The sequence below is a fragment of the Aythya fuligula genome, chromosome 2 (assembly GCF_009819795.1).
Source record: "Aythya fuligula isolate bAytFul2 chromosome 2, bAytFul2.pri, whole genome shotgun sequence".
NCBI lineage: Eukaryota > Metazoa > Chordata > Aves > Anseriformes > Anatidae > Aythya > Aythya fuligula.
In genome coordinates, this window is record NC_045560.1 from 144,919,754 (window position 1) to 145,061,733 (window position 141,980).

Below are 141,980 nucleotides of genomic sequence, written 5' to 3' on the forward strand. Positions count from 1 at the left end.
TTCCTAAGTATCAAGAAAAGACACAAGGCTGCTGCATCATTCAGGCATTTCTGGACATGCTGAAGCCATGGCTGACCTGGGGGTAATCTCTACAGTTTCTGGACAATTTCTTGTTCCAGAAACAACCTGTTCAGCCACATGATGAAAAACAAGGCTCACCCCCACCTGCGCTAAAGAGCACTGGGGGGCCCCAGAGCCCCTGTCAGAGACAGGAGCCCCCACACCAGCCTCCTCGGCCTGCCCCAGGAGAGCACCAGCCCCACAAGTCGGGTGAGACCCAGCCCCTTGGGGGACCCCCTGGGGTCCTGCTGTGGGAGATGAGGCTTATTATGGGATGCCAAGAAAGAGGATCCTAGGATTGCACACAGTACTTATTATGGGATGCTTAGGGAAGGAATCAAAGGCTGGGAAAGGATTTGTGGAGAGCAGGCGTTCAGTCTTGCTGGGAGACACGGAGCAGCAGCAACCTCCCCTCTACAGGGCTACCGGTTTTGGCAACTTCTAGCATAAGCTTTGTGGATATTTCCAGGCAAAGTTTGAAATTAAGCATCCATTAGTCTTAAATGAATTGTCAAATGTCAAACTGAAATAAAACATGAGCTGCAGTGAGCATTAGCATAGGAAACAGGGGAAAGTAAATAACAATACCAGATCCTCTCTGTAAAGCCACACGACCTCCGCTTCCAGCTCAGCCTTGAGCTCTCCTAGCAGCGACAAAGATAGCCATGGTATGGAAAACGATGGAGGGAAAGCCAAAAAGCAGGGGAGGGGACATCCTGGGAGGTCTGACGGCTGTCAGGGCAGAGGACAATTAGATCGATGTAAGGCATATTTGTAAAATATGTCCCGGCCGAGCAGACCAGCCTTACGAGGACCTGGCGCCCTCCCAAGCCGCTGACACCCGCTGACCCAGAACAGAGGCGATCAGGGAGCTCGGCACGGGTCGGGTCGGATGGCAGCGCTCCTCCCGACGGCCCTCGTCACCAGCACCAAGCCTGTCCAAGAAGCAGCATTTATAAAAACGCCGCTCACAAAATTAGAAGAAAAGGGGGAGGAGGAGGAGGAGGATTGACAACGTCAGTGTAACAACAGACAGCACTGCCAGCCCCGCTCAGGAGCATTCTGCGTTTGTCAGGTTGGTTGGCTTGTTTGTCTTCGTAATAATACCCTGTGGGTTTCTCCTTCTTCACCTTTTGGATCTCAAGCCTTGAAGTTTTTCTTTCAGGCTTTTCTTCAACAAACACTAAGTGATGCTTAGAAAATTACTCTCTTTGATACAAACTGAAACCTGAGATTTTTCTGTGCTCACAGGAAATGACACTTAAAGAAAATAATCAGCAGGCACCAAGAGCCACAAAAGAAAATCATTGCACCACCACTTTCCACACTGTTAAGGTCAATATAGGAGAGAGAGTTCACATTTCACATAGGGCAGGTACATATGTTCCTCCTCATCATCTTCTCCTTTGGCCAAAGAATACCCTAATTGCTCATCTGTGAGGGCATATCTAGTTTTCCTTAGCTATGGGACAGGTAAGGTGTGAAGAGAGCAAAGAGGCTGAATGTCTGCAGCAGCTCGGCTGCAAGTGGTGTACTTGGCAGGGCAGAAGGTATTGCTGCTCCTCAACTAGATTTGCTGTTGCTATAACCAGGAATGGGCTGTGAAGTGCCTAAGGCAAAATAGCAGGATCCCTCTATTTTAAGGAATGTGTGTGTACACTGAGTATATAAACCAGATCTGACATCCAACGCGGCAGACAAAATTAAAAGAAAATGAAAAGAATGCTATTTATGACTGAAAAAAATCACTTTAAGATTAGGAACAAGCAAAAGAGAGACAGAGAACTCTATAATCCTGTTGCCTTGTCTCTTCCAGTGTTTTGCAACAGCAACAAAAACAGCCACGACAACAGTGCTTAAAATGCAGCACATGCCCCAAATGTTTTTACAGTGGCTGTTCACAGGCAGGGTTAAGCTTTACTGCAGAGTAGCCAGATTTATCACTTCAGCCTGTTACCCACAAAACAAGCTGTATTTACCCAGAAGATCAAGCGCTGTAGCCTATCAGTCACTTCTGAAAAAAAAATGGCCTGAGCAAACAGGTTGAAAGCCCAGCTGCTAAACATCACCTGCTCACTAATTACCCTTTTCACACACAGTAATTGATTTACCTTGTCATTACCATATCATTACCCACCTTTCCTAGGCTCCTTGCACCCCTTGTTTCTCTGTGGACAGCCCCAGATGGAGGTGGAGGACCAAGAAACCACAGCTGCTTGAGACCACCAGGGCTCAGCTTGAAGCCACCCCATGGGGTGGGTGACTCCTCACTGAGCTGTGTATTAGCACAGTGCGGGCTGGTGACCACCAAGAAACACCCACTGAGCCTCGATAATTTGACACAACAGAAATAGGTGTCCCCAAGAAGGACCCCAGCTGATTAGCACATGAGGCAGCAGCACACAACTCTCTTCCTCAGGACAAGGTCCCACAGGGGTGGTAGCCAGCCTCCTGTGGGATTTTAATCTCACCAAGGACCTCGTGTTTGTTGTGAAAAAGCGAGCTCAGTAAACCAAAACCACCCCAAGCTGGTCTTAAAGCTCCTCTGCAACTTTATTTCTATGTTCAGATAGGTTGAGAAGTGAGCATCCATCTTCCAATTTCCCATCTTCAGCCATTTTGAAGCTGACCCTTATTAATTTTTTAAAAGTAAAAAAAAAAAAAAAAAAATCCTCCATTTAAAATACAAAGATCATTACAGATACTGGGAAGTCTCTAACATTTGACCTGAAATGCACACATTACATTAAACTCTTGGATGTAATGCTTGAATTAATATAGATCATTGCAAAGAAATAATTGCTAAATTTAAGCCTATAAGAAGAAACTATTGAGTGAAGCTGGATAATTGCAAAACAAGGCATGTAAGACTAGATAGGAACACAGATTCTACTTCAGTCACTTATCAGTATCAAAGTACTCGAGACAGGCGATTGTTTCAGTGAATATAAGTAACAGCACATAAATCCTTCATCTGTAATGCCTCCAGTGCAGCCCATGTGAGCTAATAAAAGTCATCCAGCCAGCACTGCTCCGTGGGGCCCATGGGCAACAGGCAATCCATAAGACACCAGAAGGTGGTCCGTGAACTGATTGCAGAAAAATAATTAAGAAACTAAACCAAAACACACACACACCAACCCACGCAGTTGGCAGGCACTTGTGTCAGCGCCTGCCCACAGGCACAGCTCGCTCCCTGGCTGCTTATGCTCAGATCAAAAAGGCTTGTTGGTCCTTTGATTTTGAAAGATTGAGAAACACTCATTTAGCTTCTGTGAGAGAGGGCAGAGCTGTCACTTCAGCTCCCAAAGCCTGCATCTTCTTGACTACACGCCACTTCCTCCCCACTGTCCATCCCTCACGCAGAAGCTACCAGCAGGGATCTCCCTGGCTGGCAGCAGAAAAAAGGTTCAGGCTAAAAAATCTGCATCTTGAGTCAAACTTCCTAAAAAAAACTCTTCCCCACCCTTCTCCCAAATCCTTTAGTGGGCAGCATCAGTAGGGTTCAGGACCAGACCCCACTGAGCTGAGCAGCCCGACGGGCAGTGTTACTGCTCCAGCAGTGCTGCTGCAGCATTCATGTCCCTCAGCATCATCCCAATCCCTGTCCCCTGCCTGGGAGCAGGGTGAGAAATGCCCTGGCTTCCCTGGGGCAACAGAGTTAATAGCTGGGAGACTGAAGCCAGGGGCACAAGTCTTGTCCAGTAGTTAACTACGAGGTGAAAGGATCCCATTATGTACAAATTTGGCACGCTGACATCACCAAATGAAAACAAATATGCAGAAATTATAACATGTATTTTTATAAATATTACAAACCCCAAGGGTTTTCCAGGGAACAATTACCGTGACCTACTGCAAGTTACTGGGCACGCATGTTTAGCTGATTGATAGATTTTATTAGTAAAGTAGATTTTTCTGTTTCAAGATCTGTTCCAGTCTGCAATTAGGGATGTGAGAATGTTGTTTCTTCCTGATAAAGAAGCCATCTTGCATATAAGAACAATGCAGGTCAGGGTAGTCGTTTTTAAAATAACCCTTTATTTGAAGAGATGTGCTTTTTTCCCCGATGCTTGTGTCCAGAACTAGGACCAGCAAGCTCCCTGTTTCTCCTTGTTTGGGGATAACATCAAAAATTGCCTGAAAGTTTTTCCTAAGAGCCAAGAAAGTCAGCCAGTAATCATGTGGGGGCTGTGTGGCCAAAGGTACATAAACTGACTGCACATGGGACCCACAGTAGATCAGGTTGCATTGGGCGGAATGAAATAAAAAAATCCCAGAAGTCTAGTTTCTTTGGAAACATACCAAAACTGTCTCGCTATACCAACCTGGCACATCATATGTAAGAAAGTGACTATTTCCTAGTACAGTATATGGGGTGTTTTATAGAAGTCAAAAAATCAGAATGGCCTTAGTTTGACATCGTAAACACAATATACTGTAATGTCATTGAGAGACTACTTGTTAACCTACTTGTCCCGAGATTAAATGTTGAAATTGAGCATACAGACCTACCTACAGTTTCCCTCTGAGCATAGACACACCAGAACAATCTCATTGCCATACAGCTTGGAAATAATTACAATAGCTACGTAATAGTAGAAACCACTTCTGTTTAATTCACCAATATTATTTACATCTGCCCAGAGACTTTGCAGCGCTGGAAAGCAGCTCTGTGAGAATGGCACCTTCCTATCCAGCAGATCTTCCCCCTGGTCTGCCTCTCCTGCTTGCTCTGAAAGTCCTCCCCTCCCTGCAGAGCTGCACCCCCAGCTCGGTGGGTGCTCCCCCAAGGGCTCTGGGTCAGGACCCCACCACAACTGGTGTAGGGCAACCAGGGCTGCAACGGGGCTGCTCGGCAGCTTGGGTAGCATCAGGTGTGCAAAGCCAAGATCAGTATTTTTATTTTTTCTTTCTCAAGACCAAGACTGCAATGACAAGTCTGTAGGTGAAAGAGTTACAGAGGATTAACAGATGTCTCTTCCACTCAGCTGATTTTGTTTTAGCTTTTGGTGAGAATGAACTGAAACGATCTGCTGCACGTGAGGTGCAGTTGTGGGCTTGGTGATGGGGCAGGAGTGGGAGAGCTGTCACTGAAGCCCACAAGGCAAAGTCAAACGGCAACTGTTACTACATTCTTAATCTATTAATATGTTTATTAACACAAATCTAATCTAATGCAAGATTAGATTATCTTTTCTGACAAGCTGCATCACGTATCAGAGCTGGAGCATCATTCTTGCTAAACTAGATATATCGCCTACAATGTAATTTATAGATAACCAACAGCCTGGGGGCAGGGATTACAACACTCTCAGGAATAGGAAACAGTGATAATTAAAAGGTGTTGTGGACAAAAAAAAATAAAAATAATATGATTTTATGCTAATCAAGGTTGTTGCATTTTTTTTAAGTAAACTGGTATTTGTTAAGTTTATTTTCTCATAGATTATCTTGTAAACTTCCCTCACCCTCCCTCCTCCCCCCCCAAAAAAAAAAAAATTATAGTTTCACCACCTCGTGCAAAATGCCTAGCCTTTCACAGCTATGAAATGTCAGACAAAGGAATGGCAGGCTACACCTGATAACAGCAGCTCCAGCACTAAGAAAGCCAGGCAACCAGCTGACTTTTTAAGCAGCACAGGACCTGGACCCAGAAATTTCTGCCCACAGCTCCTTTTATGCCTTGCTTTCTAAATAAGTTTCTGTGGCTGCATCCAAGCGATGGCAAATCCATCATGCCCGCAGGAGAGCTGCTCCCGCAGTCAGTGGCTAATAGATGAAGTGGCCTTACTTGCAGAAGCGATTCAGGCAGCGAGGAGTCTCAACTCTACTTACAACATTCGCTCCTAAAGTCTGAAGGTGTTTCCAAAAATGTGTCAGACATGAAGATTTAATTTTTCTATTTTTTTTTTGCCTTGTATGGCTATTAACATGTAGCAATTAGCTCGGCCGCATTCTCGTTGCTGCTGACTATCCACAGTGAGTGTGATCGGGTCCAGCAGCTTGCTCTCGCTGCTGCATTCCTCAGCTGGACCAGATGTCAGCCCCTTCGTTTCAGAAGGGCTGAAAGCTGATTCCAAGAGAAAGTCCCCAGCCTTTTTTAACCTCTCCACGCCTGTCTTGCTACTTTTTTGTTGCTTTCTTTTTCCTTCTCTTGTCATGAAAGGACAGCGCTGATGAGCCTAACCCAGCACAAGGGTATCCAAGTTATCTGCTTGCCATTAGGTATCCAGTGAGCAGCACTGAATTATTTATTCCAGCTTTCTAGGCAGGTGTGTGGCAAATTTCCATAGAGCTTTAATGGGAATCAGATTGCCAGCTTCAAACCCAAATTCTTCATCTGCACCACAGCATGACTGTGAAGTGTTGCTGAGCAAGGGCGGGGTGAGCAGCTATGTAGAAACAGACCGCGCGGTCACAGCTGGAAGAAGTATGTGGGTCTCACTTAATAAAACTCGATAGAAAATATTTGTAGCTATTCAAAAACATTGAGAAAGCCGGCAACGTGATACACTCCATGTAAGCAACATGAAGCTCTCCCCAGGACGGGTGCACGCTGCACTTTGAAGGCTGATTATCAGTGGAGACTTGGATTTCAGGGCAGGTATCAGCACACATGCACAACACCTGCTGGTGGCACACAGCTGAGGGTGGCAACGCTCAGCAAGGACACTCCTTGTGTGCAGGGTCACACATTTCCAAGTACAAATTCAGAGTAATACACATGGATGAAGATATGGACTTGTCTATACATAACAGTGGAGCTCAGGGTACAAACATCTCATCCAAAAGTAGGTGCTGACATTGGTCCCCCAACCACCACACATTCTCTGAGCTGCCCAGATGATTGTGTCCAGTACAGGCAGCAGGAGCCAGTTCAGATGAATGTCACCATGGGCCAGTGATCCACCAGAGCCCTTTGCAGGTGGTGGAAGCTTGTGTGACCCCATCAAAAGGCTTGCTGTGGACAGCAACCAGCAAGCTGGGTGCCACGGAAGCCACAACCTCGGTGGCACCAGCTTTGCAGGATCTGGTCTAGGAGTGGGTGGTGGCTCCTGGCAGCACTTCCCCACCGGATGAATTCCTAATGTTGGGCCAGGTGGGATCAACGTTCAGCAAAGTTTCACAAGGAGCTATGGGATACACTCTCCATGGAGCACAGTACACACCTAAAATCCTGGAAAAAAAATAATTGCACAGAGAAACAATAATTGCACAGAGAAACAATAGAATGCCTATATTTATTCCTTGCCAATGTGAAACATGACTCAAAGCCAGATATTTAAAAAAAAAAAAAAAAAAAAAAAGAAAGCCTGATTTCTACCACCACAACAACTTTGTGCTGATTTGGTCAAAAAGAAAAAGCCCTTGCAAACAACATAAAAACTGCACAGCTCTGGAGCAACAAAGCAGATGAGCACAGAAGAACAGAAAGTAGGTACAAACCACAGTGTCTGAATTTGTTTCTTTTAATAGATAAATATCTGTGATTATCACAAAAGGGGTAGAGCCAGCAGTTTCACTGAAGGGTCCTCAACTGAAGGGCCCTCACTCTCTCCCTAGGCCTGCACAAATTGAATGACTGCAAGGACGGCTTCTCTGCTCGCCGTGCCAGCAGGGCACCAGGGGATGGTTAAGAAATGATGGTCTCAATTAGGGATGGGGAAAGGGAACGCTGTGCCTGGATGCTGCCTGTGTTTGAGATGCTGAAGCTTGAGCAAGTGCCAGCGGTAGGCATACCTTTATCAGAGCAGAGCAGACAAATACCTTCAGTACACCCCAAATCTCAAAGCTGTCTCCAATAACCAAGCCTCAAAACAATTAAAAACACATCTAAGGTCACTGTGATGTGTTCAGCTGCCCAGGGTACCATGCACCCTCAGGTGAAACAGGTACTTGTGGGCACCCTGAATCTTAATTATCCACTTAAATGATCAAGGGAACAAAATGGAAGTGGAAGGAACAGGGGGAAGAAGTTCCAGTTTGGTTATAATTTCATCGTACAATGTGGAGCTCGATAGCTGCTGCTGCCTCGTCTGGATCCATCTCCAAATGAGGTGTTTCAAACTGTGCTAAATACCTTTGTGAATTAACTCCATGAGTTACATATTGAAAATCGAATGTGAAAGTGAAGTGGAAGCTGTGCAATGCTGTTAAAGTTTACCGAGAGACTTGGACATGCAAACAGAAGAGGCAATCACTGGATAGCACAGGATAGTGCAGGGAGATACAATGAAAATGGGGCTTTGGTAAAGGGGTTGGGCTCTGTTTTGCAGACCTAACTTGTAGGGACACACTCTGATTCTCCAGAATAAGGTGTCTGTGAACTAAATACCTACAACCTGGGGAAAAAAAAAAAAAAATCTATTCTACCAATTTCATCTCCATTTAGTATTACCTCTGCTCAGATCTCTACTCTCTCTTCCCAGCTCACTAACACTGGCCAACCACTTGCAGCAGCTTGCTCATCATTGCCTCCAGTCTGCTCACATTTGTGATTTTCTACCTAATTTCAGCTTCCTCCATGCAACACTCTTCCCAACACAATAAGAAGAAAGTCCACACTTGCATCTTCCTCACATCTTGCATCTTTCACATCTTCCTCATATACGGGCATTTCTTGAAGCCAGCAATAATTTGCCAGGGTGGGAATTAAACTCTGCACCTCTCATCCTCCCATTTCCTCTCACCTACCAGAGGGTTTCTTAAATGCCCCACCCTTTGCTTCTCCATTTAGCTAGCATCTTCCCACCTGTGTGTTTGAAGCAGCCTGCCTGCAGGATGGCCTCTTCACCCCCACCTCTGCTGCCCCAGACACACCGCCCTGGCCGAAGCACAGGCACTCACTTCCCCGTCCTCCCTGCAGCCTCAGCACTCACTGCTGAGAGCACGACAGTCATGAAAATCCCACTGCCTAAAGCAGATTTTTTATTTTTCCTTTAACACTTCCATGTCAGAAAAGACCAATACTCCAATACACTCAAATGACCATTAACCTTGATACATCCCCCCTCCTCCCCCCCACTTACAATGTTCAGACTTCATTTAATTTCTTTTGCAACCAAGGTTTTTGGGTCAAATTGTAACAGGCACAAAGCTTACTAACACCTGTACAAAGTTCTGGCTTGGAGATGGGAAATCTTTCCATGAACAGTACAAACAAAATCATTGCTGCTGCAAAAATAAAGTTCAAAACAAAAGTTTTTAGAATAAAACTCTTTTTTTTTTTTTTTTTTTTTTTTTGTCATCCTTTTATTTGTGATATCCTAAAAACACCCAGCTGTTCTTGTATATAGCACCAATGGGATTCAGGGCAGAGAAGGCCACAAGAAGATGACCAAGGGCTCCATCTTCACAAGACTTAAGCCTAGTTTTGACACTCAGGAAACATCTCCCCTCTTCAGTTCTGCCAGCCTGAGCCCTCTTCTGGCTTTCCCACTGTCACTTTTCCCCTTCTGTTACTTCAGAGCCTTTTCCCATCCTACTACATGCCATGGCAGCTCACTCCTTGATGCACCCCTGCACCTTCTCCAGCTCCAGCCCAGCTGCTGCCGAACCCAGCGCCACTGCCCATGGGAAAGCACCAAGTACAGCCACGTCCCCAAAAGCTGTGATAAATATTGTTGAGAAACAGCATAGCCTAGCAGCAACCTCCAGCACTCATAATCTCTCCGCATCGTGCTCCCAGTAACTCTCTGGAGATGGCTCCTGGTTGTTTTGACGTGCTGCACAATAGAGGTGGGGAAAAGTATGAGCGGTCATCTCAGGGCACAGCACAGAAGAGGCAGTTATAGTCTTGAGACGCGGAGGCTTTATTCAAAGGGACAAATAAAGTCATGAATTAAGGTATCCTGGTGGCAAAGGGGCTATTACACGTGAAATAAACAACTTTAATGAGGTTGTAACCCTAGATTTATGGTCTCATCTCCATACACAGGATTTCAGGTGCAGAACTCCATTAGCACTAATGGGATGTGCACAATTAAAGCCCCCCACAACAAGATGAGAATGCTGCTATTAAAACCAGCGATGAGCAAGCTCCAGAGAGGTTCTCCCATTTAGCTCAGCAGAGCGCTCCAGAACGGAGAGGCTCATTTGTAGCAGGCCTGACTGTTTTGCAGGGTGGGCATTTCTGAGCTGTGAATCCTCTGTGTGACAGACACAAGCATGTGGATACCCTGTCTGATTTGGGTCAGATGTTACCCCTGTCCACCCACATTTGCTGGGACGTCAGCTCTCCTCTGCTGGGACTGTGCTCTGGCTTTCCACAGTTAGCAAAACCCTTGAATCCAGTCTCTAGGCTTAGATGGGGACAAAAAAGTGTCTAGTGCATACAAAATACAAAACAATGCACCTCAATATTTTAAATCCATAAATGTCTCCCCTCTGCTTAAGGGTACCACATATATTACTATGCCAGAGTGGCATTATGCTGGCTGAGACCCTGGGATGCAACTTGCTTACCCTCTATTTCACCAGGCAACGATCACCAGTTGAAAAGGGCAGCAGCTTACATTATCATGTTTTTTAGCAAGCAGCGCAGACAATATCCCTGAAATGGCTTTCTTGCCAGGGAATGGTAAAAGCTGTTTAAATCTGAATAACACTACGGCATATATGAGAGTGATGGAATAAGGTGCAGAGGCCGCAAGCAGAACTACAATGATAAAACATTAAATACTAATATGACTTTAGATGTGATATTATGCTCTCCCAAGAGTTGTAATTTTTCAGATATATGAAGCATTCAGAAAAATGGAATTGAACCCTTCATCACACAGTTTTTTTTTCCTACAATATTAAAAATGTAATTTTACCACAAGCCATGGGGACTCCTGTATTCTTAATACACTTAAAGATTTTTACAAGCTAATGTTAATACTGACTGAAGTGCCATATACATCCTCATTCTCACTTAGAATTAGTCTGAAAGTTGTTCACTTTAATTTTGCACTGTAGTGTTCGTATTCTTGTATTGTTCACACTCACCAATTTCAGCAGTGCGAAATTCTGACATCATTCCTGAAAAGTCGGCGTTCACACAGAATCCAGCAGAGTTTTACCATCAGCTTTAGTGGCAATAGGCTTAAGCCCAGAAGTCTTAAATCTGATAGACATTAAAGATGGAGAAAATTTACTGGTTAATCTAATTTAGCCAGCACAAGAACATTCTCTACAAGGCCAAGGTTATTAATGGCAGCACAAGTAGCCGCATTTATGCGGAGGCTACTTAACATTTTCCATTGTAATACTCTGCTTCAGGATAACTTTGAACAATTCAGGCTAAGCATTCCTGATGTTAGCTGTCTGACTAATGGGATCTTTTTTGGGAAGCTTTTGCTCAAGGGATTCAGCTATTTCCAAGACTGAGGTTACAAGAAAAACTGAAGTTACAGAAGAAGGAAAAAAAAAAAAAAAAAAAAAAAAAAAACAAACAACAGTTTCACATGAAAAGCTCTGGTGCTTCCATGAAGTACAACAAGAGTTTCGGTAATCACTCTGCTGAAAATTCAAGCGATGACTGAGGTGTAAGGCTGAAAAAGCACAGGGCACGGCTGAAAATAAAGTGATGTGCTAATTGGAGAATGAAGAGACAAAAGAAATTAAAAGCAGGTGCTAGGAAGAAATTAGGCAGCATGACCTTGCATGGCTGGTACAGTTGCAAAGCTAGGGGTGTCCACGCCTACACGTGTTGGCCTCAGCACCACTTTGCTGCTCAGCAAGTAACAAAGAAACCTTTAACACCTCCTCGCTGTCCAGTCCATACGGCATTGTGCTGATGCTTTAGGCTCTTCAGCTCTAAGAGTGGATAACTGCACACCCAGGACAGCCTCGAAACAGCCAGCATGGCAGGCTACATGGCTTTGTACAACAAATTCTGCTTTGCTAAACTTTGGAAATGTGAGTCCTCAAGAGAGAGGAAAAATTTGAATTGTCAGTACAATCTGCATCCAGTTACTCAGCATACAACCTTTTAATGGCATAATCATGTATTATTTTCTCCATAGGATGTGATAATCAGGCAATTACACTTAAATTCACCAAATGATATCAAGGACCTGCTGAGCATGGACTGGATCGAGCACATTAAGCACTTCAAGTGAATATGACAGACATGGCATCAATCTTAAGGAGCTTACACTCTCAAAATACAAAAGAGCAAGAATCAGTTCTCACTGCACTGCAGGCCTGAAGAAGCACAGGGCCTGGAGGGCCTGCTCGGGTCATTAACCCAGAACTGTTGGATCCCGGCTCAGACACAGGGTTCCCCGCTAGGCTCATGCCTCCATTGTCAGGCAGGTGCAAGTTATGAAGCAGCCCGGATGTTTTGCATCAGGAAGAGCTGCTATTTACATAAATTATTCACCTGTTTCTACCAACACCGTAACTTATGATGCTCCAGTAACTAGCAAAAACTTCACAGCCAGTGTCCGGGAGGCAGGCGGAGATGGTGATGAGGAAGGCTTGTGGCTGGTAGGCCACGAGACAGGGACAAGCTTCTCTCCAGGAGTGGTGGTTTCCTCCATCGGGACTGCTCAGTCCATGGCACAAGTCCTCTTTTGCCCCCTGTGATGAGGGAAGCCCTCCTACTTTGGGTCAGAGAAAAGCAGATTCGGTTGTCCAAGCACAGACAGCAGCAGCTGCACATGGAGTGGATGAAAAATTTCAGATAAATGCCCGACTACTACCACTTCAGTAATTTATTTTTAAAATAACATAAATATACAAAAGAGGTTTCTTCTAACAGTGTTGTGATTAAGAAACATTCACACCAAGAAATGCTATGGGATGTACGTACATAATTTGTAGATGGCCACAATCCAGCCATTTCCTGAGTGTGTTACTGGTTTAGTGCCTGATCCAGAAGCCCCTTTTCTCCTTGATGATCCCCTGACTTCCCTTGCACAGACACATGAAGTTAAAATGTCTAAGGATCCTTCCCACAAAGAAAATTTTCCTTTCAGAGTGAGGATTCATTAAAGGCTTACGGAAACCAATTAGCGACTGAGAGAGCCTTTCCCTTGCAAGTAGCTGCTTGCACTGCAGTCTGTTATCCAGCCCCTGATGGATGCTGGTGGTGTGAGTGACCCCAGGTCCCCTGGCAGGCTTCCTCTGCTTTGCCCACCTCACACGTCCACCACGATATGAGTAGCTGCTGCTATCAGCGCAAGTAAAGGCTTACGCTGAGCTTTTCCGGAGAAATCATTCACATACAGTTATGCTGTCTCAACTCCACTCTGACAACTTGTGAACTCATTGGCCAAATTCAGCGGAATCTGGACTCACACACGCTCAAGAGAGGGAGAAGCAGCAGCTCCTGGAGTGAGCTGCAGATAGTGTGGCGGTCGTGTGTGGGAGTCATTGTGAACAGCTTTTTGTGGTCGAACTAGGAAGACCAAAAAGCCACAAGAAACCAAGTCCATGAATGCTTGTTCTCATATATATAACTGCAGAAAGTGCTCTTCTATGAACAGCAAGCTTTTTTTTTTTTTTGATTGAAAGCCTAATAGCACTAGAAACCTAGATAGTCTTAGAACATGACATCAGGAGTCATGTTTAAAATTATTAAATCAAATAAGACCTTGTAGTCCGTATCAACAAGTTGTTAACATTTGTGGACCTCGTAATTGCTAATCCTTTTGGAAACGAGATTTTTCACAGCTAGTAACACTGGATGTGCCTGACTACAGTGTTAAATGTCATAGCGATTAATATGACTGTGCTTTTTGCCTAAGGTAAACTAAAATAATCCATATGGAAGTGACACAGTTAGTCAAAAGCAGAAAGTGCTCAAGTGTTACAATCTGGCGTAGTACAGGCTAGCCTTGATCATCATATTGTTTACTTCTTGTCCTAAAATATATAAATTGGTCATTATTATTTAGACTATTTTCGGGCATGTTTTTCAGCACAGCTTGAAACAGGCAAGAATATTGCCACTGCTACATTCCAGTTACATATTTTCCTGCCTTATCTGCAATCTGCAAGCTAAAAACAAAATTGACTAACATTAAAAGCCAAGTGAAAGATTTGAGAAAAACATCAAAAAAATTGTGACAGACATCCTTCAGTGACTTGCTTTCAAATGTCAGGATACGAAAGCACGCAAACACCAGCTGGGGTATGAGACCCCCAAAATCGTTCCATCAGGTTTCAGCTTTCTGACCTGTTGGGTATGACTCTCACTCCATCAGTTTTATTGAAATAGACATTAAAATAGAAATCATACATTGCATTGCTCAAATCGAGACAAAAAGAAATTGGAAGCTTGATGTATCTCTTCTGTATTTAAGGAACACCGCCCTCAATAATGGTAACAGATTAATAGATTGATCATTTAAAACGGAATGGAGATCCTCATTGCACGCGCTCTTTTCATCTTATAAAGCTTTTGAGGTCTTTAGCTATTTCTGCTGGATAAATGCATTGCTACCCTTCCTTGTTTATTTTACTGACACTCTAATGCCTTTTAATATCATTGTAAAATGGATCTGGCTATTTTTCCCACATATAAATGTTCTCTTTAATTGAAATAAGACATTAAGTTTTCTCTCACTAAGTGCCTTTTGCCAAAGCTGTTTTTAAAGACATCTTCTACAGCTCTGCACAATTTGCTACTGCTCAGCATATGATGAGTTGTGTCAACAGCAATCTGTTCTGTCAATTAAAAGATTAAAAAAAAAAAAAAAAATCAGGCCCAACTTTGTATAAACTGCCTTTCAGTTGTAAAGCTGGTATGAGAATCACTCACTGGGGACAAGTCCCAGCTGGCAATGCCACCATCTTCTGAGCAGTGCCAATACGTTTAGCCCGCTAACACCTGAAGACTACAGTCATGAGAAAGCTGAACTCAGGAGCATATCTGAAACCTGAGCATGAAAACTTCCAAATTTCCACTGTGATTTTGATATGCTGCTCAAAAAACAAACAAACAAACAAACAAAAAAAGTATCTCCCCAGTTGCAGACAAAGCTTTCCAGAAGAACTCGTGCAAAAAGCAGCCATCAGTGGATTTAGAGCAGCATGCTCTTTTTACTTAAAAATCAACAAGCTGTGAGCAAAATCTAAAGAAAATTAAAAGCAAGTATAAAAGCTAAGGGAAGAAAATGCACAGGCATGGAAAATCACAAGGGATGGTATATCTTTCACCCCAGGGCTGGCAAACTGGCTGAGAAGCAGTTCTGCAGAGAGCAATTCAATTTCTCTCACTGCACACATTGCACATATTTACGCTGGTGATATTATTTGCATCAGTGGCTCCTAATGACTTCTTAACAGAGCACCAAGAGTTTTCTCAGTCCTTTGACTATCAAGTGAGAACCATTATAAAGCCTCTTGCTACTTAAAGATGTTTCGGCTTGTCATTGGTGATTTGTCATAGCAAAGTCATCAGAAGGCAAAAAAATCAGGCAAGAATCACTGAGATTAATGAATGACTCCAGGCTCAGGAATTCACACAGCAAAAGAAGCAAAAACAGAAAGATATCAGATGTTGTTTATACGTGTATTGGTCGCCGCTGCCAACCCCATCCAACATCTTTGCTCATACAAAATGGGACATCTGCAGCATCCAGTCCTCCTCCACTGCGCACTCCGTGCAGATGCAAACATCCCACAAACGCTACCTGTCCTTACCTGGTAGTACCTTATAGTAACTCTGTTCAGCTCTGCACAGAAGTCCTGATTTCAACAGGATGCAGAAATGGAGAAATTCAGGTTCTAAAACATTTAGCCATTTGGAAGAATATTGTGTGGAGGTAAGAAGAAAATGGACATGATAATGTGCATAGAATAATTGGGGAAGCCATGGTTTCCTCCGTGGGAGCAGCCTGCTGCAGAATAGTTACAACTCAGATGGAAGTTGCTCCAAAAGGAGTGTGGAATAACTTGGGAGTGTGGAATACTGCTTCGTAACTTGATGTAGGGATAACAGCATGCCAACTACGTTTGGATTACAGAAAAGTTCTTCCCCATTTGGTTTAATTTTCCTTAAATATTAATGTTAGGGATTAGTCACTGATAACAACTGTGGAATTAACTAAGGAATCGCATGTATTTTCTTAGTTTACCAAAGGATGGTCCGAAGTGCAACATCCTTTCCTACTGCCTGTCCTGAAGATAATTTCAGAGCTGTCAACATAATCAGACATTTCAGAACATAAGAAAGACTCAGTGATTATCCTGCTCCACTCTGTGCTTATGTCAGAGCAGGAGCACACAGTCCATTATGAGAGTCCTCAGAGAGGGTGTTACCTCTAACTACAGGAACTTTCTATTTATGCAATACCAAACTGCACCCACCCTACCTTACACCAGCAAAACCTTGGGGCCTAGGAGCACACCCCGTTAGCAGGCAGTCCCAGCGATGTGACCAAGCTAGAGCTGCCACTTTGGGCGAAGGCACTCCCCACAGGCTCAGTTATGCACAATTAGTGCATTTTAACAGCAGCAGTGGGACAGAGGCAGTGAATGTCACAGTAAATTGGGAGAAGAACCCAAATATCAGCCAACCAGAATAAAGATGGCACATTTTGTTCTCCACGTGCATATGCAGTACCTGAAGATGGGTGACGGAGATAGGACCTCCATGCAGAGGCCTTGCTGGCCAAAAAAATGACAGGTTCACTGATGGAAAAAAAGTCAGTGCTGACAGTAAACAACTCTGTTACTGTCTCTGTGGAACTACCATGTGCAACACAGAGCAGTTCTCCTATGCAGCTCCTCTCTATGTGACTCTATGTTCATAGGTTTCGATGCACATGTGAGCTACTTTATGCAACAGCAAAAAGATTTTGTACTGCAGCTCACTACAGATATTAGAATTCACTGTCTTTTCATTATTAATGTGGAGAAGTATAGGCAAAGAGAGCAGAGCAGGTACTCTGAAAAGAAAGCAGGTGGGTTTGTGTTTTTGTTTTTTTTAAAGCCTAAACTCTGTATGACTGCTCAAGAAAAAGAAGTTTTAACTTCTTTAAAGGTGAATTATAAAGATTTTAATGTCACTGCATATTTATTAGTATAAAGAAAAGCCTTCCACAGCCAAGGATGTGGAAAAATTGTGCTGTGATAATTAGAAATGGGAAGGACATGTCTTACAGAGAATGAGCTGCCAAGCTCACATTAGGTAGAGAGTGTGTAAGAGCCAAGTTCCAGGAATCCAGAGATTGTGGGGAAACCTGACACAGCCCCCTTTAATTCTTAACACCCACAACATTTGTAGACTGACAGCTTCAATTGACTCCACCTCCCTGGCTCAGGTAGACTTTCCCTATTATTTTTTTCACCATGACAAATGACCCAAGTATGATTTGGAAGTCAAATCACCTCCAGAAATCTACTTTTGCTTTACCTGCCTTTGTATCTCATTTCCCTACCTGACTCAAATCCCTACCTTGAGAAGCCACAGATCTCTACTTAGGTCTTCCATATTTCTTTGTAAGCTATAACTGACATCAAGCACACTCAGTTAAGCTGTATTAAACTCACTCATCTTGTTAACCCCCAACACAGCAAATTACTGCACTCACATTTACATCCACAATTAAAGACCTGACTCAAACACATACTTTGTTTTTAACCTATTCCAAGTATTTATTTTGCTAACACCTTTTTGTGTGGACCTAGTATGTATGTTAGTGCTGCTTCCTTCTATAGACAGTCACTACAAAGCCAGTCCTTTTTTATTCCCAGTTATCTAGAAGATAGTTTACTTCTATCTCAAATGTCCCATCTTATTCTAATTGTTCCTACTTCTCTTCCCTAGTATTTTTTTTGGTCCTTCATAAAACTAGAAAATTAACACTGTTTGAATATTATTTGTATAGGAAACAAAACAATCACTTGGCACTGCAGCAGGACACTTAATAAATCTTTGTTTTCAGATAAGTTTACTGTGTGAAAGTCAACACAAGGGTGACCAAAGTTTCCAAGTCAAAAAAAAAAAATGAGACTGGAAATTTGCCAGATATGTGAGGGCTGAAAAAAATTTGCATACATATTTACATAAATACCACAATCACTATAGTTAAGACTGACAAAAACAAGGTCCTACTCTAACCCCCAGTTTTCACACATTTCTGACTTTCCAAAACATTCACCTTGGAGGCTGAAATTTTCCATACTGGGTTTGTATTTAGAGGACGTTATTCATTAACAAAAAAAAAAAAAAATCCTTCAGCCATTTTAGGCTCTCAGAACTCATCACATTGTGACATGTAAGAACTTTTTTTTTTTTTTTTTAAAACGACAGTAACATGAGCAATTTGCCACATATTAAACCCTTTAATCAATGTTCTTAAAAAGTAAAGTAGCTTGAGTTCAGGAATAAATACACGTGCAAAGGATCAAGTTAATGCAGAGCGGTGTAAATGGACACAATACCTACACTAGCTACTCCAGGTTAGCTAGTTCTACAAATTTGATCACGAAGACATCACTAGCATATCACTGGACTACAGTCCAGTTGGTGGTGACAGTGGAAGTGGGAACACAGCCTAGTGTGATATGGTGGGGATCAATCTCCAGGGAATACTAATTTCATATGCTGCAACCGTGAAGCCTATGAAATACTTGCAACATGGAAGATCCAATGTGCCAGACTGTCCAAACAGATTAAAATAAAAACAAGCAACCGTTCCAAGTGACTGGCTTATTATGGCTGTAAGTTCTCACTCAAAACTGGGAAAATGTAAATTTCTTCTGTGAAGTCAGCTATACTGAACATTTGTAATAACTTATTTTTATGTAAGATTCCAAGTTAAACCTGTATTATTTGCTATGACTAAACACAAATAACCGCCAAGCACTTAGCAAACCTGAGTGACCACAGAACATTCCAGCCCAATATGGCCAACAAATAAGGAAATACTAAAATATCATTAAAATTTGCCTTTTATTTTTCTTACAGGAGAGTTCTGCACAAACCAACATGACTGTTTTACAAGACTTTTTTTCCCAATATACCAAATTTTCAAAAGGATTATTAACAGTATAAAACTGTAAATAACTTTTTCTGTTGAGGCTCATAGCAAAGTGTCTTCAGTTGTTGTAATCTTGGAGAGCCTGAGCCATGAAAAGCTTGCCCAAGTTCTGTGCATTGAACTCCTTAATATTCTGACAGTAGGTATTAATTTGACCTGTCAAGATGAAAGAAGAAAAAAACTTTTTCAGTTGTGAAATTCAGGAAAGACATCCTAGAACATGATTTTTAAAATGCCCCCCCCACCCCCACCCCCCCCAAAAAAAAAAAAAAATCAGTAAACCATATAGGATTTACAAAGCTAAACAACCAAAAAAAGATCAACTACTCTACACTTAAGAATTCACATTTTCAAAATTCCCAAATAAGTTTGGGAAAAGTAATAAACTAAATTAGCAAACTAGGTAAACTTGTACCCTTCTCCCCCCCAATTTTCCTACAATTTTGTTATTTACAATTTCTGAAAAGACATATGACAGTAAAATGTACAAACATTTTTTGTGGCTGTATTAGAAGCTTAATCACATTAACCAACTGTTCAACTTAGTTGCTCTATAAGTACTATAAAGCTGATTTTCAGTTTTGTTCCTATGCATCTGCTGCCCTATTAAAATACTATAACAAATATTTTCCACTAGCAGATTGAAAGCTGTAGTACTCCTGTTTGGCATTTTGCTAGCCTTTTTTTTTTCCACCTAATATTTCCCTTTATTAGCTATTTCAAAAATCATCAGGGTATGGAGACTTGTCAGTGCTGTACAAATCAAATGCACCCATCAAAACATTTTTATACAAGAACTGCTACAAGTTATTTCCCTTGTTAGCTAGGAATAGCAAAACATGAAGCCAGTTTAATCAAAATTAAGACTCTTTAGAAGGCCAATAAACTCTCAATCTAATGCTCTTTTTAAAAAGTTTTTTTAATGCCTCAGAGACAAAAGAGCTAAGTTTCATTCTTTATCCACAAACTTTACTTCATCTGAATTGAAGTGAATCCTTCAATTCTTCCCCTGACTACAGTAAAAGAATAAATGAAGCTTTGGCTGAAAACTTTTTTTTTCCTTGAAGTATAATAGTTTTTAATTCCTTCTCTTCTAGGAGATGATTCATCTGAAGCATATCAACACTACCATAACACACGTGTAAGACACGTGTGCACACAAACCTGTTTTGTATATTCTAAGCTATGCCAAAGCCAAGTGTGTAAATACGTTACTGCTGCTAGGATTCATTCACTGTTAAAAACTATCAAGACAATAGTTTTCTGAAAGACTCTGGATAGAATCATAAATCAAGAACATTACTTCTTTTAAAAGCAGCACTTATTAGCAGTGTGAAAAAAATATCAATACTAATCTAATTATTATTTTTTTAATGTCAAATTACTTACTCTTTCAATACTCTGAACTACCAGGACTTCTATTTAATTTTCTCTCAGTGCAAACCAATGGTGATAACTATCTGATCTAAAATGCCTCCTGTAGTTTAAAGAAAGAAAATTGAATTCTCATGACATTTTCCAAACTTAAATTACTTAGCAGGACATCTAAGTTTTCTGCTCTCTGTTGCCATTGTGAAATCCCAGCTACTTTTGCTTTTGTAGATGGTAAGGGGCAAACAACAAGTTTTGGAACAAACCGTGGCTACACAATGCAACACACCAGAAAACTGAAGGAATATGGGGGTAAGACAACCAAAAATACTGCTGCTTTGTTCCCGTTTACATCTTCCTTCACCTCGAGGTCTGTAGAGATGGGGGATTGTTTCCCTAGAACTCTGTCCATAAAGATTAAAGAAATGAGCTCAATTCTATGGGAAATTAAAAATACAAATTCTCAGCTTTTGCAACAGCCAGTTCAACACCTAGGGATGTCCGCGGTAACTTAGGGCTGCAGAAAACGAGGCAGAGAACTGCTCTGACTCAATAGTTCCAGCCCAAACAGCTTATTCCTGCCTCCCATCTGTACAGCCCCATAGCTTCTGGAGTTGAGGGAGGAGCTGGGCTGAATGCAGAGAGCAGCTTGACTGCAGCATTCACTACACCCATTTGCACAGAAAGCCACGCTCCGTAGGACATTTCTCTAGCTCTGCTTTCAAATCCCACTTCACCTTCTCAGAACAGAGCCAGGAAAAGGCTCCTGCTGTTGCTCCTGCCCTTTCCCAGCAACCTGTGAAGCACATATGGCCAAGCAGGACCTAGCTACAATGTCTGAGTAAGAAATAAAAGGAGTAAGGCTCCATACATCAAGTTTAGAGCTTTACACAGCCATTCTGCTTAAACACAGTGGTCCACTTTTATAAAAACACTTATGTTCTTATCGGTACCTGTAACATGCCTCAGCTACTTCCCTAGATGGTTTAAAATTGTTCTGTGTGGAAGCTCACTTTCTAACAGAGGCAAGGACTTCCTACTAGCAATAAAGTTATTATTCTTAGCTACCTTTCTTTTTGTGAATATTTCGGGCACCAGGACTATCGATCAGTTTATTGAAACCACTGCCTTTGACCAAATGAAATAGCATTTGGAATGCAATCAATGCCAAATTACCACACCATAATGTCAAAGGTAATGAACAATTAAGATGACTTCTAGGGTAACAACTGCATTTTCCCCCAAGATAACATTCATATACAAAAAGATGATTCAAAGAGCCTGCTGGGACATTACCTGCAATAAGGAGCGATTCCATTCTTGCAGGGGGCTGTGGTGGTTTAAAAAGTTTATTGATGTCCTCTTCAGGAAGAGGGGCTTCCCCTCGACTTTGACGCTGCATGTTTTCTTGCTGACGTCTCTGCTGGTACTGAAAATAAAGCAACAGAAACAGAATGCAACAGGACTTCCAAAGCACTGATAAGTATTTATTTTCAGATGCTTTTTGCCCAACTAGCAAGTGTGTTTTCAAAACTGCATTTATCCATACAGGGTAAAGAGTCAAGTGAACTGCAAATACCCCCTTATTTCAGAAACAAAATGACAAAGTGAAAAAGCAGCCCAAGCTCTAAAAGGTAACCCCAAATGCAATTCAGTTTATTTCAACTCATTTGTAACATGTTTTTGATTTGTTTTGTATTTTTTAAATGCCTCCCTTTAAATACCACCCTCAAGTCAGCACCTTTAAGAAGTGAGGTGCTAGAAAATTATGCAGTGCTGAAGTGGTATGGATTGCTTTTTTTTAAATGCTTTTTGTAGATGTAAATACTGTATCTAACGGAAAGATTTCAGCATAGTAGATAAAACCTCCCCAAGCAAAAAAAAAAAAAAAAAAAAAAAAAAAAAAAAAAAAAAAACACTAGGTTAGAATATGAAGATATAAGAAGCCATTACCTCAAATAGTTATATAAAGATAGAAATTCCCAGTTTTATGCAAGTTAAAGGTCAAAACAATATTGATGTGAAAGGGGAAGAGAACTTGATTAAACAAGGTATTTAAAGCCAAAAAATATCAACTCTAAACTAAGAACAAATTCATGGCTGTAACAAAGTAAAATGGCTCATTTTTCCATTTGAGTTATTTAGATGTTCTGCCATTTCCATGTCATTTCTTTGTAGGTTACCACAGGATATACTAAAGGAGCAGTTTTTAGAAATTAACCTGCTATTAAAAAATACTGAGATTTGTTTTCAGCACTTCCCTTTTCCATGTAGATTATTCAAACAGATTTTATGGCAGCTGATCATTTTTTAAGCTATTAGATAAACATTTATTCTTGCAGAAGAACATACATTCAAAAACACGTATGTGAGATTTTGTACTGAATGTCAGAGCCAGGAATTAAAGTTGTAAGCTTTGTCCACCAGAGTCCTCATACTCAACACAGAAAAAAAAAATCCTTAAAATAAACAAACCAAATTGTACAGGGTGTTTTCTCTCACTTAAATGTATCTGTGCACAAGAGTTTTGAGAACAGTTCATACTTGGTGGCATACTGAAATGAAGTAATTTTTTTTCCAGTAGTAGTGACAAATACATGTTTTTGGACATTGTTAAAAATAAAATCTTAAATGCCCATATTTGTATGTGAATTTCATGCAGCCTCTTCTTTCTTTGCATTACCCCATTCACTTCTCAGCAGTCTGCCTATTATTCTCTATTGAAATGGCTTGTTCTTAATCACAATTGCTCCGTTTTAAAAATGAAGTTAAGACCACTAACTATGCTGCAATGAGCCACTACTAAAGCAGTTATAGTTAGTAAAGCAACAAACTGGGACACCATGGAACCTACTTGGGTCTGCTTTTCCAAATAAATAGAACCTCTTGTTATTCACAAAGCCTTTGAAGTGTATGCCATCTTTCTACTCAAATTAGGCAGCAAAGGAAAATAAATCTTCTGAAGATAACATACAGGAAGCTTCTATGTCCTCAGGAATCACGATGCCAGGACAGACCACTGATCAAGCACTGCCTCCTTAAAATACTCCCTATTCAAGTTATATCTAAGTGAAAAAAGCCAATTTTGATTTTAAAGTAGTCAGTGATGAAGCATTTCACATGAACCATAGGTACTCTAATACTTTCTACAGCAATACCTGCAATATTTTATCTGCAAACTGGCCTGTCCCAGTTTCAGTTGGCCAATATTGAATCTTGTCATATCTCTGTCTGTTAGACTAAAGAGTTCAAATTTATTTTTCACATAGGTACTTCTTGAGTAAGCAGGTCACTTCGTAACTTCACTTATCACATGAAGCAAATTGCATTCATTAAGATCTGCTTTCAAGGCTTTTAAATCATTCCCATAGAGCTTTTTGCCAATTTACCAGCCTTCTTCTATAATTAGACACAGTATTGCTTTATCAAATGCAGCAACAGCAATTAAAGTCTCAAAATCACAGTATGGTTGAAAGCTGGAAGAGACCTCAGGAGGTTATCTGGTCCAACCCTGCTGTTCAAGCAGGGCCACCTAGAACAGATCTCCACACTCAGTATTCCCTAATCAGATTCTTTTGGGTTTTAAACAGCTCTTTTGGCATTAGGAATTAAAAGCCAACATCACCTGATCAGTATCACCGTCTACTGATACAAACACAACTGAAATGTCATTGCTGATAAGAGGACAGTCCGCTGTCTTTTCCGTCTGGGCTGTTTCTTTACTCCCAAATGCATGACTGTACGTGATGGTATTAAAACACAGAGTTTGCTTTAGAACACTTCACTTGAGATGAAAGAACAGGAAGTACACTTACTAATCCACTAATCCTCATGTCCACAGCACATTTATCAACGATTTTGTTTATCATACATCACTAACAAACAAGTAAAATAGCAAAGACAAACCAATCCACACCACGTGTCAACAGAACTGAATCCATTTCATGATTCCCCACTGGCTCTAACATTTTATAACTGCATTTAATGGACATGTTTCTTTAAGAATTTTATCTTGCGTAGATCCAGACCCAAACCCATCTGTCTTGGATAATACCCATCGAAACGATCTTTCATGGAAAAAGTCCTTTCATTCAGGTTTTCCGTATTACCAACCTGGTGCTTTTGCTGCTGCTGCTTGCTTACATTCCTCAGGTAGGTGTTGTATTTAACAATGTCCTGGCTCATCTCATCCACTCTGTCCATCAGCAGCTGCAAACTCTTCCCAAGGTGATTACTAAAATACAAAAATCATTCCTGAAAAACTGAATTTATTAAAAAACACAAAGTATTGAAATTGAACATTCAAGTCACTTGACAAGCTTTTCTGCACTAATGGCAAAGTTTGCAATTTTTATTTATTTATTTTTGTTCCTTGTTATATTTATTCATATATATACACATGCGCATATATGATATCTTACCTGGTGTCTCCTCCTCTAGTGTCTTTGCCACATTGCAATTATAACATTTAAATGTTTTGGTCTTTGCAAGGAACCTCATAGTTATGAAAAGCCTTGCTTGAATTCACTGATATTACAGATCCAGGTTAAATGTTTAAAAGAAAACATCTGACACTTTTGTGGTGACATGCAACAATGAACGACGTTCCAGGAGATCTTTTATTTCAAGTTATTGTTAGGTTTTGTTTTTCTTTTCCCAATATTTCTGACCCGCAGCAGGGATAGTTAAATATTCTTCTGAGCTCTATCTCATTCACTAAATTATCAAACTACGCCTGTAAGTTCAGCAGACACCACTTGATTTTCGCTGTTGAGAGGGAGCGTTGCATCCAGCCCAGCCAACTCCACATTCCATACCATAGGCAACATGGAAGCAGCTAGGCTGGGCGCGTCCAGTTCCAGTTATGCGATCTACAGCCTTGGCCAGACAAATGCAGTCTGTTAAACAACTTTTATTGTAACCATTTTTAGCAATCGATTTGGTATTTTGCAGGAACTTAAAGGTATAGCTTCCAAGTCTAAGTTTTGGAACTTCTAAGGTTGGTGCCCATGGAGACAGTATTCACCCTAAATTGTGTTTACAGGGTAGTGCGGTAAAAAGAAGGATACTCACTGCACTGTATTGATCCCTCTGACCAGAACCTAGCTCGTTAGCTCCAGTCTAAGCCTTACCCAGTCCTCCTTGGCTGAAGACCAAGGGCTCAAACAGCTAAACTCCATTCTTCTCCTCCTCAACTGCAATCCGCTAGTATTCATGGAGTTTCTTTCAAATAAAAGCTGTTTGGTGCACTTTTGTCAGAATCCTATCATTCAGTTGTTGCTTTTCCTCATTATCTGAAATTCCTACAGCCTTTTACAATGCATTCCCACCAGCCTATGGACTGGGGAAATTAACTGGAAGAGCCAGTAGGAAATAGGGACATTATGTAAAAGGGAACCACACATGTGATACTACGCACATCCCTTTTCAAGTGCAAATTACTCACCAAGTCCACAAAACTGACAGCTGTAGACACTCGTAATGTACTGAAGCATGAGAGGATACCTGCTGAGAATATAGCTGAGGACACTTCATCTACAAGTACTGGAACAGCTATTTCACTTACCGAGCAGCCTGCTCACCCAACAAAAGGCTTTATCAGTAGTTTCCAAGTACAATTTATTTACAAGCCAGAGTTTTAAACCTCCAGTTGACTACAAGGGCAGATGGCGACAAGGACTTCAGCTACACGCAGCAGAAAGGCGCCACTATAATAATTATTTTTAAACTTAGAGTACTTTTTCCTTTCAGTTCAACATTTCAAGTATTATGATATTTAGAACCGTGGAATATTGCCATGGCCATGGGTGTGCATATTTTCAGGTTTTTATAGAGTTTATGTTATAGCGAGTTAGCGTAAGAACTGGATATTATCAGAAATGCCTATGTAGGTACACACAAATGGCCTTGTAGGGTATGTGGACATCAGGAATACGTAATTATTTTACAGATAGTGTCCGTATGAAATATAGCTGGTTACAAAGAATGATTTTATGTGAATCTCTCTGGGACCAGCTTAGCACAGCAGAATACTGAAACAGGGAGTTATTGTTAGACATTGCAGTAATATAGTGTTTGCTCTCATTGCCAGGGAAACAAAAAGCTAAAAACAGATAACTTAAACAGATGTGAACTGAGACATGAAGTGATAAGTATGCTCCAAATACAGGACAAGCTTTTTCCTCAGTTCTCATATGCTTGATACGATACCCTTTTTCATTCCATCTCTTAAAGAATATATAAAAGCAAATAGAAAGTAATTTGTAAAAATCTCTAGGTGCAATGTTTAGGTAAGTTTTATTTAGCAGAAGTTTATTCTGGTGAGATTTAGAAGGTTAAGTTGTGTTGCTCCAGCCCATAAAACTCACCATACACACAGAGCCCAAAAGCTCTTTTAGGCATCTCCTTACCTTCTGCACTCCTATAGAAAAATCTTAAAAAAAAAAAAAAAAAAAAAAAAAAAAAAAAAAAAAAACCCACTGCTCAGTACCTAAACATCTCCTACACTTTAATGCAATAAAAAAAAAAGTGCACATAACTGTTGCTCACGTAACCATAAAGACTTAACTTTCCTACAAGGCTCTGTGATAGTGAAAGGTAGACAACAGTTCTGCACGTGCATGTGACAAGTTGTTCCTGGTCACACAGAAACTGCATTTTCAATAGATGCAATTCAGTTAGCTGATTTCGTGAGTCAATGCCATCAAGATTAAATTTAGATTAGCAAGAAGTGACCAATAACACACCTGCAAAGCAAAACCAGCTGGTGCTGAGAAACCAATGTCCATGCTAGATGTGTTTCAGGTGGGATCACCTATCAAACTTGGTCACCTATCAAACTTCCAGAAATTACCATTTGATACTTATCTGTGTGGTTTGGATGGCATCATCAAAAATGAGGAAAAGGGGCACACACATACAAATTGTCAAAGGGAAGTCTTGTTCTTGTAGGGAAAACAGGCTAGAAAACACGGCCTGCAAAGTAATGGTTGGTGCTGTGCACTTCTGTAACAGCCTAATACTCAATAGGGTATTACCCTTCAACAAAAAGGGCCTTGACACACAGATTACTTCCAATTTCTTATTGAAGGATTATCAAAGATCAAATAATTCTGGGGGTGAGAAGCAAAAACCTGTGACTGTACTACCCTAATCCCTACGTAAGTCACAGTTCTTGTTATTCTGGTTGATGAGCACTGCATTTGGCAGTGTCATGGTCCAGCTTCCATGAGGAAGAAAACATCACCTACGTATTAACTGCACTCGTGTATCACTCACTGCATGAGTGCATCCTGTTAGGATACAGATCTGGCTAAAAGACCTGACTGTAAGCTCCCCTCTGCGTGCAGGAATGCTCGTACCACCAGAGCCTCCCTTTATGGATGCATTTTAAAGAGAGCAAAGGTGCGGTTTGCTCTTGCCAGCACAGCCAGTTTAAGAGGTTCCAGCATCAGCATCTTCCTGCCTCTCCCTCTCCCTTTGCCCAAGGATTACAGCACTCTCAGCTGTATGGATTCAGCTGTTTGCGTGGGCACACTTTAAACTGTTTCAGTGAAATAGTCTACTGTAAATGCAAAAACACCCTCTGTTGGGGTTTCAAAAAAAAAAAAAAAAAAAAAAAGAGAGAGAGAGAGAGAGAGAGAGACTGAGGGAAAGGCTGGAAGGGAAGAAGAGTGGGAGCCTGACTTTTTCCACCAGACTATTCCACAAAGCTATTTGTGCAGCCATACTCCAAAACAGATGAGGGAATAAAAATCTTTGAGGGTGGGAGGGTTGTAGAGATGAAATGGGGGTAGTGGGGAGGAATGATGCAAACAGCTGGGGGCTGGAACCTCAACTGGCTCCGCTTCTGTAGGATTCATAGCGTGGAGCTACACATGAAGCCCACATTTCCCTCAGCATCTTTAATCGAGAAAGGACTTCAGATGTACTTGCTGAAGGCCTGAAACATCCAAAACGCAGCCCTCAAGTCAAACACCAAAGCTTAAAAAATAGGCAGCAATTCCCATTGTTTTCAGCTTCCCATGTCCTGCTCATCATTTCAGCTTTCTCTACACACAGGGCCTGTGGGTCTCATAGTTTGCCTTTCTGGAGAAGCCCACCTACCTGCACTGGCCCAGGAGGGAGCAGAGGCACACAGCCCCAGGAATCAATAACCATGCTGATCCATGGACCTAATTTTAGACTATGGAAACACTGAATCTGGAGATATCCAAAAAAAGATGACCCTGCAAAACCACCCACAGTCACCCTAAAATAAAGTAGGTGAGCAGGTCCGTTTGTTCTGCTGGCACCCTGGCTAAAGATGATGAGAACAGGGAGCACCAAGAACACGCTGTATCTGCTACTCTCATTTTCCACTTTCCATCAGTCATGCTGAGGCTCCTCTCAGTCGCTGCTTTTCGGGAAAGGTGCCACCCTGCACAGCGTTTCTCCTCCTGGGAAGAGCTGCTTTGTGTGGATTAGAGAGGTACTGCTGGGCAAAGCACATCTTTTTGATTAAATATTTCTAAGGAACATTCCCACCCCACTGCTTAGCAGAAGAACTTGTTTACATCTCAGTGTTTCAGCCTGAATGCAACCTGCGCTCTTTTTAAGAGGATTTTGTTTGAATGAGATATGTAAGTCAGGAGTCTCAAGCTCCATTCCCTTTTCTACTCTGACTTTGATGTGTGCCTTTGGGCAACACATTTACCCTCTCTGTGGCAGCTTCCCCCATCTGCAAATTAGAGATTTTCATAATTATCTTAATAATCCGTTAAGCACACTGCAATTTCTGAATAAGCAGTACAATGTATAAAGGTTAATATCGCTTCTGAAAGCCAAAGTAACCCTCCTTATGTCACTTTTGCAAAAATACTACATCTGATGTTTGAGAAATCTATCTGCCAAGGAGATGTTACTGCAGTAAATGTTCAGCACATGTTTGCTTCTACTGACGCACACTATTAGAAAAATTGCTTGAGACAAATTGAGATATTATAGAACAACCCTATTATGAAGCTAGACCACAAAAAAGCTTTTTTTAATTTAAACTAGATCATCAATAGAATAGGGAAGAGATGGATGAGAATGGGAAAGTTGGTTGTAATTATTTCTCTGAAGATCTGGAACATTATCTGACAGGATTTTAATTCTTGAGTCTCTATCAAAAGACTGGCAGTACTCCAAGGTCTTCAAGACATTTTGGTCCTTAAGGGTAGCAGGAGGATAACAGTTTGAGCAAAAGGCCTTTACTTGCTATTACTTGCTGGCTGTATGCTATTCTGCCTCTAACTTCTCTCCCTAGAATATTCCAGTCAATTCACATTTCAGAAGAGAAACACAGATTTATGCTCAAAAAGTAAACTACTGAACTACTACTATACAATTATCACAAATGTACTTCAAAAGGAAAAAGATATTAAGGTGCAGTCAAAGTACCTCAAATAGGTACAGCTTCAAACTCAGACAAGGTGGGTGGCTGAACATGTGAGAATCGTGATGAAACAAACACTCCAGAGGAGAATAACCATGGGTAAATAATTTCATTGCCAAAACCATTGCTTCAGAAGATTATAAAAGGTTAAGGGATGCTCCCAAAGGACCAAAAATCCCACCCCAAACCCTAAAATAAAGTAGCCTTAAAGTTATTGCCAACTAAGTCTACAGTGGCAGTGAAGTTCAGTGGAGAAGACCCATACCGACATTAAAAAAAAAAAAGTTGGTATCTGAGATGTTTCAGCCACAACTATCCAAAGACAAAAACAAGGAAATACAAAATGAAAATAAGAACTCCAGAAGTGCAGCGGTTTGAACTCCCCTACTTCAGGCAATATATTCTTTGAATTCAATTACCAAGATTTCTCTATCAAGTAAAAACGAGTTAAATATTTAGGCAAGCAGTATAAGTCACCCTAACAAGAGTAAATGAGCATTTAAATGTTTCTCATTTGCCAGTTGAGTCATACCAACGTAAGATATCACTGAAGGTAACCTGCGTGGTAACTAAAAGCAGCTACAAGGAATTAAAAAAAAAAATGCACATACAATAGCCTCCAAACAAACCCACTGGTGTAATTTCTAAAGCTTTAGCCTGCTTCAAATCAAACTAAGCACCTTAAGCTCCTTCAACAGACCAGGTGAGCAAGAAGGGAATGCTGCCAGGAGAGTCCGTTCAAGAGATGTAATTCTGAAAACTGATGAATTGGTTGAACTCCCCGTTATTAGGAAGTTCTAGACTTCGGCAAGCTGAAGAAATTACTGTCAGGATATGGGATAGTAACTGTGTAAGTTCAGAGAAGCACAAAAGGCACTTTCAACCAGATTTATCAATAATCCATTTCCACGGGTGTCCTTGTCAAGAACAGCAAGAACTGGTCCTAAGAAAACACCTATTGAAAAGAAACTTCGATTCAGTAAGAAAAGGCTCCCCTTTTTTCCTTGTTGAGAAAGATTCCTAAGCACAAATGATGGAGAGTTCCCTCTTTCTCTTCGGCTCACGTTTTTCTCTCTCATCTCTGATGTGTAGACCAACACAAAAGCCTGCCTTGTACCTGCTACAATTCCAACACTGTCATTCCAGAAAGAAAAGTAATCTGTATGGTTACTACCTTCTGACTTGAGTCTGGGTAGCAGTACAGCACAGTTCTACAAAAGGTGACAAGCTGCTGAAAAACTACCTGTGGTTTGTGATCTGTTCAAACTCGTTTCCATTTCCAGGATTGTGTTATGTGACTAGTAGCAGCCTGTGTTAGGACCCAGGTCACTGGGAATCCCAACCCTTTTCCTTTCCTGTTCCCAACAGGAACAAACCCCCAGAAGCAATCAAGTCCAAAACTATCTTGTCACCTGGACACCTGGTGCATACTCAGCGTGGTCCTCCTTTTGCCTGTAAAGTGGTAGATAGAGCCCACTCATCTCCCACATCTAGCACTCACCCTCTCCTCAGATGGCAAAAGTTTTGTGATCTTTGACAAAGCAAAGAGCCTGATAAAGTCTGGAAGTTGGGCAGTTTGGATACCTCAGCAAAAATACTTTACCAATCAATTAATTCCAAGGTGCAAAGATGCAGCAACTGTACTGAACAAAATTATTAATTAAATATCCTTTGTGACAGTAGTAAATTCCCAGGCAGGGTTAGATCTGTTCTCTTGCCCAAGTTCTCTCAGTATCAGACACCTCAAGATGCGCATGTAAGCTCTGGAAAAGGAAACAGAGCAGAAGACTGCAGTACATGGGCTGCTAGCGATACCGAACCATTAACAACAGCCTTACGTGGTGAGGTTGCTCGTGTTCAGCTAATCTGGTTGGCAGAGTAAGGAGAGGAGATCAGAACCTTCGCAGATAATACCTTGAGGTAAAAAGTATTACACTCCGAAAACATACTGGTGAATAAATCCAGTTTCTATGCAACAAGATACTGCATCATTTTGTGCATCGGGTTATTTTTATCAGCCCAATAATAACCAAATTAACTATACTGCATCGTGTACGATTTAAGCACCACCAAATTTCTGATCATACTGCTGGAGGCCACGCCTACCTTGTTATCACAAATAGACTTTTGGAACAAAGTGTTACAAGAACAGAATTATTCTTAGATACAGTTATGAGAAGACCACTCTAAAAACTCTTAATTTCTGACACCATGAATGCTGGTCGTCATAAAAATCAAACTGAGCATGTTTGCCAGTTTTTCAGACAGATGTTTTTTTTTTTTTTTTTAAAGTGCAGCCTGCAAACTGAAGTAGGACAAATGTGATTTATTTTTTATTAAAATCATATACAGGATTACCTAAGAAATACTTAATAAATTAAAGAATATTTAACAGATTAATTTGCCTTAATTTTCTGAATGCTGGTATTTTCTTGAAGTGAAGAAATATACACTACTGGAAGAAATACACTGTTCAAGTAGTACAGGTAAATACAGATTGCAGACTGATTTTAGTCCTTGAATTTAATGCTATTGTTTTACCATGCAGCTTTTCCTTCAGCAAAAACATACGAAGGGTAAAGTCTTAACCCCATTAAAGTCAAGGCAAAGCTTCCACGGACTATAACGAGACTGGGATTTCACCCAAGGTGTTAAACTGTGGTTTGGGAAAGCGAATAAAAATACATCCATTATTGTAACAAGTACTTACCTGCTAGCCAGACTGAGCAATTCATGTCTATCGGCTACTGCGGATTTCTTTTCCAGTTCCCACAACATCACATTGATCAGGTATGAATTCTTAATTACAATGGGCACTTCTTCAAACATGTTTTCATAAGCAATATTTGCTTTTTTCAAGCTGTGAAACAAGTTAAAAATATTTATTAAAATAACCAGTAACTGCCTTGTTTGTTTTGTTAAACTGTTGCTCCAGCTACATTAAATAGGCAATTTTGTTAAAACTCACGATTTTCAGAGTTCCATAATCAAGCAAGAGTCGAGTCTTTTGGTAAGAGATGATTTGCATGGCAAAACCTCACGTTTACAAAGACTAGGAAAAGCTGCTCTAGCAAAAATTCTCAGAAGTCAAGCAGCTGCTTTGCTCACTAATACATTACTTACATGAAAAAGCCTCCAGCAAGACTGCACTGACAGGATTAACTCTGCCCCTTCCAAAATGCTTTTTTGATTTCCCTACCATCAGGGTTTCTTAAATAGAAGTGAACAGTTAGTTACCACATGACACTGAAATAGCTTTAAAGTTGTAACTGCTACGATGTACATGTAAAACATTTTCCCCAATACCTAAATAATTAAGAATTTCACTGATCAAAATCAGATTGACAGAATAGTGTTTTGGAACAATTAAATTCTATGATGGATATTAAAACATAACTTTGTAGAGTATTTTTTAAAATATATATATATAAAATACTTTGATTCTTTTACTATGAAGTAGATACTGACAACCTTCCATAAAATCCAGAAATAAAGGCATGATATATAAGTTTCTAAGCAAATATATCCTTAACTTCCGTGTGTGCAGAGGGAATTTTGAAACAAAAACATTTGCCTTTTTTTTTTTTTTTACCAGATTTGTTTGTTCATTATGCAAATTTTATCTTTAGACATAGAAGAATGAAATGATTTAGTTTCTCCTCAATGAATAAAGTTTAACAAGTGCTTGTGCTTTTGCTGTTGAACACCAAGCTGTTTGGGGAAAAAGAAGGCAAATCAGTGCTACTCTACTACAAGCAACTACTCTTTTGAAACAGAGTAATTATCCTACTTTTACTCCAGAAGATTGTGTCCACATGGGGGAGTTAATTTGGAATAAATATAGAAGACCAGCTATTCCGGAATACCTGTTCAATTTTCCTTCTGGAAAAAAAGAGCTCAAAGACAGACCAGCTATTTCCCCTTCTTCCCCCTTCCCCAATATTTTTTGACTCTGTTCCCATACACAGCTACCTTCACCATGTTCCTTACAGCTGGCCCGCTGGCCATCTCCAAAATCAGTCCAAGTTCCCCCACTTCTGCCTTTAAATGCCCAAAGACAGACTTTCGTTCCTTCTTGGCACACTGTATCACTACACATAATCTATCCAGTTTCCCCAGCACACGCTATTACATGAGATTTTTAAAATACGGTATTTCATCACCCCACGTACCTTCCTGCCTACCAAATAATCCAGGTAAAGCTATGAGAAAACATTCTTTTCAATTACTTACGCTTCTGGAGAGAAGTCTTTTTCCTTGCAAACTTCCATCAGCTTGGGAGTCAGCCTATATGCCTTCAGTGACAAAGACCCTTGGGCAGTCTTAATAGGATCTGTAAACAAAAATGGGGGAAGATTGTTATAAACCCCAGACTGCTTTTTATTTCAGTATATGAATGACAAACAGGAGGCAAAAAATCTAATTCTTATTTTAAAATTCAGACAACACACAATGGAAACTATAGCAAAAGTATTGTACTGAAATGTAAAATACAGCTGAACTATATACAATGAGTCTAATTAATAAACATAACTTGACGAACACAGAGGGATATAGACCCATTCTACTTATAACATTATTTCCCCATTAATGGTATAATTCACGTTTTCTTTTTCCTTCATGTGAACTATCCACATAACTCATGTAAGAGCTACTCTCATTTAAATATTTTTCCCTCTAGTTATTATGCAGTAAATCAAAATATTCGTTAAGCAGCATTTTACATAAAAAAAAATTATTTTAGAGTTGCAATAATCCAATTCAGATCAAGTTGCCCCGGTGCTTCACGCACAACAATGTAACCGGTCCATAGAACAATTAATTTTGCCTTGACACACTATACAGAACTTAAGGGGAAATTTTCTAAACAAACTGTTACATTCCTAGGACAAAGAAGCTTAACACTTGCTGCATGATAACGGCTGAAGCATGCCAACATTAGAATAAAAGCTGTGTTAACATTCATGTTGTCTGAAACTTAACACAGTAAAACTTTTAGCAATCGGTGATAAAATGAAAACCAAAATAGACTGAAACAAGTGGAAAATTCATCAAGGTCTGATGATGCAATGTTTCCAGCCAATATAAGTATACTTTAACAACTTGTTCTTTACTGTAATCCAATTGTTAACATACTGAAACAATTTTGGGGCAGCTCATAAGATTGATCGTATTCATTAGTATTTTTTCTGACAGATACTCAGGACGTTACATTTACTTCTCAGCTGGAAACTATATGCAAGTCTGCCAGATATGGCAAACTGTGAGTGTTTGGGGAGGGGGAAGGCTATAAAGCTGTTAAATTGCCTACGGTTCTGATACAGCACAGAACATCTGGTCTGGAGAGCTTGAGGAAACACCATTAAATAGGCAGAAAAGAAAAAAATCTTTGTGCTAAGAAACAGTCCAGGTTTTGTATGCTTCTGTCAGAGGTATAAAAAAACTTGGCAATTCGTGTCATGATTGGTCAGTCACGTACAGAGCCAGACACGCTAGCAATCGGGGTTTGTTAGACATCTGGTCGAGTTCCACCAGCCCCTCCGACGAGGGAGGGGAGATGAAGGAATAAAAATGAAGCAGCTACTCCAGCATTCCAAAACGTACACATCAGGGCTCTGATAGCAAGAAAAATAAACAGAAAGAAGGAAACCCTGTCTAGACTTAGCTGCTGCTGAGGCTGCCGTAGACACAGGGTTGGTATTTACTTGAAAAGGCCTGCCAGGCTACTCTTACAGGCAAAAGACAGAATACAAAAATAGTAGTAATAATATTAAGAGGGGAAAAGAATAATAAAGGAAACCTCATACTAACCGTAAATGAGAACTACAGACTCCTCAATTGCGTGCTGGTAACTGAACTGGGAGTCCAGGAGGGCACGGGTGACAAAAGAGCCATAGTATGTGGACTGGTACCAGCCAACGTGAAGATGATCAATGTTTACATGGCGAAGGCTTCGCATCATTTCCATCTGGTATTGAACTAGATTAAATACAAAGTACGTTTGAAAAGTAAACTTACACAACCCGTACTATTTCTAGAGAGAGTTTAATATTAAATGACTGAAACGTTTTTTTTTTTTTTTTTCATTGTTGCAACTGCATAGAGGTTTGTTTATTCACTACTGGACTATCTGCAGGAGAGTCCAGAGCTTCCTCAGAGAGTAAGACTAGCCTAAGTAAGCAGACTTGTTCTTTTTTCAGCTGTACTTAATTGTTAACATGATCAACAAACTGTTACGTGTCATTTACACTGTCTATTACCTTGCTAATTCATAAAAGAAATTCAGATACTGGGTTTCATTAAGCAGTAGCAATTTACCATTTTGTAAGAAAAAAAAAAAATCATGAGTTAAGTTATAATGCTGTCAGGGATTAGATGATTTTTAGAATGAAAAGGAAAATTATTTAATGTATATAAGAAATAGGAGAGAAATCATTTGAGCCTTCACCATAATTGAAAACTGCATTTTCAGTATTGTAGTTTGGGGCACCAGCTATAGTTGTCAGAGAGTTTTGATTCCATTTATTCTCAACTTTTTGACACTGTTTCTTTTTATACACACAGAGTATATAAAACACACATCTTAAACAACAGAGAAATTTCGTTGATTGTTACACCAATAGCTGTAATATTTTATTTTACCAATGAATAAAATTTTGTTTTTATCACATGCCTCATGAAAACAGATTGCCTTGATGGAAGAGCATTCTATGAAGCAATGCTTAACATGATCCTAACAAGCAGATCCACACACCTTATCACTTATCAGACCTTTTAGACACTGTGCCCGCTGATAAGGGAGCAGATTTCTGTGTGCCCATGCTCACAGCCAACTCCTAGGAAATCAGATACAACACTACAGAATCCTGAAGTTTTGTCTGCAGCTGCAAATTCACAAATATAAAACCAACTCGACCCTGTGCATTTATTTTTGTTGTTTTTTTCCCATGGCTTCTCCTTGCACAGATGAAAATATGATATTCATTATAAAAGAGAGCAACAACTTAATTAGAGGACAGAACGTGCTAAGTGTTCAGACCCCACTTCGTATCATATCCAGGAGAAAAAAAACAATTATATTCTTTAAAGATATAAAGAGATTTTTCAAGAATGGCCAAACATTTTCCAACCTATCACAGAAAACACAAACTAAATTCTGCAGCCTGCTAGCTCTTTTACATCGCCATATCTTGTTAATTGTATTTTTAAAGAAATCTACATACATCTACATGATCACTTCCAGACTTTTTCCATCAGCATATGTTGGTGCTTGCATTCTGTTTCATAATCTCAACATACATGACTTACAATTTGTGTTTCACCCAGGACACCAATGATAATCTAGCATCCCAAACTAACATGCAAAACCATCCATGCTACAGTCTGAAACCCCACGTGCTGCATGCAGGGAAAAGGCCTGCACCTCTTGGTGTCAGTAAACCAAGGCAGATGTAAGGATGCCACTACACACCTCTGGACAGACAGGTAAATGGCTTGAATTGATCAAAACAGCTATTCTGAAGTCAGTATGAAAACCTTCCCCCTTGCCAGACTGAAATAAAATAAATTTTAATCCTCCTTTCATCACACAACTTACAGAAATACTAGCCACTTCCAAAAATCCTCCTTACTCAGCAGCCTGTGCTGCATTAAGTAGTATCTCAAGACATTTCCCACTTTTCTCACAAAAGCAAAGCCAAGATTCAGCTTGTCAGAGAAGCTCCTTCCTTAAATTTAAAAGTTTTGTTGTTTTCTCTTGTGTGCACATCAGGGGTGGGGGTGTTAAGTCTACCTTTTAAAATTAGAACTTATTAAACACAAACTTTGCCCAGAACTATAAGATTACTGCAGGGACCACAATTTTGAACAGAAAAAGCATATGATACATTTATTAAAAGTGGAAAATTCAGATGGAATAGGCTTCTTTGGTTAAAAAAAAAACAATGTTTCTTAAAGTTTCATCTGTGTAGAAAGCGAGTAAGACTTGCTTTTGAAATTACTTGCTAGGACATGAAATTATGGTTAAATGCTTTCCAGCTAGATGAAATCATGAAAAGGAAAAAAAAAATAGATATGGATTTTCAAAAGCAGTTGGGGGAGAGAAAAAGTTTGAGAATTAAATTTAGTGTGGATTAAATTTAATGTGGATTTTTAGATAGCTGAGTTATACTGCTCCTGGCAGTGGAGACTCTCCTATAATTGAGGACACTAAGTACAGGTAGCCACATGGTGATGGAAAAAAGGTATTTTACATACAGATTCCTGTGAAATCATACGGTCAACCCATTCAGATAATTTCTCCCTTAAGAGATCTTGAGGAGATGCTGAAGACCAGGAACACCCTAAGAAAACATGCAAAACTTTAAAAACCTGAATAAGGCATAATCACACTCTTAAAGGAGAGGTAACCTGTAATTAACTTCCAGGAAAGCTTCTTTACTAAATGCAGTATAACCAGCAGCGTGTGACTGAACATAAGTTTGAGAGATATCACATAGAAGAAAAAGGACTTGCTGAAAAGCATCCAGATTCAAGTCAGCAATTCCTCCTCCGAAGACTGTTAGCAGTTAGATGATAATGAAGGCAATAGCGGAAAAAAATCTCAAAGAACCAATAAAGCATCAATAGCTAACATCTCTGCCTTGGGAAAACAACTGCAGAAATTAAAACATGATGCAGTCCCCACCAGAGAGAAATGGAAAAACTCTTTTAACCAAACATATATATTTTGTAACACGTATTAGCTGCTAGATAGCTCCAACAAGCTGCCAACTTGCACAAATGGGTAACAGCTCCCAAGTTGCTTTTGTTGTTATCATTACCGCCTTTTCTTTAAATTTTTTTGCCCAATCTACAGAACATCATCTTTCTACCTACAACTTAAGCACAGATTAGGCAAGAGCTTTTTTCCTATCCAGTCCCCACTCTGCTAGGACTGGAGAAAGTCATGCATTTCACCAGGGAGTCCTCTGGTTCAACTCACAGGATTTGGAAATGTGGGTGCCCTCCTCCTTCCTGAGCTATGCTGCAGAGGAGCCACCAAAAAGCGCCACCAAGACTGAGAACGCCCAGAACTTACATGAGCAAGGAAAAGGACAGGGGAAGGGTCAATCAGACTAGAAGACTGTTTTCATTTAAACAGTGAAACCTGTGTTTGAAGGAAATTATCTGTTCAGAAGCTTCGTTATGATGAGGCAAGCTATCAGTCACGTTTGCACTTCTCATTGCTTCCCACATTGAGAACAGGAATACCATAACGCAGGACCCTGCCTCCATCTCCTGAGCACCTGCAAGGGTGGATTTTTTCAACAGAGCTCTTTTTATTATTATTTTATTTATAGCAAAAAAAAAAAAAAAAAGTATTCTTCCTCTAAAATTGTATTTTTTGTATGTTTGCAAACAAATTTAACAGGTAGGCAGAAGGGAAGAAAAAAAATCAAGGCACCTAGTAAGCATAATTCTAATTTATCTACAGCTGGAAAAGAGAGCACAAAACCGTACAGAATGGGTGCTTTGCTTGAATCAGACTGCTACTTGTGTGAATTTGTACTAACAAAATCCCTTAACTGAATACAGAAACAGAAGAGACTATTGAAGTAGTTTGGTGGGTATTTTTTCCCTGATTTATACTAAGTTTTAACAAACCTGTTGTACAGGATTAAAGAAAATATTAAAATAGCATCAACATTTTCTCCTTTTCCAAAATATACTGGCAACATTAGGAACTACCTAGGATTTAACATAGAAGAGGTATATCCCCTACATTAACAATAAGAAAATAACATACACAAATTTATTATATAAACAGAGACACAGCCAAGAACTGAGCACTGATGTGGTGACCCATTTAACACTGGGGACAACTCAGCCATATTCCTTAAATATCTTAAAACATCTTTGGTCAATAATTTTACTATTCGAGCCTAAATTCCGAAGAGGAAAAATCAACTGAGATATTATTACTATCAGTGAGATGCATTCCCAGCTGCCCATCTTCTGACTGCTGGCAAATACCAGATGTGCAATCCTGATCAATACATTTGATGGCACTTTAGATGCACAGGACCTCAACCTCCAAAACGTATTTCAAGTTGTTACATCTTAGGAAGTCTGGTTTGAAGAGTGGCAACCAGAAGAGAACTTCGTACCAGTGCCATGTGCTGTGGACTGGTTTGACGCCGCTGCTTGTCCTGCTCTCTGCAGCGCCCACTAAACACCCCTGGTTTTACCAAAGAAACTAAAAACCTCGACTGTTAGCATAGCCTCTGGGCTGGATTTCACACTTCGGCGTCTGTCTTGACTCATATTCAGCAAATTGGTGCTTCAACTACAAATTCAAGCAGCAGAAGTTCCATGGGTCTTCACGGGGGCACGTCAAGTGATTTCAGGAACGATTTTGAGACCTTTCCTACACCTTTCACCCCCAAGGGCCTTCTCAAAGACTGCCTGGACTACCTGAGAATGAATATTATTTCCTCGCAGAACCTCGAGAAGTCAAAAGACAGATACACTGAAGTCTCTCCAAAGACAGAGGAACTGCCTTCTGCACCAACACGTCTCTGGATTCAACCAATGACATGGGCATGGCCAATTTTAGTTATTCTGGTCAAGCTACATTGAAAACCAGCCAAAACATCCCTTTTGTAGCACCGCTTCTAACATGGCTAGTATTTTTCAGGCAATAATTTGTCTCTTTTGAAGTGCTACCATGTGGTAGCGAGCATTCTAAACAAGTGCTATACACTCCACGGTACTTTTTAGCAGCACAAAAAATTCTGGTTTTTCTATGCATATTAAGCTCTGCCAAACCACATGTATGCTTCAGACAGTATCTTCAATGACTAAAACAAGTTAGCAGATGCTAGTTCAAGGAACTAGCGTATGCATTTGAAAAGAAGGAAAATTGATTTATTTAATTTAATTAAGCGCAGAGAATTATGGAGACAACAGATTAATTCATTTCCCTCCACACATACACTCTCAATTAATTGTCCAAAAAACGAAGAATCACACGGACTGCCTCCATCGATAACAACTCGGATTGTGAAAATACGAATGTGTCACAACAGCCAACTTATTCTGGTGAAAAAATAAAGAAATAGGAGGGGTTGGCAAAGAGAAATAAGAAACCAAGAAAACAGTTAATTCCAGCGATGGCAGTATTTTACCTGAAAAAGCCTGCAGATACCACTGAAACGTATTTCTTAAGCTTAGGACTACAACACACATGTATGCATGTACATGTATTTGCAGATTTTTATCTATATCCAACCCCCACCTTCTCTCAAGACAAATGCACAAGCTTAGTAACTCAACAATTCACCTATTCAGGGAGAAAAAAAATTAAAAGTAAATATTGCCTTCCTCAATAATATTCATTTCCTCCTCTGAAATATCAAGTCGGTTACAAAACAGTACTCTATTTTATGCATTTTTGCTATAGCAGGCTGAAAGCACCTGATCTCCTCTAGACTTGGAAGCTAAGCAGACCAGGGCCTGTGAATAGCTGGATGGGAAAAAAATCACCTGAAAGTAGGCAAAAGTCCAAGAGTCATAGTCAATCACAAGACCACAAAAACAAAAGTGAGTCAAAAGACTTAATTCAACTCCACTTCATTTGCTACTTTCAGGGATTAAAGAAAGGAGGGCAGAATAAATTTGTCCAAAGTGAATTAAATTTTTTCTTAAGGAATTGTTACATTTTAATAAGTTAGGAATTCTGGTGAAAAAAATGCATGCCCGTGGAAAAGCATGAATGTTTTGGTTTCTTTTAATAGAGACTATGGGATAAATGGAAACAAATCTGGAGCAATCACCTCCATTTATGACATTGATGCTGCTGCTGTATGAAGAGCAATCCCAGCTGTCTTCTGAGTACATGATCATTTGCTAGTTTCTCAACACTTTTTAAGCCTGAAGACCTTCATTTTACAAGAAAGAAGGGGAGAGGAACAAAAGAGGGAAAACTCAATTAACTATTAATTGTGCAGGCTCAGCAAGCTCATTCATTTTTAAAGCCGATCACAATTCAACCTTAGTTTGACCACAGCACAGAGTGATGTCAAGTGTGAGCTGTGCAGAAAAAGCGTATGATAGATAGCTAGAGGAGGTACCTTAATCTGTAGGTGAACAGGAACAAGAACAGGAACATGATGATGGGAGGCTTGGCAGTACCTGCACATGCAAGGGTGGCTGTCCTGGAGTTTGGGACCACACCAGGAGAGGTGGTGATCCCCAACCACTAACTTGGTGCTCGACAGAGGCTGCTCCGAGACGCGGCCCAGTGCAAGGCCGCGCTTCCTACCAGAGGAAGCAAAGCAGGAAGGGACAGCTGCCAGTTGTGGGAATAAAGAAGGATACGGACGAGTTTTCAGAGGAAAGGAGTAAAACAAGGGAATGGGGAACATGGGGATGTGCGTGACAGGACAACGTAAAGCAGCAAGTGGAAGCACACCACTTCCTGCACATGTGCTGGCACTCGCCCAGTGCTCACTGACAGCAAGCTTGGGGCTCCACTCTAAGCACATAACCACCGAATAAGGAGGCAATCAAACCAATCAAGCTATTGTGAAATTTTATTAAAACATAAGTGAATGCTCAGATAAGCCTTTGGAAAAGCTAAATAAATCTTACTGGCCACAAAACTCCCTACGCAACTCAAGGTAAAAGACACTTGTGCTGTTTCTAAACAAACACCCAAACCTCAAGAAGAGCCTGGAAGAGTTGGGCAAGACCATCAAGATGACTTCCAAAACTGTCTTTTGAAGTATGCAACAGCATTACAAAGGATAAAAGCATAATACTAACACTTCCAGAAATACTAAGACACTTCGGTCCTCTAAAAAACATCTTTTTTAATGCAGAAATCCATTCTAAACTAACATTTTGAAGTTAAAGTTGAAGTCAAGCAATACAAATTTTACTAGTTTGTTAACAATGATCTTTAAGAAGGAATTGTCATAAGACAAATGGAACACATTGTGAACGTCTTTTCACTATATATCTGGAATAGTTTTCTTGACATTTATATAGAGAGCTACATCTTCACATACCATACAAACACTCATCACTTAATCCTAAACCTCCTCCTATAAGGCAGGTAAACATATCTGGTATCTAAAATTTCCATTTGGCTTACTACACTACTATTTTTGGCTGTTGGCTGGAGATGCATCTAGTACAATATTGAAATCTCCATCAATAAAAAAAGTTTCAATCAGCACTACATTGTCATGATAGCAGTAAATTATACTACTAAAAACTGCCATCTGGCCAACCTAATTGTTGCTTTCCTTGTAAAAGAGCAAGAAGATGCAATCTGATTTCCTAATAAAAATCAAATTCCTAGGGAAAGCATCAAATGTTTTCTATTAGGAAAGCATTCACATAAATTTCAGCACCTTGAAGCCTTTACTTATACAATTTCAGTCTAGTGAGTATGATTCTAGGTGCTAAAATGCAAAGATTAAAGGCATGAAAGGGAGCCAGTATGGTCAAAACCCAAGCTCAACTGTTGGTACAGTAACTGATTTGATTGAACACCTCCTTTATAAAATAAATTTTAAAAACAGCATAGTTAAGAGTCCAAATTCCCAAAGAAACTTCTTTAGTTTCTCTACTGGCCATTGATTTTTGCTTGTTTACTCACACAAGGCTATGTGAACAGTCAAAGGAGCTCACTCTTTACAAAATATTGTCAACATACCTACCTTGGTGCTACAAGTTAGAAAGCAATTACACAATAAAACAAGAAAGTGTTGTGAGAATCTAACTCCTTTTCCAAGTACCAAAAAGATTAGCAGATATAATCCAATGGATTTTTATGAAATTGTCTATCACAAAACTGTTCTAAGATCTTACTAAATTATCTGGGGAAAAAATGAAATGTTTGAAGATTAATGAATTACATGACTTTCACTTTTTTTTTTTTTTTTAATTTAACACAGATTTTCATGTCCAACAGTCCAAAGCAAAATCAAGACAGACAGTGTAATGGAAACTACTCAGCAATCCACTGCATTTTAAAAATCTGTGGTGTCATGCAGTATACATCACAAGAAGGACTGTCTCATTTCGTTAATACCTTCTCAGTAAGTGAAGAAAATTGACGGTGACTTCACATGAGAGGTTTTCAGGCTTCTAAATCCCCCCACTCCCCCTTGAAAAACAGAAAGATCCTGTTTTTGTAAAACTTGGTAGTTTGTGAAACTTGTACCATTACATGTTCGCATTGCAAAAAGTTGGGGGATATGGGAAATCGGGGCATCTTCAACAGCCAGATCACCCTTCTCATCTTACCCGATACGGTGAAGCAAGGGGTTTTCTTCTGGCTGGGTATTAAGCATCCACACATCTAGTTTTGAAGAATCTCTTGCACTGTTCTCACGTTTCAAGCTCACAAAATGTGGTCCAGGCACTGGGCAGACACCCCACTCACACAACAATTTTCATGGGTTGTTCTTACCGTAAAACAGGATTTATTAAAAAGAAAAACATTGCTACAGACTATTTCTTCAGTTGGAAATTACACAAGCTATTTGTTTTCTGTGACCTCCATCAGCCCATAATGCAGGGATAACACTGTTGAAACATTTGGCAGGGAGAATCAGTCAAGAAAAGTTCTAATTTTTGGCAAAGCTTAGGAAGAATGTGGTTGATACCCCCCTTAAGCACGCCTTTTGAATCAAAATTACACAAGTATCTAGCTTTCAAATGTGTTAAGTGCATTGGGGAGGAAAAAAAAGAGACAAGCATGTCTTCAGCCTCAGGCTTACAGCATCTTCCACTGGGGGCCTATTCACACAGAGCAGGATCCCACCACGTGCCAGAAGACCAGAAATAGTTACCAGGTACTGCTGCCATCATGAAAAAAGGAGGGGCCCAGGGACTCCACATAAATTCCCCCCCAAATTCACACTACCTTTATAAAGCCTCCTGGTTTTATATGGTCCACGTGCTGTTACTTGCTGATAATAGTGTTTCTTTTAAATCAATAGTTCCTAACTCACAGAGTTCCTACCTCAGTGAACAGTCACAAGGACATTCCAACATACCTCTTACAATACCTGACACCCTTGTAATGCTTCCCATACAGCATGTAGCCATTCATCTGTCCACCTTGCAGAGAACGACCACGACACCCCATTCTGATGTCTTAGAGAATGGTGAATAAGAGCCACGAAAGCACCAGACAAGGGTTCCTTAGTTTGGATCTCAGCTATACACTATGAACACTCATCATCTCTACCAGCCAAGCCCTCAAGCCACACACAACTGCCATCCGCACAAGGTACGAGTCAGCCTGATTCCAAAAAAGATGCCAAACCACCTCTCCACTATGAGACGTCAGGTCAGCCCCTCACTTTGTCAAGCACTGACTTTCAGATAAAAAAATCAACTCTTCCTGCTTGCCATCCCTGCTACAATAAGAACCTTTATTCACCTTTACTTTGTACACAGAAAGGTCTGAGTGGGGCTGGTTCAGTTCTCAGACTACAGACCCAATAACTACACAGGAGACGGACACATTCACCTACATTACTTATTATCACTGGACAAAACTTTGATTTAAAGGGGAAAGAAATGCTGATTTTTACTATCAAAATGCTAACAAAAATATCTTAATATGTAGGTTTCTGAAAGGGTAACTAACCAACCCTCCAACTACTATTTCTATAGATGAAATGAAAGGCTTGTGTTGCACATGTGGAGGTTGCGGATCCGTACTTAGCTGATGCCTAATGAGAGCCAGAACTGAGAATAAGAAATTTCCTTTTATATATATATATATAATACAGTAAAATGTTCATAGGGAATATACATTACACTGGTATTTTATTGTAGCATGTTGGTTACCAAGAGCTCTTCGCAGTTCTCTCTTCAGATAGATTTTAGTTTGTGAAGCAGTACTAAGGGAATTGTTTGTAGGTGGGCTGAACACTCAAAGACCGCAATTAACACGTAGGGAGACTAAAAAAACACAATTTTGCAGGACACGTAGGTAGTGGACAGTGCTCCCAAAATTGTGAAGGTATTTGCCTGGAAGTCTTGGACAACAAGACATTTTCACATCTCATGCAAACCTGTGCTTTTTCATTTTTTAATCAAGTCCTGCCTGCCAGAAGCCATGGCACAATCGTTTTGGAAGCTGCTGGCTGCACCAAGGAACAGCAGTTGAAATCAAGCTCTGAAAGAGGCAATCCCTTCCTGCCTGTGGAAACTAGCCTCCTCCAATTCCCAAAGCCAAATAATATTACGCAAATGTTGACATGATGGGCAAATGCATCAGCAGTGAACTGGAGATGTAAAATGCTGTTTAGTGACGACAGATGCTAGCAGGAAGCAGGAGCCTACAATAATGTGAAAATAGGATATTCTTACCAGAGGACTGTCATACAGAATGATGGCATCCACATTTACTTTTTAAGACACTTCCAACATCATTGCTTAGCACTGATGGGATAAAGAGAAACATGTCACAGAATCTTGGAGCTGATCAATTCAAGAAATGTTTTCTGTTTCATTAGGTGAAGCCTTGACCTTACGCCAATTCCAACACAGAGGCGTTCATGGAGAACATCACTGCTACATCACCGTACTGTTTCCTTATATCACTGCTGCAACAACATCTATTGATTACGCGGTGTGTGCAACATTTAATTAGTGCATCATCATTAAGGTACTTAAAATGTTAAGTGTAAGCTTTCAGGCATAACAGTACAGATTTCTCCTTACAACACGGATGCCAAGGAAAGCCAGCAGGTAAAGTTTTGAAAGGCTTGTCGGCACTGGAGAACTACACCATTCCAATGCAAGAACCGTGGAAACCAATTTTTTCCAGCCCCTGCTGCCTTTCTGTGAGAATGCTCTCTCCCATTTTAGCATGCCACACTTGGGAGGGGGAGGGAAAAGGAAGAGCCAGTCCTCGTTTTAACATGCAAAAATCGCTGAAGTACTTAAATAAGCATTGTTGAGTCTTCAGAGGCTTTCCACACAGATGTGGAGAAAGTAAAACCTGGTATAACTAAATGACATTTCAACTGGCCACGACAGATCCAGCCCAACTGTGTCGATGCATTAACATTCTCCAAATCCCTGAACTATTTCTGTACCAGACTTCCAATCTCATCTCGGACAACCCAAGTTGTTAACTGTTACAGGTCAAATTTTCTTCCCAAGGAAATCAGATTGCTTATCACTTACTGCTTCCTTGTTTTCACTTGTGTGTGCACGTACACATGCATGCACATGAGAGAGAGGGGATGAAGGAAGGAAGGAGAGAGCAAATATACCAAAATACTAAATTTTGACAAGCATTAAAACAAGAATCAAGATGAATACTATAGCAAATGTTAACCCACAAGGTCATATTTTTGTAAGTGTGGAAAAATGGTGTTGGAAAGCAAGTAATTCAGCAAATACCTTCTGCCTTGAAACAAACTGTAAGAATATATCTATTACTACTGCATTTAAGTTCAACAATGAGTAATGAAAAGGGCACTGCCCAGTAACGAACAAGACAGAGACCTCATTGCAAGTGATCATTTGCAGCATTACATTTACCTCTACTCAAAAGCAAACACGAACAAAACCAAAAAAAAAATATGATTTCATAGCATTGCCCATATCACAAACTGACAGCTAGGACATTTAAACCAAGGCAACCCAATACTACAAGAAAACTCCACGTCACTGCATGGCATCACTGTATTGAGAAGCTTTAACACAGCAAGGTACATACTGAGCAGCACTAACATTGGCATTCCTTGGTCCTAAAGCCCAGCCTACCACCAGTAATGCCCTATTATTAGTGCAAATTCTTCAGTGTGTCCTCAAACAATGAATTCATGATGTTACAGACAACGCAGACAAGCTTCAAGAAGCCTTTTCCATAGCACAGCAAGAGGAACAATAAAAACAGGAGTGGCTGGATATTTGAGGTGAGAGACAGTCATGTCTTCTCACAAGCAGCCTTTGGCATCTGACAACTTGAGATCACACACTATAATCAAATGCAAAGATTACCAAATAATTTAAACAAAACTCAGACCTTCAAACACTGAAGAATATTAAATTTAGAAAATAAAGCTCTTGGCTTTTAGACTGAGCTGTAAGACAAAGCTAGGGTGAATTTCTCCCCTTTCTAGGGTCTGTAACATCATACAGCACAATTCTGCAAGCCAAAGCTAATATTTCAGCAACATAACACTTGCAACTTTTATATCTAAGTGTGGCTTGTTCTTTTAAAGTAGCCAAGAACTAAACTCACACCCTGTTTAAACAGGCAGAAGACGTACTCTGTGCCAAGGAGGAAGTTATAAACTTCAAGTAGGTTTTGTACACGGGAAACAAGTTGGGAAGTACAAGGATGGATCCACAACAATCAGTTCTCTAATGAGTAAGAGAAAGCATGGTGAAGCTTTGGAGCTGGAGGCAAGAGGCAGCTGTTCCATTACTTGTTCAGCTGATGGACCCTCTGACAGGCACTAGACAAATCAATACCTTCCACTTGTGCTTCTCCTCTGAAGACTTTAAGCTCTTGAGACAGCATTCACCATTTATTCTGACAGCAGCCAAAGAGTGCAACACCCCAGTTAGAGGAAAAAATGAATCACTGCATCACCTGGTGGTTCCTCTACTTTCACAGGCTGCCAAAATGCCTTCATAACTATAATAGCTGGGTTTTTAAGAAGTTCATCAAGATTAATACAGTCCAAACAGACTTAAAGTAAAAGGCAGAGGGGCTGTAACCAGCAGCACCAGACATGCACGTGGGGAGGAATAATCCCAGGCACCAACATGTTTTGAGGTTGACCAGCTAGGCAGCAGCTCTGCAGAAAAGTCCCTGCGGGACCTGGGCCAGCAGCATGCCCCTGCAGCAATGAGGGCCAACAGCCTCCTAGGCTGCATCAGGCATCACAAGAAGGGCAAGAGAGGTGATCCTTGCCCTCTGCTCAGCCTGGTGAGGACACCCCTGGAGTGCTGTGCCCCTCAGTACGAGGAGTATATGGACAAACTAGAGAGAATTCAACAAAAGGGCATGAAGATGATTAATGGACTGGAGGAAAGGCTGAGAGAGCTAGGATTGTTCAGCCTGGAGAAGTCCCAGCGGAATCTTATCAGTCTAAGTACTTAAGCAGGAAGGGGGCGAGGAGATAAAGAAGGAAAAAAGAATCCTCTCAGAGGTGCCCACCAATAGGATCAACGGTCAAGGGCACAGCAAATTCAACTTAAAAGCCACTTTTCCTATTGTTAGGATGAGTGAATTGCGGAACAGGCTGCTCCAAGAAGATGTGGAGTCTCCATTCTCAGAGGTAACCAAAACCTGAGCAGACAAAACCCCAAGTAGTCTGCCCTAGCTGACCCTGCTTTTGAGCAGGGCAATAGGACCAAAGACCTCTGGACATCCCTTCCAACCCCAGCAGTTGAGTGCATCTGTGACTGGAAAGATGGCTTAGTAAGTTAGAACCTTGTTAAGAGGGAGAAGGAAACATGAAAAACACCAAACACTAATCCAAGTCACAAAATATCATTGTTTGCTGTTTTTAAAAGGGACCAAGTTCACAAAAGTTCTGCTACGCACTAGAGAAAAATTATGGTGATCCAAGTTGTGTTTGAGTAAAATACAGGCTTTTAGAAACAAACAACCATAGTGTGAAATTTCATCAAAGGAGACTTTTTCTGTTTCAAAAGCAGTTATTTTCATTCTGCATTCATCTTTTTGTTAGTTATTGAAAACGTTAAAAGCAATTATGCAGAGCACTATATAATTCTCAAAGGATTCAGCCTAAATACTTTTTCAAATGCAAACAAGACACTCGTTACAATAGGTACAAAATCTTTGGTTAACAGCCACATACTATATTTATTTTATTCACTCTCAATGAATGTCAAAAATGCAACAGAAATGGTTTCAAAAAATTAACATGGCTAAGACAGTCCCAAAATATTTTTTTCACAAACCGTGTTTAGATTTGCAACTGCAGTTCAATATGGTAGGCAAACACGAAAATACAGAACTGTCAAAGGACAGAAAGGAAACAAAGCCAAGGACTGAAAAACACTGAACTGCAATGTCAAGTGAACTTGAAAAGAGAGGCCTAGAGGATTCATTTTGTTCAACAGACAGGGAAAAAGCGCAGAAAGAAATATGCTATAACAAATTAAAAAGCATCTCAATACAGTGACCATGAGCACCAATGGCTAAAATTACATTTAAATCAAGAAACTTGAGGAAGACTGTTGCAGCCATCAATAGCAAAGTCAGTAAATTCCCTTGAAAAATATTATAGTCAGTCTAAAATCTAGATAAACTGCTGAATACCCTTTCTCTGCAAAATATTACAAAGAAAGCTATTTTCTGAAGTAATTAACTGAAAAAATGAACGTTTACACATGTCACAGATATATACACATATCAGAATGCAGCTCAGAATAAAGAAGTTTTATGAGGTGAACAGTGCTAACTGAAGGGTCTGGAAAGGTGATAACTCAGTAAAAATAAGCTCAACTTCTGTTTAATTGAAAATAATTATTTTAAAATTCCCAATTTAGTTTATTTTTATGTATCACAATCATAATAACCGGTGCTAGCAGGAAATATGCAAACTTCATCAGAAGTTCTCTCTGCCTCAGAGGAAGGCGATGTTTATATCGCTCTCAGTCTCCAAACACCTACTCAAAAACTGCAATTTGTGTTTCTAACACCTCCTCCGTATTTTATCATAAGAATATACCCAAGGGGACTGCCAAAAAAAGTCCTTCTTTCTGTAGGAAGACAGCGAGCCATGGCTCTGCTTGGTAGAGAGCACTGGTGCACGCACAGACACTGAGCCCTTCGCCATAAAACACCGACTACATCACGCCGGTCGCTGGCATGAGGAAGAGGGATTATTTTTTTTCCTGCCTGGTAAATCATGTTTTCCAGTTACTGTTTGGTTTAAGAGTCTAAGACACTCACTCTTTTGACAAATAATCCTTCTTGCGCTTTCACACGTAGGGTAGAGGGGTTGGGGAAACCATGTCCCACCCCTTTGGCAGGTGGATGAGAAGGCCCCATGTGAATATGCCACCAGGACCCTCCAGGTTAGGAACACTCAGCCAACTGACAGAAAAACATCAGGTATTCAGGTGTGGGAGAGCTGAATCCACAGCAACTTCACAAATTCAGGCTTCATGAGTCTCTCAGCAACAGTAAATGGTTTCGTTTCCTCGATGGACAAGCCGTCAGTGAGATTTTCAAACCGAACATTTACCTGTTCCACCGCCATCCTTTAAAGCAGGAGCCAAGCCAAGTCTGTTCACTTTCACACTCCTCAGTCCCACACGTTCACACAGCAATTAAAAGCTGTCCTCCCAGCTCATGTCCCTAGGGGTTACTTTGGAAGCGTGAGGAGGAACAGAGGAACCACCCCAGATTTAAAGATACGCCATTGAGCTTTTCCAGCAGACTTCCAAATTCTGTGTTGGGAGGAACTGCTGTTCGCACCACACTGCCTCTCATTGCCAACTGTTGCTTAAAAGACAGCTATAAATACATTAATTAGTCTCCCAATGTTACTTTTCTAGGTGAGCAATTGCAGTGGTTATAGACAGGTTTTGTAATTAAGTCCCATAGGAGAGAGACATTTGCACGGTCACAAATGAGGAACTGATGAACAAGGGATTGCAGGCATGGAGCAGCCTTCGTTAAGATCTGCTCCACGTTACAAAGAAGTTCACAAACTCTTGATCCAAAATGTTATAAAAAAATGACTGTCTTGTACTTCTCATTTCAAGGACAAGAGCAAAAAAAGATCTGCTGTTTTCCAGTGCTGCATTTCTAGAGAAGAATTACACTTGATATGTTTGAATTTAGCAAACTGACAACATTTTATTATTTTTCTCCAGAACTTGTCTAATATTCACAGAGTCAGGTTAGAATATTTACTTGGTTCCTCCTTACTTTTTAGTTGGAGTTGACTAATAATTCACTGTGCTTTTTCGTTAAGCTTTTAAGTGGGATATTTCTTTTACGGGGATCTAAAACAGCGATGAAAGCAAAGACAGAAGGCAGAGAAAGTGCCTGATGAGCAAAGCTCCTAAATGTGCCTGACTTACAGGCTTGCTGTCCCCTACAATTTGCACCGGTAAGACTTTCCAAAATTTGCTTTTGTTCTACTCTTACTACTCCTGCCTTGCGGCTCAAGTGTTTCATTAAGAGACACCAAACAGACAGCAGCTCCAGGACAACCTCGTAACTCAGGGCAAGAATGGCACGTGGTTTAAGGACGTGAGCAGGCGCAGGAACACAGAAGCTGAATTTCTGACCTCCTGTTCTGCACTGAGGCAGTGGCCATCGTGCAAAGATACAGAAATGTCCCAAAGACAAGTTTCCTTCCATGACCACCAACTGAATCGCCCTTCTCTATAGTGCCTCTTCTTGAAATTCAAAGTTATTACTGAAAACACTGAGCTTTCTTCAACCTGAAGATTTCTAACTAAACAAATTTTAACAAATTTAAAATATTAGAACAAGCTATTAATATAGAAATACAGAAGTAGACAATGAGCATTCACAAAACACACTCAGTTTAAGACTACATTTTCTTTACAAGCAAGCTTGGTGTAAAGAAAATTGGATCAATACACGAACTTATAAAGTATCTTACTGAAATGCAGCTTAAAAGAAAAATATATTAAATATGAGACATCATAATGCTTCTTTAGGTTATAAAAGGGTTCCTTTATCTCCAATGCCCATAACATGTTTAAAATACATTCTGAATTTTGATTTCTCACAGTGTTTGATATAAAAAACAAACCAGAAGGTTGCCCTAAAGATAAATGAAACATCTGGTGAAACATGTAATAAGCTTCAGGCTCACATCTGCTACTGAAGTTAGTATTCCCGCACCATAGCTACAAGCTCTATGCAAAGCTCTATAAGAATAACTGAGAACAGGGAGGATTATAAGGAACACATTCCTCAATCTAAATTGATATTTCCTCTTCCATCTGAATCAACATTGTGCTTCCATATGTATGCATTAATGTCCAGAGCTAACCCCTCAGCGGAAAATAATTCCTACAAGTAAAGTTCTCACTTAAAACCTACCCCAACACTTGATATCACAGGCAGTTTTAGACAGTTTTTACTCCTAGGCAGCTATCTAAGCATATTTATATTTATTTATTTATATATGTAATATTATCTAGGTGCAAATGTCATTTTCCCTACTTTTCACTAGTCTTAGACCACAAGCAAGTATTCAACAGATAGTTCTTCCATACGCCACTGCATTTGACAAAGTTACTTTCAAAAAGCAGGAGTACACAATAAAAGGCACTACTGTAATTATACAAAACCAAAGCCCCAAGGATTTTCAAACAGTAACTGATAAAACTGAATGTAAGATATTTCCTACGAAATAAACTATGTGTAACTCGCATTCTTGTTTCTATAAGAAGGTTGCTCAATATTTATCTTTTTTTACCCATTCCCTCCTAAACTTTCAATTTCTTCCATAAACAACCACAGCAAAATGTTTACATTTAATGCCAACATAAATTGCTTTGTATTTGTGACATTTTAAAAAGACCCTTTTGTGCCACGGAGAGTTTAGAAAAAGGCAGATATCTGCACAGCAGGGAAAAAACCCACTTACATTTTGCAACAGCTGTGAAAGATCAGTCCTCCGGAGTAACCGAAATCAACGGCAAACTGAGAAGTGTTTAGGAAATAAAATGTTTCCATCACCTCATACTATCATTCACTTCCATTAGTACTGATGAAAGAGAGACTGGATTTTACACAGTGTTATAAATGGTAGGAACATTACTGACAGTGGAAACAGAGCTTGGTCACTAAACAATTCTAACATCAAGCCTGGGACAAAAATCAGAAGAATAAATACTCTAGTGGGCATTTTGTTAGTCCAACTTAGACGATGAAGAAACGATATCCAGACCCAAACTTATTTTTCCTGGATAAAAGTTTCACAGTAGAAATGAACATGATTAAAATGTTTAATGCCATCACAGGAACACCAAAACTTTTCCACTGAACAGACCACACGTTAACACAAATTGCTGCAGTGACCTCTCTCCGTACAAGGCCCTCCTCTCCTACTTACCTTTGCATAACAGCCTGCATTATACTAATCGAGAAATTTTACATGTACTTAATGCAAGACAGGAGACAAAAACAAGGAACAGATGAATGTAACGTGATCAACTAGGGAAAACAGAGATTAAGAACTGGCCATGGAAGATATGTGGATAAGCCAGTAGTGTCATGACATAAATCATGCACGATACCAAGAATCTATCATGTAGAAATAGAGCTGTGATACCAAGCATACCAAATTATTAGGTGTTGATATTAGGCTCGTGTCCTGCTCCTTGACACCCTGCAGAAACGTGCTGAAAGGTTCCAGAAGAAGAACGGATAAAGAAAGGGACCACCTCTGACAAAGCAAGCCGGGGGGCAGGAGGAGGGCAGCTTGAGTTTATTTGGCTTTAAAAAAAAAGAAAAGCAAGATTCAACTTCTGTTCCAAATAACTGTTGCAAATAGTCTACCTTGCAATGCATCTTTGAAACACTTTAAAGACAAGAGTGATGCAAAAGCCTTTTGTAACTAAGATCAGCTGTTAAAAAAACAGTACAAATGAGAAAAATGTTATTCTGACAAAGGCACCCGTATGAAATTGGTACGCTAGGGTCTATAAATCATTATCTGCTTACAGCGCCTTGTCCATGTAGAGCAGTTTGGAGGAATCTCATGGTAAGTATCATATAAGATCCATACTTGGCAAACCTGTCAGCGAGTTCAAATTTAGTTCTCTCCTTAATGACAAACATAACAACTGCTCAGGTCTTCTGCATGGTCTGACAGATGTGTTTCTGCCTGTGATATGATATTTTGCTCAAGCTTAGTTCTGAACAACAGTGGTTAATGCATTATCTAGATATTTAGCTAAAAGAAAAACAAGTCACCCCAGTAGCATTTAGATCTCTCAATCCCTTTACGATAAACTCCCCACCGTGTTAACAGACAACAAATAAATAAGCCAGGAACAAAACTGATATTGTTGCATGTTACGCTCAATCCTATTTACCACCAATTACTGCTAAAATGGGTGGTCCCTACTCATTCCGCCTCTTCCTCCAGCTACATGAGCTGCATCAACTTGTTGGATTCCTTCTCCAGCGGATCAACAAACTCATCTGAGTCAGTCTGCGGTCACGCAATCGCCCGATCCTACGCAAGGGAGGAGGCAGGAGCAGGCAGCCAAGTGCGCAGAGGAACGGCAGGGTTCCCACCCTCGGCTGGGAGATGAGATTGCACGTCCTGTGGAAGTTCACCTGCAGACAACAAATCACTCCTTCCAGAATAACAAGTACTGGAACCAGAAACAGCCCGTTTTTATTTTATTATTTTTTTTGTATACATCAGACAAAACCCCTTGTCCTACTAAAATAACAAAGAAGGGGTAAATTACATGCTATGGTTAATTTAACGTTCTCCAAACCATCCAACTTAATCAATACACTACTGCTTCCAGGCCGCAATATAAACGCCTCTGTTACCTAAGATTTACTTTGCCAGGGAGCGAGCTCTGAATGACAGACGCTTGAATTACAAAATCTAACAGCCCAGGGACTGCTGCAAGAACACATCGAAATTAAACATTACCTACAAAAGCCTCCCTGTAACAACGCTCATTTGCTTCAGAAATGGCAGCGCAATAAAGTGATCTGCTCGACTGGTAATATGAAGCTTAACAAGAACTATAACCAATTTGGGGAAGTCGCAAGAAAAAAAAATAGCGTAATTATTTAAAGTAATCTGAAACTTACAGAATTAATCAGATAATATATACGCACGGCCTTAATTTGTTTTGCACACAAGAAATTGAAAAAAGGATTGTAAAACTCAAAACAAAAGCCCTGTGACGTTAACTTAAAACTATAATTCACTACAGTTTAAAATGTAAAGGAGGACAATTCTGTATTCAGTGCCCTACATACAGATGCAGGATTTATGCAGCGAATTATTAAAAAGGAGCGTCAGAATTCTGAAGGAATAAATCTTTTCTGAAAAAATAAAAAACTCTTCTGTGCAAAGAGTAAGCAATTGCTTTGTCAACTAGAGCAGGTATTCTGGGGGTAGTGTGTATTAATACAGAAAGCGCTCTAATGATAAAGGACAGCTCCAATACTGTTTGAAATAGAAACCCATGCACTGGAAGACTTTGTTAGTTCTCCAGGTCTACAGCTTGGAAGTAGCATTTCTGATTTGGGTGTTTTTAGATAAATTAATAGGAAATAGTTCCTCTGAAAATTTAAGCAGACAAGGAGATTTTCAGGGCTCCAAAACATTGACGTACCTTGCTTTAAGCCATTCTGCCTCTTCTCCTGATGCCCCAGTGCATCCAACCACTCACCCCCATACAGTTTTGTGGTGCTGTCAGCAGGTCAAGTAGGATCAAATTGGGCAGAGAAAATAATGGTGCACATTGTATTTCACCCTATGACCAATCAAGAACTGCATGAAGTAAGTCAGGACAGGAATCAAAGAAAACATCCTCCCCTCCTGCAGAAGCCTATATAGACATGATGAATCACGAAGATGACTGCTTAAACTGCAGCTGAATTGCATTTCTCATTTTTCTTATTACAGATTTCTATCCTTGGGAGACTGGTAAAATAGCAAAACAATTAAAAGGATCGAAGCATATATATATAATTCTGCAGCAAATGCAGGATCAAGTACCCAAATTGAGTTTGATGGCTTCAGATATGATCGTAACAGCATGAGACTTCCCAGAGCACCAGTCAGCGCTCTGTGCCTTCCTAGAGAAGTGACATCTTCAAGCATCTTCCTACTGAACAAACACTACTTCACCAGCTCAGGCCTTATACCAACAGGCTGAATTACTTTTTTCTCCTTTTCTCAAAGCCTCTCAATCGTCCCTCAAAATAGCATAGCTGGTAAGAAAAAAAAAAATAGCAAGTATATTTTCTTTTTCTTCCCAGTTGGCCTTCCTCCTCAATCTGACCTGCCCTACTGCTTTTCTTTGCAATCCAAGCAAGCTCTACTTTGCACGAAAACCCCTCGCCTTGGAATACATCTGCCTTGATTGATCCATAAAGCATGTTTCGGTGTGTAATGAAAAGCCTAATCAGATACAGTCCCCTACGTTTCACCAGAACAGTAAGTGCAGTTGCAGTTTAAAATGTGCTTAAAGGAGGATCTCGCTGGGTCTTTTGCAAAATGATCAAACTGTGTCAGCTAAAACATAGGAAGAACTTGCTTAAAAGCTAGTACATTATTTTAACAGAAGTGTTACACTGAAAGTTTGTTATACTTTGAGAAATAATTCCTGTCTCTAGCGAAATACAGGGATATCTCACCTCACCTTCTCGTTGCTTGCACATTTTTGTGAAGGTGCAACGTCGTGCTGCCTTACAAGTTTGAAATGAAAAACAATCATTCCTCCAGCAATGCTGCGAACATTGAACTGGTTAGTTATGCACTGCATTAAATATTTATTTTTACTATTTGTTGCTCAATTGCATTCAGCGTTATGCCTTTATTAGGGTCAGATCAGATGCTCACATTCTCAGTGTGGGACCACGTTAGAGCTGAGACCTTCCCTGCCACCCAGTGAACTACTCAGCTTCTCCCTCTCTTATGTGAGGAGCAAGCCTAGGAAGATCTGTCTCCACAGATGAAATGTGGCCTCTAAGATATTGCTAAAGAACCTTCACAAGCTACTACCCCATCCTTTCTACTGTTTTGCAAACTTCTCCCTTTGGCTGCAATTCCTCAACACTTCCATGGCAGCAATAGTAGTTACCACATACCCAAAAACTAAAGGTACTAGAAACACCTACACATCATTTTAATGTAAATTTAAAAAGCTCACAAAGCAGCCTATGTTATGTAGGAATCCTTCAGTTCACAGCATAAATGTTTAGTGTGATGAGATGAGGGTCAAATCAATTTGTCAGTGTCCTGTCCCTCAGTTATCTGAGGCTGGTAAAGTTTGCAAAACTGTAAAGGTCTTGTTCTTATTCTACAGAGAAGCACACCCAAAGCCCACTCCTCTCCTCCCCCTTCTTGCTCCCCAAAAAAACTACTTAAATCTGCCCACTGCAAGGACCAGTGCTATTACCAGACTTAACTCATCTTTTGTGAAATTTTATATAAAATAACTGAAAATCTTTTTTTCCCTCCCATTAGTTGTAATTACACAAATTACATTAAAAAATAAACCAACTTAGGAGTCATTAATTAATTGCACCTAGAAAAACAACACGTTAAAAAACGTAAGATTTCACTTTGTCCCCCCTTCAGTGTCACACAGTAAGAACCACCAGCTTTATTTATTTTGGATTGACTTACAAACCATTATCCTTTAGCTGCTTGTAAGATTGCCTACTGTCTTCTAACAGCTATTAAGTCTCATTTTTTTCCAATAACAAATTATACAATCTATTAGCTGGTCAGCTGTTTTTCTTTCTTTTTCGACTTCCCTGAAGGCCATCCAGGTATAGTAATTTCCAGCAATTTAGTTTCTTCTTACTTGTAAACTTTCACATCAAACCAGATATTCCTACCAAAAACAGCAGGCAGACCAAAATTCAAATGCTGTCCCTCTCCTGTGCTTGGGTGTTCTCCAGTGGGTTTTACAATAGTTAAACATCTCAGACACAATTTTTAAAAATCAAGTGTGAGTTGGGGGAAGGGCAGCAGTATTTACATGCCCAGTCTTCAGATAAATTATCTGTTTAAACTAAAAATCTGGCCCGAAGCATCAGACTACTAGTAAGTACGGTGTGCCAAAAACACATACCACCATCTGATGGCACCTCAGACAGATTCATCTAGTCATTAAATTCGTATGTATCCTGAAGTGACAATATTTTGTGTAAACAGCTCTCTTGCTCAAGAAAATAATCTGGTTTTCTTGAGTAGAAGCAAACATCTTTCCTTCACTACCACAAGTCACCTTCACTGCCATCTATATGGAGTACAAAACCCTTTGTATTTCCTGATAAACACACGTAAGGTGCAAGGACACTGTCTCCTATGATGGATCACATAATGATAAAGTGTTTTTAATAATTAAAAAAAAAATCATACAAAGCATGTTCCTCTGAAAGAACAGAGGGGGGGAAAACATACTTCTTCATAGGAAAAACTACTTAATGCTCAAGAAATGAGGCATTTCAAAGCTATTACCTTCCCTTTTATAAAAGTAATACACGAAAGGAAAGACATGGTTTAACGTGAAGGGAGATTAGTCTATGAAAACCTGAAAAAATCTTTAACAGAAGATGCACGCCAAAAATAGAAATAAGTTATTAAAAAAAGAAGTCACCAAATGTTCCGGAGCAGATGCCCACATTTTGATTTTGTAGTGTTTATGTAACTGAAGAATTAAAAATCAGATTAGGTGACACAAGGCAAAGGATTACTACCCTCTTCTCTCCCGAAGAGCAGATTATTACAGGTTTATGGTGAAACGCGTTCATTGCTCTCAGATGGTCGGCAATTGTGTTACTGGGAGCCGCAGACAGGCCTCTACGAAACATCACGGCTGCGCTGCTGGCATGACTAAAGGAACACGTGTATTAGGTTTCTATATGAAAGTTCTCTCTTTACTTAGGTTAGCAGCAGGAGTTATTTTAAAGAATTACACATTTACCTCAGCGTCAAAAACTGGAGGGCCCACAGGGTCCCTCGCGGAGGTAAAATAATCACTTCCCATGCAGTTCATCAAATTTCTCAAATGCTGTTTTTATGCGCCGAATTAAATCCCTCAGTTTTTTACAATCTAGGAAATCAACTTACCTATTTTTAGCCTTTATCTTTCCGAAGAAGGAGACTATGCTCAGAAAGACCATGCTCCAAAAGGCTACTACTTCGCCTGATAAATTCCACTTCCCGTAATCATTTCCCTCCCAGTAACCCCGAATTACAGCTCGCACCACGGTAAACACATTATTTCTCCACATATAAATTCTCCTGTTCTCATTGCTGTGATCTCTCTCTGCCAATTAAATCCCTCTGTTTCTTTCCATTGTCCCTGCTGCTTAAGCTTTGCCTGTTTACTTTCCTGGGCAACTCTCCCTGAGTAAACATAAGAGTAGTAAACCATCACCTGCCTTTCCTCAAGTGCTGCTCCTTGGTATGTTCTGCCAGTCCTCTTTTGTCTTTCTATTTCCTGTTGGCTACCTGGGATAATCCATTTAAGATTTTCTTTAAGAGCCTTCTGAAGACATTCTTTTCCTTCTATAAACTGTAGGTAAACACTGCCTACTAGCCCATTTGCTATTTAAAATTAATATCCTAGCTGGCCTGTTCCAACAGCTTGGACCACATCCATTCCTCAGCAGGACGGGCTTCATAATACCCACTGACTGCTATGGTACCAATTAATTCCTACATAAAGTCTTAGTGATATAACTCCCATTACATGGCATCAAAATGAATTGTTATCGATAAAAATATGAACATCTATTTCTAGCAGAGGTGCTTCTTAAAGAATGAAAATGTATTGATGTATTTTTAAAGTCTAAATTAATAGCGTATAATCTTCAAATCGATACCGAGCCACTGTGAGCCTACTAGTATTTTACTCTTCTTAGGGGTAAAATCTAATTAACTTGCACTAGAAGTAGCCTGTTCGGGGTTTGAAAAAAGCCACCCCCCACACGCACATGCTCCTCCAGGGCTGAATCATTAACTACCGAAAACTTCATTTCCAGCCCACTGCGAAGAGAAACAGCAAACGTGCATTTCAACTAGGTCAGATGGATTGTTCTCTGCAAAAACTGTAAAACTACCTACAAAAAGCTGAGTTTTAATGGGCATTATTATTTTCTAAACCCTTTGTAAAAGGGGCAAAGCGGATAAAGCTGTTCTTCAAATGAGCCCTCCAAGCTTTTAAGTGAGCTCTTCATATTTATTTTTTCCCTGTATCTTTTAAAAATAATTGTGTAAAGCATTTGGGAGGCCCTACGACTTAGCATGACACCAATTTAAAAGTAGGAAACAACATATTCTTTTGCCAGATTCCGAATAAACTTGATGTCCAGGCCAGGAACAAAGAACCACCATGCTCTCAGATAACAATTTAATAAAATTTGTGGCATCTGAAGTAGCAATCTTTAACTCAGCATGATACTCACAGGCATCAAATTTAATAAAATGACCCCAATAAAAGTTAATCAGAAGTGTTTAAATGTATTGGCAATAAAACAAATTTTATGGCCAGTAGAGTCAGTTATCTTCTGTGTGACAAATTAACTGAGCACTGAAAATGGGTGATACATCAGTACCACTGCAGCAGTGAAAAATGCACAAATGGGGGAGAGAAACCCCAAGCAGAAGGAGCATGAAAATGAATAAAAGTCCCACAATGCCATATATTTTGTACTACACAGAGGAAAACAAACAAACAAAGGTGTTATTCTTCAGATGAAGACCATAACTTCACACCAACAGGTGCCCCAATAATGCCTGCTCTTTAATTACATCCTGAATGCAGAAATACCACTATTAAGCACTAGGAGAAAACAGCTATGATCAAAAGGTCTGCAGGTATAATTACAAGACAAGGGATTAATTCTGCTCAGTTATCACTCATGCAAATTTGAACACGTACCCGTACAAACCTCTAAAATGTGTAACACACCTCATATGACCCTAATTAGCTGACTTGGAGGTAGGATAAGCTAGAGTGAGCAGGTTAATATTACACGTTTGCAGTACATCACAGGTATCAATGCCTCATTTCCAAAAATGTTGTCAGCAGATGCATCTAGCACAAAACTACTCAGATCATTTTTGAACTCTAAAGCTTTTGAGTTTGCTCCCTGAAAACAACATATTACCTTCCCAATCACAAGTCACCTTTGTACCACCTAAAAAGCTCCTAAAATTGTCTCTAGTAATAGAGACAAGCTCTGTAAATCTCATTTTTTCTTTTTGAAAAGATCTCTAAAAACCTAGTTAAATTATGTTCAGCTCCAGTTGCTCTTATTTCAAGGAGGAGTTACCATAAAACTTTACTTAAACAAGATGCAGATGAGAAAAGCAGAACGATTAAACAGTAGGTTTGGTATAAAAATACATATAAATCACAAAAAAAAAAAAACCCTTTGTCTATCTTGAATACGTGACCTTCTGATTCTGCCTTGCAACATGAGCTGCTTTACTATTTATTAAGTAGTCAAAAAAGAAACGTTCTCTTGTGAGGCAACAGCATCTGAAATGAATGATTAAAACCAATTATCAGGCTTGTCAAGTCCACAGTATCTTAAGGAAAAGTCCCGCTTATTTATTTTTCTTCCCCAATGCCGAGGTCAAAAATATGTGTTTTTCAAAACTATGTGTTTTGCTTATTGAGCGCATGGCTCATACCAGCTTCCTTTCACCACCTCTCACTCCGCGTCTTAAAAATAGAAGAAAATCACTACTAACAAGAACTGGTACATGGAATAAGGAAATCACGTTCCACGGGGGGAGCGGGGCAAGTGGCCAGTTTTTATCCACGTGCACTTCGAACCAAAATAAAAACTGTCACCGCTCCAAACATTTTTAGGCACTCGTCTATCTTAAGCATTACTGTACTCAGTCACGTTTCTAAAGATAGAGCTCTGTACGTATTACAAAGGATGCAGCCTGTAGCACAGTTTCCCTACAGGACAAATTTAATTTTCATATTCCAACAACTCCTCAACTTAAATACCCCATATATTATTTCCTGGCACATAGTAGCTTCTCCTCAGTCTTGTCTTTATAACCAGTATAGACGAGGAACTTTATACAAGCGTGGCTAAAACAATTAAAAAGATAGCTCCGATTGCTTTATTCCTCAGGTGGAAAAGGCCAATTAGGAATAAACTAACTGCAAAAATTGTTTTCTTTGGAGCATGGAGAGGTGCGTTCCTATGCTGAATAGCACTGCCATGACTTGATGCCTGTAAGGTCTAGCAGAGACAAAGCCCTGCCTCACCGTCAGCTGCCAGACCCTCGCCTGCAGCCTGGCGAAGGAGCAGGGTAACTCAGGCACCGCTGCTCTCTGTTTGATCGCCTCTCAAAGTGGCGAGAACAAGGGGAAACAAACAGGGAGGCTCTGAGCCACCTGTATGCTGAGAAGGGGAAGAAAGCAAAAAGATTCAAAGTCGTTTCACGGCAAAACTCTGCTCTTCAGGGTCTCAAAAAGACTTTTTTAGTGAGCTGCAGTGCTTGTAACTCACGGCTAAAAGCGCGCTTGGTTTCCCCTTCCAGCAGCTCCCTTCAGTTGCCACCTGGAAGACCACAGTTCAAAGGAGCACAGAGGGGGGAAAAAGCACAGAAAAGGAGCCCACACAGCCGAAGAGCTGGAGGAATAAGAAAGCAAGGGTAAGTTATTGCCTTTTGTTTAGGGAAATTAAACACCGTGATGTTTGGCATTCCAGATTAGCGAGAGAAAAACTTCACATGTTTCTCCCCCAACTACCCAGGCATCCCAAAGAAGTTACTTAAATTCTTCTATGTATCAGTTTTCTTTGACTGTAAACTAGTGATAGTTTACCTCACAGAGAGGTTATGAGGCAATTAACTGATCATAAAGTGTGCCAAGATCCTCAAATGAAAGGTGCTATGCAAGTGCAGGGTATTAATCTCACACTCTAGGTACAAATCATTCTCTTATCCCACCTTATACCTCGTGTTGGCAGCTTTACAACCATTTAAACTCTCTACTACACCGGCTGGCGAGGTGCCCCGCAGCAGACATCTTAGACACAGTGCACTTTTGTGGTTCGGCTACCTACCCTTCGCTGCATAAAAGAGGGCATTTGGTTCAGGAGATCTGCAGCTTCGGGTTGAATGCCCCAACACGCAGCCTGCGCGCTGCACACAGACAGCAGGGTTTCAGCTGCAAGGCGAGGAGAGCCATGAAACTTCTGTCAGCTGCATGTAAGGGAGATGCTGCCAGATACCATCAAGCTCGTATAAAAGCTGTAGCGTAGGGGGAGCACAAGGATCACTGGCCATCTTTGTAAGTTTGGCTTTTAATTGCATACCTTTCAGGCTGCACCTTGGGTCTAGAACCAGTTTTAACACTTGCACTTCATTCATCGTAATGTTTTTTAAATAATATATTTGAAGATGATTTCCTTCTAAATTAATGAAACGATCTGAAGGTAGGAGCAGGCAAGAAATAAGCACTGGAAAATTCACAGTCGAGATTCACCAGTGATATGGATCCAGCCAAAGGGACAGTGCAGCAAAGGGAGCTTTTATCAGCCTGGCCAACAGGTCAGGGTATCAGACAGAGAAAACGGTTTCAAAGGAGGAAGTGCAGGGAAAAAAAGAGCAGCAGTGCAAGCGAGGGCAAATCTGCTCTGCGTTAAGAGGAGAAGCAGTGGGAAGGAAAGAGAAAGATCAAGGAGAGAACAGAAGATAGCCGTTAATCAGCTATTACCCTCGTGCTATCATTCGGCTGGGAGATGGGAGAGACTTTGGGAAGGAGGTGCCAGTAAAAATGAATTTAGCACGAAGTGGTGTTCTACAGAAAAGACAGAAGAAAAAGCAACTCACTTCAGGAAGTTAAAGAAAATGCAGCATTTTGTAAGGTTCCAGATAGGATGGAAGAGCCACAGTTTCAGAGCCTGCACGTGTGGATGACACGATGACAAGGAAGCCGACTCAAAGACAGCCCGATGGGGCACTACCAAGGAAGTGCAAAACAAACCATGGTGATGATCAAAGTTCCACGACACCAGCTAAATACACTTCAGTTCTGCATGCGCTAGAGCTCTGACTTCTGATTTAGTTGTATAAACAAAGCCTTCTTTTTTTTTTTTTTTTTCTCTTCCAACAGCTCAGAAGCGCTTTGCCATTCCCCAAGCCTGAAGCAGAAGTCCATTTCCATTCTCTTCTTCCAAATCTCTTTTGAATGTTTTTCCCTTTCCATGGAGCCAACAGCAACAGCGTTTTATAGATGTTCAGTGCACTATACACCTTTCTGCCATGCAGAAACAAAAAGGAACACGCATATACATTTACAGAAGCCCTTACTGCAGAAGAAAAGTATTCTGCAAGAAAAATACTGACTGCATTTCTGAGTATTTAATACATTTTTAATTAAAGGACTGCTGAAGTATTTAAAAACACCTGATCTGTTATGTTGCTCGTGTCACAATACATTAACTCTATTCCTACCTAACAAAAGTGATCGTTTGTTAATTTCGAAGGCTTTGAATTGATTTACAGACAAAATACAATTAACATTAGTAAGTAAATTTAATGAAAGCTTCAGTTATTTAGCTGTGCCTACAATTCTTTAAACATTTTAGTGCTTCTTGACAATACCAGGAAAGATGATCGTGTTTTATTGTGGTATGATCGTTACCTTTCACGAGAGTGCAAGATACTTCATTCCCTTAACAGTTTCCTGTCATTTTCAAGAAGTTCAAGAAGTGGGGAAGGGCTTTTATCTGAGCCAAAGATCTGCAAGACTTTACTAGGAAAGCAAATCAAGAAATAGCCTGTAAGAAAAAGTCTACCTGAGTCAAAAGACCAAAATTTGGCAGCATGTTTCCTATTAACGGCTTACACAAAAGTGTGCTGGTAAAAGTAACTAATACCCAGCAAATAACCTACCCAGGCTTACAAGAAACAAATCTGTTAATCAACTGGTTTCCATAGCTAAACACACACATGGCAGAAAGGCTTCAAATACAGCACAAGTCTGTGCCTCTTGTGTAGCTGACATAAGACAGTAAAAGGGGATGGGGGTGTGTATTCATACTTGGCTTTGACACAAAGATGAAAGCAAACAGAGGATGATTTTTATTTGCTCAATTTATTTATGTACATAGCGTTAAGCATTGTGTCATGTTCAAGCACTCAGAGAAGCAGAGGCATTGCACGAGTCAGTGCGGGTCCCGCAGTGGGTCACGAACCTCCCCAGGGATTTTACCTGGGATCTGCCACCCGCGCCACCTGCAGCACTCACTAAGCACAGGCAAGAGGATCTAGGGCCACCAGAGCCAGCCCAGCACCTTCCATGGACATGTGTGGAAAGAGATTTGCTTAAGCCTTGCAAGCAAATCAGACTACAATAACCACGTGAATTTCTGAAGGAAGGAGACAGGAAATAAACAAGCTGGCTGCATGTACACACTGCATGTGTATAAGCTGAAAACGCTGGGACTGCAGCATTGCTTTGAATGCAAGAAATGACATTCAAACGAATTTAAAAAATTAGCCTCAAAACTAAACTTGCTCTGAAAGAAAAACCATGGATTAGTGAAACAGTTGCATGTATTTAATGAACTTGAGTTTTACGTTCAAATTACTAAACGCGATAAAGGAAAACTACATACAGCTTTAACTTCTGTGTAAACAGGCAACAGAAAAACAATACAGGATTTTTTTTTTTTTTTTAGTAAGGGGGGAGATTTTACCGTATTTCCCCCAAGCACGCTAAAATAATCCTCCCCAAATGACCCATTATTTTCTCATGTACTGTATCTCAAAGTCATTAGGACATTATACTCTATTTACCATGTTCACATCAACTGCATTCCTCTATGTCAAAAGGGAAAACCCTGCAACATATACAACTGAGTGAAACGCCAAATAAAAAGTGAAGCATTATTTCTTTGTATTATTCAGAGATACTTGAAATATAGCTTGAGAAACTTTCACACTACGCAGAGTTTTCCATTTCAGGACACCAAATATTTTCAGTGAAATCAAGCTACATTCCCATCGCTTGCTGTACAAAGGAAGAGGAGCACACGGGGGTGGGAGGGTATGGAAAAGATTACCACACAAGTTGATCACATTACAGATGTTAAAAGGCATAGATTTGAAAAGTTTAAAAGTAATTTAAGATCTTTCAAACTCAGGATAAATAGAATAGAATAGCAAGATCATAGGGACAGAGCTGCAAGTCGTTTGATACCCGTTTCATCCCATTTTGGTACAGCTAACTGTCGTTTCTGGTGAGGGTTTGGCTAACTCAGCCCTACCCACCTCCTTCAGCCTACTGTTGTGTTGTACCGTCCTTACATCATTCCTCCTTGCAACTCCCCTACCCCTCCGTTGACAAAAATTACACCCACTCTTTTTTTGTTGCCATCTTGAACATGCAAAAGCTTATTTTTTTTTTTCCTTTTGTAGAAACCTTTTCCTTACTAGAGCCAACCAAGTGTCCTTTCGCTGTCTGCTGCAAAGATCCCAAAGACCCAAGAGAACCGAACCACATCCCAGTTGAGAATTATCGTTATCCTTAGCATGAAACATCAGCTCTCATCCTTAGCTTTTTTTTTTTCAGTAACAGTGCTGAGTACCTGATCAACAATGCTACTTTTCTTGCTGAGTTTGAGTCTGAATAATATTCTTAGGTATCCATTACCAAATGCACAGATGCTATCAAACAAGGTGGTTCTCAGACCTCTGCCAGTCAGCAAAGCCTCAGAAAGTTACAGCCACCTAGGTGTTTAGGGTATAGTGAAGGTTTTATTTCATCTCCCTAAAAGTGCATCAAAAAACATTAAGAGAAAGGATAAAGACAGGTATTTCCCATATTCAAGTTGGGAAAACAGATCGTTTTTATGAATTTGTTACCAAATGGATTTAAGCATCCTTTCCTTCACGTTAGACTTTAGGTAAGTGAAGGGAAAGCAAAGAAAAAGCACAAGGAGCCAAAAAAACCAACATCACACAGAGTGCAGAAATAGAACCTGAAGCTGGACCAGGACCCTCAGCGTGTTGAGGAGCTGCACAACCACTCGAGCCGAAGCTCTGCAGCTACTCCTGTTCACCCCAGCCCCTAAGGGACCAAGCACAGAGTGCCAACACAAACACACTGCTACGGCCGGCCCCACCAAACCCTCCACCCAAATGGCAGCACGGAAATCCTGTGTGCTCACAAATCCCTTGAGCTCTCAGAGCTTATTAGGATGCTCTCCATGGCCCGATGCAGGGGAAGCCCAGCTGAAAGCTATCTGCTGCTCCTCCTTCCAATCCCACGTTTTGTCCTACAAGTGGCTTTGTTCTGAGGTGGGCATGTTGAACGAGCATCTTTCCACACCCATTCCTGGTCTGAGTAGTGCCTTGCTTTTTCTAATCCTTCCTATTGTGTGAGATTAAAATAGAAAACACAGCAGCGACAAGAACACGGACAATATAAATGGCCAACTCCAAATGAAGTTGTAATCAAAGCATCAAGTAGCCCATAAAACCCAGGTGGCTCCAGCTTATCACCCACCGTATTCCTACTTTCAATAGGCCCTTTTATTAAACTTCCAGGTGACAACAGAAGGTTTGCTGCCAATTCCTTCATTTCTGGCTCTGCTTATGTATCTGGTGTATTTTGATAAGGAGGTCTCAAAAACAAACTTATTTTAAAGTCATACTTTTTGCCACAGTTGGCAAAATTACAGAAGCCAATGTGGATTCGTGTTATTCACTATCTACATAAAGCTAAGCTAATTGCAAAAGACGTACCAAATGACGCACGTTTGCCATAGCTTTGACAGGCCACTGTGCTTGTCCTGGGAAGTCCCCAAAAAGTAATGGCAACTTTGAGACTTCACTTACAAGTTTCATTTTAAACTTTTAAGATTTTAACAGGAAGAATATAACCTCTGACAGCAAGCACACAAAAGAAATAGGACAATCTGAAATTTTTAGCTTTGTGCTTTATGCATCCAAATACATCGATTAATTTCTCACTTGGAACATCATTGTAAGTGGCTTGGAAGGTTCAAACAGCACAGACTGGAGCACTGAGTAACACGAGCCCATTTGCAAATGTCATTTTGAAAAGCGAAACCAAAAGCTCGAATTTCTACATTTGAGGATGGAGGGACTTTTTGCTTTTAATTCTGCATAATTGTATCAAAGTAAAATTTCACAAAGAACTCCCTCATCCCTCACCCTGCAATTCATTATTTCAAGTAGTGTCTTGCCTTTCTCCCCCCCTTCCACGCACATTTTAATTTCTGACCCACTATTTCAAATCCTTTTCAAACAAGACAGCGAGTAAAATTTTTGTGTGGAAAATGGGTTTAGAAGTCTAACTTTTTTTTTTTTTTTAAATGCTGTGCCATTTAGCCTTCTAAACCCCCCGATTTACCTGTCAGTACTACTGAAATTTCTGTTTCCGAACTAGCCAGTTACCTACAGGCCAGTATTCCACCAGGAGACCTGGCCACCTCCACTCCCGTGTCATTTCTGAATGGTTTGAGCACGTATGTGTTTGTACAATGTTCAGGACACCCGGAGCCAGCAGATGCCTCCAGGCACAAGCACAGTCAGGCATTAATCACGCTGCACTTCCCAGTTTGAGCTCCACGGCTTTCAGGACAGGAGCTGTAACCTTCTTCCAGTTTACATCTGCACGCTTCTCCTCACTCCTCTTACCTTTAGCACTTGGTGCTTATTGAAAAGGATCTTTATATGCCCAACTCTAGTTTCTGTAAGCTGATCAACCCCTAACCCATCCTACACGGTCTCCTTCAATGCAGTTTTCCACCAGCAGCATACCACCTCACGATTGTTTTTAACACTGTACTCTTTTAACAGCAATAAGCCTATGAAAAAAATAACACAAAGATGATAAAATTTTAGAGAGGCGTTTCATTCGTACTTTACTTCCAAATTCCTCTTCCTATTTCTGAGGAGAATTGTTGTATTTGGTCTAGTTCCCCTATTCCTGAACACTTGGTGCTGTAATCTTGTCTTTCTTGCACATGATGGAAGCTATGTAACTAGATAGCAAGACATCAAGTCCAGAAAATCATCCCCAGCATGATGACAGAAGAAATTAAAAAAAGCCTTGCCCTTGTAAGCTTTAGTTACTCCTCGTAGGACTGAAGAATATGTTTTTCCAACCAGATGAACCTCTTGGCTCAGAGGACGGAGACCTTCAGAATTTTATGAGCAAAAGAGACCTCCATTTTTAAGAGCGCTCGTTGTTTCACTGCACGAGGAAGGCTTTCCAGCCTCTGTGTGTACCAGGAGTGGCACCCAGTGTCCAAACTGCATTCTTACAACAGCGTCTTCAATTTCCTTTTCAAGCCGTCTTCTCTCGCTCCTTTCTCCCCGACTGCAGCCGCAGAAAATCAGCAGCTCTGTGAAACGCACGGCTTAAGCAGAAAGCACGCTTTAACTAAAGCAGTTTACACGAAGCTTTAACCAAACTGTTTTTAATCAGCAGTGCATAGATGAATCAAATTTTAAACTATTTCATACAGAGAATAACTATCAAGTCTGGTAAAATTATTTAATTAAGCTACGTAGCTACGGATTTCAACTCGGAATAAAATCAACATTTGCCTACACCATGGTCTTTCAAGTATACTCAGCAAGTGGCTGAACATTCACAAGCTGATTTATTTCCAATCACTGTTACTACTTTAATAGCCCAAACCCATTTTATTAAACATGTCTTGTTAAAGCAGAACTAAAAATCACGTAAGGAACTATTAAAAAAAGTACTTTCATGTTTTGCAGCTATGTGGGATTTTAAAAGATGACCTGTTGTGCTTGGCTAAGCCAACTGATTAAAGATGTGTGACAAATCTAGCAAATGAAGTCCTTTTGTTTCCTCCCAAAATCAGAGGGATAAGACTTAAAAAGAGATTCAACACCTGAAGCAAGCTATAAAGAAAGCTTCCCCCAGCTTGCTATAAAAGCCCTGATTTCTACTTTTGTTCCTTCACTATCAAAAACAGTTGAGAGTTACAGAAACTGGATTAAGATAAAACACTCCATAATTAGAAAGAATACCTGATGCTTTAGGGTAATAATTTATTAGTAAGTGAGTCCACAGTACAGAGCAATATGAACCACTAAAAATCAAGATTTTTGCACAAAGAAAAAAAAAAGATGGTGGGAAGATGTATTTCCATTTACATGGGGAAGTCAAATTGCAAGTACTTCTCAGGAATTTTGCCAGTCTTTCAGCTGGTCCTTTTTCCTCTTTCACTGATGTTAAAACCTAAAACACAGAAGTCTGCCATAATCTCTCCCCCTCAACAACTCAGCCTCGCGTTGCCCATTTCGCTATTTGTCTTGTGCGTGCAAGCTGGAGGAATATTACCCGCACCTCTTGAGGAGTCAAATGCCTTGCAGCCGAATGCAATTCTGGCTTCATGCAAATGTAAGATTAGATCTCAGTTACAGCACAAAGATCTCCGAATCAGCTTTCCCTTCTAAATCAAAGGCACCGAATTGGCACAATGTAACAGGTTATCAAGAACCCTAAATTCCCGAAGTTCAGTGTCTGTTCTGTCTCCCTACCTTACCCCTCTAATTTCTCTCCTGCATAAATGCAAGCTATAAAAGCTCCAAGATGTATCCGGAGTTATTTACTTATAAACACACACACTGAATGAAGAGCACATTCAAATCTTTATTTCCACATTAAGATTTACTTTTTGTTTCAGTAAGACTTCCACTTGCAAACACACACACACAGTAAGTATCTCTCTGTTAGGTGCCTAATATGGCCAGGGAAACCATTTTGATTATTCTGCGCCCGTTTATGCATTGTCCTCCAAAACAATAAGATAGAACAGCGAGAAACTAGCAATTAAGAGAGTCTGAATGCACATCGGGAATCACTAAAATCCACACCAGCCAAGTCAGGAACAATATGACTGATGAATAGGCCATATTATATTAGGATTGTTAGCAAGTGTTAAAAAAATTATCCTTAGCAGATGTCCCTTATGACCTAAATATATCGCACAAAGAACATGCCTTTTTTTCCCCTAAAAAAAGTTTTAAGAAATGTTTCCATTTCTATTATTGAATAAAGCTCCACAATGCTGCATGTCAGCTATAAATATCTGCACTGAGGATATCATACTAGACCTACAAAAATGCACGAGCATTTTACTGAAGAGTAAACAATCTATTTTAATGTGGATTTTTCTACTGCATGAATTTATGCTGAACTCAGGCATGTAATCCAATAAAAGAAATCAAACTGCGTATTCAGCAAACAGCGAAACAAAAGACAAGCTGCGTACTATAGAAACTTCTCAACCAACACACCACAAACCAAAACAAAGCAAATGTCTTTAGGTTTGATGGGCAGGAACAACCTTATCTCCAATAAGGGTAATTTTGTACGCACAGCTGATGAGAAGTTATATACATTTACCATTAACTATTACATCTGCAGCTACGCACCCCCAGGTCATTCTTAGTACAGTTTTTAAATAAATTTTTACTTCCCTAATTTTGTCATTATAAAGATTCTGCACATTGACTCATCAGACTACAGCACAAAGTAAGATTTGCTCTGTTTGAGCTCTTCCCATTTCCTCCACATATTTTTGATTGCACCACTGGGTTTAATAGAATTAATCACAAATAATGATAAAATATAGATCTATGCTCTGAGGATTTTTCTCCTTTCTATCAAAGGCTGATATTTCTCCAGAAAATCATTTAAGTTCAGTAATCTTTGAATCGATTTCTTATCCCTTCAAATCCAGCATGTCAGCAGGTTTCCCGTTAGGAAGACAGATTTCAACCAAGTCTATTGCTCAAGGATTCAATTCAAGATTTGGTACTGAACCTTGGGCCAGTAACACATCTTAGTCTATTAAGAAATACAAACACTATACACAGAAATGGCATAATGTGGATTTAATGGAGTTTATACTTTGACAACTTATGATTTTTTTCCAGAAAAGAATAACACTACTTAATTTTTCTAGATTATGCAGTCGTGGAAAATCCATAAAACATTATTAAGCGAGAAACAAGAACTGATGCCATTTCCTGCTCACTAAAACATCCTTGCTGATCTTTAAAAAAAGATTACGGTGACTCTGTTGCAATGCAAGATAAAAAGTGTATTCCTCAGGGAAAAAAATGTTATAGAATAATGAAGTTCATATAAAAAGCTACCATTCTGACAGCCCCCAAAACTGCAGGGATTCACGTTGTTTCTGTTCGCCCCGAGTGCTGTTCCTAGCCTCACCGTTCAGCAACCACTCAGCACCGGTGGGGTTCAAAGCACAGCCACCCACCATCACACACCAGCCTGAGAGCAGGAGAGGGAAGCATCGCTGCGTGCACTCCTACCTGCCTGCAGGGACCGCTGCCAGTTTAAGCTGTTGCAAGACACAACTGTCAGCTCAAAAAAAAAAAAGTTTCATGCAAAAGTTACATGCAATTTCTGCAAGAAATCCACTGTTCAATGCGTTTTTCCATTTTTTTTTGAATTATGCAAATTATGTCCCCAACAACGCTCTTGTTTTCAGGAAAAAGCATCTATTTTAGGTAGTAACTTCAGAACATCAGCACTTGTGCTTGGCCACAAAACAGAATACATCTGATATGGAAGATACCTAAAAAAAATATCTTTTGTTTTATATTTACTACTAATAATTATTTCAACCCATTTTCTTTTTTTTTTTTTTTTTTTTTTACCCAAGATTTTTTGCTTTGAATGGTTGCTCAAAAGAACTACCTGCATTCCCTTTATTTTGACTCTTGGAATAAGATCCTGGCACATGGGGTTTGTGCCGTTTGCTGTGCTTTTCTTCAGCTCCCGCAAGTTTATTACAGCATTCTTTGGGGAAGGAAATGGCTAAATACTTGCATTAGCAGAAAAGGAAAGGGGAGGGGGGAATGGAAAGAGGCAAGAAGGTGTTAAAAGATCATTCTCTTCCTTTTGGTCCAGACGCACTGGGAGAAGTGTTACCAAAAGAACAAATGAGCTGAGAGTCAAAATAACTAGCCAAAGGCGCATGGCAACACATGGACCATGAAAAATCAGTCTCTTAAGAAAGGACCTGCTGAAGACCAAAACAAACCATGCACAAAGTAGAGATAGAGCAATCCAGGCAGTCTAAATGAATGGAAATTTCCACTCCTGAAGCACCTTGTCTAAGACCAAAGATTCATAATCAAAGATGAAGCAGAAAGTTTTACAACAATGGACACCGCTGTCTTCACAGGGTCTGGGTTTCCTTCTAGATGAAGCTCTGTTTCCACCAAACACACAGCCTAAAACTGCTGCTTTCTTAACTTTTCGGCACCCAGGAAGGCGCCTACCTCTGATAGATGACTACAAGCCTGTCTACCAGGATTTCTATATGTTCTAGCAACTGCCTGAAAAAAATCTCCTAAAAAACAAATGGCTATATCCAGACTTTTTTCATGGTACAGCAAAATTAAAATGTTTGGTAAGAAAAAAAAGCAAGTTTCACCCTTGCCATATGTTCAGAGTAATATTGTTTCATAAATGGATCTGTAGTAAAGCAGCTACAAGAATTAGCCGGGACTCTGCTTACAGTAGGAACTAACACAGCAGATATTCTTTACCACAATATTTCAACAAATTAATGATAAAATATAAACATGAGGTCATTTGTATCTGGGTGATCTGAAGCATGGAAGAATATATGATGCTTTCATATTAAGTTTGCATATACCCAAAACTGAACAAATAATACATTAAATGAATTTGTAGAAATCAAAATAACCTTCAGACTCTGTACTCATCAAAAATGAGTTGAAAATACCTTCTGAGTAGTCAGGGAAAATAACCTGTACATTTTTTCTCCCCTAACAAACACAGAGCATAAGGCTGAATATTTTCAAATGACTAACATGAAATTCATAAACTAAACCAATACCTGAAATTAAAAAAAATATATGTAGATTTTTAATATTTTTATTTGCTTATCCTCTTCTGTACAATTTGATTTCTTTAGTTAGAGTTTAGCCTATTGCATTAGCAAGAAAAATCAAATTCAGAATCTGTCATTTGCAGTATTTTACCTAAATTGAAGAGAATAAGAAAGAGAAATTGGGCTTTCATATTGCTGACTACATCAAAATTGCTGCATTTCTGCAAGTGTTGAAGCTATATGAAATATCCATCTAGCAAACCAAACAATTGTATATCGTGATTATAAATAAAGAACACAGTTTAGAGCACACAAAGCACGAAGAAAAATCTTTTGACTTTAAGTTCAAAACTTGCACCTCGAGAAATACTTGAACGCAAAATTTAGGTGGATACAAATCTTCCAGCTCATTTTAGTGCTGCTAAAAGACAGCTGCCTGCAGCAAGCTCCTAACAAATTACTCACTTAAAAGAGATGCTTCTCTAACCTCCTTTTTCAGACTACCAAATGAGCATTCGAAAGCTTACTTTTCAGTAAATTTCAGCGTAACTAGAAGCAGCTAAAGGTTTTTTTTTTTAGGGGCAGTAATAATATCCACCGCGTATGTGGCTTGCAGAAATCAAACAGACTGAAGCTGTCAGGACGTCGGCAGCCGTAAGGTTTGCGTGTTTAAACTCACTCAAGGAAAAGTGTCACGCAGTTTGTGTAAGATCAGATAAAGGATAGCACGGCACGTCTGTGCTTACAGGCAAAATTGCACTGCCTCCTTTTGCAGGGAAGTCTTAATGGGAGCGGACTGAAAATATAATTTTAACATCTGTCGCTTTAAAGAGCGAAATGATTTCTGTGTTTTGATACAACGTTAGATGTTGAACAGAAGGATTTATGTGCTGCTGAAGCACTAAAAATCAATTTTCAGCCCCAGAAGGGCGACAAACACAGCGTTTCGGGGAGCAAGCCCCAGAACGGCCCCGTCTCAGGGGACGCAGCCCCAGCAGCAGGGAAGCCCCCCGGGGCCCCCGCTCTCCTCAGCGGGCACCTCCGCACGGGAAAGGGAAAGGAGGGGAAGGGAAAAAAAGAAAAAGGAGGGGAAAGGAAAGGGAGAGAAAGGAGGGGAAGGGAGGAGAAGTGCAGGGACGGGCAGGGGCGGCCGCCCGGCCGCGGCCCCGACACGAGGCGGGCTCGCAGCGCCCCCTGGCGGCGGCTCCCCTCAGGCCAGCAGCGCGCAACCTCACCGGCCCCTCGCCCGCCCAGCGGCCAAAATCGCCTCAGCTCCTCACCGAGCCCCACACCAAGCCCACAAACCGCTTCATGGCTCTGTACATCCAAATAATAAAGAAAAAAAAATTCTAACTTGCGGTTCAATATTCTTTTTACATAGAGCACAAACTGAACGTTCATAAATGCATGCGCAAACCTGATGTGCTTTTGCCAGCACTTCAACTGAAAATTCAGTATTTCTGTGGTGTAGCTTTCTTCACAAAATACTATTGGTACTTACAGAAAAACATGGTTGAAGAATCGAGGTAAACAAACAAATAGAGCCAGAACAAAGGTTGTGATTTTCATTCAGGAGCTTTGGGTTCATCTGTCCTGACCTTAGTAAAATAACATTTAAATTTCATATATTTAGTCATGGATTTGTTTTTTATAATCGTTCTCTTTTCTTATAAGAAGGGGAAAAATATGAATGATCCTTTCTATTTTGGCCAACTGTTATACCTACATGCAGAAATTTTATCTAAATTATACCTGCCTATTCAGAACAGCCACGGTGCGTTCACATTTGGTCCTGCCAACAAGGACAGACACGAGACAAAAAGTCTTGTGTCTTGGCTATGATCTAATGACATTAGGATTTTTACAGCATTAGTAACAAAAGAAATCCTCCTTCACATCATCCATCAGGTCCCTATAGTTATATATGTACTGTTTGGGAAGATTCTGGCTTGACAATACAGAGGCTTCAAGCAGCTTAGGGGTTCATACCACCTCTCCAATTGTACACACAAGGCTGTTTGTGGAGCTACACTATTAACTGAGTAAAAAATACAGCCTCAGAAGATGGTAGCTTTTTTGTTAAGACAGTTTTTAAAAACCTGGGCCAGTCCACTGAGCACCACCACATCTGCACGCTGTGACAGTACTCTGGGAAGTGTAAGGACTCTCACAGCTTTCATCTTGAAGTCCCTACGGTGTCAAACCACAGGCTTAACTTCAAGAAATGCAGCATCAAGTCCTCCAACAAGACAGGAAGGAACTTAATACAGAGAACACTTAGGTCAGCCTCACTACAGTAGGCAACAGTTCAGAAGCACCCATTCAGTCCATCTTTTTATCTTAAATTACCTCTTTTAAAGCCATGTTTCTTTTAGCTATGTAAAGTCCTCTACTTTCACAAGGATCATGTTATTGCAGGTCACTGTGTTGGCAACACTGGAGATAAGGCTCAGTACTATGAACTGCTGATACCATTGTCTGATTAAAAACTCTGAAAAAAACTCAGTATGGGGGACACACATTTCTCTATATGTAACTGCATTCACTCGAGGCTAAATAAAAGCGATAAAAAGGAAATAGTGCAACATTTTCACAAAACACTCACTGTATTATCTTTAGTTGTTACAGAGTGATGATGCAAGTAAATACAACCTACAGCACAGACTAGATAAATACAAGTACTAGAATCTTTACATACTTCTACTCTGAAAACTGACAAACAAAATTAGCCTTCTCAGGTAAGGATGTAATCATGTGAGTGGAGAAGGCATCACCTTTCCATCTATGGCATTTCAATAGGATTCTGATGAAAATATTGTACAGTTATAAAATGAGAAAAATTTACAACCTTCGAGAACTTTTCATTTATAATTATACAATTGTCTCAAAGTTGCTATTGGCACAATTACTATAGCACTTTAAAAGCTAAGATAAATTAAGGTACTAAAATGTATCAGGTTGAAAAAAAAAATCTGTTTCAAACTACCTTATCAAAATAATGTCTCAAAATTTAGAGTGAATTAAAAGTTGTATACTACATCATTTTCCTGTCCAATGCTATTCATTGAGTAGCTTTTCTTCCTGTTTGAAGAAAATTTATACTCCTTGCATGAAAAGCAAGAGTTAATAACATTGACTGAACGTAACATGCCCCATAAAGACACAATTTGTAGTCCAGAATAGTATGTATTTTCTTCCTAAGAAATAAATCTCTCATGCATTACACCTTTTCTGTAAACCTTAACTGAAAGAACAGCAAACTTCACTCAGACAAAAGCTTTCAAGTGCCCTAAAGTGAAAGGAGTTCTCAGGAAACTAAAGAATCACAAAGACATGCTTGGGTACTGCATCATTTCACTGAAGTGCTTTCACCAAAAATTAGAGCAGAAATCTGATGTTCTCTAAACAGTTTAATCAGGGAGGGGGAAATCACACAAACATAGCATCTTTTCAAGCTTAAGGGATCTCTGCTTTGAGGAATCATTTCAATACCTGTGAGCATTTAAGCACATTAGGAATCAGGAAAAAGCTATTTGAAAGTAAATGGCGGAACAAGAGTCTAGACTACAGCCCCAAAATATGAAAAACTTTGTGCTGAAGCATATTTTGCTGAAGACTCAACAACATAGAACAGTTCTGCAATTTTCCTCCATTAGCTCACACATCAACTGAACTTCACGTACAGCTTTCTAACACAGGTTGTTGGGCTGAAATTCTCCCCAGAAAATACTATGCTACAGCAGGCCATTGTATGTGTTTAAGACTTCCCTGACAGAAAAATCTAGCAAAAAATATTATACTTCATAAAAAACAATCTCAGGAAGATGACACTACAAGAGAAACTTCCTACAATGAGAAATACCTGTGGATTCATAAGTGTTAGACACCCTTCCAAATTTATAATAAGAAATGAATCCTAAAAAAAAAAAAAAGAAAAAGAAAAAAAAAACCTCTCCTGCTTTCTGCAGTTTCCAGAATCAGTCCAAGCTGCTCTGCAAAATCTTACACAAAAAGAAAAAGTGGTTTTGTTGGTTTTGTTTGTTTTTGTTTTTGTTTTTTAATCCAAAATTTCATTTTTAAAGGAATTTTGTTGAGGCTAATAGCCAAAACTTAGTAACAGCTCAGGTATTAGCCATAAAAGACAAAATGGCACCATTTTTGAAAAGCATATTTGAAGAAATACATGTAGATTACTAACTGTTGTTAGTAACAGCTATCTTCTTCCAACTGATTCTTAAATATTATATATTTAAGTACCTATTTCAAGTTTAAGTTAAGGGCATTTTCTTAGCACCCTCATAAATGTGCTTCATATTAGGTTTCCTCAGTTTAAAAAACAAATCATTAGCTTTAATGTCTCTTGCCAAATACTCAACAATTTGTTTGCTCAAGTATCACCCTCTCGTGTGCAAGGTTCATACTCCTAACAATGATCACCTCAAGACCAAAAGGTAAACGAGTATTTTTCAGGTGACACATTCCTACAGCTCCTGCAGAATGATACAGAAGAAAAACTTTAGTGCATTAACTCAGTTCTCACCGTAGCAGATTAGGAGTTTGCCAACATATACCTGCACCCTCAATGCTCTTCCTGCAGGAGGTCAGCTGGGGTAAAATGTCCCTTCAACCTATGCTACAGTCCCCGGATTAATACAAGATCAAGTACGGCTGAAGACTGCCAAGAAATGTGTTTCTCAGGCCCAGAAACATAGACTCAACAGGATTGTTTCTATTCCAATATCTTAGATAAAGGAAAAGAGAAAATTCAAAAGATACACTACACAAGAAGGAAGGACAATATTCAGACTAAAGAGAATAAGAAGTTGAGCACCTTCCTGGGTGACGGGGCACGTAAGTGCAAGAGTTTTTCTTCTTTCCCTTGGTATCTCTGGCCCTAAATTTGTGCAGACACAAAGCCTGTCGTGGCACTGATTTAACTTACAAGTCTTGAGGGGAGGGAGTTGCTTGTTTGGCTTGGGTTTGAACATCCTGAATTTCAAGGTTCTGGCAGATAAGAGATTTTCCTGCTAGGAAATTTGCACCTAAAAAAACTCTTTTGATCTGGCAGAATGCTTGAATAAGAAAACATAGCTTCAGGGAAAACAAACAAGGCATATTTACAAAACATCGCTGTTTTTCCACATTGGCAAGACAGAAGACAACTCTATATTGAGGCTAAAAAGGAACCAAATGCTCAACTGGTTACCTCAAGAGCCATTTTCTTTTGGTTTTCATCTTCCCCAGCCTCTACTACATGGGCCAAAGTGCTGAAGAGGCCATAAGTAAAGGGAATGCAGACTGAACAAGAGTGATGTGTGAATGGTTAGGTCTGTTTAAGTATTTTACCAAGAAGGCAAAGAACTTCTCTGTACCCTAACAGGGCTCAACACAGGCAAGCCCCATTTGTGGCTGCAAATTCCCTACTGATATCAGACCCATGTATCAGCATTACTGTGATAGCTGCATTTCCTATGCTGGCTCCAGTCTGCTTTTCTTCCCTGTGCCTGTAAAACGGGAACAGAAGTCTGCCAAACTAAGGCATCCTGGTGAGGGAAGCTCCACAAGCACTGGCTTTTGCACTTCACTTTATTCCAGGATCATTGCTTACTTACATGATCATAGAATCACTTAGGTTGGAAAAGACCTCCAAGATCATCAAGTCCTACTTGTCAAGAAGAGAAAGACTGGTAATGAGTCACTTTTTTTTTTTCCAAGCAGGAATAGCTGAACCTTGCATGCAAGATCACAGGCATACAGTTTCTGTATGGCAATCATCTTGTGGTGAGATTAATCCATCTCAGAAACTAATTATTTCACTCCTTGCTCATCTATCAGCTACACAGAAACAATTCTGCCTTTTTTTTTCTTCAGGAAGAAAAACTGAAGCAGTCTGCAATTAAAAATTTAGCTTACTATAGCTCTTCAAAGGCTTAGAGAAGAGAGAAACAATCTTTTAGGCTTTCATAAAATGTAATTCTGATTCTCACACCATATTACTCTAGAACAATTAATATTCCCTTGTTTTGTTATTCTTGAAGTTGTGAATTGTACAATCTCACAACAAAAGCAATAAACAACTAACAAACCCTACCAAGCTGTAAGTTTTAAAACAATCTGTTTTAAAAGGTAGAGTCTAAGATTCTTTTGAAATAAGATATTAATTTAATAATACCTAATCTTATTACAAGCAAGAAAAAGCAGTTTATACTTAAAAATTAAGTAATCTTGCTCAAACTGAATTACCAAAATTAGATAGAATCAAGCTTCCAACCACAACTACTTTTGATTATATTGCCTCTTTAGTTACTCTTGAAGTCAAACTGTCTAAGCTCTAACAAAGAAGCATTTCTACGTAGTATCATTAGATAAGCACACACAAAGATTAGAATTGGAAGCCTCTGAAATTTACTTTATAAATTTTATATCATTCTCTGTCAAGTCGACTATACTGACTGACTTTGACAATAAGGAAATATTGCTGGGCCAGCAGGGAAACGCTGAGCCAGATATAAACAACTGATGCTACTTCTGGGTCACTTGGAAAAGCAAAAAAAAATCACACATTTTAAACAGTGCTTCTTAAGCTTACCAAACCCTGCCCTCCAGGCTTTCAGTGAGTACTTAATACATACAAATAAATCCACAGGCAGGAATTCTACATTCATAGGTGCATGTTTGTGTGCATACACACACAAGCACACAGGTATTTCCATAGAAATATGTGAAGTCTGTACAAATTCTGTGCTAGAAACTAATGTAATTTCCTGTGTGACAGTCTTACCCTAAAATTTGTGTGTGTATATATAATACGGTAGCACTATCAATTTCTTTATACTGCAGCTGGACACGTAGGATGGGATTTGAAATTTATACCTCAAGTCAGACAAAAACACTGATCATATACAAGCTTCTAGTTGCTGAGAAAAAACAATCCTTATTTTGCACACGTGATTTTTTTTACCTCAAGTTTTGCAGAACTGTAACCATTACCTTCATCAAAGTCTGCATCATCTTCTGTATGCTGAGGAAAAGGGAAGCAATTGGTGATTTCAAGTCTGTCATCCACCACAAGACCCAGCAGCACTCCCTGGACCACTTCGTTCCCCTGTCCTTCTTCTTGGTAATGTTTAATGATCTTTAACACAACCTAAAAACACAAAGACAAGGAAAATCATAATAGGTAACCATTTTTTTCCTCCAACAATTTTTAAATTCCAAATAGAAAGTCTTAAGTGTTGCGTAAATTGGAGCTGCACACCAAGTAAGCTACTGGCTAAAATAGCAGCAACTTCAATACAGGTTAAAGAACAGCCATTCTAAAATTACAGGGGAATTTAAAAGACCATTAAATGAACAGTCAAAATGCAGTTCTAAACCAATTTTCTGAAACACCTTCTAAAATGAAATATTGATTTTTTGGGGGGCTGAACTTTACTTTCTTGCTGTATCCGTTAAAAGCTGCTTGCAGGGGCAATAAGCTCCCTCCTGAGGGAAACGTTGCACAAGAAACACCATCAAAACACCTTGAAAATAGTTATGCAGAAACTGGTAGGAAATTTTTACAAGGCAGAAAATGCATGTTTTCAAATTATATCTTCTTGCAATTTTACTTCAGATGCTCAAGTAATTTGTATTTGGTAAACTGTGCATTTTATAGGATATTTAATAATGAATGATAAAAGAAAATAGGAGCACAAATTACTTATATTTTTAATAATGCATTTCTCACTTCCTTCCCTAAATTTGAACTCTATGATGAATGATTCCCAGGAGATGATACTGGGAACTGGAACAGTACGGACAATCATCACTCCAAAAGAGTCATTTGCTAGAAATGCTTTACACAAGTAAAATTTTGTTTAACAAGAACTAGAACAAGATAAGATACACTAACCACAAAACGCATACTTGAAAAAAAAAAATTGTATTTGGCCCAGCACAAGTGGATTTTATTTCACCATATCCTAATCCATCCAAGCAAAATGCACCAGAAAGTGTCTGATGACCACATTGTTGTTACGCTACTGCTCTAACGTACACTGGTAAATGCCCTGGTATAATGGATTTCAGCTCAATCAATTTGAGAACAGATTTGGTGCAAACAGTGGTATTTACTGATGGGGGAGAGCTCATATTTACTTATCAGAAACATGTATTTGTCCCTGTATATTTTTCTCTAGCTTCTTCCCAAGTTAGCTAGCATAATTACGTCACAATTTTAAAAACACCCTTAATGAACCAGAGCCATGGTATAGGTTAAATGGGAGATCAAAAGTGATTAGAAAAAAACCTTTACAAATAGATTTCTTTCTTGGGGCAAAATTGGAAGTGAAATGGAAATTAATTCTGAAAAAAAGAGCAACAAACAAGAGCTAAATCATCTCAACTTACCAAATGTCTTCTATCACTGAGAAGACATAAAAAAATATTCAACTTGTGTTTAGCATAGATTAGCTAAGGTTTACCATATATTTGCCACAAGCTCCATCTTCCACAGCCAAGGAATCCATAGAAGAATATAATCCATAACTAGCCTATTAATTAATTACAACATAGCATGCTCTCAATTTGCTAAATAGCTATTTTCAGTATGTTTATAACCCTATAAGCCTCATGTTTTCCACTGATACCCTCTTCATTCATTCTCGAGTTCTCTATGCACATTGACTGGCCCCATTACTATAATTCCTGTTTTCTCACTGATTCTGCTCCAGAAGCATTATATGATGTCAATTTTATCACAGCATTTCTGATAATAATTGCTCACAGAAAGCGGCAGCAAATTAAAAGCGCATGGGCTGTCACAGAGTATCAATGATTTTTCAGGAAGATAAAACCAGGCATTCAAATGCTAACCAAGTCCTCCCATACGCGATAAAGCTGTTACCTAAGTCAGCAGTTTTCCATCTTCAACCTGAAGACCGCAGAAGAGATACAGACCCCAATTTAGGCTCATCCAGGCAGATACAGACCCCAAATTAGGCTCACTTACAGGGTTGTTTTCTAAAGGAGTCTCTAAGAAAGGTAGCAGAAAAGTAGCTCATGAGCTCACTTCTCTGGATTTCACACCCGTTAACAAGCTGCAGAAGTTACGGTTTATGACTGCCCTGGAAAATACATTAGCTACTGAAATCATTTATGAAACGATAAATGATCGTGAAGTCTGAGAAATGCACCCGATGACACATCATCCTTGTTTTCATTCTGTTCTTTGTTCTGGAGAGTTTCAGTTAGCACATAACACACAAGCCTTTAGTAGAGCATGCTCTTAAACTTGGATTGAAAAACCTGCCATTAAAACACTACCATATGACCGATGTGGAAACAGGCACCAAAATGTTTCAGTCCTAAGAGCAGCCCTCCAAATGCAGAGTTTGCTAATCCAGAGCTGATCGCGGTACAAGCAGCAATGCCACGATCTAACTGCATAAACAAATGCTTCAAACTGAGTAAACCTCAAAGAATGCTAACTCATACCTAGGTGTTTCCCAGAAAGATGCTATGCTTATAAAGCATCAGAACAGGAACAGAACGGTTTGATTGGTCTGAAAAGAATCGCACTAATACAACACACTGAACTACAAATCAGTTCTTCCAAATAAAAATATCCCAAAGAAACCTAAATGAACACCAGTATCACCAATCTCTCATCCAATGCTGATTCACTTTCCAAATACTTTAATTCCCATCTACATATTCATCCAATAAGATGTGCTGCCTCTTTGTACAATCTGTTTTAAATACCCTTAGACCCACCACTGCTTTGCCACAGCCACATGAAACGAAGAGCAACCAAGCCACATCCCTGTCATTGCATCGCAGCGACAGCACGTGCAGGGCCAGCCAGGAACGGCTACATACTTGAGTAAAAAACTTGTCAATTTAATTTGACTTACTATGAAAATATATACTTAAAAAAAAATCAGCTGATACCTCTGAACATACAAGTCATGTAACAATCACGTGTGCAACTTCGCAAATACAGTTAGTGTGTAAGAAATATTTAGGCATACAACAGCTCTTTAGAGGAGGTTATACAAATAACTACTAAATAATACTCAAAAGTCCTCCCTGCCTTATGAAGTTAGTCTTCAAAAATACCAAAGCAACTCAATCACTTGGAGCAGCCAACTTGACAGATTTTAACAGTCATTAATCCGTAATTAACCAAAAAAACATGCTTGCAATTCAGCAGCGCTTCTAATCTTCAAAGCACTGCTCAACCATTAAAAATGAAGTCATACAACACAAAAAAAAAAAAACACTCTGAAACTATTAAAACGCTTAGACGTATATTTTAGCTGTATGATGCCAAATTTTAACCGTGGATATAATCCGATAGCGCAGCTGTTAATTTCAGAAGCTTGTATCTTCATACAGAAAGTACTATACCACGAACCGTCAACCAAAACATCTTAAACCCCAGTGGGGATCCTGGGAACCTTCAATTGTGGTGAAAAATCTTCTAACATACCCATCTTTGTATTTCTCCAAAAAGGGAAAACACCAAATCAAAGTGCTGAAGGTCCATACATGAATTCAATGTGGAAACTTTCAGATTTCCAATACCTTTGCTGTGCTTTGCCTTAGAAATACACAACAAGAGACAGGACTATAGGAAATGGCCTCGAGTTGCACCAGGGGAAGGTTTAGGTTGGATATTAGGAAAAATCTCTTCACGGAAAGGGTTGTGAGGAACAGGAACAGGCTGCCCAGGGAAGTCGTCGAGTCACCATCCCTGAAGGTCTTCAAAAGATGCATGGATGTGGTGCTGAGGGACATGGCTTAGTGGTAGACTTGGCAGTGCCAGGTTAACAGCTGGACTTGGTGATCTTGGAGGTCTTTCCCAACCTAAATGACTATGAAATCAAACAGAGCTTCTGCACACATGATGAACCAAGCTGATTTACATTCTTAAATCAAGTATTTAAACCTTTTTGAGTGCTTAACAGTGTTTCCCACCCAAGAAAGCTTTATCAGCACAACCGCTAGCACCAGTTGCCAGTGTCTGGGAAAGGGATGGCAAGAGGGTGTGAATAACCATTTATTACTTAGCTGTTTTCAAATCAACCGTAACAGAGATGGTCATCAAGTACAGATGGTCCCACAACATGTCCATCCCCTCAATATTTAACACTAGGGAAACTGCAATCAGTATTTAGCCTGGTAAAAAAAAAAATAATAATAATAATAAAAAAAGGTCTTGCAAGGTTTTACTGCTAATAGTGTCTGAGTGACTTTGAATGCATTCTGTCACGGTCCTGCAGCCTTCCCCATGGTAATTCTTAAACCTCAAGCCACAAACCTTTACGTTTAAACAGCACAAAACAGGAATGGCAATCTGACTTAAACTCCTAGTCTGGAAAAAGTTACAGAGCAAAAACATGGACGTATTTTTGTAAATGGATAGGTCTGAACTAACAAAACTAACAACACACGCAGCTGAGTTTCAACTGTCCTAAACTCAAAGATGTTTGTGATGCTGCAAAGCTAAAATTTAGACACCTACCTAACACCTGTTAAATGAATTTATAACACCTCTGGAAGAGTTAGTTGATGTGTTAAATAATGTCCAAATGGAGACATACCAATTTGTACATACCCCTAGCTTCATGGCCCTGCCTGCTTTTTCTGTACACACCACACCAAAATCAAATCCACAGTCTGTGTTGTGCTGAAACCAATTAGCTACTCAGAAATGAAGTTTAATTAAGCAGTTCTGAAAGTCGTCAGGTAAGCATGGAACAGCATTGTCTTTAACAAAAACCTGGAGGGTTCAGGGGGTACAGGAAGATACACTGAAACACAGGCAGCATTATCGTTTCTGAAGAGCTCCATGAGGCTTTTCCCCAGGCTATGCGAGTGCTTATCCTACACTTACAAAATACAAGTTCTGGAAGGTGACCAAGCTGAAACTTGCCTCGAGCTGATTGTCTCCTGGCTGTAGCACTGCTTGATAAGACAGTACAAAAGTCTCACAACTTTTCCTAGCAGGAGAAAAACTATGAAGAAATTAAGGATACCACTGCAATGGCTAAGAGTAAAAAGAGAGACGTGTGTGTGTGTGTGTGTTTTTCGAATACACATACTACCCTCCTGGATGGGTAAGGTGACAGATCTTCACCTGCATATACCAAAAACTCTGAATCTGTGCAGTCCACACAAACTTCTCCTAGAAGGTGTGGACAAACCACGTCAAAAGCACGACTCAACAGGTTGATGTCCTGACCTTTTAGTTGGTGTACATGAATCCTCACGAGACTGCTTCTACAAAGTACTGCCATCAGGTGAACTGAAGGTGAGGTGGAACTAAATTTTCCACATAATAACATTGAAAAATATGTTTATTTGTATTGATAATCAAACCTTGAATTCACTTATGTGAATATTCTAGACCATTTGATTTTTTTTTTTTAATCTTATTCTATGGTGAAGATTTTTTCAGCATTTCCAACACGGAAGGTTGGAAACCACCCACCCCACCATCTTAATGTTGGAATAAAAAGCTCCTACAACAGTTAGACCGCAATTTTAACTCAGAAGTAAAAAAAAAATAAAAATTATCTGAATAGACTGTACTATAAATCTAAGGCCAAAAGGACAAGACTTAGTAGACCTGAAAACCAAGGTAGCTTTAAAACAAAATTATTTCTGAATTTCTGTTCAGCAAGAAGTTCAAATATAATGAGACCAACCCTCGCTGCTCTGTACAGTGAAGCATAATAGTTGTCCTTTGGTTCGAAGGCCTCAAAAAGCTCACATTTTACCCTTATCTTGACTGACTAAAGCCTTAATACCAACATTTACAAAGCCTTTGAAAATGCAATTCCTGGAATCATAAGCTTGCATTTTCTGTCACTCAGCAGCTAATAAATACCAGACGTTAAAGCCTCATTTCTGAGCTTGACAGAAATTTGGTGCTTAAAACCAGGAATTCCACAGGAGGCAGAGCAAAGCCACGCTTGCCATTTCAAACCATCGCAGTCAGGTGCAAGTATCAAAATCTCCCTTTTGATGGGAGACTGGAAGTTCCCTGGAGCTGAGCTGGAACTCAGCCGCTACGAACAATGCAAATTGATCAGAGGTGGCCCTCCAGCAGGGGATACCGCATGGGTTTTCATACTAAAATTATGAATCACAGAACTCCCTGGGTTTTGCCTCACAGAGGTCCTCAGTGCCAAATCATCTGATGGGAAACTGAATGGAAAAATACTGGATATTGAACTGTAGGTTTTGAAAAAATACCTTCAATGTTCTTGTACTATTTGAATACTTCTGGGTACTGAGAAACATACGAAGAGTATCTAAAACTTTATTCCCTGGACGCATTATTACATCAGTTGGTACCACATCACCTGCTTGGTTTATAAACCTCAAGATCTCAGAAGATTTAACTACAGACGGGCATCAGCGGTCTTCAAAAAGGAGCGCAGCTTCAGAATAATCCATACATTGGGCTGAAGAAAACTACCAAAACCCTAATGGATTATTGATTTGACATCAGTTATTTCGAGTCACTTCTGCTTAGTTTATGAGCCATGCCACCGTGGAATTATAGGGCACCTGAGGAATCTAGATGACTTTCTGTATCATCTCCTGCCTCGTATGGTGTTTAAAGCCTCTAACACCGCTTTCCTGTGGGTTTGTTTGCTGCAGGGTTTGTTTTCGCTTGTTTGTTTTTATTTTATTTCTCCCTCAACAGAACAAAAGAGGTGAATACATCCATACACAACATTAAGTGAGAAGAATACACCTCGCCACTTGCTCAGTAAGCAGCTGAATCAAAGCACGACTCAAAGGCAGTGGCAGTTCAAGGCCATTATCACTGCTTCCTCTGCATTAACTGGTTACGTGAACTTCTTGAGGCATAGTTGGGAAATTGTATCCTATTTACCCTGTAGCTCAGTCTAGAAAAAGCAGGCCGGGATGTTAACTTTGCCTGCAGCAGCCCATGCAGCGCTGTGCTCTGTGCATGTAGCTCAAGCAGCAGTGGGATCACCCCAGGGTTGTGCCTGCTGCTGAGCGCTGCTGGCACCACATCAGGACTCCCTCCAACCCCCCCAAAGCCAGCAGGGGCTGGGCAAGAGGTGTGGAGGGGACATCGACAGGGCAGCCGGCCTAAACCAGCCGGGGGATATTCCATACCATGGGGTGTCACACTCAGCAATACAAGGTGGGTGCTCTCGTTAGGAAGATGCCTGTCCTCCCAAACTGCTACAGGTATTGAGGCACTTCAGTACATGGCTGAACATCGCTCGATGGGAAGTAGAGAAATATTGTGTGCTTCCATGTGGCCTTCGCTTGTTTTCTCCCTCTCCCTTCTCCCTTTAAATAATTCTTATCTCAACCCATGAGACTTCTTTTTTTCTTTCCAGCATCCTTTCTTCTCCTCCTCTTTGTCCAAGGAAGGGCAGTGGGACAGCAGTTGTGGTGGAGTTCAGCTGCCCAGCTGGGTAAAACCAGCACACACGTTCATTGAAGACCAAAAGGTTCAACTACCCCCAGGCAATGCCCCAAGTAAAACACTTAATAAGCATCCCATCTTCCAGTTGTTTTATTTCTCCTTTTAGCAGGAACTAATTCCAAACTGCTGCAGTACAGGAGCTCTGGAATATCCCTGCAAGCAAGAGGGGAAAGCCACCCCAACAAAACCAGGTCTTCCTCTACAGCAGGTACAGCCTCCTGAAGGCAGTGGCCATTCACACAGAGCAAGTCAGGCTCACTGCAGGCACTGCCAGGTGAATTGACACCCATTTACTGGAGGCACACCCACCTGCTGCTCACACATGCTAGCTTCTCATCCAGTTACTCAGACACTTCAGAAACTGAAGGAATTTAAGATTATAAAGCCTACAAAAAAAGCTGCTCCAAATTATAAAAGTAACTGATTCTATTCAAAACCAGGCATGTAACATGGAACAAAACATTAGTTAGCAACTAGAAGTAAATCTGGTAAATATCTAAAACGTAAAATGAAAAAAAATTGCTGCTGACAAACAGGTAGGTGGAATTTGGCTTGCAGAACTGAAATAGTACAGACACAAAGTCTGCTGCTGTGCAAATGCAACACGAGAAGGGGAGATCACTGGGTAGAGGCTTGTCTGTTTGTCACAGGCTGTGGTTTTTTTCAGCTCTCTCAGGAACTTGAGTTAATCAGCTAATGTCTTGTAGGCACCACGAAAGACCTGTTTAAGTCATTCACTTAGGTTCAAGTGAGCTGCTTGTTCCTGCAAGGGAAGGAAGTTAAAGGCAAACTGCAACGCACCAAATGAGACTGTCATTAGACAGCAGAGAAAATAGTATTAAAGGCAGAAACACACCAAATGTAAATCAAGGCATCTTTTAATTAACAGACCAGTCTCTTCCTGATTTCTGTGTCCCACCACATTTTCATTTATCTTTTTTGACTGCACAATGGTGCGGGTTAACAACCATCCCAATGGTTATCTACAAGCCATTAGTATACTTTAATTATTGCCTCAACATCAGTAAAAATGCACCATTACATCCGTGTATTTAAGCTCTCCATCGCCCTGCTCACACGCTCGTGTAAGGCGTTTCTCTGCAATGCAAAGTTTCCTAACAAATTTCACAGTACGTGGATCCATCCTTATTTCCATGGAAACCACCGGGGCCACGGGCACTGCAGAATAACTTTCTTGTAGAAACATTTCTCTAACACAGCCCCAGGATTTCAATCATGCGAGCAGCAGGGCATTAGATGTTATTACCACGCTGTTAGGAGGCAGCGAGAGGGCTGTAATAAGATAAACGGCCCAAATCCTACTAGTTACAAGCGGGACGGAGCATTTCACCAGCACTACTTAGCATATTACTTCTAAGTCACAAGATTCACAGCACTCTAATCTTTTGAAAGCTGAAAATTTAGCATTTCAGGCAATTTTTCTAAACTGCCACCATAGTTTAGACTCATTATTTTTAATGAATTCAATACACAACCCTCATTTTTAGGGTGAGAGCTGATGAACACGCTCCTGTAGAGCGCACACAGAAATAGTGAAGGCAGGCACAGTTTCAAGGCTTCGTACACCAGAGCCTTACACAACATGTATATATTGTGTAGTAGTAAACTGCCATTGTTGAATTATTGGAGTGTTTATTGAACTAGCAGTGCATTTGCAAGCAGGTTTACTCCTAAGCATCAACTTCCAGCAGTTTCCCATTAAATGATTTCAAGATGACAGCCACAAGCAGCAGCAGCCAATTTTACTAATCAATATTTTCAATCAAATTGTGCAAAACTACTATCATTTTGAAGCTGAAGAGAAACTGCAAGAAAGTCACCCTTATCTATTTGGCCTTCAAAAACTAGTGAAATAGGGTATAACTTGGCAGGGGGAGGGCTGGTTTTCACCACCAACTGATCCTTTGCAAAGTCCATCATAACCTGCTCAACACTACAGGAATACACGTACTGTTTGACAGCATGTCTTAAAAAAGATGACCTCCACGTGCATTCAACAGATGCTTTTAAGTAGGCAGTAAAATCCCTGCTAGATGTGACTTGTACGACATTTTAATCATTTATAACCTTTTGCATGACGTGTTTTCCACATTCAAGCACTTACCCTTTTGGACAAACTCTTGATTATGCACTAAAGGACTGAGATCGAAAAAGATTGTCCTAGTAACAGTAGTGCAATTCTGAGAACAGACTGGACAGGGTCTCAGCTTTCCTGGGGACTTAAAACATAAAATTGCAGGAGGAAAAAAAAGCCACCAATAATGAGCTATTGTTGGTAACCTTCAGCTTCCCCATAATTCAGAGAGACTTGCTTTTGTACCTCCATCTGAAAAAGGAGGTGTGAAAACCACTTCTGAAAGAGCTCATTTCTAATAATAGCTAATATTGGTGTTTAATCTCCCTGCTAATATTAACATTCTCATTTTCTCACTGGGAGAACCAATGGATAAGGTAGTACAGCCTTCTGTATTATCCTCAAACACTGATTTGATAGCTGAAGTAAATACTGTGTGCCATCTTAAAATAAATTTAAAAGCTTTAACACTGCTGATTTTCAGTATCAATAATGTAACAAAAAAATGGAGTGCTAAGTGCTGAGAACTCAGCCCTATGTTAACAAAGGAGCTTGCTTATTGTCCTCAGATCTGCGTATATAGAGAATACAGACAAAAAGCAACTTATACCTCCAACAAAGATACTGAACACGAAACAGACACTTTCTTAACACAAAAAAAATATGTCTACTACATACTGTACAGCTACAGGGCTCTGTGGAACAGGAAGGATGTGCAGCAGGCAGACAGCAAGGCAGGATATAATGTTTAAGAAAAACAGCAGAAACTGCCAAGCTTTATCTGCTCAAAGCAACATCCCAACCCTCCTTTTCCAGTAAAGGACCAAATATTCATAATAGAAAATTAGCCTGTTATTGCATATACACAACAAAATTCAGGTGCATCTTCAAACTCCAGTGAACAACAAGTCTTTATTAACTTTAAAATTAGATTAAGCCATAAAAATGAATAAAATGCTTATCTGAAACAAGCATACACACACAAGTAATTCGAGAGTATTCCTACACTTATTCCTAAATAACCTTGTGCGTGCATGTTACACAAGACATTATCAAGGTTAAATAACTTATATTGTCTTTGCTTCGTATTCTTGATTTTGGATTATTGAATAATCCTACAAAACACTAACAAGACAACTACACAAGCATGAAATTTTCCAATTGCACATAAATATGTTTACTTTCCATTAAGATGATACCATGTAACATGCAGTAACAATTGAACTGCTAAGCACTGGTGTTAAAGCAGACGTGACATCTATAATCTTAACACTTCCCGAAGATTTAAAAATGCAGCATGCTCAGACTGCCATCACTGAGAATACATTTTGAGCATGCATGTAAACAAGGGAAAATAATATGCACAGGAATCAGATCTAAAAAAAATATCTGGCAAAGAAAGATTAATAGGAAAGAAGCCAGCAGCAATAAATTGAAAATACATTATCTTTTTTCAAAGACCAAAAAAAGAAAATGACTTTCTCCTCTTCCAAAACCTTTCATGAAGTCTGTAAGATTTGTTTAAAGGGTGGAACTATTAACTAAAAACTATTAGATAAGGCATAAAAGACGTTTGTTTTATATGTACCACAAAAGGCCTTTCAGAATCTCTATCTCTTGCCAATGTCCTGCTGGATCTTACACTTCCCTGAACTATATCACGCTGCATGACAACTGCAAAGATCTAATTTTATTACAATAAAACAAAAACCAAAGGAACATGTTTAAAAATATTTCAGTGTGCAAGAGGGCAATGTACTGCCTCAGCAGCTAACCCGGCTACTTTCTCCTCTCCAGTCTTAGGCAGCTCAGTCAAAACTAACACCTGCAATAAGACACAAAGGTAATGTTTACTAGCTCTTTTGTTTCTGATGTGACACTTTCATCATTAAAACGTAGTGAATTATTTGATATTTGGTGGCAATATTCTCCTTAATATTAAAACAGCCCAGTGGGAACCAACAGAGCACAATACACTGTTTTTAAGAGCTATGCATACACAAGTACAAGGCGAGAGACCGATGTGCACATAGCAAGAACAGCAAATAACAAGGAGTTTGACTGTAAATGACAGTAGCACAGAGGGCAACATATTATTTCTCCTTGCACACAGGAAAGAAAAGGCTGTTTTGAAATTATATTTTCCCCTTCAAGTCTGAAGCCTAACACTGTTCAACACATTTAAACCACCTCCACGTTTAGATTAACTCCTTTTGTCAGCACACCAGTTTCACAGTACGAAGTGATACCAGATGTTTTAGCTTTAAATGCCTCACTGGAGTATACTTACCGTGACATTTAGTAGATGCTGAGTGCTCCAATGCATTCTTACAAATCATTTAAAGTTTGTGCTTTGTTAGCAAGTATACCTGCTACCCACTGAGAAGAGATGCTGAAATTTTAATCCTCAAACCACCTCAATGTAGGTGCTTCAGCCATTTTAAATTAAGAAATCTCAAAGGGGATAATGTCTATATTTAGGAGTGTAATTGATGGCAAGAGCAACAGCTTGGAATAAATAGCAAGTCTCTTCCACACTAGAAGAAACCACTCACAGACCAAGGACTGGAGGAACACTAGGTTAGCAAAACAACAACAACAAGAAGATTTTGTTTGTTTTAAATAGGAATGTGCCAACATAAAAAGGGGAATAAAGAACACAGATCATATTCTTGGCACACTTCATTCAACTCCCTACCACTTGGATTTATACGGCTGTTGCTGTGGTAACAGACAAAGCTGGCTGTTGTGGTTTCACACTGGTAGGCAGCCAAGCACCACGCAGCCGCTCTCACTCCCCCTCCTCGGAAGGATGGGGAGGAAAATACAACAAAAAACTCATGGGCTGGGACAGGAGATCACTCACCAATTACCTTCATGGCCGAAACAGACTCAGCATAAGGGAGATTAATCTGATTTATTGCCAATTAATAACAGACTGGAGCAGGGAAAGCTAAAAGCAGTCTAAGAACACCTTCCCCCTTGCCCCCCATCCATCATCTTCTACCTCCCCCTCAGTGGTGCAGGGGCATGGGGGCTGCAGTCAGTCCCTGACACTTCGCCTCTGCCGCTTCCTCACGGTCCCTCTCTGCCCCTGCTCCCCATGGGCTCCCTCCCACGGGATGCCATCCTTCCCGAACTGAGCCTGCAGGGGCTGCCCACAGGCAGCAGCTCTTCAAGCACTGCTCCCACACGGCTCCGTCCCACAGGGTCCATCCCCCAGGAGCAAACTGCTCCAGCACGGGTCCCCCATGGGTGCTGGCAGCTCCCCCCAGGCCCCCCGCTCCTGCGTGGGCTCCTCTCCACGGGCTGCAGCTCCGGCCCGGGGCCTGCTCCTGTGGGGGCTCCTCCACCCATGGGGGGGCTGCAGCGTGGAGATCTGCTCCATGTAGGACCCATGGGCTGCAGGGGGACAGCCTGCTCCACCAGGGGCCTCTCCCCAGGCCACGGGGGAACTGCTGCTGCCTGCCTGGAGCACCTCCTGCTGCACTCACCTGCAGGGCCGCTTCTCTCATGTTTTCCCACTCCTCTCTCTCAGCTGGTGTGGCACAGCAGTTTTTTACCCCCCATTTTCTTCAATCTGCTCTCCCAGAGGCCCAACCAGTGTCATTCCGTGGCTCAGCTCTGGCCAGCAGCAGGTCCCTTTGGAGCAGCTGGAGCTGGCTCTGCTCTGACATGGGGCAGCCGCTGGGCTCTGCTCAGAGGCCACCCTGCTCCTCACTACCAAAACCTCACCACCCAAACCCAACAAGTCAAACACTGCAGAACATTTTCCATAGAGTGCTATTAATCCTACCAAAGTGTTACCAACAAACTTAGCTACTTGGAGAAGGAAGGGGTGAGGAAAAAAGCCCCCAAATTTCACTGGCACTTCCACTAAGCCTGAAAAAATTGAAGGTATATTCCAGTGAGGTTCTTTCTTTTACAACTTGGTAGTACACATTAGTACTCTCCCTTCTGAATGGAAGCACTGCTTCATCAGCATGCTCCCCTCTGGGTTATATTCATGCAACTCATCATACCTGAATATTAATACAATGTGTGTACATAATATGGAGATATGTAAAATCACCCAACCAATACCAAATGTCTGCATGTTCTCCACCATTCGAGTTTCCAGGAAGACATCCAGCTAGACTTCAGTTCACACACTCTCAGTCTCTACTTAATCTGACCTACATTTTAAAGAGACCACACTTTAAGATACCATTCAGACTTCTTTGGAAGGACACAGAAAACAAAATGCAGCCTGAAGGACACACGGTCCTAAAATCCCTTTCTGCATGCAGAGCTGTACAGAGAGCAGCAAGCAGAGCACACAGCCTGGGCATTTTTTGCAAAGTCTTCAGATTGGATAAGGAGAGAGGAAGAAACCAGAAGGAAAACTGGAAAAGCACAGTCTTCAAAACTTAAGAAAATGTCAAAAATTAAGGCAATTCAATACAGGCTTCTTTCATTATAAATTTTAAATGAAACGTACTTAAATGCTATGGAAGTGTATTGCTTTCCTTCTGAGCATCTCAAAAGCTCTCCTTAAAAAAGTATTCAAAGATGAGTCTTGAGAACTAATTACCAGGAAATGTGATCTTGTGTTTTCACTTACTGTGATCAGACAAATCATCTTCAAGAGCCCCTTACCCCTGAAGCTACCTAGGCCTTCCTTATCAACAGCTGGGAACGTGATCCTGTTTATCATATACATGTACTTTCAGGGCAAAAATAGCTGGTAATAAGAAAACAAGGTACAAGCAACTTAAATACCATGACTGCAAGTAAAGTAACTATGGAAAAAACAGCTCAATTTTCTTTAAGGCAGGCTCACAAGCTTTTATGTAGATTAGAACATAAAAACAACAAAGCTCTTCATACCACAAACAAGAACACAAACCATTAAGCACACTACATCACCAACCCAGGGATAATGTAATGAAGCTTAAAGTAACAACCTTGGAGTAAGTCAGTCAAATCTCGTATCTACACTATAGCCACACTAGTGCAAATATAAAGCCTACAAGTATGTCTGGACAATGGCTAGAAGTTACATTTAGGCCAACGTGTGTTTATATTTTATTTAACTAGACAAGGATATCTTAAGATTTAGCTTGAGTTTATTGCAAATTTTAAAAAATGTGCCTCAATACATATTCAGAGAATTAAATAGATAGAATATTACCTGACACTGGAACACCATCTGGAGTATTAATAGTGCCTCTATACTTCACCTCCGAGTTTGATGGCCTAAAGATTTAGGCATGCTGCTATCCACAAAGGCTTCTGCTGAAAGCTTGGGCAATACTCACTAACTCCAGACTAGCAATTTGTTACTAGTATTAAGGTTTTCCACATTAACAACTACAAAGATAAAGGAACAGCAACCTACAGTAGTTTTGAGAAGTCTATATAAGTTTTACTACTTCCTACAACACATAAAATTTATGCATAATGGCCATAAATGTGAAAATGACTCCTACACAATGGTTTAATAAAACAGGAAATATCATTTCTTTTAATGAAGCAATAAGAGCAGCTAGCATTTTAATGCATTATCATGTTGTTATGGTTGTAATTACATCGCTACGCAGGAGCAATAAATGAGGAAGCCTTATTGTCCAGTCAATGTTCTCCAAAAGTATCTCTGAATATAGTTTTTGAATGCATATATATATTCAACAGAGGTTAGAATTAGATTTAAAAAGTCATATATTGGTGTTTAAGGATTTACTTGGTTGAGAAGCTGTTTTTCTGCAAAAAACATCTCTGCAGTTACTCATTGTATGTTTATTCCTGGAATATCCTCGCATAATGCAGGATATGCAAAAAATTAAACAGCTTCCCAATAACAATGTATTTCTGTGTGACTACTCAGGAGATAAACATGATAAATAAAAAGCACTTAGCTGGTCTGACAGCCAGGACACTTGCCTTACTAAAAGATCCCTGTTACCCAACCCACAATTGTTATTTTTGCAGAAGAAAGCTTCCATGTGCCCATTATCCTCATACTAATGGTCTGACATGGCCCACAGCCCACCAGATACAGTAACTATGTTGCTTAATATTAGTTTGATTTCTACATGACATCAGCTTTCATGCTTACCTAGCAAAAATGTTATTCACCCTACCTGATCTCACGTCTCCAAGAGACACAGCAGCTTGTCCCCATTTTTACAGCTTTACACCTTGCCTACACTACCACTGAAATTGTGAGATGTGCAGAAATGCACAGAGGAGGCCCTTGGTGCAATCCTAGTTGAATAGGATTAGAAGTTTCACTACAAAAAGCATTCTAGAAAGTCTCCAAACCTTGGTGGAAATTCAGAAGCTCTTATTAAAGCTACAGCACACTTCATGAAAAATTTAAAAACTGGATGATCTGTAAACTTTTTCCATGGCATGCCTGAAAGTTTCACTTTGTATAAGCTTACCTGAGAGTGCAAGTTCACAAGATGAGGCTATGAAGCAATGGAAAAACAGCACACAAACGAAGAAACACAGGGTCACCCAACAGCCTGCTGCAGGCAGGAACACGATGTTATGCTGAGCCTAAATAATATTGGCATGCATATGATTACTTTATTTTAAAAAAAAAAAGGAATACTGCAAAAATTAAATGAAGAGTTACTACAAACTTGAAACAAGGTTCGGCTGCAGACTCCCATTGCAGTGATGCGCCCAAGTGGAACACAGGGCTTCTTAAGGACAAACAAACTTGCTCCAGTTACTCTCACTGTCACGGTGCAGTTGTTTTAGTATCTGAGTTTGTCCTCTTTGCCTCATTTACTCACTTTGCTGTGTGAGATACACAATGCAAAGGCCCTGCAGAGCAAACAGCTGGCACTTGCACAGTTAAGGGCTATATTCTGGTGTATGCGCAAAAGACCCCAAATAAAAACTGCAAGAGCAAAACATCCATTCTGAGAAAGACTTAGAGATAACAAATCCAGCAAACACAGTTCTTCACAATATTTTTATGGTAGCTCTTATTTAAATGTCAAGAAAAAGTACCTTGATCATTAACCCAGTGGGTACAACAATAATTTCCTTGTCAACCTCTCTAATTTTAAATTCTCACCTGAAGAGAAGACAGTAACAGCGTTCTGAAGAAGCCAGCAACATCCCACTTCCTACAAGTTGTAAGATGTAGTGTACTTACATCTGATGTAGATGTAAGTGTACTTACATCTGAAACCCTGCACCACACAGGCTCCTGCATCTCGTAGTATGATCCTAACACTGAACACTAACAGAACTGTGGCATGGAGATAATAAAAAGTCAGATCCCATATGACTACAGGACTTAAAGGAAAAAGAGGAAAGATGGTGTTTGTTAGCATTAAGGAAACAAACGTGAAGATTTGGAAAAAAATCAGAACATTTAGGTTGGAAATGAGCTTCAGGATCATCAAGTCCAACCATCACCTAACACTACAAGTCCACCACTACACCACGTCCACACATCTCTTATATAGGTCACTTAATTGCACAGGTAAGTAACCATAAAACTGCCAGCTCTACTCAGCTAGTCCCAAAACCTCTTTCAATAAAGGAATCAGTACTACCAATATTCCAAAATTCATCAGCTTACAGCTTGAAGTTTACTGAACCTCATGGAAGCAAAGTATCAGATCAGTGAAACAGATCAGATTAATAACAGCAGCTGAACTCTAAAAATTCAGACCAGCACCCCCAAAGAATCTGAATGACTGCGATAAACAGGAGACCAACAGCATCTCTTGGAGGGGGGAAAAAAAAAAAAAAAGCAAATTATGAAATAAATGTAAAGCAATGCCATAATTTCAGATAGGGTAAAATAATGACTACACCTCTGGGGTCAAATCACAAGTGACACCTGAGGTGTTTGCTACTAAGAGCCACTCACCCATGGAACTGAAAAGCTGGCAAGCTTAGAAGCATGGGAGAAATACAAGTTCCAAGGTCAGGCACAACCTTCTCTACACTACACCCATAAATTCTGTCAGAAACACTCAAGCATTCAAGCTCCAATATGGTGCTCATGTATCTGGACACCACTATCTACACAAAAATCCAGAGGCTTCCAGGAAACATACAAGGCTACACACTGCTGCTACTTCTCCATTCAGCAAGGAAAAAAGGGATCAGACAACCTGTTGAAAACAATTAACTGGGCAGAAAGCCTTTGTCCTTTCCTTCTATGCATTCTTCCCTCTCCCACGTGCACCCCCCAGGTCTGTGCTTCTCTTCCTCCTCCATGGCTGAAGCTTAGGAAAAGCATGCTATAATCCCTGCTTCCCATGAACCAGTGAGCAGAGACAACATTTAATTACCTACAAGGGGCAAGACATCCTTGGTGTCTGGTCACAACCACATCTCTTTCCATCTCTAAGCAATGCCCCTGCCATTAAAGGCAGTTACAAGCAGCTGTGAATGCAGCTGGACATCCAGAACCAGCTGCCCTGAGCCACCACCAGGCAGGTGACTGTGCACAAGTTCCAGAGACAATCAGAAATCCAGGCAACTTTTAGTCTTTCCGGGTCTGAGTTGTTTAACATCCCATTCTCAAGTGGCAAAAGGTGATTATAAGGTGACCTTAACTCTGTCACAAAGAAAAACTAAACCAGATCTGCTCAAGCTAATAAAACAGAGTAAGATATTTTAAATCTCATCATCTTGCAGCCGAGCAGCTAGTCATATGTAAGCATCACTTGACTCTTGAGTTCGCAGCTGTAGTAGCAGAAAAGGGTACAGACTTGTGCTCTTCTTCCTGTCAAATTGTGAAGGCTGGAAAATTACATCCACATTTCATTTCAGAACGGACTTCATAAGAAAAAGCACTCAGGTGCTTCATTCAAGTTACCAAGTGTCTATAATGTGACACCTTCCTGAATCTTCCTAAGCTTTTGTACTATTATTTTGTGGAGCACACTAATAGAGTGCTAACATTTTTTTAAAGTTACATGGACTTAGCCAATCTTAACAGTCAGGATTTCTTTGTTCACTTTTACTTCCACCATGACTGTGGTTTTTAATTTACTCTTGCACTACCTGAAACAAAAATGCACATGAACTAAATCCAAATGGCACCACTGCATAATAAAATAAGGAAATCATCAGATTAAAATGAGAAAGAAGTTAAATTAGGCACAAGTAGAGTATTTTGTAGTTAAGAGGAAGCCAGACATTTAGAACATTTAGAAGCTGACATTTAGAACTTCTCCAGTACCAGTATTATTTTCTTTTACTGTTCCGCTGAAATCCTTCTTTCTGGAAGTACTTCTGTATTCTCACACACACAGAAGACTGATGCATCTTCTATTTTGTATAAGCAAATCCAAACCAACCTACATGTCTGTGCCTTTGTTTTCAGAGCAGCTCCATCTGACAGCATTACTGATGTCACCAGCAGGACATGTGGCGCCAGCAGAGGGAAATAGATCACTGACTGCCTGACTCCCACCACTTCATCCCCAGTTCTGGCATGTCATTACTCTGGTCAAGGCTAATTAAGGCCCATTAGTTTGTGAGAGAACAGATGAGACGTTCAAATCAGCAGGAGGCTAGAAAAGTTTTTAGCAGATTTTGAGTAGAACAAGCTTAGGACTTGGGAGCCACTTTAGTTACAAGGCGAGTAGATTTATGCTTCTCTTCACCCCCGGCACCACAGCAGGTTGTGAATCTCACTGCTAGCATCCTGAGAGAGCTCTGTGTAAGATCCATTGAGATCATCTGCAGGTGGAAGGGTGAAAGCTTTCCAGTGCTTTCAGTAAGCCACCTTCACCTCTAGACAAGAGACACTAGCACAGTGTATCTGAGTAACAAATGAAGACAAGATTAAAAAAAGAAAGCAAAAAGCATTGCTGAACATGTGCTGGATAGTCAGAAGGATACCACCAGGGCCACTCACACCTGATGTGAATATGCTGTAGTTCACAAGGTAAATTACACATCTGAGAGAGAACAGTTTTGAAATATCTGTTCTGTTTAGTTAAGAGAGAGACAAAAGAAATCACATCTAATAGTTATTATTAAACCGAAAATTGATTTTAAAAGTTCCTACACTCAGAGAAATTGAATTAGAGGTGCCAGCCTGTGTTCTGCTCACTTTTTTTTTCCAGTGTTCCCTCGAACTTGTTAACAAAAAGCTACAGACACACACATACACTGGAGTCCATCTGTTTCTAGCCTGTTTGCAACAGCAGCAACCCACTGTCAGTTGTTGGTTTTGGGACTACAAATAATGACTGGTCAGTATTCATTACCCCTTTGGATAAGTCATGTACACTGAAGCTGTAAATACCTAGACACTGTACTGTAGAAATACTCTCAGCCATTACTTCAAATGTTCTCTTCCCAACCATAAGAACCTGCATAGAGAAATAAATTATTACTCATCTTCCCAAACATTTACTGAACTGTAACTTTGGAATAACAAGGGAGTCTACCCCTAATTGATGCCAAACAGGTTTTTGAACACTTGTCCCAAAATGGTGAGCTGCTCCCATTACTATTATATCAACCCTTCACAGTGCTCCAGTGACTCCTGGCAAAGATAATGAAAAAGTAAACAACGTTTATGCTCTTAAACACTCAATAAATTATTTATTTTCCCCACTCTGTGATATTTCTGAGTACTGCCAACTGCAGATAGGAACTGACACAGCGAGTACCAGCAGCAAGACTGAGAACCAACTTCAGTAGACACTTCTGCTCAAGGTCTGCGTGGTCAGTTCAGAAACAGCCCCGCTAGAACAGCTTCACTCTGGCTTTTTATCTCTTACTCATAAAACGCGGTAAGCTGTGGCCAGCCAGACAAAGAAGGTTAAAGGCACAAGGGATGAAGGCAAACCCAGTACGCCTGCCAACACCTCCCACACCTCCCCGCAGCGCTGGACACGCACGGAGGAAGCACAAAGCGAGGGCCCTGGAGCAGAGCAGGGTTAGGGACAGAGGCAGAGGCTGACAGCCGGGGAGGCGCTGCGGGAACGAGCCCGGGCCGCGAGGCCGCCGCTGCTCCCCAGGGCCGCCGGGGCGGGCACTCACCAGCCCGTCGATCTGCACTTGCTTCACGGCCGCGTCCCCGGCGGCGGCGGCCTTGCCTTTGCCCTTGGAGGCGCCGAAGCCGCCGCCGGCCGCGCCGGAGCCCTCCTTGCGTGCAGCCATCCCCACCGACACCCCGCCGGAAAGAGAGAAGCGAAACCCCGGAAGCGGGGCTTTAAGGCGCGGCGGTGCGCGGCGAAAAGGCTCCGGGCGGAAACACCTCGGAGGAGGGAGGAGGGGGAACGGGGCGCGCATGCGCAGGGTGTGGAGGTGGTGGGGGGAGCACCTCCAGGAGGAGAGGGGGTTGGGAGCGTTGGATTTGAGCTTGAAAAAAATAAATAAATAAATAAATACATACATACATAAATGGAGCTACATGAATAGCTGTCTCGAGCGTGAATAACACCCCATGTTCTGAGGCAGGATGCAAAAACACGACGTTACGTACAAAGCCCCAAAATATCAGCCTCTCACCTCAGTCTCAAGAGAGGGTTTAAGGGATATGTGAACCATCAACTCTTGTTATTTGCTTTTTTTTCCACCTTCATTTTAAGTACTCCAAACCCCACTTTTCAACTTTTCAGTTGAAAAATTAAATCGTCTGTGAAAGGTAGGTGTACCAAGCACCCCAGCGCTCTCCAGATGCTCTGCTGAGTATGTAACCTCATAAAAATCCACCGTGAACCTTTTCAGTAGTGTGATTGACGCCAACTTCTAGCTGGGGAGGGGGAACATACCAACGCCAATACTGAAATTATCTGTGTTTTCCAGCAGACAGGCCCGGCACTTGTCTGTTCCAATAAAGTGGACTTAGCATCACTGAGAAGGCTCCCTACCAGCTGCCCGCATGAGGGCTAGGAGAGATTCAGGCAAAGAATCTCGTATAATAAACATACCCAGCAGGGAAATCAAAACCTAAATGCCACTGATATCACTGATAAGATCTGTATTGATTATAACAACAGACGCAGATGCCTGGCTTAGCCATGAACACCTCACCACAGATGTCTGAAGATAGGTGAGATGAAGCCCACTTCAGATTTCCCATTGGGGAATATCCATCAAGTGGAGTTTGAGAGTGAAGTTCAGAATTTGCAGCATCAAGGAGGTCAAACATGCCCCACAGAGACTGAAGTGTGCATGTGCAGCGGGATTAGGGTGCTGTTTTGAAACAAAAAAATGCTTTGCACAAAGGCTGATGCAATACCAACCTGGAGTTTCACAGCGGTGTTGTGTGGCCAATGAGCTCAACCATCATGTAGGTGTTGCAAATTGGAGTCCTACCCTTAGCAGCTTTCCATGAGTTGCACACCCACTGGCACTGCCTTTTGAAGTTTTTCTAAAGAACAAAGTCACTTGATTCAATATTAATGCTTCACGGTGCTGTTATATACACATGCATACCCAGATTTAATTTACAAATATAATCAAATAGCTTTAATTGAAGAAAACTAAGATTAAGAAGCAATATTATGGTAATGTAGTGGTTCTCAACTACAGCCTTTGGACTCGTGGAGATCTGTGGGCTACTTCAAAGATGTTGGTGAAAGGTATCTACAAAGAAAAAACACGCAAATGCTTTTTATCGGTATATCGGTAAACACACAGAGCTTTACCACTGGCAAATTCCTAGGGATCTGAAAAGGAAATGAAAACCCCTCGGATAACATAAATGTGATTCATTATTCATGCCTATCAGTTTTTAAACAGAAAGTCCACATAATTAAAAAAAAAAAAAAAATAGTATCTACAGCACAGAACATCAGCATGTTCAAAGCCATTGCTGTGGGCACATAAAAAAGCCATATTCTATGGACTTGCACATTATTTAGTGCACTGCCAGAACAGGCCAGTCAATTTGGTTAATTATGATTAACATGAAAAACGAAACAAAAATATCAACTTCCTACTATATAGAACTAATCACATCACTGTAGGCAAGAGGTCATAGAAAATTTCACCACTGGAAATACCGATTTTTTGAAAAAGAGAACATAAAAAGGATGTCAAACTCGGGAAAAAAAAAAAAAGAAAAAAAAAAAAAAAAAGAAAAAAAAAAAAAAAAGAGTAGCATCACCCAAGCTGCTCAGGAAAACCACAAACATAAGACTTCCATCACAAAATAATTGAGAAAACTCAAGTGGTGCCTGAACTCCATTAGTCATTTTTAAATGATAGTCCAAGTCAGAAGGCAGATGGAACCAAACAAAGCCCCTTTATTCCTCACTCCTGCCTAAGTAAGAACCTTGATAGAAGTCAGATGTGTCATCTCCCTGCACAGCCTCACCGCACCGTATCAGTGCAACGAGCAGGAGGAGCGCTGCTAAATGGAAATTATCTGATTAAGGCTTCAAAGATGTAATCCCTTCCAAATCGGCAGACTGGCTTTACCTTAAGGGCTAAAGCAACCTGAATTACTTTTGTACATGCTGCAGGCTAAGACCATCCACATGAATAGTTACCAGAGATCAGCTAACCTGCAATGACTTGTTACCAGTTGGTTAATGAGTTGTGTCTGAATTCTGTGTTGTGTTTTGTTTTCTTTTTCTCCCTACCCTCAGCAATTCCAAATATTTCTGAGCATAATGAATGCCTTAATTTCATTATCACAAAGTGTACAGGAATACAAAAGAATCACTTGGGATACGCAGATAGCAGTCTGTACTTGCATTGAGACACAACAGCACCCCAAATACAAAGCGGCATTAATAGCTCCAATTGCCTAAAACAACATTAATTATCTACAAACAGAAACCACGTGCATTAAAGTAATCTCCACTGCTCAGTGGCAAGAGATTCTCCTAACACCAAGTTAAAATTGCCTTGTAATATCTTGTACCCTCACAGAAGTCTCCAGTTCAGTTATCTGGAGGAGATGAGGTATTCAGGCCTCTTCTTTTAAGCGCAGTGGAATGCAGGCACCTGGCACGTCCCAGCAGAGCTGCCCCTCTTCAATGTGCCATTACATGTAACACTGACGCTGCCTTAGGTCAGGCGTACATCACTTGAAAGAGAAGTCAGCATCTAACATCTTCCCTTTGTGGAGCCAGGTTTGTATCTGGGAGCGAACCGTACGGCTGTCCTTAATGGCTGCGTACAACAGCAGAGCTCATTCCACATAACTCTGCCCGTGCTAAATGGCACAGTCTCTTCTCTCCTTTAGAAATCCCTTTTGTATTCACAGCCTGCCTTTTGATACTATCCTCTCCGTTACTCACCACTCCCTTATCCCATAGGATACCCACCCACCCTCTTGCTCCCCCATAATGCCCATCCATCAACCGCAGCTGTGCTCAGAAGCATGGAGCACCACATGAAGGCAATTTCAGAAACTCACAGCTCCTGGAAGCAGAGCTATGTGTAAACCCTCTGTAATTCAGGGTTTTCAGCCATTTGTGTTCTGCTGATCTCAGCATTTCCATTCTAAGGAAATATTCCCTGGCACACCAGCTCCAGGGTGACAAAGGCTCTCGCTGATAAATAAGGTAGCGCTCTCCACCCTCTTTGTTCAGATATAAATCCCTTCACCGAAGTCAGGCCCTTTGCATACTTCTGTCTACAGCATCTACAACTGCCTGTCTCACTGATAAATAATAAACTTTGGAAGGGTCAGGTATTCATCCAGTGCTTACTGATGCCCACAGAGGAGCTCAATGAGAAAATTTAACGTCACATTATATAGTTGTATAGGCATTTTGCCCCACTTCTAAATACTAGGACTTGTCACGGGGCTGACTGTGATTTTAGACATTATTGGTGCCAATACTGAAATCCATTCCTTACTTTTTTCCTAATTTTCTCCAAGAGAATCAAAGTGAAGAAATTGGTTTTATTGGATTTTTTTTTTTTTTTTTTTTTTTTTTTGAAATAAGAAATGGAAAGTAATAAGGTTCAGCAGTGATAGAACAATGGTGAAGGTGGGAGCTACAGCCACATGGAAACCCCTGGAGACAAACATCAAATGCAATAAAGAAACTCCAGGGCCAGAATGTGAGCTCTGAAAATTCAATTTCTTTTCAAGAAGAATGGAGGTTTCAGAGGTCATACGTGGTTTCAGCCATGCTCTTAAACAGATAACCTTTTAGCATTTGTTTGAATAAATATAAAAGCATTACATTAAAAAAATAATAATGGAGCAGCTATTCTGGGCAGTAGCATAATAAGATATTTCTGCCCAAGAAGGAAATGTTTTAAAAATATGAGCTCTTCTCTTGGAACACTTTTTTTTACTGCTCAACTTTTTCTCTGCCTTTTTTTTTTTTTCAATAACTGTTTTCCAATAACTGTTTTCAGTTACCTTCTATCCTTACCCACTCTTTTCACATTCAAGTTGTTCATAGCTACTTTGTGTTATTACTAATGGATCATCACTATAGCGCCTCAAAACCTTTAGCATGCAACTAACAGAAACAAAAAATGACACAGAAACTAACAATAAAATTACCTAATCTAGCCGATGAAAAAGACTTTTTGACATTTTAACTGCTAATTTGGGCCTGCAAATCAAAGAAAATAGTTATTTGCACAAACTTATTGGAAGTTTCTAAGCAGATCCAAACTCTTACTGTAATAGAAGGTTCAAGTTAGAAGATTGTGTAAGTACAGGGAATATGTATCATTTCTCTCCACATTTAAAGAGTCCATTTTTCTGTTTCTATTTCTACCTGAAATCAATGAAAGGGTGAAAAGATATGTTCAATATCTCATGCAGCAGAATGGGATTCTCTCAGACAAATCAGAATTTTGGCCATAAAATTAATTTCTCATCTCAAGTAAGAAATTAAAGAAATTAACCATGTAATTTCACTTCTGATGTCAATTTGTTTAGCCTTATCTTTGTAATCAACTAATGTGCCTTCTGATTGTTGATGACACGCATGCTATCACATGCAGAAGATAACAAACTTCAATAAGAACAAGAAATCAGGAAACAGATGGGAGTGACCATATAAAAAATATAAAATGTTTTATGTCTTCCAACTTCATCCAGTCTCCAAAGTACAACAGTGAAGTCATCCAAAAGAACTAAAGTGGACCAGATATATTTATTTTCTATCACAAAAAATGAAAGAGGGAGAGGGATGCTCTTCTGAAAAAGAAATAATGAGTACTTCCATAGGCATAACAGGAGACAAAGCATAAAGCAGCATAAAGACATTCTTCCCCTCCATCTACTTTTCACATCAGCTACCACACAGTGTTAAATACCAGTCCTGTGTACTCCACAGACCTTTTATTTTTATAGACTATGGCACTTTGATATCACACTTTAGTTCAAGTTTGTCTACAAGCTCTGCAAGTGCAGAGGGAGTGGTGCTGCAATGTCATGCGTGGAACAGAATGGCAACTAAGGAGTGCAAGTCTTGATGAACGGTGCAGGAGGCAAGGCTGCCCCTGTGGATGCCCCTGTGTGTACTTGCAGCAGCATGAAGATTTTTGTTTGTATGTACATGCACATCTTAACAAGCTCCGTCTACCAAAAATGCTGCATAACCTAAGTGATGTGTGTTAGTGTATCTATTCTGAAAGATAAAAGATTTAGTTAGCTGATGTAACCCATTTTGTTTAGCACCCATAGAAATTTAGCTCAAGGTCAAAAAGAGGGAGAGAGAGATAAAAAGGTTGGGATAACATTTGAAAAACTGTCAGGAATTCCACTGATTATTTTTAGCCCTCTAATTTCTTTCTGCCCCAGTAGGAAAGCTAAAGTTTCCTGTGAAATCTTTGTTCTCCAGAGCATTCTCCACATATTTGCTACTAAGCAGCCACTTAAAAGCCCACGTAGATGTCTGCTGGATTCTTTTTCTTACCCATGGAAGCCACCAGTATGTAGTGAAACTAAATATCCTAACCTACACATTAAATGTGTCCTTTTTATGATAAACAGTTTACAAGATCATTGATGTGGGATGTACCGTGATGGGTAGTTAGGGTATTTAAGCCAGAAGTAATTTCCAGTTAAGGAGTACAGTAACAGTAGGACCAGAAGGGTTCTGAAGGCTTTATCACATGGAAAATTCTCATCTGCTGAGTTCATACCAATCCATAAAGAAAAAGCAGGGATTGTCACAGCCGTGTTTATTATAAATCCAGATGCTGCACTCCCAAGAGATAATAGAAAAATAGGTACTGTAAAAGATGAATGTACATGATGAAGGGTAAAATTCAAAAGCTCAAAACCAGCCCCAAGGTGATGAAAGGAGCAGCCAGCAATGAATAATAAACATTCTGACAAATAATAATTTAGTGTATTAAATGCTGCTGAATCTTCTTCTGTGGCCTATTTATACCTCAGGAAAAAAAAAAAAAATCTAAAATACCCCTAGGAAAGTATTTTCAGACATATTCCAACCATGCTTTACTGTCGTGTGTTTATTTATGATAGTTTTGATTCCAAATGTTGTAAAGGAAAACCCTACCCCTTTCATTTTCGTAAATCAGTTCATTTTTCATTTTTAAGTATGTCTGGTGCTAGGACTTATTGCAGATAACTACAGAGCACAACATGTGCCCAAAAGCAACACATTCAGATTAAAAAGGTCTGACACAGGACAAGTTTGGGAGAATCAGGAGCTGAGATCTTTTTTCCTGCCAAGCTACAAGCATTTGCCAAGTGCCAGCTATTAAGGCAAATCTTTGTTATTAGGCCTACATCAAAGCTTTTTTGATAAAGAACAGCTAAAGAACAGCCATAGCTTCAAGTAATCCACATGTAACAGCAATTTTCTGTTACTTAATTCTACTCTTGCCTTACCTCGTATCTCAAAACAAGAGCTGAACTCGTTTATGCCAAGAGACGGTCAGCTCTGCAAGGAGCTAATGCTCTTCTGGTGCAAGTCATTCTGCGTGCAAGCGGAGAAGCCATTTCCTCTGAAGCACGGCTTATCATTGCTCAGGTTTGGGAAGTTCAGCATGAAGCTCTGCTCACACTTTTGGTATATATACATGTATGTCTCCTTCTCTAGTGTGACAGCTTATTTTCATAAAATTTGTATATTTGTAAGTACTTATTCTCATAAATACTTACCCATAAGGTATTAGTATTATTGCAAAAGTCATAGGAGCTGTTTTGTTAGATCAGAATTGTATTCTCGACTTTCAAGTATTCCAGCAGCAGTCAGGGCCCCGTGTTTCAGACAAAGAAGTTCCACACTTCAAATTCTGTTTTCTGTCTTTCAAAAACAGTTCCTGCGAGTTAACAAAGCTTACAAAGGCTACGAAGTGCTTCAGCATTTTCCACTCTCTTCACCTTCTTTTCCACAAAGATACTCCTGGAAGGCAGTCTCCTGTTAATGCCAGTTCTTCAACAAAATGTTCACTTTAAAATAAATATGTAAGTAAGTAAATAAATAAATAAAGCTCTTAATCTTATAGTAGTGCAGCCAGATTTTTGATGAAACTTCTTGACTATACAACTACAAGTATAATAACAAGTAATTTCAAAGAGGTATCTTCCACTAAGCTTTATGACAAGTTTTGTTGTGCTGCAGATGGCCTCTGTAAGAGTATGTGGAATATGAATGAGGGCATTTGGTTCACTAAATAATGTGGTTAAGGACAATTCAGTACAAAAGAAATAACAAATAACAATTTAAGTGGTATGTTACACACACAGAGATACACAGAAATTACCAACTGGGCAGGTGGTAACAAAGACAAGAGTGAAGAACAGCACTCTTAAGTGATAAACTGATGGGCCAGTAAAGGAACACCCCAAAAAGCCACAGTGAAGAGCATCAGCCTGTGTCATTGATAAAGAGGGGAAAACATTATTATTTCAATAATTACAAAATATTTGAGGGGGCATATGGAACTGTGCAAAACTTTTTTATGAGGTGTCAGCAGGGGCTTGTGAAGTTATGTAAAATTTACAGGGGGGTGTTCACAGAAATGGCCAAAGGCAGGAAAGGAAGAATCAGGGTGGATCCAGGAGCAAGTGTGGAAAAATGGGGGCAGGAAGAGTCTTCTTATTAAAATTCTCTCTTAACTATTTCTTCTGTATAAACTCACTCTCCTAGGCAAGGATATCGGATGGGCTGGGGGACTGTGCCACTGTGTGAGGGATCTGCAATGCGATGTGAATTGGGAATTCCAGTCCTGAGCAGCCAGGCAGGGAGAACAAGACTTTGCTACCTTATCTACAATTTCAGGTAGTGTTGCATATATGTCTGGCTGTGTCAGTGTCCCCTCTATGTGTATGCAAGTGTAAATACTTGTCCAGCACCTGGTTGTCTCCTACAAAATGTACATGGCTCCACTACAGCAACCAGGAAGGAACAATCCCCAGGTCCTGGTGACCACAGGATTCAGCAGTTCCTATAAGAACCTTCAGTTTCTTGTTAAAACATCCACTCTATGGAAGACTCACAGGAATAATAAAATAAGTGAATGTAAAAGGAAAATGCTGAGTTTTATTACATCTATAGTTTTATTATATATATAGTTTTACATTACATAGAATACTATCAAAATGTTGAAGAAAAAATATAGTACTCAACTGCTACAGTGTTCTTACAGACACTACTTTTAACATTTAAAATGTATCACAAAGGAAATTTTAGAATAATTGCACTGAAGTGAGATACAATTCACTGAATGGTATTGCAAGTAGTCTATCATGCAATTAATGCTATCTTCCACACAATGAAGGAGAAATCTGTGCTGTTGGTTTGCCTGCCATCCTTCTGAACATCTTTTACCATACCAATTGCATTACAACTTGTCTGTGATGATACTATTTACCAATTGAGCTGTGGGAAATATCTCACTGCAATGGTATTTAACAGCCAACTCCGGATTATATCTCCCTTTGCATTTAGTGCAGAATTATGACTAGTTCAAGCTCTCATTTACTTGCTTTTCCTTTTTATCTCATTGTGTATTAGCAGCTGTTATCATTGCAGTTCTGTATTCTAGCCGACACCTCTAGTGTGTGATGTGCTGGCAAAGTGTTCTTAATGAGGAATAACTGCCTGTCTTTGGCAGTTAATTTTGTGAAAGAAAAAGAAGGGGGAGGAGGAGATTACTTCAAGAAAAATAGAGTTCATCTACTAAGGTTTTGCTTTGGAGTCTTGCTGAGTGGTTTTGTCTGATTTTTTTTTATACAATGAAACTAAGAAATTAGACGAACTGGGATACCATGCCAGTATGAGAATAGGTCAGCAACACGAATGAAATGTAATAAAGCACAACAAATTCAGCATATCACTTAGCTCACACAACAGGGCGAGTACCCACGTATGCCCATGACACTCATGAACACATGGAGCTGCTCCCTGAATACTGCTGGAAAGGACTTAACAGCAAAGTACTGCCAAAAGCACACTCATATCCCATGGAAAATACTTTCAATCACCTGTTATTTGCACTTTTCATCTTGCAAGCACTTTTTGTCCCCATTTAAACATTTTAATTTCTAGAACAGTAACTAATTGCATTGCTTTTCAACTTCTTTTAACAGTAAGTAACTTTTTTTGGAAGCAGACGTTCCCAATACCTATTTGTTAACACAGAAACAACAACAATACAGTATGACAGGTGGGTATTTGCCTAAATGACCTTAGAGCAGACTGACTGTTTACAATGAGCAAATTGGCAGGTACCTGCAGTACCTTGCTTGTAATACAGTTGTCCCTGGCATTAAGATGTCTCCTGTTGGACCTGCACAGAGCCAGATGTCTCTAATTATCATTTTGATGGTGTTAAGATATCACATCCTCTTTGCATGCCTAAAATACTGGCATTAAGTTCTGTTTGTTAACTGCCAAATATCTGGTGTGTTCAGGTTTTCAGATGAACAGGGAGAGGTTTGTGCCATCCAGCTTTCTGAATGACAGCTGTTTCCCCATGCCACAGTGAAATGGCATTGTTTATGCGTCATGAAAAAAAAAAAAAAAAAAGAAAGAAAAAAAGTATTAAAATGCAGAATACATGCTTTTCAACTTTAATTTTGTGCACATAGAACTTGATATACATAAAGATATCTACTACAGCCAAACGTTACAAGGAGGAATTGAATAATCCTGCCTAAAAGTATGCCAATGCATGCCTGAACTACCCTGACATTGAATTCTCTGGGACTCTAATTATAGTTTAATGATTATACTGATTTAGGAAAAAAAAAAATAAAAAATGCGTATTTCTGCTCTTAACAAATGGTAGGTGCTAGAACAGCGTCCCAAAACACAGAATAATGAACTAGTTTACAGGTAATCTGTGTGCCTGAAGCGACTCGCTGTCCTCATACAGTTGTCCCGCACCATGGGCAGGACACCCAGCTGGTTCTCCTCAGCTACACACCCGGCACAGCAGATTACTGGAGGTGGAGAAACACATGGGATTGAAAAAACGAGGCTGAGTTAGCTGGGCCTGTTTATCCTGGAAAAGAGAAGAGTGGGGGGAGACCTCATCGCTGTAAATATCTGAGGGGAGCGTGTTGAGAGGATGGAGCTGCTCTCTTTTCAGTTGTGCCCAGTGACAGGATCAGAGGCAATGGGCACAAACTGAAGCACAGGAGGTTCTGGCTGAATATGAGGGGGCACGTTTTACTGTGAGGGTGACATAGCACTGGGACAGGCTGCCCACAAAGGTTGTGGGGTCTCCTTCTCTGGAGATACCCAAACCCCGCCTGGATGCCATCCTGCACAAAGTGCTCTAGGTGACCCTGCTCGGCAGGGGGGCTGGACTAGGTGATCTCCAGAGGTCCCTGCCAACCTCGGCCGTTCCGTGACTGTGATAAAGGAGAAGGAGACCCGATAACGCCGGACACGGAGGCGGGCGGCACCGGGCAGGGCGGGGGAAGCGGGGCGGGCTCAGCGCGGCTTCCGCCGGCGGCGCCATGAAGCTGCGGCGGCAGAAGCACGCCAAGAAGAACATGGGCTTCTACAAGAACAACTTCCAGTTCCGAGAGCCCTTCCAGGTGCTGCTGGACGGCACCTTCTGCCACGCCGCGCTCCAGAACAAGATCCAGATCCGCGAGCAGCTGCCCGGCTACCTGGGCGGCCCCACGCAGCTCTGCACCACACGGTCGGTACGGCCGGGCAGCGCGGCGCATGCGCGGGGTGGGAGGTGCCCGAGCGGGCACGGCTCCTCCTCAGGCACCGGCGCCATTTTGGGAGGGCGGTGGGGCTGGGGGCGGAGGGGTGTACTCAGGGCGTGGAGGGAAGGGAGCTTCTTTCAGAAGCAGCTGCTTTTTTTTTTTTTTTTTTTTTTTTTTTTTTTTCCTTCTCCCCCAGATGACAAATACTGCGGAAGGGATGGTAGGGCGGGGGTAACCTGGTGTGTCGCTGGCACGTGGCTCAGTTTCTCCCAGTGCCCAGCGTGGTTTTGTCAAAATGAGGTCAGCAGAGGCAAGCTCAGTCTTGTATGAGGGTTGGAAGTAGTGCTGGGCTGGAAATTCAGCCTGCCAGTATCATACAAGCAATAGATGTGGAAAAGACCTCCAAGATCATCTGGTCCAACTACCCCCCTACCACCAATGTCACCCACTAAACCATGTCCCTAAGCATCACGTCCAACCTTGCCTTAAACACCCCCAGGAACTCAACCACTTCCTTGGGCAACCCGTTCCACAGAGTGGCTGCTCTCAAGGATGTGCTAGACAAAGATGTGGAAGCAGAGCGTGTAAAATAAAAACTTGCATTGAAATTGCCATTGTTCTTATTTGACTTTTCGTAATGCATGCTATAAAATCGCTATCACCTATGGATGGAATAGCCTGCTGCCCATCACAGAGGCACATACTGAAAATATCAGAAAGATGTATACCCCTGAAAAAAACATTAACCACTCTGCCATCCTATAGCACGCGTAGAACTGCCCCATATTTCTAAACAGTTGAAAGTACCAATTCATACCTCTAGTTTTTAAAGGTTTGCAAATCACTGATCGAAATGTTATTCCAATTGTTTAAATGTCACTTCATCCTTTTTTAAGCAATATACATGGGTATTTTTGACCTGTTTTTACTTAGGACAGCAGAACAGAGTCATTTTCTTCTACTGTAAGCACACTGTAGTAGGTGAGGAAGTGCACCTATTGCATGACCTGGGCTTCCCTAAGGAAGTGATCTTGCTCATTGCGGCTGTCTTTACAAAAAGAACAATCTGAAACCTCCATACTTTCCCCAAAAGCTTAACATTTCTTCTCAGGAGAGAAGAATGCTGCTATTTAATATCTTGGAGTTATTTCTAAGATAACTGTAAAATAAACAGTTATATAAAAATAACTGTAAAGTAAACAGTTATCTTAGAAATATCTTACATTCTTAAAGCTGTATTTCAGGGCCATACATACATGTGGAAAGAGGTAGGAATGTAATAGTAAGACTCAGTAGTCAAAGTAAGTTAGGTAGATTAGGTTTCATCCCCTGCTCATTTCTGAATTTCATGCAGTTAGGATCCAAGATAGCATCCTTATAGACTGCTGTGCTGTCCTGTACCCATGTTAGCTCTAAGCAGAGTCAAGAGGAGGACTCCAGCTTTGCATTTTATTGTCTTATTGGAATGCTGTGAAGCCATAAGCTTCCAGATTTTTAATTATGTGGAGAATCTTTTAGCTTCTTTTGCGTGAATCAGTTGGATTCTGACGCAAGTTTGAAGCGAGGTGACGGATACCAATGCAGAGTTTAACTTGCATGTAATGTTTAATCAATTTGTGCTGATTCAGATAATTTTATTTGTTAAGTAGTGGTTCAGGTGCATAAACATTAGGATTTAGCATTGTCTTTGATACAAAATATCTTAAAATCCATTTAATGTAACTTAGTGTTGTTATCTGTGTTCCTTTGTTTGGAACCAAGGAAGTGTCAATGAAGCATTTGGGGTGGTTAATCCTTTCAGATTACTGGGTGCCATTTACAGATCACAGAGCCTTACAAGGTGGGCATTGCTCATTCCATATTAACTCACATGCAACAATTAATAATGTCAACCTTTTACTGTTGTGTAAAAAAAAAAAAAAAAGTTATTTCCTTGTTTAGAAATCATTGTTACTTTTATTTTTTAGATGTGTTCTGAAAGAATTGGAATCACTGGGGAAACCGCTGTACGGAGCAAAATTAATTGCCCAAAGATGTGAAGTTCAAAACTGTTCTCACCAGAAGGATCCTGTGAGTGGCTCGGCCTGTTTACTTTCCATGGTTGAAGAAGGCAACCCTCATCACTTCTTTATTGCTACCCAGGTAAATGCTCATGGGAAATGTAATACCATTTCAATTGAAGTTATCCTTTGATACCTAAGGATAATGAAATCTACGGAAACCTTGATTACGAGATTTTTAAATAGCTTGTGGAAATTAATCTTGTAAAACCTTCTTCACTCTTAAATGTAATTGCGAATTATGAAATAGAGAATATTCTGTATTACTTGATATTACCTGAACAATTTGTTTGCTTTACCCAAGAAGCATATTACTTAGTTTAGCAGAAAGTGGAGAAAATGCACTGACTGCCTACTGACATGTAAAAAAAACAGTTGAATGTCAGTTTGTCTATTGCTTGTGTGTATATGTGCAGCCCTAAACTGCTGTGCTCAGTAGTCTGAAAAGTGAAATGATATTGTGCTAAAACACCGTATAACTGCAATTTTAAGGATTTTTTTTTTAAACTAAAGAATAAAGGTAGAAGTTGTGTACAAGTAAGAAAGGCAAGGTGGTTTTTTCTTAGATCTGGTATTGAGAATGTAGGCGTAACATATATGCAAGATATTAAATGGTTAACAGTAAAATTATTATCCCTAGGTATGATACAGAGAGTTTTAAATGGCTTCGTATAGAATGAACCAAGTCAGTTCTTTGTGAAATCATGGAATAAATACCAGTGAACTGGGACTTTTTCTCAAAAAATCCATATATGCTTACACGTGCAAGAAAAAAGGAAACAATAAATTTTCCATCAGAAGTACAGCTAATCAGAAGGCAAAACATTTAAATTTAAATTGCTCTGAAAGACTCTGCCAGTTATATCTACTAGATTAGGTTTCTTATCTTTTTTGTAATGTAATTTATCTTTATAGTTTTGTATTAAAAGTAGGTGTATTTGAATTGCAAATATTGTTTAATCCCAAAATATTGACAAAAGTATTTAATTTTACAGGACCAGGATTTAGCAAACAAAGTGAAAAAGAAGGCTGGCGTTCCTCTCCTCTTTATTATTCAGAACACTATGGTGCTAGACAAACCCTCTCCTAAGTCTCTGGCATTTGTTCAAACGTTGCAGACAAGTCAGCTTGTTCCAGAGCACCAAAAGCAAAGCATTGTGCAACTTAAAGAAAAAGAAGGACTAGCAAAGCAAGAAGGTGAAAAGAGAAGAAAACGTAAAAGGGCAGGAGGTCCCAATCCTCTCAGCTGTCTGAAAAAGAAGAAGAAAACACAGGAGAGCAAGGAGGCTTCAGCTGAAAAGAAGAAAAGAAGAAGAAAGCGAAATAGAGTTAAAACAAAAGCTGTGCAATCAGTGCAGAAGAACGAGGAGGAATAGATCCATGTTTGTGCAACAGTGCAGGACTAGAGCATTGTTTGAACTTTGCAAAAAGCGAGATTAAACTGCATAATTGCAATTAAGTTGTTAATATTAAAACTTATTTTTATGAGATGGTACTGCTTGTTATTGCATTTTAAACATTTTGAGGTTATTGTCCTAATAATTTATTCTGTTGTTTAGAAATTGCATGTGCAACAAAATATTTAGGAACCCTTGAGTTTCATTGTTCTCTCCAGCTTCGTGATTCCTGCTGGAGCATTCACATGATCATTAACAGTTTTTAGAAATATTTCTTTGACTTCATACGTGTTTTTTTTGTAAGATACTAGACTTCTTTCTAAATCTAGTTTGCTGTTCTTACTAAAACTAGTTTTGACAGTTGTTCTGTTACAGAATGTGGAAGTGACTTAAAAGCATAGTATTTTCAGAGAATCATAAGGGTTGGAAAGACCTTCAAGATCATCTGTCTGGTCCAACCATCACCCTACCACCACTGTCACCCACTAAACCATGTCCCTAAGCACGAAGTCCAACCTTTCCTTATTTATCAGTATTATTTGAATGCAGATCTGCTTTTACAAAAGGTAACACTTCTGCAAAATGACTAGGTGACCTCAACAAGTCACTTCAGGCGTGAATTACTTTGTAAGCTCCATGTGAACTGGTATGTCTGTTTATCATCTTTATTAAGGGGATCCTGGAGTGCATGTGATTGCATTGGTATACCTGACATTATTTTAATAGCATCTAGTTTTTTTTTTTCCTTTTTAAATGGGAAGAATGCAAATTTAAAATGCTGAAATAAAGCACTGACTCATAACTAGAGCCATCACAGCACAGCATGGCTGTGGAGGAGCCCTGAGACAAAGCAGCTGGCCCTGATGGGACTCGTGTGCTGTTGCTCTTGTTTCACTGTTCTATAAGGTTACAACCAGAATAGAACTGCGCTGGGGGAGGGAACTGCCAAGAATGTTTTGAGTATCCGACTTACCTGAGCAGCTGTTCCCTGTACCTTGCATGTCTGGTAACATTAGGCAGAAGTGAGTAACTGAGATGACTGATAACTGAGTACAGGGATCAGCCATATAATGCGTATTGTGCCATGGGTGCAGTGTTATGTGTTGCCAGCCATCCCTTATCAGTTGTTAAACTTTTCTCCATGCATTTCTACTTAACAGATACATAATTCTTAAAATGAAAAGTTCCTTCCCCTATGTGAGTTTAAGGCATGTTTGTAAACAATCCCTCAACATGTGCGTCATATGTTTGTAAAAAAAATTCTCACCTGTGCATTATCTGCACAGATTCTTAAATATATAGGGTCTGTACACAGCCATAACAGACAATGCCTTCTATTGGCTTTTCAGAATAGAAGGGCAGTTACTTCATGGAGTTTAAGAAACCAGCCCGGGTGGTTGGATTTGGCTGGTGTTAGTGGAAACTGCAAGATCAGTCCCTAGAGTCTGCAGATTTCCCTCAAGGCCATGCAAGAGAGGTTTATCGGTGTGCTCTGCTTACAGCATGGCGTGCTCCCACTAGGGATGCATTGCATCTTTTATTTTTCTGTATGAAAGAGTACGTGCACCTTGGGAACTGGCTGCCAGAGATCAAAACAGCAAGGAAGGTTAATGTGCTTGAGATGAAAGCTTTAATTAAAACAGTCACACTCATCATGGCATTGTTCTTCCACTGATTGCTAATAGTGAGTGCTGAAGAGAAATCTAATAATTCCTAGAAATTCCTTAGTGCAGCATGTTTATTTAATGCGTATCACCTTTTGCAAGCTGCCCTATTCCCTTCCTCATTTATTTGGGCACAGTGCCACGCTAATGTAGTTTGCTTCCTGTTCCCCCTTGAGTGTTGTTTGTATTTCTTCCCCACTCCCAAGCCCAGCTCCAGAAAGCGCTGCTATAAGTAAAGTTTGGAGCAGACATCAGAGGTGGCTCATCTTTAAAATCTCCTTCTGAGTAAAAAGTATATTGAAAACAATGGCTTTGCTATAAATTTTATTTAAAAAAAAAAAAAAAGAGGCAGAAAATAAACACTTATTATTTACAACAGTCCCTTTCAGTGCAGTTGGACCACAAAACTTAAATACACCTTTGTGAAGATGAGGCAGACAAAAAAAAAAAAAAAAAAAGATTAACATAATTACTGCAAAAAGAATATTGTAACAGTCCTCGAATGACTCCTACCTTAAGAAGTTTAAACAAATATTTCTCTCTGTTTCCTTGGTATTTTGTTAACACAGACTGAGTCATGATGCCATTGGGAAGAAATAGGATGAAAAGGGAGTGAGCTCTTAGGAGAAAAGCTGTAAAAATTCGTCTGCAGCATAACAGCAGCTCCTGACCAGCATGATAAATAATGCGCCTTCCAGTTCTGGAGGAGAGCTCCTGCCCAGGCAGCAAGCAGAGGCAATCAGACCGTGTGTTGTTACCAGTTTGAAATTTAAAAAGAAAAAAAATTAGTTTCCAAGTAAAACAAGTGTACCAGGCCAAAACCGAAGGGATGTATTTATGTTATTAAACCAGGAGTGCTCCAAGCAGTCTGTAAGGCAGCCCTGCTGGCAGGGACCAGCCTGTACTGCGCGTTCGCAGCCCAAACTGGTGGGGCTGGGCTGGGCCAGGCTGGAAACGGTGCCAGGGTCCCCTGCTCATTTAGCCATGCCCATCACTGGGGCTGTCCCTAGGTGCAGCCTACAACACTCCTGTGGAAGGAAGGATCTGTTGGGCTGCTCACATCTAGTTGGTGTAAGCACCTCAGCTCCATGCTCTGCCCAAAGCCACAGTGGCCGGTCCCATTCCCCTTGTTATTTAAATGGTCTCAGGCCTGGCCATATCTCCCCTACAGACAGGGTCCCCGGTGTGACTTTTCTGATAAAGATTAGAGTTGTTTTGCGGCAGCATGTCGGACAGACTGCTTTTGTTTTCGAGCCTACAGAAAGCTAGAGGTAAATGAAAAGGAGCTTGAGAGAAAACTTCTTCAGGGCTATTGATTTCTTCTTTTCTCAGACAAGATAAATACCTGCCCCCCATCCTCTGCAGCACCTCACTAAATCTTTTCTTCTAAAAGAGAGAAATAACCAGCGTTGCAGAGTACAGCTCCGTGTGCACAGCAATAGAAGGAGAAAATAATGCTCCAGCCCCAGCCTGCAGAGCATTAATAGTGCATTTAGGACAGAGCGTCATCCACCAGCAGCCGAAGATATTTACCCAGCCTGCCTGCCAATTCAATTGGCTGGATTTATACATTGGTGCGATCCGGTATTGTACAATAAATCACTCCCTGAGCATCTGTTAACAGCACTAAATAGATGAGTTAATTAGAAGCTTCTGGAACCTGGGCTGTTTATGAACCATTAAAGTAAATATGAATGCAGCATGACTCGAGGAATAAACACGCGCCGGTGCTGAAAGGAAAGTAGGGTGTCCAGAGCAGCCCTGCTCATCTGTTTTCGGCTACGCTGATACAGCGCGAATGACTTCTTGATCATCTTTAGTGCACTCCCGTAGTTTCCCGAGCGCGTTGTGCCAGAGGCGAGGTGAGGGATGTCAGAGCTCCGCCATCCCCTGCGCTCCCTGCTCATGCAGAAGTTCCCCGGCACGCTGCAGCATATTTCATCCCTCCGTGTGGGCGGTAATATCTCACCCAGGGAGCAGCCAGAGATACGGGGAACGAACAAATCAGAGCCCCGCAGGTGTTATCATTTACAATTTCGGGGAGAAAGATTGCAGCGGAGTTGGGGGGGAGGATGACAGAAAGCAAGGTTTTCGCACCCAGAGCGGCAGCAGAGAGACGGCACCTGATGGCTGAGGGGGGACTAACGGATGCATTTCGGGTAATTACTGTGTCTGTGCGCTCCGAGTCCCAAATTTATCTTGGAGAACTCAGCCGCCTGCCCGGAGAGGCTGACATTTCTCAAAAAGTTGCTTCAGCTTGTTAAGGAGGAGAGAGGCTGGGCTCTCTCAGGGGACTGCGCTGCCTGCTTGCTCCGTCGGCAGCTGTGTGCATGAGCGGGGGAACAAGCAAGCAGCTAACGAGGGCCCAGGCACAAACAACCCAGAGCCAGGATGTGGGAGGAGGAGAAGAGACGGCGAATTAGGCACTGGGGTTTCAAAGAAACCGAGGAAGAGAGGAAAATGTATATATGAAGCTTTCCGGGCGTTAAGCTGAGGAGAGGATTGGTCAGGAGGGAAAAGTGAACCAGAAATGGCTTAGCTGTAGTTGAGAGTAGGGAACAAAATGATAAACCATAAATAAATAATAATAAAAAAGAATCTTTCTGATTCCCTTAGGAAAAAGTCATTGCCTTTTCTGACTCGGTTCCTGCATCCTTAAAACAGGGAGCTGGACTGACCAGCCCTGCTGCAGATCCCACATTTGTGGCCTTAGATTTCCAGCAGAACAAGCCTCTCCCTGTGCCAGAAGCACCTCGGCTTTATGTTTTTTCAGTGTTACACTTTGCAGCACTGGCAGGTTTGCAGCCAAATCCTTCTTCTGTAGAGCTAGCCTGACGCTGCGTGTGGCTCGCCGCCCGGCAGGCAGAGACGACGTCCAGGAGCAACCTTCTCTGTGCCACCACTGATGGGGTGAATCTATGGAGTTAACTGCTCCCGAGAGTACTTGCAGCGAGATGCAGGCTTCTCTGGCTGCAGAAATCATGACCCAGAGCATGGTTTGTATTTTTAAAGTCTAATCTTCCAGGAACTCCACAGGGGACTTTGAAGATTTTCATTGCAGTCCTGACTTCTCGTTGATGCAGAATGATCTTTTGGCCATGTTTGCCCCGTGGGGACCAGAGATGCTGCTGGTCTGACTCTTTGGGTTGGTTTCTCTTTTGGCATGTCGTGGATATATTTCACTGTGTGAATTGGCACCTGTTTGACAGGCAGGTTTTGCAGAAAAAATAAAGAAGAGAGCAGTTTTCTAGATTTGCTGGCTCCCTCTTTCCACCTCTGACCTCTCCGGCAGCTCCTAGGAATATGAGCATGCCTGCTCGGGGACAGTCCAAAAATCTGTTGAGCCCAGCATCACGCCTCCAATAGTGGCCAAAAGCCGTTCCCCAGGAATGGGATGGAAACAGATAAAATGTTTCTTGGTATTTCCCCAGATTACTTTCCAAATTTCTGACAATCTGTTAGGGAGTTCCTGACCCAGAAAAAAATGTTGTTTTTAACAGCACACAAAAGCTTTCAGTTTCACTAATTTGTCCAGTCTTTCCTTGCGAGACCATGTCAGGGTTTAGCCTCTATTATTTTCTGTGGCAAGAAGTTGCACAACTTGAGAATATTTTGTTAAAAATACCTTCTTTTGTCTGCTCTGAGTGTGCTACTTACTAGTTAGCCTCTGTAATAGAGGAAACATTACACAGGCATTCCTTAGTCATCCTTCCCATGCTACTCATGACTGCACAGAGCTCTGTGATTTTTCCCCTTCCATCTCTTTTCCAGGTTGAAGGCAGAGCATCTTCCTCTTCTTGCCACCAAGCAGCAGCACCTAACAGGACAACAAGTGTCATCTTTTTCAGGCCCACCCAAAGACCAGCATGTCTGCTGGATATTCTCCAAGTGACAGCATTTTCTCTGAGTGAGAGCACAGACAAGAAAAGTCTTGTGAGAAGAGGCTCAGGACAGGAGCTCTGCATTTATTTCTTCACTTGCTACGAGCCACCTGGGTGCCTGAGCTGCGTGCCCTTGGATGTGCATTGCCTGGGGACGTGCCTTGGCTCCTCACCTGTGCAGTGATGGTGTAAATGTTTCCCTCAGCTCCCAGGCTCTGCAGAAGTTGTGAAAACTAGAATACACAAGTCAACTAACACTACTGTAGGAGACCAATCTTAATCCAACAGTCCATAAATCTTTAATAAAACTCAGCTGTACACTTACCACTTATACCCCCGTATCCTAAAATTATTATTCAAATGATAATTTGAATGAAATTATTCTCCCAAACCTAGTGACTGTATTCCTATCTCACTTATAGACCTCACCTCTCAGTATCCAAAATGAGTTTTCAGAATTAGAGCTTCTTGTTTACTTGAGATACTTTTTATCAATTAACCATTAATTAATTAATGGCATAAGGTTTCTGCATCACCAGTAGAATGCTTACAGAACTGTGTTTCCTTTTGCATCATGCAGAAAAGGAGTCAGATCTGTAGCTGTCCTAAACAAGAGCAATACCATCAGTGTCAAGCTTGAGACAGAGAGAAATTTGCACAAGAAATCCAAAATCGGTGACCAGGATACTACAAGAGCCCAGGCAGGCCAGCCGAGCTTCTGCACTGTAGACAGTAAAACTCAGATGGGGATGCGACATTCATACAAATCACCTCTTTGTGGTACTTGGAGAACTTGATTTCTTGTCTGTATTTATGCTCTTAGTGCTAATGTGAGCTAGAACATTGCTATTACATATGCTTGACCATATCAAAATGGTAGGTAATTAGTTTCAGTTATGTAGAATATCTGAGGGATGTTTAATTTATTAGATTTTTAATTGGTCTCTGTGTGTAATGGGCTAGAAAAAAAGGTAAGAAATGAGGCTGTATAATTCATCTGAAAAAAATCCTTTTTCCTCCCCTCATTCCTTCCTTTTCAACTGTTGAGATTTCTTTTTGTTATTTATAACTTATTTAATTATCTGCTTTGGAATAATTTTTAGTGGATACTTGCCAGTTTACTAATATTCACTGCCCACTACCTGATGGTGTCAAAAACATACCATCTGTTCACTTGTGCCTTCCAAAGTCTCTGAAGTAGCTAGCTGACTCAAGCTGCAGGTGGTAGGATTGCTCAAAGTACATAATCTCCAAACTTTTTAATAACAAAACTTTTCTTTCATGTCTGCTTTTTTTTTTTTTTTTTCTTCTTTTTTTTTTTTTTTAACTACATTCACAACTTGATTAAGGCTTTCTCAGCCACCCTTCTGCTGTACACAAACCTGCCTCCACCACAAACACACCTGGTACCTCTGTGCTGAAGAAGACTAGTGCCCTACTTTCACCTTTTTTTTTTTTTTTTTTTTTTTTTTAGTGTCTTTTTTTTTTTTTTCCTGTTACACACACACCACCACGTTTCCCTCCAGGAAGGATGTCTCAGCATTTTTGCTGTGCTTGGGCCAAGACTATGTGTCCCAGTCCCTGATCACATTTCTCTTGATATCCTACTCAATTCCACAGTGGTGACAACCACTTGTTTGGTATTTTTGAGAGACACGAACGCGGCTCCTCTTTGGCTGGACCCCTGCACCATCCTCACTGTATCAAAGCTGGATCCCCCTGGCCTTTGCAACTCTTTTCCCCTCTTCTCCTCTCCCTCCTCCTTCCCCTACCAGGTTCTCTCCTGCCTGGAAACCAGGGAGAAACCTATGGCATTTAGGTGCAGATGTCTTCTGCATGGACGTACGAGGTGTAACAGGCTGTGAGCCAGGCAGAGCTGGCACTTACCAGGTGGAGATGAAAATCTGGGGAGGGTACAGGGTGCATTTACATGTCCAGGTAGACTGGGCCCTGAAAATAAGCTCTAACCTAAAAATTATTTGATAACCATAACAGTTCTTAAGTTTAAGTAAGTTTAGTTGCTAAGTTTAATCTAAGTTAAAGCTTGAGACAGTGGAATTTCTGTGGGGGAGCTGGGAGCAAAGCAATCAGCTGAAAAATGTGGAGCCTGAAAACATTCACTGTTCAGTAATGCCCTTGGCTTTATGACTACCCTTATCTGGCTGTCATGCTGGTAAACTTTTGCAGGAACAGGTTTGTGATCAGCATTTCTTTCTTAGAAATCTCAGAATCTTAGATTTCTTAGAACCACCCGGGAGTTTCCCAGTCACTCTGGGAGATGACCTGCTATGTTACCTTGGAGGAGCTCCCCAAGGGTGCTGGGCACCTAACTGACGTTGCAGGACTCAGGCGTGGTAAATGACCCTGTAAAACCCAAATGTGGTTCATCATTCTGCCAAATTAGGACTGGGAGAGTGGATCTGAAAGCTGGGAATCCTGGCTCAGCCTGCTGCTTGTACAGGACAATCACTCATGAATTAATCCCTGTTAAAACATCTTAAATTAAGAGCTATCAATAGGTTAAAAGGCTAATAATACAATAAAAACAGATGATTTAAAAAGGGAAAATAGTTCAGTGTTTTTGGTGGGAGAGTGGCTATCTCTGCAGGCTTTTACTTAAACTCCATGAAACGCCCAGTGTTATTTTTGCCACTGAAGATTAATTTCAGTGCCATTATCAAATGTAACCGTTGAGGAATTAATTGCATTTATATCTCATATCTAGGTTCTATTTATACAATCAAACAATCTGGAACAGATAAGCTCCTTCTTGAGAAACCTCTGCTGCTCAACAGCATTTGACTTTGCCTCAGACAGGTTACGGCCCCCCGGGACCTGAGGAGCTCACTAAAATGCCATTTGTAATGCAGCATGACAAATCCCGGAGCCAGGGTGATAATCTCCAAGAACTCTGTGCAAATCGTCCCTCTGTCTCCGCAAAAGTGATTAATGGGCTCTGCAGAACCAGCATACAGCCCTCTGTATTAATTACTTCAGAGGCCTGCTACATGCAAACCCCAAAGCCTCACAGGGAGCCTTGGACTGAAGCACTGAGCTGCTTCCCAAACATGGGCTTGCAGCTCTGCTCCCTGGGGGACTTCGTGTCCCCAAGCCAGGACTGATGGGTTGGTGGATGGATGGGAAAATGTAAGAGGAGCCTGGTGTTCACGTGAGGATGGGGAGGACGTTCAGGTGGGGACCAGGAGCCGGAGGGAAAGGGATGGTCCAGAAGGGAGCGTGGTTTTCAATATTCCCTCTGTCTCTGCCATAACTGACATGATTTAAAATGCATACGCCCTCTGTAAATCATTGCAGCTCTACTGCAACGAGTGAAACTATGCCAATTTATCTCCAGGGAAGATCTGAGCCTAAATGTTTTACAGAGAGGGAAAGGAGATGTGGAGAGAAGTGTGCATTTATCTTACCAGTACGTTCTCTGGGCCTCATCCAAGGGGAAAATTTCTACGTCTTGTCTCAGGACCTTTAAATCCCGGCTGTGGGATGTTGGTTAGAGGCCCCACGGAAAAGTCTTAATGAATTTACCATGGATTTTTTTTTAATTCATTAAAAATATGTTGAATCCTGTAAAGCACACCAGTCTGCCTGCGTATTTTTCACTTGTCCTGTAGAAGCCCATGGCAGGGAGATCACTGCCTGCTCAGCCCTTAGGACTTACCCGGTGGTGGCACAACCCCGACTGCCCTGCCAGATAGGCTGTATTTGTGCTCTGCAGTCTTAGCTCCCAGTCATTACACAGTAAAAAATATTTCAGCAGGAATAAATCACTTGGCCGTTCCGACTGTCCTGCATGGTCTGGTGACCACATGGAGCTTCCCTGCAGTGAGACAAGGATTGTGCTGATTACCTGTGGTGCTGCATCAGGTGTGGGGCCACCTCGACCAGGATAAATCTGCCCCTCTCTCCCCTGTAACGCCACGTGCCAGGGATGATGGGCCACAGCAAAGGAGGGCCCCAATTCCCTCCCTTGCATTACGCACGTGGAAACAAAGGCAGAAATGTCTTTTCTGTGTGAGAAAAAAAAAAAATCATCCTGTGCTCATTGTAGTGTCCTAATGAATTCCTAAGGACCACGTTTGTCTGATGATCACCCTCTAGACTGAAACAGTACATCAGAATGGATAAACATAGAAAAAGACACCCACCTGGCCACCCTGCAGCTAGCTGTGTAGTACCAGAAATATTCTTTAAGCATTGGGAAATCAAAGAACAATTTTTCACTTAGTCATAGCACCCACTCACTAGGCATTAAACCTGATTTCTAAAGGCACTGATCTCAGTGAGAGTTAGAAACTCAAAGAATTCACAAATCACCCATAAATTGGTAGTAAATGTCTTGCAATTCATCTGCCGATATCTTCAAGCGTCAAAGCATCCTTAAAAATCTGGTTCTCAAAACTTCACTGGTGAAGTCTGAACTGAATTTCCACAGATAAAAGCTCACTTTTCCCTGTACTACTTTGTCTTGAAAGGAATGTTTGGAAAATGGCAGAGCATTTAGTTTTGCAGGGTATGCTCCCCTAAAATTGCCTGGATAAAGGCAGTGCAGCGAGAAAGCCACAGCCACACCGAGGAGGCTGCGGTCTCTCTTCTGAGAAACAAGACAGCTGGAAGTTAAAGGGACTTTAAGCAAAACAAGCAACAACACAGAATAATTATTCCAATCTCTCACAAATTCTTTTTGCTCAGTTGGCTGATTAGCGGGCAGGGAGCAGTGGCACTTGGTCCAAAAGGTCTGGGGGCAGGATGCGCCGTGACATCCACATGAGGGGCTCTCTGTCTGCCAGGAGCACTCTGGTGGACGTCTCATTCTGGAATAACAAATTCCGAGTAATTTATGTTGACTTGTGGATGTACTCAAAAAGCAAAGCGTCTTTAATCTCAAGTAACTTTTCCATTGCAGAGCTACCCAAGTGGAGCAATTAGTGCAGGATCTGTTTACCTCTGTGCTGGGGCAGCCTCCCCGCAGGGCAGGGGGGGTTGGACGAGCACCGCCTGGCCTTCTGCTGATGGGAACAAGTGCCCGGGGAGTGGAAAGAGATGTTGGTCCGGGGGTGGCAGGCTCCTCTTCGTATCCCTTCTTCTCCAGCTCATGGAAGGAGTCTTGATTCTTTTCCGAGAAGTTTCTATCCGTTGTGCTGCTCAGAGAGAGCAGTTAACCCGTAACTGCTAGCAGCAGCCAAGCATGAAGAGGAACCGCTGAGAACCTCCTAAATTGCATTTCCTTAAAATGAAACAGGATGGGATTACCACGTCTCCTTGGCATGGGCCTCAAACCAAAATGATTCTTCACCGGCTAAATGATTTCATGCACTGGTTAGACTGCAGCCTGCAGCCCTAGATGGAAAGGAAGCTGGCTTTTCCTTGAGTTTTGTCTCTTCTCTCAAGAGAGCTTGAAACAGGGCTATTACCACGCGATTCCCTGCATTGCCAGCCTGATTACCTGATGCATTAATGTAGCAATGCCATGGTTTCAATCCATTGGTTTATTGATTTAGCCCTAATTGGAAGCCTGATGCAATCACTGCGTTGTTCCATTTTTAATTAACTTAGCAAAATTGTAGCAGGTTAACCCTTGCTGCCTTCACAGCGTACTCCCTTGCTCATTGTTTTCAATAAAATCCATTTAAGTGAAATCCACCGCACCAGTTTATTCTGTCAGACTGCACCATGGGTCAGAAACCCAAGTGCACATGTAATTTAAAATAAGGTATTTGCAGGCCTCTTGGTTCCTCCCTCAGATTAGTGTGAATCCCTCACATAATACTTGGAGAGTGAAAGCAGCACAGAAGGGAGCATGGAAAACAAAGCTGAACAGTAAAAAAAAAAAAAAAAAAAAAAAAAAAAACACCTCTTTTCTCATACTGCTTATTTTTTCCAGAAACACACTGTTGAATCATGTAATTATTTCTAACTTAACTACTTACAGATTGAAAATGCTCAGAAATATGATTTCGGCATGGACAAAATAACTGTTCTTATGGGTAGATGGATTTCCAGGTATCAGACTATTCAGTAGGGTGGCTTAAAATAGTGGTCATAGTTCACACTTCTCCAGTACCTTAGAGTCTGCTTTGCCTTCTGTCATTTTTGATAAGGAAATAGTCCATTTAGTGTACCGAAATTTCAGCTGCAAGCCTCTGGTGTGGAGAGTAATCAGACATTTTTAGAGCATTTTCCATTCTGGCTAACTGGTGCTATTACTGAACTTTTCAACAAGTTGCCCATGCTTTTTGCAGCATGAGCATCCCTTTTCTATCTTCCCCAGCAGGCTTTCTGTTAGCTGTTGTTCACAGAAATCTCCAGTACCGAACACACAGGTGCAAAACAAAGCTGCACAGTCCAGGACCTCTGTTCTTTTTGTCCCCACCTCTTAAACAGAGAGCTCCTGCACTTGCTGTGTGCCTCCTGACACTGCCAGAAAGATGTTGTTCTGCTTCCATTTCCCTTGCCCTTCTGGTATTATATTTACATCTGGTGGTCTTGCTTGGATGAACCAGAGACAAAACAAGTCACCATAGTCTGAATATGTGAATCTGTATATTAAAAGCCCAATGAGATTGTTCACAAATTTCATTTTCTTATTTAAACAATGCACACAAATAAGGGGGATAACAAGTGTCTTGGTTGCCTAGAAAAAGTAGGCTGTCTCTAGATGAAAAGATGGGTAAGAAAGCACCAGAAATTACCAGAATGTTGGTGCAGCTCACTTTGAGTCTCCAAAACTACAAGCAAGAAAATGGGCTGCAACTCAACAACTTGTAAAAGAAACTGGGTCATTGACTGCAAGGAGCCTGAAGCTGCTCTAATGGAATCATTCCCTCAGATGGGTGTAAACAGCTGGGAGAGGAAAACAGCTGGTAGAAATAGTAGAGATCCCACAGCCTGGGATAAATTGCTCACCAAAGTAATAGGAACTGCAGAAAAAAAATGTCGAATTTGCTCAAGTTTCAAGGAGAAAAGACAGCTGCTGACCACACTGGTGCAAAGGACAGGGTGGCTGCCAAGAAAAGGCAAAGGTTATGAGCCATGAAACGTCTACGGCGTCAGCAAAACAGATCCGCTCCTTTCAGCGGCTCACGCTGGGAATTTTGCCACTGCTGGGAGCTCAGCAAACAGAGGCTGAGCCCATGCTGGTCCTGCACAGCCACAGGGAAGGGATCCTCCACCGCCAGCAGGGCTGCTCTGCTCACACAAGGCCCTGCTGGTGGTGCTGGGACGTGCTGGGAACTGGTGGGATCCACACTGGGACTGTGCTGGGACAAGGGGTGGTAGGAAGGGAGGTGGCTCTGCTCCCCCCGTGGCATGGTTTGCCAGAAGCTGGAGCGGCAGGCTTTTGTTTTCCTGTGTTCGGCGTGTTATGCTGTCAATATTTGAGCTAATTTTTGATGCAGAACAAGTCCATCTGCTCTCTGCTAACGGGAGTATTTCATTTATCGTCACGCTTTTCCCCAGTTTTCAAACTTGCTCTGCTAAAAGAGCTCAGAGGTAATCCCATGCATCTTGTGAGTGGGATAGAGCAAACAGAAAGGCCACAGCTCTGCTAGCTCACCCACTCATCCCTTTGTAAATCTGCGCTTTCCTGATAAAGTGCTTTACAAACTAATATTATACACCCAAAAGATTAAGCTTTTGAAATGAAGGAAGCAGCTGGGCCACAGCTCAGTGTGCAGAGCGTGAGTGGCAACTGGAAAAAAGCCTGTTTAAAGTCAAATACAATGGGATCTTTGCAGCGTCTTGTAGGAGACGCTTATTTTAAGTCTTATACAATGGACCTTCCTTCCTCTGGTCACAGACCCAGTAAACTGGGTGATCCCTAATCTCCCGTGTCTCCCATAAGAGAGGAGGAGGTTGGATCAACTCAGCCACAAAAAAAATGTGATTCCAGAGAGTCCCCATGGCTTCGATTCAAAGCTCGGATCAATAAGGCATCCCTGTACCTCCGAATAAAGGCTTGTAAATATGTACTCACCACCTGATTCTCTTTGTAATATGGCCAGGGGGTATGTCTCAACAAGTGATAATTGGAAAACAACCACGTGTGAGAAATCGCCTTCTTTCAGCAAGGAGACGGCCAAAAATAGAACCGAGCAGATCACAGCCCAAGGCGCTCCAGGATCTTTCCACATGAATGAGAGCAAGTGGAAATGAAGTGGCAAGACCAGAGCTGATGACAGGCTGCCTGCCTGTGAGATGTGACCTGCAAATGGATTTTAAAACGTTCCCAACTACTATCACGATTCAGGCTGCCTGGTCCTGTTACCTGTGGACATTTCAGAGGGAAAGGGGTAGGTTTTTCCTGGCTCCCTCTCAGTAGGTGTGAGGTATCCCCAAACTCCTTGGCTTGATCTATGCTATCTGTCATGCATCTTTCTGTGCTAAGCACCCCACTTCCAAGTTCATCAAATCATTTCAGGAATAAGGAAACATTTCCATCAGACATGAGTGCTGAGCCAGCAACGGCTTGGTGCTGGGAGGCAGGGTCTGAGGTGTGGGCTGGAGCTTGGGCAGGAGAATGGGAGCAGGATGTGTTTCAAGAACGAAGCAGGGTATTTAAGAGCAGGATACCCAACCCAAGCCCATTTGGTCCCATACCCTGCTTCCAAGCACAGCCAGGGCTGACCAGAAGATATCTGGAGTGTAGGATTCGAGGACAGGCTTCTGGTAGGGGCCCTCATTGCCCTCCTTCACCACATCAAATATCTTGAGAACCTTGTAACTGGGCATGGAAACAGCTAGCATGCAGCTAGAAGAGAACAGCAACCTAGTAGAGAACCCTTAAGAAAACAATACACTGGTGGTCAGTACTGAGCTGTGATGCTCACCAGGCAGCTAGTCTCTTCCCTCAACCATAGGATCACCGAATCATTAAGGTTGGAGAAGCCCTCCAAGATCATCTGCTCCAACCATCCCCCTACCACCAATGTCACCACTAACCCATGTCCCCAAGCACCACGTCCAACCTTTCCTTGAACACTCCCATGGATGGTGGTATCCACCACCTCCCTGGGCAACCTGTCCCAATACCTGACTGCTCATTCTGAGCAGAAATGTCTCCTCATTTCCACCCTGAACCTCCCCTGGCACAACTTGAGGCCATTCCCTCTAGTCCTATAACCTGTGAGAAGAGGCCGATCCCCAGCTCCCCACACCTTCCTTTCAGAAAGCCCTTTGCCCATGTCTCCCACCTATCTTGTTCAATCTGTCAAAAATAAAAACCTCTCTTCCTTCTCTGGACTGCTGTTGTAGTTGCTCCAATCATTTGTGTTGCTTGTTAGGTTTCTCCTAGGGGAAGGAGGAACCTCTGCGTGCTCCTGCTTCCAGGAGCAGTCATGACATGGCTCATGGCTCATGGGTCAGATTAGAAGGCCCTGGTTTGGACTCCCCCAGCCCTTCCCAGTTAAAACAAAAGGGCAGCATGTGAGTTAGCTGACCAAATTGGCACGTGGCTGTGTAGTGATAATGTCTGGATGCTAACTGTGTTTCCTCAGCATAAGAAGCATCGATCAGTTCCCTTAATCCTGACAAAACAGCTTTTTATTTTCTCACAGTGTCCCTTTCTGGTCTTGTTGTGAACTACCGTGTCTATAAATATCCTTTCAGGAGGAACATTGGATGCTGTCTTGGATGGATATCAGGGTTAAATTACTAAGCCTTCTCTGGCACTGGGAGGAATAAGGAGCACGTGAAACTCCAAGTGAGTGGGCAGCCACACCACCATTTCTGCTCCTTCCAGCACCAGAGGTGAGTGAGAGACAGCAGTGACATGCAGCCCCCAGGGGACAGCCCCCAGGGGACACGGCCTCCAGCATTTCTCCAGGGTGTCCCCTGGGGAGCCCAGCTCCATGGTCTCAAAGCCCAGGGTGAAGCACCGGCTTCACTGAGATCCAAAGGGAATTTTCCTTTCCCTTCAGCAAGGCTGGCATTCCAACCCATTTCTGTTTCATGTGACCAGATACCACACTTCTCCATCTGTTCCATGGTCTGAGTTTCATAAGGGAAAATAAAATATAAAAAATAAAAAGAAATAGAGGAAGACAGAGCAACAGCCGAGGAAGCTAGGAGATGTGAAACGAGAAACTCCCGTGGAGATGGGGTATTAGGAAGACAATAGGTAAGAGCTGCACGATGAATTTATCACCAGGCTGTTATTTTTTACAGAGTTGTGTCATCCATCACAGGGGTGTTTCCTCTACGTGAGTGAAGTGTATGGCAAGCTCCTCTTACAGTTACAGGCATGGAGAGGAATGAAATACCTTGTCCTAATTTTCACAAGAACTTTCTGAATTTCCTAAGAATGCAATTAGACCTTTTTTTTTTTTTTTCTTTTTTTCTTTTTTTTTTTTTCTCTAGGAACATTGTACTGTAGGAACATTTTCCCCCACTTTACAATAACCCCGCTGTGAAGGTGGGACATCAATTGGATTCATTGTACTTCATTTATCAGGTTTGCAGTGATACACAGAAGATATCCCTCGAGGGATAGGAAGTTCTGATACTCACAGAAATAAAATTTAATATCTACTTTGCTGGTGTAATGGAAAATTTTATTACTTTCAGAAATATATTTCAAGCTGGGAGACAAAGGTTTTAGGCAGATCTTTTGGAGAAAATTGTGTTTTATTGAAAATGGATATAAAAGTAGATTAAGCCTCTTCCCATACACTAATGCAACATTCTTTGGGCTGCTTGAAGAAGTCTGGCCAGCTGGTGAGAAATCTGAGCTTGTATAACTGACAGTCACGTTTATCAGGAGACATCCTACAGGTAAGCTCAATATTTACATTAAAGCATCCTGAACCCTGGGAAGCATCTGTAATGCCAGACAAAAGAAAATAAAACTAAACAATTAGAAAATCCGTAGTAACTGAAAAAAAAATGCATATGACAGACATCTGGGCAAACACTCAACTGCTGGAAAATAATGTAGCAGCAGTAACGTCAGCAGACAGAGTGGAGCTGGCGTCTTGGATACATAATCACAGTCTTGTCTTCTGCTCTTCTGGCAACACCTCAATAGTCATTTAGGACTTGATACCACTGCCTGAAAGTTAGTTAATGTCTCAGACCAAAATGTCAGCCACGGGTGTTAATGTTCTGACTTGGCAGTAGGCTTGTAAGGCAGAGGGCAAAACGTGCTTAGATGGGACTCTTGCCACCAAGAGTAGTCTGAGATACCAATCTCAGTATCACAAAGGATGCAAAGGTAGGTATGCAGCAGAACCCTGTGGTGGACTGTAACTGGCCCCACTGCTAGGCAGGCTGGCCGCCCTGGGAGAGTGACAAGGCATGTCAGGCCTGCTTCAGCCTCCAGTAACAAACAGGTCGGGAGATGACAGCCTCCAGGAGAAGAAAAGAAAATAATTTATATCTGAAGGAAATAAGGATAGATTGTTAGCCTGATGCCATAAAGGAAACAAAAAGGAGAAGAGAAGAAAAAAAAAAAAAAAAGAAAAAAAAAGAAAAAAGGAAAGAAAATAAAACCAAAAGAAATTAAAAGAAAAAAAAAAAAAAGGAAAAGGATAAAAAGGAAAAGGAAAAGGAAAAGGAAAAGGAAAAGGAAAAGGAAAAGGAAAAGGAAAAGGAAAAGGAAAAGGAAAAGGAAAAGGAAAAGGAGTGGAAGTGGGAGAGGGAAAGCCTATGAAGCTCCTTGGCTATAGGTAACCTGTTGTTCCTCCCCAAAATTCTCCTGAACAACCCTTTTTTGCCACTTGCTGCCAATACCTACCAATATGAACTCCTCTGTACAATTCTGTCAAACCCTGTTGTGTGTCAGCAACACTGTCTTTGTCGCCACCCTTCAGGTGCATCCCACATTTGATGCATCGACAGCACGAACAGCTCCCTGTGCAGGAGGTGTCCCACAACAGCTGCCTTGCAGTGAGCCATCTTCCTTCCTAACGCTTCTCTTAGGACCTTGGTACCCACCAGCTTCTCCCATATGTCCTGGAGCTCCAGCCACTGGGCAGTCCTTGTAGCAGGCAACAGGCCCTGCAAGCACCTAGATGTAGCACTCATGTACACTTTCAACTTGATGGACAATCTGAGCAGATTCTGGAAAAGTGGGATGTCATTTATATGCTGCCTCCACTGCATCTACAGGAGAAAACTGGAAATAAAGTGATTTATATGGGGAAAATGCAGGAGGGAACTCTTCTGTGCTATTGGAACTGAATTTGTGATGCTTTGCTAAGCTGAGCATTGCTGTTGATAGCAGATCTGTGCCAGAAGTGCCCTGGGACGGGAATTTATGGTAGTGGAGAGAGAGCGACTGCCAGAAAGGGTGGGAAAAACAGTCCTCCAAGGATTTTCTTGTAAAGAACATTCCCTGCTGGGCGGTTTCCTAACTGGAGAATTTTAAACGAGATTTTAAATTCTCTGTCTAGGATGTTTAGCTTTTATGGGTTGTTTTAGCAGTTGAGGAGTCTGGGTGACTCCCTTTGCCAGCTATGATTATCTCTGGGGCAACTTTTTGGCCTTTCCTGTGAGGCTGTGCCCCAGCACTGACCTTCAGCCACCTCCTGAAACCCCCGACACCTCCCCTTGCTCAGGAGCTGTCCTTTTCTGGCCCACCTGGCTGTAAATGCCACCCTGAGAACCACAGCTTCTTCAGGAACAAGCTGGTTACTTTCATCACCAGTGGCTGCTCAAACACATTTTGAGTATGCAGATGACCTTGGCTTTTGAGATTTCAAATGAAGGCTCCAAGAAAAGCTGGTTAACCTAAATCCAAGTCAAGAAGGAAGTGGGCAATTCCTTTCAAAGTTCCGCCACATATCTAAGTTATGTGGGAGCACTTTTAAGATGTGGTCTGGTCCTAACTAGCAGGATGAATGGGCCCACAAAGCCTTTTCTGCATAGAAGACCGCTCAGATTTGAGGGGAGAGGACGAAGGGAATAGAAAGAGTCTCAAAATCTGTTTTCCATACAGCTAAACTTCTCCATGGCAAAGAAAGCATATGGTATGAATGCAGAAACTCATTAGCGCAGACCTTTGGGAGACACCACGATTAAACAAAACAGAGCCAGATGAACATTTGAGAGAAACAACAAATTGCCAGTGCTGGAGAAAAATAACTGAGCGCCAAATGACTACAGTTGCAAACTCATGAAAAGAATATTTAGGAATGTGATTTCTGAGAAAGATGATTTCTGAGGAAGGTTTCTGATCTGTGAGACCAACCCAGGCACAGAAGGAATAGGTTAGGTGCCTCAGAGGTAATGGGAGCTGATATTTGGGCTGAAAGCAGGTAGCTGATCACAGTTTTTTATAGATAGTCTCAATCTCCTACTACCTTAAATGTTTCAAGAAGTTAAGATCCTTCCACGGATCACTTAGATTCTTGGTTCTTCTTTTACACCGGGGTCCCCTGAAATTAAAACAGCAGCACAGAAATGCCATGAAGACAAGTTCCCTTCTCCTTCCAGGAGGAAATACAGAGTTGTGATGGAAGATAAATATGTGACCTCATACACAACCTCCAGTCAGCAGGAAATTAACTCCTTTAAATCTTCATTTCTTGGCCTTTTGCCCACCATTACTTGGCTTTCATCAAGCACTCATACCTGCCAGACTATATAGTGCTTCGAAACCATAAGCCTGAAAAAAAAAAAAAAAAAAGATCTAATTTAGCTGATTGGGGGAAAAAAACATAGAAATTGTAGTTTGCAAGGGGTTGGTTTAAATACTAGCTACTTCTGCTACATTTAACTGAGACCTAGAAGCTCCTTGTAGGAGGACATTTTCAACATGCCGACTATGTATTGTACTGATGACTTGTCAAATTATGAGCCAATTAGTTATGCAAGCAAACTTCATAACCGTAACGCCTCATTGCTACCTGTACTTTTTGGTTAAACTGGATTTCTCTACCCTATTTAGAACAGAATGATTTTGGACAGCATTAATTGGAAACTGAAGCTTTCAAACAGTAGTCATTTTTTTTTGTGACAGGCTGGTCCAATGACCTTAAAACCCTTTTTTTTTTTGTTTTGTTTTGTTTTAAATATGAGTATCAAATTTACTGTAACATTTTAAGCTACCTCTTTGCATCTAAAACCTGGTACTGATTTGGTACCTGTTCACTGTAGTAGATGGAGGACACCTGCGTGATGTGCAGATGAAATTGACTGGCATCTTGCACCTCATTCCTCACTTCCAGCTCTGGCAGGTGAAGGGGAACAGAGTATTGCCTTCCCTCTGCAGCTGTGACGTGCTTGAGCTGATGAGACATAGGAGTGAAAGGGCAGAACACCTTCGTGGTGTTCTTCATGTGAGCTTCCCCTGGTTAGCCATAACCTGGCTTTCCAGTAGGGCAGGCTGGGAAATTCTTTTACAGGAGAGGAATACCAGTGGGCATTTTGTGTTCCGGGTGAATTGCCAAGTGCAGTTCACAGAGGAGTATTTCCACATGTCCTTGCATAGTGCTTACCAAGAAGAATGTCAGTTCTTACAGAGCCGGCAAACCAAGGCTGTAAGGGAGCTCTTAGCAGCTCACAGGTAAGTACCAAATTTGAGGAATTTGAGGCTGTAGCATAAGAGCATCCATCTTCCATTTTGACAGAAGAAGAGTCAGACCAAACTTTTTCCCTGTGTACTCAGAAATTGTGTGTGAGGTGGTCATGACACTACAGGAATCTAACAGCTGTGATGTACCTCTCTAACAGTGCTGTCTCCTTCAGCCAGACACAGACATCGATACCATGTGCCCATTTCCTTCCCAGATGGCAATCACACACGCTGCACTGCCATGTGTCCAAGCACATTGTAACCAAACTCTTCTTGCCATAAGGAAAAAGTGTTAGGTTAAAAATAAAAAATGTTGTTTAGTTGTTAACTAAAACCAGACATTACTACAAAAATGGAAGCACCGTGCTTAGTAGGTAGGAGCATGTAATCACCAGGATCTAAAAAGTTGTCTCCTTTTTCCTTCTAGTACAGTAAACATGTTTTGATTGGGGTTTTCCACTGATGAAGCCTTATTTTCTTGTGAGGTAAATGTGTGCGTTGCTTTCCAGTGCAGAATGATTTTCTTGGGAGTGAGCACATGGAGCCTTGGTTCCAGAAACCTGGTCCTTTGGGAGAAAAAGTCTTGGACCAGAAATTAAGCAGGAAACTTGCTGTTACAGCTGAAAAACTGGGCCCCAGGGATTGCAGAAACAGAGGGAGGCTTTGAGGAAAGACCACCGAGACAACACACATTAATGTTTGCACCTGTGAGTCTTTTGAACAGAGGGGGAACTTTGTCACATCCTGTCCCAGCCCCCGGGAATAATGTTCAGGTAGGTGTTGTGGCTGCAGAAGCAGCCACACTGCAGGCCCTGGCATTCCTCCTGCTGAATTTGTGACGAAAACCTGCAGTCCTCTCAATTTCAGACTAGCCCCAGGGCTTCAGAGTCCTACAGCTCATTTATATGTATGCTGGATGTGGTACCTGCTATATTTCCTGGTCGAGTTAATGTTCTGTATGTTTAAAAATACCTGAAGTGTGGGAGACAAAGGGATTTGGCCAACTTCTTTTCAGGGGCTTGTGGGGACAGGACAAGGGGCAATGGCCATAAAATGGAGCCCAGGAAGCTCCACACCAGCATGCGAAAGAACTTCTTCATGGTGAGTGTGACGGAGCACTGGGACAGGCTGCCCAGGGAGCTTGTGGGGTCTCCTCTGGAGATATTCAAGGCCCATCTGGACGCCTACCTGGGCAGCCTGCTAGGGAACCTGCTTTGGCAGAGGGGTTGGACTGATGATCTCTGGAGGTCTCTTCCAACCCCTGCAATTCTGTTTCTGTGAGCTGCTTCTCACACCAACCCAGAAGGGCCTTTCCATGACAGAACCCGTGCTGACTGAGTCATAAGAACAAAGCCTGCCATAACAGCAAAACAACTTTGGGTAGGGATACGCGTGTACCTATCTAGCCAGATCTAAAGCTCCCATCTGAGGTAGGCTCAGCCTCCTTCCCCCGGGCTCTGCATGTTGGGAGCAATCTGCATCTCCCCGCGAGGGAACAGCTCTTGGCAGCCAGGATGGGGCCTGCTGGCTCCCGGGATGAGCCGCACCAAAACTTCCTCCGCAGTCATGCACCAGAGGTTGAGCTGCTTGCTCAGCTGCGTCTCATCAAAGGAAGCTCATCGGTAATCATTAAGAACTGTCTAACATCTGCAGAGCTCTGATGATCCTATCTCTGCTGCCAAAGAGACAACACAAATGAGACAGGGGGATGGCAGTCGCTCCAGTACAGAGTAGCTAGGAATGGGTTAAGCATTCCCGAGACATTCCTCTCACGTACAGCAGGTATGCTGCTGGTTTTGGGTCTGATTTTAAACCTTTTTAAATAACAGGGCTCCCTCTTCAGCTCTGTACATAGCCACTGTGTAATTCCAGACTTGGGGGTGAAGGCGACAGAGATCCCAGCCCCAATTCACACCGCAGGGAGCTGACTGCCACAATTAACCAACTGGAACCACTTCTGACAGATGTGAAGATGAAACTTAGCACTGGAAGCACCCGGTGTCTTCCGCACTTATTTCAGTCTTGAGAAATGATCGAGAAAACCTGCAGCTTGTGTTGCTAAGTAGCTGCCACCATAACAAATCTTCTTGTTCCTTTTCTGGCTCATTGCTGCCTCCCTCAGCTTCATCAAGACTATCCACAAGTTTGCATTCACATGATTACAGAACTCAAAGGCGGATATTTATTTTATTTTCCGGATCTCTCATCGGTTATTTGACCAATCAAAGAAACATTCCTATGCTAAGCATTGAATTTGGCTTTTGTATCCAAATGCTAAGCTTCCTCTATTTTTTTTTTTTCCCCTCACAACATTGACTGTGGTTTTTCATTCCTTAAACATCAGCATTTCTTTTGTTTTGGAGATTAGTCCTCTAGTCAAGGAACATGAGAAGCAGTTTAATTTGTACAATAACAGATTTAGCTGAACTTTTCTGTAAAAATGCTCAGCAAGGGAACGGTTTATGCTATCCCTATCCCTTCGTTTCAGAGTCAGCAATCCACTGTGATGTGTAATCCATACTGCCTGTAAAGCGCACGTTGACTCTAATTCTGGCTTACTCTGAATTAATGAGGACTGGATATATTAACTTTTATGAAATGAATAGGAACCTAGTGCAGACATATTCTCTGGCGCAGGTTGGATTTGAACTCTGTCACAGAAATATCTGATTTGAAGGAGAACATTCAACTTCTGCCTCGAAAATGCAGAATATTAATAGTTGTCCGCAAGTTGATGAAAAACATGCCAATACACCACTTTTGGCCAGTGCTAGGACTCCTGAATTCAAACAGCATTATTATGAATAATTTTCTTAAACTAATATAACACACATGTAAAGTTGGCACACTCATCTAAAAAAGCAGTCCTCATCCCTTCCCTTCTCTATTCTCCTGCCTGGTGCTTCTTGTGTTATGCTGGCACAAGTTTTTGTAAGGCTGCCCAGTGAACAGGATGTAGGAATTGATCCAGCTGGAAAAAATAAATAAATTTGGTGGGTTTTACCCTGAATCATTTCCCACCATCCCCAAACTTAGATAACTAGTACAAATAATTGCCAGCAGTACCTATGCATTGCAAGACAGGGAAAGGGAAAGCATTCCAAGAAGGAAGCAGAGTAGTTTAATTTAGAGAGGAGTCCATTACATAAAGAACGCTACTGGCTTCAAAACCCCATCTGCTCAAGATGAATGTTAAGTGTCAGGAGCAAATTCAGTGTTTCTCATTGCATGCATTCTTGATCAATGTCAAACAACATTTATAAACATCCATGATTAAAGGTCAACCACATAGTCCTCAATTATTCAGCCTAAGTTTCAGGATACATTATGATGTTCAATATTTTTATTGAAAACAAAAGTTGGGCAAGCAAGAAAAGGGGGGATGGGGCGGGGGGGAAGAACATGTAGAGACCTAGCTCATGACAGCCAAACTACTTCTTGCATCCTTCCTGGCTGCTGGGAAATAGCTAGGGCCAAATGAAATTGGAGGGTGTGTTCTCCCAGAAAGTTTCTGGCACTTTACTTATAACACATTAACTTTAGCATTTGGCTAATACAAATATTTTCTCCTAGTTGCGTTTTTGGACTTTTTTGGACTCTATGCATAAAATGTTTTGAACTAAAACAAAAGTAAAAACAGCTCCTGAGAGAATAGCAGGGGAAAACTTTCCTTTTTTCTAGTTCCTGTTCTTGTCTTTCTGGTGGCTTCATTAGACTTTCAGAGTTTAGCAAGAAATGGAGAGAAACGTCTTTTTCCCCTTGAGATGGGACAATCAATTTCCTGGTCCTTCAGTTTTCTAACATACATCGCAGAAGTTCACAACGTATAGTCTACCCATTTTTTTCCTATGTTGAATAAAAGAATTGTTAAAAAGCACAGGCAAGATCATCAGATGAACCTGAGGAATTATGCACCACCAGGAGCGAACACTTGAGAAGTTCCCAAATAAAGACTTACCAGAACCCCTGCTCCCTCTCCCCCCCCCCCCCCCCCCCAAGTAATCTCATGTACTGCCACACAGACACATCTGTGGCAATGGGATGACAACAGGGAGTGGAAAATAACCTTCTGAAATTTGACTTTATTTGCAGGTGTAGGAGTATGTTAGCTCAAAAGACCAAAGCTGAAAAGACAATCTAGTGAGCACTTAAAAAGATGGGCACAGCTCAACATACTTCAGGCTCCATGTGACCCTCCAAACAGTGCCTAAAGCAGAATTGCATGGGATGGTGGCCACTCAATAGGATTTCAAACCAACTTAATTAGCAACCTGTATGTGATTTCTAATTATACTTTCAGCCAATACTTTTAACTAGGTTAAAACTTGCCTCATAAGATGTCCTGCCAATTATGAAGTCCTCTATACATATCCTTCCCAGAAAGAAAGGGCTATTTAACCCTACAGATAACATTCCCTGCCTGGCTTCCTTCCTTCCACCCCAGCTAGAGTGATAGATAGCAGAGCTTTCCCAATTGGAGCAGTATGTCTTCAAGGTGGTCAGACACACAGGGAGAGAATTAATTTCACAGCTGAATCCCCTTCCAGGAATGCTTTCCTCAGATTTACTAACTGCTTTCCCTTTCACCCACCAAGGAGGAACAATTTGGAAAGCAGTGCATGGATAGTAATCAGTGATGTAAATACTTCAGATTTGAAGACAGAACAAACCTGCTACTGATGATGATTGAGCAGTAACAGATTCACAGCAGTTTCTTCCCCTTGCTGGTGTACTATAACACTACAGCCAAACAAGCTGGAGACATTCCAGCCTCAGTGTTAAAGCAGCAAGGAACATCTTAAAGGAAAGGTAACAATCAAGTCTAAATCTCTCACAAGATTGGCTTCTGAGAAGTAGCTGTGTTACTATATTGCTAGGGAGGCAGCTTCTTAGCTAGTAAAAACTAACCAAATGCTTATGGCGAAATCTTTCAAAGTCACAGACATTTATTTGAAGAGTAACTATAATAAAATGCAATTTTTTAAAAAATGCTCCAATATCTGTGTGAAGAGCAGCAGTCATAGGATAACAAAATAAATGCTGTGCAACAGATAGCCCTTCTGCACCTCATCATCTGTCAAAGCTAGGGAAATACACTTCTTGTAGGCATATGAAAGATACAGAGAGCAAGTTGTCTATCATCATTCCTTAGACCTTACTCAGTAGCTGATCAGTATATTACTGCAAAGCCTGCTTTCTAATAAACATTTCTCAGTACTACCTACAGGCCATGTTCAAAACTAGTAACAGATTCTGTACGTATAAAGCAGAGCTTGCATAGGTGTCATCAGGAGTATCTATTTGTGTAAAATCAATTTGTCATGAGTGCTGATCACAGCAGTGTAACAGA

The 141,980-nt window shown here is 40.8% G+C and overlaps 2 protein-coding genes across 2 annotated transcripts; one reads left to right on the forward strand and one right to left on the reverse strand.

The window, feature by feature from the left end:
* Positions 1-18,936: 18,936 nt before the first annotated feature.
* On the reverse strand, positions 18,937-102,222 carry EIF3H (eukaryotic translation initiation factor 3 subunit H). Its single transcript, XM_032182081.1, has 8 exons — positions 102,067-102,222; positions 81,479-81,635; positions 35,644-35,811; positions 34,066-34,165; positions 32,543-32,692; positions 24,528-24,648; positions 21,711-21,843; positions 18,937-19,199 (listed from the first exon to the last, which is right to left on the reverse strand). The coding sequence occupies exons 1-8, from the start codon at positions 102,184-102,186 to the stop codon at positions 19,102-19,104; spliced, it is 1,047 nt and encodes a 348-aa protein (XP_032037972.1). The 5' UTR covers positions 102,187-102,222; the 3' UTR covers positions 18,937-19,101.
* A 10,678-nt stretch (positions 102,223-112,900) lies between these two features.
* On the forward strand, positions 112,901-116,656 carry UTP23 (UTP23 small subunit processome component). The gene is made up of 3 exons (XM_032182209.1): positions 112,901-113,088; positions 115,069-115,243; positions 116,157-116,656. The coding sequence occupies exons 1-3, from the start codon at positions 112,901-112,903 to the stop codon at positions 116,535-116,537; spliced, it is 744 nt and encodes a 247-aa protein (XP_032038100.1). The 3' UTR covers positions 116,538-116,656.
* Positions 116,657-141,980: the final 25,324 nt, after the last annotated feature.

Coding starts and splice junctions, on each gene's coding strand:
- EIF3H (XM_032182081.1), bottom strand. CDS start 102,186: ATGGCTGCACGCAAGGAGGGCTCCGGCGCGGCCGGCGGCGGCTTCGGC. Junction 81,636..102,066: donor AAGTGCAGATCGACGGGCTG/GTGAGTGCCCGC, acceptor TTGTGTTTTTAG/GTTGTGTTAAAGATCATTAA. Junction 21,844..24,527: donor AGCAGCAGCAAAAGCACCAG/GTTGGTAATACG, acceptor CTTTATTTTCAG/TACCAGCAGAGACGTCAGCA.
- UTP23 (XM_032182209.1), top strand. CDS start 112,901: ATGAAGCTGCGGCGGCAGAAGCACGCCAAGAAGAACATGGGCTTCTAC. Junction 113,089..115,068: donor ACGCAGCTCTGCACCACACG/GTCGGTACGGCC, acceptor TTTATTTTTTAG/ATGTGTTCTGAAAGAATTGG. Junction 115,244..116,156: donor ACTTCTTTATTGCTACCCAG/GTAAATGCTCAT, acceptor TTAATTTTACAG/GACCAGGATTTAGCAAACAA.